General features: G+C 52.1%; 3 protein-coding genes and 3 non-coding genes across 16 annotated transcripts in view; 4 read left to right on the forward strand and 2 right to left on the reverse strand.

Moving 5' to 3' along the window:
- Window positions 1-237: 237 nt before the first annotated feature.
- Window positions 238-56,370, reverse strand: ARMH1 (armadillo like helical domain containing 1). Of its 4 annotated transcripts, none has more exons than XM_056815248.1 (12): window positions 56,232-56,370; window positions 42,092-42,319; window positions 39,909-39,977; window positions 39,315-39,481; window positions 38,915-39,111; window positions 31,293-31,377; window positions 4,511-4,633; window positions 4,356-4,428; window positions 1,494-1,623; window positions 1,220-1,297; window positions 706-787; window positions 238-623 (listed from the first exon to the last, which is right to left on the reverse strand). In XM_056815248.1, exons 2-12 carry the CDS (start codon window positions 42,295-42,297, stop codon window positions 502-504), a joined length of 1,332 nt encoding a protein of 443 aa, XP_056671226.1. In that variant the 5' UTR covers window positions 42,298-42,319; window positions 56,232-56,370; the 3' UTR covers window positions 238-501. The 4 variants fall into 4 exon arrangements, with proteins under 4 accessions (XP_056671226.1, XP_056671227.1, XP_016285295.2 ...); XM_056815249.1 differs by lacking the exon at window positions 56,232-56,370 and adding an exon at window positions 55,732-56,225; XM_016429809.2 differs by lacking the exon at window positions 56,232-56,370 and having other exon boundaries at window positions 42,092-43,814.
- LOC130457641 (U5 spliceosomal RNA) lies at window positions 12,178-12,293 on the forward strand. Its single transcript, XR_008916934.1, has one exon. It is a non-coding gene; the product is annotated as a U5 spliceosomal RNA (small nuclear RNA).
- On the forward strand, window positions 15,502-15,618 carry LOC130457643 (U5 spliceosomal RNA). The gene has a single exon (XR_008916936.1). It is a non-coding gene; the product is annotated as a U5 spliceosomal RNA (small nuclear RNA).
- Window positions 18,078-18,193, forward strand: LOC130457639 (U5 spliceosomal RNA). Its single transcript, XR_008916932.1, has one exon. It is a non-coding gene; the product is annotated as a U5 spliceosomal RNA (small nuclear RNA).
- A 129-nt stretch (window positions 56,371-56,499) lies between the features above and the next one.
- On the forward strand, window positions 56,500-71,840 carry TMEM53 (transmembrane protein 53). 4 transcript variants are annotated; one of them, XM_056815251.1, is made up of 4 exons: window positions 56,500-56,724; window positions 57,144-57,254; window positions 67,177-67,298; window positions 71,115-71,840. In XM_056815251.1, the coding sequence occupies exons 1-4, from the start codon at window positions 56,661-56,663 to the stop codon at window positions 71,766-71,768; spliced, it is 951 nt and encodes a 316-aa protein (XP_056671229.1). In that variant the 5' UTR covers window positions 56,500-56,660; the 3' UTR covers window positions 71,769-71,840. The 4 variants fall into 4 exon arrangements, with proteins under 4 accessions (XP_056671229.1, XP_056671231.1, XP_056671230.1 ...); XM_056815253.1 differs by lacking the exon at window positions 57,144-57,254 and adding an exon at window positions 65,523-65,616 and having other exon boundaries at window positions 56,502-56,724; XM_056815254.1 differs by lacking the exon at window positions 56,500-56,724 and adding an exon at window positions 65,523-65,616.
- Window positions 71,841-75,310: 3,470 nt separating this feature from the next.
- Window positions 75,311-130,532, reverse strand: part of RNF220 (ring finger protein 220) — a 258,507-nt gene continuing 203,285 nt past the window's right edge. The window contains exons 3-15 of one of the 5 annotated variants that reach the window (XM_056815246.1): window positions 120,629-120,791; window positions 118,350-118,395; window positions 110,224-110,319; window positions 102,169-102,211; window positions 96,020-96,063; window positions 95,545-95,677; window positions 87,462-87,558; window positions 86,794-86,880; window positions 86,567-86,622; window positions 85,937-86,018; window positions 81,043-81,151; window positions 80,858-80,932; window positions 75,311-76,139 (exon numbers count right to left, since the gene is read on the reverse strand). In XM_056815246.1, the coding sequence (XP_056671224.1) occupies window positions 76,068-76,139; window positions 80,858-80,932; window positions 81,043-81,151; window positions 85,937-86,018; window positions 86,567-86,622; window positions 86,794-86,880; window positions 87,462-87,558; window positions 95,545-95,677; window positions 96,020-96,063; window positions 102,169-102,211; window positions 110,224-110,319; window positions 118,350-118,395; window positions 120,629-120,791 (1,103 nt within the window). In that variant the 3' untranslated portion in view covers window positions 75,311-76,067. Of the gene's footprint in view, window positions 76,140-80,857; window positions 80,933-81,042; window positions 81,152-85,936; window positions 86,022-86,566; window positions 86,623-86,793; window positions 86,881-87,461; window positions 87,559-95,544; window positions 95,678-95,941; window positions 96,064-102,168; window positions 102,212-102,423; window positions 102,638-110,223; window positions 110,320-118,349; window positions 118,396-120,628; window positions 120,792-130,532 lie in introns of those variants that run through there. The other 4 variants (XM_056815245.1, XM_056815244.1, XM_056815243.1 and 1 more) reach the window with 4 other exon arrangements.

A 130,532-nucleotide genomic window follows, 5' to 3' on the forward strand; every position in this document is an offset into this window, starting at 1 on the left:
GTTTTACTTCTGGTTCTCCTCTCACCCCAGTGAAATAGACCTTCTCTACCTAACTTCCAAGTTTCTGTAGGAGAATTATTTCACTTTGTCCCCTTGTTGGTTCTGCCCCATAAATATTAATTTTGAGGCTCTGTGTGAAGGTTGGTTTAAGAGGATTCTCAGAGCTTTTCCAGATTTCTGTGCTGCTTCTCTGCCATTTTTGCTCTGACCCACCCCCCTCACATAGCACACAGATACTAAGAAAGGACATTCTGTTTATTAGACTTGGCTCCATACATTGGTCTTAGTCTTACACCCCTCAGATATACAGAGGTGGGAGGTGGAGCTGGGGAGGCAGCCAAGCCTCTCCCCCCACCATGGTCAAGGGCCTCTTTTTCCCCCATTCCCATAGCTGCTTCTACACCTCCTTATCCTCAATGGCCTCCCCTTTCCCAAGCTTGGTGGACCACCAGCAGTTAGGGATGGGGGATTCAAGGTCAGAGGTAGGGAAGAGGGATGGAACTACACCTGGGGTACATCCTTCTTAGCTGTCTCCCCTTCCTCATCAATTTCATCGTCAGACTTGAAGTCTTCCCACTCATTCCACATACTCAGGGAGAATTTGGAAGTGATGACACCTAAAGCTGGAAGTCAGAGGCAGAAGTGTATAGTCCCTGGGCTATACTCCCATCCCAGCTTAAGCCCCTTTTCCAGAGCTTCTCTCACCATTGGAGATGTCGATCTTGTTGGAGACCAGGATATCAGCTTGGATGCTATCCATATTTATGTACAATTCCTCCGCATTGCTCTAGGAAATAGGGGTGTTAAAAGTGAAGGTAGTTTGGGGATGGGGAAAGGGCTGCCCCAGACCTGGTCTTCAGGAAAATTCCCACCAGTTCTGGGCTTCCTTACACTATGGCAGGAGCCACAGAGAAGCATGAGGGGTTTGGTCCATCTGAGAACCTGAGAGTGGGTCACTATAAGCCTTGAGTACAGTAGCCCAGCATAGCCAGGCCTCTGGTAGGGCACAGAGGGGGATGGAGAATCAAGAGCCAACTGGAGGCCTCTCAAAGGTCATGGGAATAAGGATGAGGTTCCTGACTAAGGAGATGAACCAGCTGAGGCTGGGCCTAGGACTGGGGCAGAACTAGGCCTGGAGAACCACCTAGAGAAGCCCAAGGAAGCCCAAGGGAGAGGTCCCTAGACTTTAGCCCCTCAGGGTGGGGGGTGGGAAAATCACCATGAAAAGATTGAACAGAGTATCCCCCAGGGCCTTGTGCACATGCTCTTCCACAACAGGAAATGTCTGGACAAAATACTGCAGAATAAGAGAGGAGAATAAAGGCAGGAGATGCTGGCTGGATCCAGATTTGCCCACTTTTCTGTACCTCCTCTCCCCCCAGGCACTTCACCTGGTCCCAGGCCTTGTTTTTCCTCTTTCCCCACCAGGTATTTCACTCAGACCCAGATCCAGGCCCCTCTTCCCCAGCCCTCCTGAAGCTCCTGCCCCCCACCTCCAAAGTGAGGCTGGCCAGGCGTTGCCCATTGCTGTGGTCCTGGTTGCCCATGGCGTATATCAGGTTATTGATCACCCGCATGTGCAACAGTTCTTCTGCTATGGCCATGGATCCTCGAGCTAAGATCCTGTGGGAAGTAGTGCCAGTGAGCAGAGGAGGCCTCTCCTGGGCCAGCTCAGAGAGACAGAAAGCAAGGTCAGGTGTCCAGAAGGCCAGCCCAGCTGGGGCACCTAGGCAGTGTGCAGCAGGGATTTCAGTGGCCCAGAGCTGCTAGAATTAGTTATTAAAATTCCCATTAGCCTAAGTGGGCCGTCAGTCCACAAGCATTTACTATAGCACTGTTCTAAGCACTGGAAATACAAAGAAGCGAAGATGGTCATTCTCAGACCTCCCTGCCTAATGAGTGAGACAATGTGAACACAGCTAGGTGTTGTGGCTGTTGTTGAGTCATTTCACTTGTGTCTGACTCTCCACAACCCCATTTGGAGTTTTCTTGGCAAAGATCCTGAAGTGGCATTTCCTTCTCCAGCTCATTTTACAGATCAGAAAACTGAGGCAAATGGGGTTAAGTGATTTTCTCAGGGTCATTCAGCTTAATATGTATCTGAGGCTGGATTCTAAGCATTATACACTAAGGCCCCACCTAGCTGCTCCTATGTCAACTATGTATAAACAAGCTATAGACATGATAAACTGAAGGTCCACCAACAGGGGGAAGGCAATAGAATTAGAGGGATTGGACTAGGCTTCCTACAAAAGGGAGGAGTTTAGCTGGGACTTGAAGCTAGGAGGTAGAGGTGAGGAAATGTGCTCTAGGCAGAGGAAATGACCAGAGAAAACAACCTGTCAGGAAGTGGCTGTGGTTCAAGGCCTAGCCAGGAGGCTGGTGGGTCAGTGTACAGGTTCAGGAGTGAAGGGCAAGAAGCCTGGATAACTAGGAGGGAATCGGGCTATTTAAGATTTTATATTGATCCTGGAGGTGAGAAGAGAGTTGACTGAATGGGGGGAGTGGTGCCTTAATTAGAACTGGGCTGTAGAAAGATGGGCTTCAGAAGCTGAGGAAGGATGGAGTGAGGAGGCAAAGTCCAAGTAAGAAGTGTAACAGGGTGGTGTCCATGTCAGAGGAGAGAAGGAAGGAAGTATGAGAGACACTATGAAGGTAAAAACAGTAGGGTTTGGCATGTAAATGGATATGGAGATGAGAATGAGTAGTTGAGGATGACACATAGGGTTGTGAGCCTAGATATTGGATGATGGTGTTCTCAACAGCAATGGGAAAGTGAGGAAGAGAGGAGGATTTAGGGGGAAAGATCATGAATTTGGTTTTGGACATGTTGAGTTTAAGATACCCACCCTGAGGACAAGCAGTTCAAAAGGCAGTTGCAGGTAGGAGGCATCTGGGTGGCTCAGTGGATTGAGAGCCAGGCCCTGGGTTCAAATCTGGTATCAGATACTTCATAGTCTTGTGACCTTGGGCAAGTGACTTAACCCCATTACGTAGTCCTTACTACTCTTCTTCCTTGGAACCAATACACAGTATTGATTCTAAGACAGAAGGTGAGGGTTTAGGTCAAGAGGAGAGTAGGGCAGATACCTAAGAGGCATCTCTATAGAGATGACAGTTGAATCCATTAGAGGTAATGAGATCATTGGGCGAGTGAGAAGAGGCCCCAGGACAGAGTCCTTGGGACATACCCATGGTTAATGGGCATGATCTAGAGGAGGATCCCACCAAGGAGACTGAGAAGGAATGGTCAGAGAGAGCATTGGGGCCAGAGAACCTAGAGGAATGAAAGTCTATAGGAAGGGAAGGCAATTGACCCTGGTAGAATCTTTTGAACAGGCTGGACAACAGAATCCAAAAAGGTCTTAATAGCTTTCCAAAGTGGGATGAAGCTTGGGATGAGGAATTTTGCAGAGTCCTACAAAGTTCTGCCCTTGGGTTCTAGAGTGAGCAAGTCCAGGGCTAGGTGATTTGGCAGCCCATGAAAAGCATTGCTGCCCATCCTACTTTTCCAGGGTGATCTTATATACCCTCTGTGCTTCCCAAACAAATCCTGTACTTTCTTACCTCAGTACATTTGCTCAGGCTGTTTCCCATGCCTGGTCTTTCCTCCCTCCCCCTCTTCACCTGATGAGAAAACCCATCTTCTTGACTTCTAGAGCTCTCTTTGTTCTGCCATGAGGCTTAGGAGTGAGCCACATGATGATTAGTTGAATGAACTGGGGAAGTTTAGCCTGGAGAAGAGAAGACTTAGGGGAGGGAAAGGGACATAAAATAGCTGTCTTTTTGAATTTGAAGAATTGTGCTGCCTGAGCTCAGAAGGCAGAAGCAAGAGGGCTGGGGGAAAATACAAGGAGGTTGGTTGAATCTAGACACTAGGAATTTCTTACAGCAAATGACAGTTGCCTCAGAGTGTCCTGGGCTGTCTGGGAGGGTATCTGTTCCCCTACCCTGCTCAGAATTCTTCAGAGAGGCCCATTTGTGAGGGAAGCTGCCCTCCTGGCTTTGAGGACTTGGCCTCTGTCCCCCACACCTCCTCAACGGTCATCATAGTGCTGCTTTCAAAAATTCAGCCCTTCTGATCCCAAGCCCTAGCTCTTCCTCTTTGGACTGTGACCGAGCTCAGGGATCCAAGGTGTCTGACAGCTGAGGGAAGAAAGAGGTGAGGGCAGAGTACAGCTCCCACTGAGGCAGGCCCAGAGTGCTGGTTGGGGCAACAAGCCTGGAGCAAAGCTCAGACCACTTTCTTCTTCCCCCTTCTCAATAACCTCCTTCCTACCATGGGGGGCTGATGTTTGGACAGAAGGTGTCTTAGGTCCAGGGATATGGGGGAGGCAGTATTGGAGGGGGCTTACCCAATGGCCTTAGCAGCAGCAGCTTGCTGCAAAAACACAGGGAGGTGGGCAGAGACCTGGAATACTGATGGGTCTGCAGAAGGAAGAGAGGGTAGGGATGGATCCTGGATCAGTGGACAAGTTCTGCTGGGGGCTACCCAGGAGTCCTAACTTACCTTCTAAGATCTTGGGCTGAAATTTGCTGATATCTTTAGCAGATGGTTTCAGCAGGTCCACAAGGCCTTGAAGCAGATTAGTCCGAATTTCAGTGTTGATGAGGTCTTTGATCAGCTCTATGGCTACAGAGAGGAGCACAGGAAAAGATCTCAGGATTCTGATCCCAAAGCCAAAACCTCTTCCTGGAGCCCAGCACTGACTGGGATGAAGGTCTAGCTCCTGGCTCCTTGGGCATGGAAGGGACCCACTACTCACCAGGCTTCCCTACCCCAGAAAATTCCCTCGACTGGGCTAGCTGATTCCTTCCTCCAACCAGGGCTCTCAAATGCAACCCAGAGAAACAAAGGGATCCTCTAGGCCCACCCTTCTCTTTGTCTTTTTGTCCACAATGAATCTAGCTGTTTCAAAAGGGATGTAGGAGTGTTTGTCAAGTAGGAGTTCAGTAGGACTCAGCAATCTTGATGCAATCTTGAACTGCATAATTAAGAGAGGAGATGGTGCTTCTAGGAATGGGGAGGTGGGAATCCTACTGGCCTTCATCATGGTCAGCCCTCATTTGGGCCAGTTCTGATCATTGTGTCTTAATAAGGATACTAATGAACCAAACCAACAAAAATCACATGATTATCTCAATAGATGCAGAAAAAGCCTTGGACAAAAGACAACACTCATTCCTATTGAAAACACTAGAAAGTATAGGAATAGCAGGGCCTTTCCTAAAAATAATAAGCAGTATATATCTAAAACCATCAGCAAACATCATCTGCAATGGAGATAAACTAGAAGCCTTCCCAATAAGATCAGGAGTCAAACAAGGATGCTCATCACCTCTATTATTTAATATTGTACTAGAAACACTAACAATAACAAGTAGAGAAGAAGAAATTGAAGGGATTAAAGTAGGCAATGAGGAGACCAAGCTATCACTCTTTGAGGATGATATGATGGTCTACTTAAAGAATCCTAGAGAATCAACTAAGAAGCTAGTGGAAATAATCAACAACTTTAGCAAAGTTTCAGGATACAATATAGACCCACATAAGTCATCAGTATTTCTATATATTTCTAACACATCTCAGCAGCAACAGTTAGAAAGAGAAATTCCATTTAAAATCACCCAAGACAATATAAAATATTTGGGAATCTATTTACCAAGACAAACACAGGAACTATATGAATACAACTACAAAACACTTTACACACAATTAAAACTAGATCTAAGTGAATGGAAAAACATTAATTGCTCATGGGTAGGATAAGCTAATATAATAAAAATGACAATCCTACCCAAATTAATGTACTTATTTAGTGTAATACCTATCAAATTACCAATAAAAATTTTTATTGAATTAGAAAAAAATTATAACAAAGTTTATTTGGAAGAACAAAAGATCAAGAATATCAAGGGAACTACTAAAAAAAAGTGAAGGATGGGGGCCTTGCAGTACCAGATCTTAAACTGTACTATAAAGCAGTGGTCATCAGAACAATATGGTACTGGCTAAGAGACAGAAGGGAGGATCAATGGAATAGGCTTGGGGTAAATGTCCTCAACAAGAGGGTGTATGATAAACCCAAAGATCCCAGCTTTTGGGATAAGAACCCACTATTTGACAAAAACTGCTGGGAAAATTGGAAAACAGTATGGGAGAGATCAAGTTTAGATCAATTTCTCACACCCTACACCAAGATAAATTCAGAATGGGTAAATGACTTAAATATAAAAAAAGAAAAGAATTTAAGACCAAGGAAAAGATAGAGAGTATCACAAAATGTAAAATAAATAATTTTGATTATGTTAAATTAAAGAGTTTCTGTACAAACAAAACCAATGCAACCAAGATTAGAAGAGAAGCAACAAACTGAATGAAAATCTTTATAACAAGAAACTCTGACAAAGATCTAATTACTTAAATGTATAAGGAGCTAAATCAATTGTACAAAAAAATCAAGCCATTACCCATGAAAAAGTGTTCTAAATCTCTTATAATTAGAGACATGAAAATCAAAACAACTGAGTTACCACCTCACACCTAGCAAGTTGGCTAACATGACAGCAAAGGAAAGTAATAACTGTTCAAGGGGATGTAGCAAAATTGGGACATTGGGAATTGCTGGTGGAGTTGTGAATTGATCCAACCATTCTGGGAGGCAATTTGGAACTATGTCCAAAGGGCTTTAAAAGAATGCATGCCCTTTGATCCAGTAATATCACTGATGGGTTTGTACCCCAAAGAGACAATAAGGAAAAAGACTTGTACAAAAATATTTATGGCTAAGCTCTTTGTGGTGGCAAAAAATTGGAAAATGAGGAGATGCCCTCCAATTGGGGAATGGCTGAAGAAATTGTGGTATCTGTTAGTGATGGAATATTATTGTGCTTAAAGGAATAATAAAGTGGAGGAAGAATTCCAGTCAAACTGGAAAGACCTCCAGGAATTGATGCAGAGTGAAAGTTGCAGTACCAGAACATTGTACACAGAGATGGATACACTATGGCACAATAGGATGTAATGGACTTCTCTACTAGCAGCAATGCAATGACGCAGGACAATTCTGAGGGACTTATGAGAAAGAAGCCATCCACATCCAGAGGAAGAACTGTAGAAGCAGAAACGCAGAAGAAAAACAATTGCTTTGGTTGTTGTCACATGGGTCAATGGGGATATGATTGGGGATGTAGACTCTAAACGATCACCCTAGTGCAAATATTCATGGTATAGGAATGGGTCTTGATCAATGACACATGTAAAACCCAGTGGAATTGCTTGATGGCTCCCGGAGGGGAGTGGGAGGAGGGGAGGAAAAGAACATGAATCATGTAACCATGGAAAAATATTGTAAATTAATGAATTAAATAAATAATTTTTTTTAAAAGAAGGCTATTGATCAGCTGGAAGGTTGCCTAAGAGGTAGCCAAGATGGTGAAGGGCTTGGAATAGAACAGAATAGAATGGTCTCTTATTGTTATTTGGTCATGTCCAACTTTTTATGATTCCATTTGGAGTTTTGTTGGCAAAGATACTGGCATGGTTTGGTATTTCCTTTTTTGAGAAAACTGAGGCAAAAGATGTTAATGACTTGTCCAGGGTCACACAGTCAGCAAGTGTCTGAAGTCAGATTTGAATTTAGGAGATGAATCTTCCTAACTCCAAGCCTGGGGTTCCATTCAGTGTATCACCTAACTGCCCCAGAAATGGTCTCAGGGCTACTCAAACAAGCATCTATCAGAGAATGCATGGATGTCCTATGCTCTTGCAGGACTTTATTTTTCATAGCAAAAATATTAACTTATTTGGTAAAACCAATACCTATAAAATATCTCTCCCCATAAACCCAAGGTTCCTTTCAAAATACACCTAGGAAGGAAACAAGGATTTATTAATTACCTGCCATCAATTGCCTGCTGTGTTAAGCCCTTTACAAATCACTGTTACTCGGCCACTCTGGGAAGTGGGTTCTAGTATTATCCCCATTTTACAGTTGAGAAAACTAAGGCAAATAGAGGTTAAGTAACACAGCTAGTAATCATCTATGGACAGATTTGAATTGACTCCACCAGGAGTCTTCCTGACTCCACTGCATCACCTGGCTTCCCACTTAGGATCCACAGAAAGTTGGCTCAAACTTGGAGTTCTGCATGTGTGCCAAAGGCCTGTATATCCTTTCTTTCTTCCTACAGTACTCAGGAGCTTCCCTAGGTGTAGTTCCCAGCTGAGCTCCCAAGGTCTGCTCCTCTCCATAACACAGCTCTCTTCTCCGCTGCCAGGGTTCACGTTGCTTGAAGTTACTTCCTCTTTATATCTGTTTGTATCCTGAGATTTGTCTCTGCTCTCTGCTGGATGCAGTGTCTCTGACTAGCTTATGAGGTCACTTTTTAAGTTATAAAACCTACATAGGGGGTGGAGAGAGAAGAGGAAAATCCTTCTTCCCTCTCCCTGAAAAAGTTCTCCATGAGCAGCTCCAAGCTTGTTATGTCTGAATCTGCAACTCTGAAATTCACCCAAGGCTTAGCTATGTAAAGCTCTCATTGGCTCTTTTTCCCTTCTTGACCCAGTCAGAGACATTAGAAGTTCATAAAGGCATGGGACATCCTCAATAGTCATTTCAATACCTTGTTAGCACTCTCTAATTATATCTGCAGCCTTTGATGATGCCATCAAGGAAAGTATCTCTTCATACATTGAAAACACGAAAACCACAAGAATAGCCTGTCGAAGGAAGGACTATGAGTCATAGAAAAAAATAATCTTACATAATGATACATAATCTTGGGCTTTAGAAACAGAGCTCAGGGGCAGGTACTTTCTGGTAGCTTCAGATTGGGACTTTGGGCAATCCTTAAGGAATTAGGCAGTTTGAGCTTTGGGGGACACCTAGCAGCTTATATACATGCTGAACTCAGAATTTGGAGTCCACCAGTATCTGGTGCAACCTATAATCCAAAAGGAATCCTTGGCTATTACATACTGCAAAAGTAGTCATTTGACTTCTGCTGGAAGGCCCTCAAGGAGAGAGAACCCGGCAGCCCTCATGGCACCCCCCTCCAACTTTGCAGTGCTGTTCCACAGTGGTCAGAAGCCACAATTTTCTTAGTTGTTCTTCCATTGTGGGCAGCTACTTTGTTTCCAGTTTTTTTTGTTGCTACAAAAAGTATTAACATTTTGGCAAGCTATCATCCATCTTTGGGTTATTGCAGAAGGAAGAGGATAATTGTGTCAAAGGGATGAAGAGTATAGTGACAGTGACTCTTTGTGCATAATCCAAGTTGTTTTCCAATCCCTGTCTCTCTACAACTCTGTTGATTGCCATTAGTCCTCATTTTTGCCAGTTTAAGGGATGTGAAGTAAAGCCTCAGAAGTGTTCAAATGGCATTTCTCTTATTACTAGTGATTCGAAGTGCTTTTTACATGGCTTTTGATATTTTTTCATTCCTATCCCTTTGCTACTAATTTATTGGACAAAGGCTTTTGGTCATGTATATTTGTGACAATTCTCTATATATCCTAGATAACAGGATTTTATCAGAAGTATCTGATGGAAGAGTTCCCCCCCCCCCTCAACAGTTAACATTGTAACAGAAACATTGGTTTCATTTGAGCAAAAGCATTTACATTTAGGAAATTAAAATTTCATAATTTTATTTCTATCCCTTGTTTTGTTATGAATTTTCTGCCTTCATGACAATGAACAATTCCTCCCTTTGTCTTACTGTAACCTTTTTATGATATAATCTTTTATATGTAGTTCAAATATGTGTTTGGAGCTTCCCAAGTATATGGTGTAAGATGCTGTTCTAACTTATTTTCTGCCAAACTGGTTTCTAGTTTCCTAAAAGTCCTGGGGTGGGCATGGCCAAGAGATTACAACAGGAATTGATGACCCTAATGATGTCTGGAGATAAAGAAATTTCTGCCTTTCCAGAGTCAGACAATCTCTTCAAATGGGTTGGGACCATCCATGGTGCCACTGGGACAGTATATGAAGATCTAAGAACCTGATATTGATATTGATATTGTTGGAAAAGTAATTTTTCCTCTAGTAGTTTTGATTCTTAGGTTTGTTGAACACTGGGCTATAGTTGTATCTGATTTCTTCTGAGTATTGTTTCCCCAGAGTGTTCCATAGACCTAGGGTTCTAGTTTTAAACCTGGATCAAATTGTTTTGAAGATTAGGGCTTTCCACCCATCCCATATCTCTCTTGATATTGTAAACATTTTACGATCAACTTACTGAAAATGAATTTTGTTATTATCCAATAATGTTCTATAAAATAGCTCTGTGGCTACTTTAGTGAGTGGGAGAGCAGTCAATCTGTAAGGGAGTTTATGGTTTCTGTGCCTTTCCACTATTCCACATTTCCTGATACTAAGGGAATCCCGAACTAGGTGCCAAATGGGATGAAGATAAAAGTAGCCGTCACATCACGAGAGTCCTTTAAGGTTGACAAAGCACTTTTCTCTCTCCCTCTTGCTTTTCCACCCATCCATCTAATTATTCCTTCTCAGTCTCTTGCTGGATCCTCATCCAAGTCTGGTCCACTCGCCATGAAACCTCTCCCAGGGCTCTGTTCTAGGCCCCTTTCTCTTCTCCTTCTAGACCACGTGTTGGCCTCATTGGCAGCCATTTCTGTGCTGATGATTTGCAAGTCTTCTCATAAGCTGCCCCAACTTCTCTCCAGAAATTGCCTTTTAGACTGCTTTCAGATGCACTGGATGAGACAGACACATGGGCCTCTGGCTGAGCAACCAGGGACCCTGCTGCTCCCCAATGTGGTTTGAAAGAAGCTTCCCAGGGCCTCTAGGACTCAGGCTGGGGCTTCATTCTTAGAGGAGGGGGTATTGTCTGCTGATAACCATCAATCCAGGTGGACTGCATGCACTAAGAATTTTCATCTGATGACTTTTTTCTGCCAAAGGTAAATGGGCTGTAAGTATGCCAGGTGAAAGACAGCTGGGGTACACGGGCTGAACCTGAGTGCGAATCCTGCTTAGAATACTTATTCACTATATGATCCTAGGAAAGACACTTCTCCTCTTCTAAGCCTCAGTTTCTTCATCTAGAAAATGAGGAGAATAATAATAGCAGCTCCCTCACATGGTTGTTGAGAGGATCAGATGAGATAATATATGGAAAATACTTTGCAAAGCTTAAAATACTCTGTGAATGTTGGACTTATTATTAATATTATATGTTGGATTTATTATTAATGGGATCTGTCTGACTACCCGAACCCAAGGAGTTTAGAGATTGGAAAGATCCATCTAACCGAATGTTACAGTTTGGGCAATTGGCATTCTTCAGTCACTTGATTAGTCCTGTATGGATGGAGCTTTTAAAAAAAAATGTTCTTCTTAACTCTTGGAATCAGTTCTGTGTATTGGTTCCAAGGCAGAAGAACAGTAAGAGCTAGGAAATGGGGTTAAGTGACTTGCCCAGGGTCACACAGCTGGGAAGTATCTGAGGCCAAATTTGAACCCAGGACCTCCTGTCTCTAGGCCTGGCTCTCAATTCACTAAGCCACCCAGCTGACCCACAGATGGAACTGTTTTCAGTTTGCTTTCAGTCCTCCCAGCACTCCTCTCATTCTAGGATCTAGTAGTCACACTGGCCTCCTTGCTGTTCCTCACACAGAGTACTCCTTGTCCTGGTCCTGGCTGTCCCCCATCCCTAGCACCCTTCAGTTCTTTGTTCCAACTTCTCAGCAGCCTGTTTGAGGAGGAAACGGTACCCCCAACTAGGGAGGACCAGGGAGATGAGGGGCCAGAGTGGGGGTGCAAAGCCACTATTTGCAGCTATCAACTTCTAGGAGTTTGTGGGTGAAATGAGGGGTGAGAGTAATCTTCCGGCAAAAAGAGAAACAAGATCCTGGTGCAGAAACACCACTTAGCCCAAAGCTCCATAAAGCCCAAGTGGCTGTCAGGGTTCGAATCTGGTTCCCCGACTGGCTGCTAGAAAGGGAGGGGCTCGGGAGCAGCCTCACCTGGAGGGAGGCGCCGCGCCGCGCCACGCCCCTCTGCCTTCTGGCTCCCGCACCTGAGGAAGGAGCGAGCTTTCGGTCTTAATCTGCATATTCACAATCGTACTTTGCATAGCAGGAGAAAGTCGCCCTGAGTGTACCCAGGGTCCTGTCTCTGGGGCTGGGGCGGGCTTCAGACCGAAGTCATACTCTGGTTTCTCTTCAGATCGTATAAATCTTTCGCCTTTTACTAAAGATTTCCGTGGAGAGGAACGACCAAGAGTCAGTAACTAATTTTTAGAGGCCTCGCTTTGGCGAGGTTACTTGTGGTGTCAAAAAGTAAGAACTTTGCTTTTCCGTTTGCTCTTCAATGTTACCTTTGTTGGGTCTCGATGTTTTTTCGCTTTTCGTTTAATACTCTTGCTTTTTTTAACTCTCAACTATTTTTCTTCGTTGCCACGTTCTGGGAACGCCTCAACTCTTCGAGTTTAACTTTCAGTTTCTGGCGTTTCTTTTGGCTTTCTGTTCCCGGCGACATCTTCGCTCCCGCGCTGGTTTTCGGGAACCACCAAGCCTACCGAGTCTCTTACGCGCGACTTCGACATTCCCCGCCATTTCAGCTGGCCATTCTACGACTCCCTCCCTTCCCCCACCCCCACAAGGAATAACTTGGGAGCGGAAGTCCCTCCAACTCTCCAGCCCCAGTTCGAACCCCGAGATCTCTCTGCTGCCCATCTTCGCGCACGAAATTCCTTACCCTACCCGGCTTCCAAAATCTTTGACAGAAACCCCAAGGCTTGACCTCTCCTGTCACAATCTTCCGTGGCTCCCACTGGCTCTAAGCCTGCTCAGCCTTATTAATAGCGAAAGCAGCTCTACGGTCCAGCAGACTCCCCCCAGTCTTCTGTCTTATCTCAAAGGACTCCACTCCCCAGTTTTATCAAGTAGGCCTGCTGGTTCTTCCGGGACCTCATTTCCTGAACTCGGCCTCTCCTCACTTCTGTTTCCCCAAATCCCTTGCTCCCCTTCCAAGCACCACTCAGACACCACCCCCCGCATCGTAAATCCTTTCCTGATCTTCCCAAGGGTTAGAATTCTCTTCTCTATGAAACAGGATTGCATTCAGGTCTGGGACTGCGGGAATGGCTAGAACCCAAGAACATGAATGGTTCCATGTGAACTTAGAACGTGGTCTCTGAGAGCTGTGTTTTGCCCTGCCCTGTTTAACACTTTTATCTATGACTTGAACAAAGGCACCACATTTGCAGATGACTCAAAAAACTGGGATGGGCCAACTGACACACTGAATGACAAGCAAAATGCTCTTGACAGGACTTCCCAATCCTGGAAGCCTGGCCTTTCTGTAACATAATCCAAGACGTTTCAGTATTTTTTTTTAGTGCCCATGTCTTACTTATGATTCATCAGAAGTTTGTGGTTCATTGAAACCCCCAGATCTTTTTCAGATGGACAGTTCTCTGGATTAGCCATGTCTCTCCAACTTTTTTTTTTTTATAAAGAACCCTTATTTTATGTCTTAGTAACAATTCTAAGGACAAAGGGCAAGGGCTAAGTAAATGGAGTTATTACATAGCTAGGAAGTGAAGGAGGCTAGATTTGAACCCAGGTCCTCCAGATTCCAAACCTGGTGGTCTTATCCACTGAGCCACCTAGCTGCCCCTGCTTCTTAAACTAAGAATTTAAATATAAAAATTATATTTAATATACTTACATATAACCAATATACTTTTAAAAAATCCTTCCCTTCTGCCTTAGAATCAATACTGTGTATTGGTTCCGAGGAAGAACGGTAAGGGCTAGGCCATGGGGGTCAAGTGACTTGCCCAGGGTCACACAGCTGGGAAGTGTCTGAGGCTAGATTTAAACCTAGGACCTCCCTTCTCTAGGCCTGGCTCTCCATTCACTGAACCACCCAGCTGCCCCCTAATTAATATACTCTAAAATTAATTATAAATAATGTATACCCAAGTATAAAACTTCCCACTTATCCCTTTTAAATCATCTCATTCAAAACGACTCCCCGAGGCCTTAAATTAGGTCCCTGACTGTCATTCAGAGGGCTGCCTGATCCTTGGAGCTTGATGCCACTCCATTCATTCATTCATTCATTCATTCTCCCCTCATGCAGGTTTTCTATTCTGGTGAGAATAGAACTGGCTCTGCTTCCAAGCAAGGAAACCAGCCTACCATGTGCTGGGAAGCCCTTTGCAATACCCAGCCACAGGTGAACTGGGTGCTAGTTTTGAAGATCTCTCCAGCCGCTCGCCCCCTGGTGGCCTCTCGATGCACGACACCGAAGGGGGGGAAATGTCATCTGGTCTGAAATAGATCCTCAGGCGGGGTTTCTGCAGCTAGTCCTGGGGGTAGCCCAAGGGACCTTGACCACTGGCTTGGGAAGCTGGTCTGTCACCCAGCCTGCTCCTAGAGGGAGGCCCAGTTATTCTGGCCTCCCTAGTTCTCCCTAAAGCCACGAGGGCTGGGGCTTTGCCCAACCTCTGCAGGTCCTGATTCTTTTTAAGAGGCTCATTCTGGAGGGGCGGCCAGGCGGCTCAGTGGATTGGGAACCAGATCTGGAGATGGGGGTCCTGGGTAAAATTCTGCCCTCCCCAGACCCGTCCTAGCAGTATGACCCTGGGCAAGTCACTTCCTGGCACGGCCTGACCCTGACGCTCTCTTCTGCCTTGGAACCAATACATTCTGAGGCAGGAAAGGTAGGAGTTTGACACAAAGGAAGCGAAGCTCATTCTTCCCCAGCACTTGGTTACACTTCTCATCTCAGTGGATGCTCACAAGACAATAGTTTACAGATGTGGAAACTGAGGCTAAGGGCTCAGGCTATTCCACCTTGGGGACCAGTTGCCAGTGGGATTCTGGACTCCAAGGCCAGGACTTAACTGGAGGAGGTGTCGCCTCCCTGGATGTTCTCTCTCCACTTTTGAGAACAAATCTATCCCAGGATTGGGGGGAGGGAGGAGGAGAGAGTGGGTTGGTGAAGGCCAGGATGGAGGCTTGGGGACTGTCATTCCCCTCATTTCTGTGAAAGGCCATGTGCCTTCTCCTGACTGGGTCAAGGCTTTGCCTGCAATTCGCCTTTCCTCGGGGTCTCAGTTTCCTCCTCTGAGAGATGGGGCGATAGTAGTTCCTTTGCCTCTCTAGGTTCGACTTTGGAGCAGCTGCCCACAGGACTGGGACAGTCTACCCCGGAGCCGCCAAGGGAGTGAAGGCAGGAAGGCTGGAAGGGCAGCGAGTTAGTGCTGCTTTGCATACCCACAAGGCCATGCGCCACAGCGCGGACTGTCCCTGGGAAAGCGCCCCTTTCCTCGACTTCCCCCCTTCCCCCCGTCTCCCTCTAACTTGGGAGGTGGGGAGCCCACGGAGGGGGGGCGTTTCTGGGCGTAGCTGCTCCCCGAGGAGCCGCGACGGGGGAGGAGGGTCTCTGAGCGTCTTAGTCGCCGTCAGCTAAGGCGGGGTGTGGTGTCCGGGGCCGTGCGGGGCGGGAAGACAGGAGCATACTCTGGTTTCTCTTCAGATCGTATAAATCTTTCGCCTTTTACTAAAGATTTCCGTGGAGAGGAACAACCAAGAGTCTTAATCTAATTTTTTTAAGGCCTTGCTTTGGCGAGGCTTCACAATCTGTCTTAAAGAATAGCAGTTTTGTAATTACTTCCTTGGTTAAGTGCTGAGGCTTTAGCCAGCTCTTCTGCGACATTAAGGGAATTTGTACTTCCGCATGCTTTGTCCCCGTTTCACAGCTAGGAGGCTTTTGGGAGTTTAGGGTCTGAGTGACCGGAAGTACTTTCTAAAGCGAGGCTAGCTTCCGGGGGAGACGACAGCAACTAGCGCATTCCTCTCTGAAGGTCTCTAGGTGAGGGCTCACCAGAGTTAGACACCTATTTTGCTGGAAGCGCTGCCCCCTTTCAATCTCATCATATTTGGGGGGCTAGGCTTTTTTTAACCCTCACCTTCTGCCTTAGTATCAATTTTAAGGCAGAAGGGCAAAGGCTAGGCCATTGGGGTGAAGTGACTTGCTCAGGGTCACATAGCTAGGAAGTGTCTGCCTCTATGCCCTAAGAGGCAGTTCTTAAGAAATCCAAGCTTTCAATAGCCACATGGAAAAAAAAGTTCTAGAAATGACTAATCATTAGAGAAATGTCTGAAAAGCAGGTCTGAGGCCCGGCCACCTCATACTCCTCAGACACAAAAACAGTGCCTAGAAAGGGAAAGGACAAGTGCTGGCGGGGATGTGGGGAAACTGGTATGTTCATGTGAACTGGTCCAGCCATTCTGGACCAGAAAGGAATTCAGAGCTGTATCCCCAAATCTATTAATCCCCGGATAGCCTTCGACTCAATGATGGCAATATTAGAGCTACCCCTCCCAGAGAGCAAAGAAAGACCCCCGGGTCCAACAATATCGATAGCAGCTCTTTTCACGGCGTCCAGGAATCAGAAACGGAGGGGATACTCATCAGGTAGGGAATGCTGAACAAATTCTGGCATGTGGATGTGATGGCAAAGGAAATGATGAAACCTGGGAAGACTTACAGGAATTCATACCAAGAGAAGAGAGCAGAACCAAGAGAACAAAGGCGTGCCATAGCAACACTGCTGAGAACAAGCCACTTTGAAAGATTTGAGAATTTGGACCAGCCAGGATTTCAGAATGCCACTTCCTGGGAGAGGAAACAGACTTAAAGATGCTGAAGGAGACATTTTGTAGACTGCTGCCTGACTGCTTTTTTTTTTTTATTTTTTTAAACAAAGGTTTCGTTTTCTTTTGGGGGTGGGGATGTAAGGGGGGGGGGGAGAATGAATGAAGAAATCCCTCATCCTGGGAAGCATTAGGAAGGCACTTGAGCTGATTAAGTGTGTGACATGAAAGATATGACCTTAATGTAAATTACCTTGGCAGTGGTGTGGATGGCAGATTGCCGTGGAGAGGGGTTCGAGTCCGGGAGCCCAATTGGGGGCTGCCAAAATAATCTGGGGGAGAGGCGATCAGGCTCTTTGCAAGAGAGGAATCATGAGCAAATTGTTGTTGATTTGATAGTGGGGTGAGGAGGGCCGAGAAATGGGATGATGCAAAGAGCGTAAGTCTGGGAGAGCAGAAGGCTGGGTTTGGGGCAAAGAGAATGAGCTCAGATTGGGCTCTGTTGAATCTGAGGCAGAGATGAAGCCCAAGAGCATTGCAAGCATAGGCTCAAGGGGCAACAACTGAAAATGGCCGGAGGTGGGTGTCCCAGGAGCAGGGGATAGTCAGCCGTGACAGTCAGTCTGAGAGACCTCGTGCTCACTTTGGGCCCAGGGATTCTTCCTTCCTTCCCTTCAGGATTCATGATAAATTAGCTCCTTCTCCCCTTTCCCCGAAATCCCTGTCTTCTATTTTAGAAAACTCCGGAAGAGCAATAAGGACCAGGCAATGGGGGTTAAGCCCAGCCTCATCCAGCTAGGAAGTGTCTGAGGCCACATTGGAACCCAGGACTATCCACCTCGCCCTCCTCTCTCTCCACTTTTGAGAACAAATCTATCCCAGGATTGGGGGGAGGGAGGAGGAGAGAGTGGGTTGGTGGAGGCCAGGATGGAGGCTTGGGGACTGTCATTCCCCTCATTTCTGTGAAAGGCCACGTGCCTTCTCCTGACTGGGTCAAGGCTTTGCCCGCAATTCGCCTTTCCTCGGGGTCTCAGTTTCCTCCTCTGAGAGATGGGGCGATAGTAGTTCCTTTGCCTCTCTAGGTTCGACTTTGGAGCAGCTGCCCACAGGACTGGGACAGTCTACCCCGGAGCCGCCAAGGGAGTGAAGGCAGGAAGGCAGGAAGGGCAGCGAGTTAGTGCTGCTTTGCATACCCACAAGGCCATGCGCCACAGCGCGGACTGTCCCTGGGAAAGCGCCCCTTTCCTCGACTTCCCCCCTTCCCCCCGTCTCCCTCTAACTTGGGAGGTGGGGAGCCCACGGAGGGGGGGCGTTTCTGGGCGTAGCTGCTCCCCGAGGAGCCGCGACGGGGGAGGAGGGTCTCGTAGCGTCTTAGTCGCCGTCAGCTAAGGCGGGGTGTGGTGTCCGGGGGCGTGCGGGGCGGGAAGGCAGAAGCATACTCTGGTTTCTCTTCAGATCGTATAAATCTTTCGCCTTTTACTAAAGATTTCCGTGGAGAGGAACAACCAAGAGTCTTGACCTAATTTTTTGAGGCCTCGCTCTGGTGAGGCTTGATAATTCGTCTTAAAAAAAAAAGCTTCTGTTTATCTTTGCTTTTGTTTGGCTCTTAAATTTTGCCAACAGCTTCCGTCTATCCAATACTAGATCTTCCTAGCTTTCTATCAGCCCCAGTGGTTTCAGCTGTGGCCATCCCGGCGTGCCTCAGGTGAGAGAAGGATAGAGAGTTGCATGGTTTGTCCAACAGGACTTCCATAATGCACAAGTCCTGCTCAAGACCCTTCTGTGGCCAGGGGCCACGCCTTACCACGAGGAGCAGGATCTTTGGCCAACTGGCAGGAAGTGTCCTGTGCAAAGGTAGGGGTGGAAGCCAGGAAGCTTCTTATCACGCTAGTGTTTGATGGTCCACTAGAAAGGCGAGCTTTAGCCAAAAAGGAAACGGAAGGAATTCAAGTAGGCAGTGAAGAGACAAAGCCATCGCTCTTTGCAGATGATCTGAGTCTTTAGAGAATTTAGGGCACTCTGTGCTGACCTTTGGGCCTCACCGGACCTACCCTGCCCCCTTGCAAGGAGGGCCCAGAGCCAGGCTAGGTCCGCTCACAGCCCTGGGCTCTCCTGGACCCTGCCAGGATGGCTAACTCGGCTCTAGCCCTTGGACCCCTTCCTTCAAGTCAGAAAAGATTCCACGAATTCTCTCCTGGACCTACCCACCCGGGACAGCCCGAGAGCTGTGCCAGGGAGCACAGGGCCAGCCGGCCTGGGACCAAGGGGATTCCAGAAAGAATCTGGGCAGTTTGGTTGTTGTTCAGCCACATCCAGGGATCTCACTGTTTATCCAAGGTCATGTTTGTGGTTTCCATCTCCTTCGGTTTTTCCCGACGTGGGCTCGTGGGCTCGTGGCCAGGGAGTCCTGTCTTCTCACAAAGTATTTCAGCTTCAATATTTGTCTTTCCAACAAATAGTCTGAATGAATTTCTTTAGGTATTGCCTGGTTTTATCTTCTTGCTGTCCAAAGGACTCTTTCCGGTTCTCCAGCACCAAGGTTTGAAGGCATCGATTCTGGGGGCTCAGTTTCCCTTGAGGTCCAATTCTCACAGCCATGGATTGCTACTGGAAAAAGGCGGGTTCTGGCTCTGATGTGTCTGTGCAGATCTGCCATAGCTTTCCTTCCGAGGAACCAGTGTCTGCAGTGATCTTTGAGCCCCAGAGAAAACAGCGGAGATGGCTGCCATCTCTTCTCCTCCTCTTGGCCACAAAGTGATGGGAGCAGTTGCTGAGATTCTTTTCTTTTTCTTCAACGTTAAGCTTCAAGCCAGCCTTTACACACTCTCCTTTCACCCTCATCAGGAGACAAGTCAAAGCTGAAATTGAGAAGCACTTTTATTTGTTTAAGGGAGGCCTTTGTGGTTGAACTGGAGGCAGTCAGAGGAGCAGGAGGTAGGGACACGGAAGGGTACCAGGGCAGCCCACCAACCTGTCAATAGTCTCTTGTTTAACCTGTACTTGGAAGGTGGAAGCTAAGCTGCTGGTACTAAGTGATTACCTTTCTCTTTGGAGGACCAGGGAAAACGCCTTAAAAAAAAGCTATTGCATCCATAGATTTACAGGTAGTTGGCTTCTTTGGCTTCCTTTAAATCCTAAATAAAATCTCACCTCCTCCAGGAAGCCTTCTCCAACTCCTCTTAATTCCATTGCCATCTCTCTGTTAATTATTCCTATTTATCCTGTACATAGCTTGCCTTGTACATATTTGTTTGTATGTTGTCACCTCCATTTGAGTGTCAGTTTCTAGAGGGCTGGGACTGGTTTTTGCCTCTTTTTGTAACCCCAGGCTTTAGCAGGATGCCTGGCACATAGTAGGAGCTTAATAAATGTTTACTGACTGAGGGACTGGTGGAGAGGCATAACTCTGGCCCAATATCCTTTTTTGGAGATAGTCTAGGGAAAGATCAGGCTCTAGGTCTGTCACAGACCTGCTCCTGCTCCCCTCAAAGGCAGAAATCATAGTGTCCCCCAGGGAGGCCTGGGCTGGATCCCAGATCCGACATCCATGCTGCTCAGGATCAACACTAATTCACCTTTCAAAGTTGTCCTACTTGTCTGTTTTTTTCTGGCCTTCCTTTTGTTCTCTTTGGGTATTAAAATAATAAAAGGCATTTCAATGACTTTCTCTGTCTATCTCTGTTTCTCTGTCCCTCTTCCTCTCTCTCCCTCATATTTCTATCCCATCTCTTCCTCCCATCCTACTCCCAAGTTGGAAAAAGGAGAAAAATAAAAAACCATTGTAACAAATACACAGTCAGGCAAAACAAATCTCTACATTGCCTAGCTATGCCCCAAAATGTATGTCTCATCTTGCTTTTCTTAAAAACCCTTACATACTATGTTAGAATCAGTACTGTGTATTGGTTCCAAAACAGAAGAGCAGACAGGGCTAGGTAATGGGGGATAAGTGACTTGCCCAGGGTCACACAGCTGGGAAGTATCTGAGACCAAATTTGAACCCAGGACCCTCCTATCTCCAGGCGTGGTGCTCTATTCAGTGAGCCACCCATCTGCCTCTCACACTGCATTTTTAATCTATCATCTCAGAAATATGGATTACTCATGAGAATATGTCTAAATAATAACAATGACAATTCTACTGAAATTATTTTACTTATTCAGTTTCATACCAATCAAACTACCAAGAGTACTTGTAGAGATAGAAAAATCATAGCAAAGTTCATAATAGAGGTACAAAAGGTCAAGAATCAAAAGGGAAGTAATGAAAATGAGATGAGAAGAAAGAAGGCCAAGCCGTACCAGATCTCACAGTCTACTACAAAGCAATGATCATAAAAACTACTTGGAACTAGTTAAAAAATAGGCTGATCAGCAGATTAAATTAAGCAGACAACAGACATACACAGTGGCATGGTATTCAGTAAACCCAAGGACCCCAATGACTTGGGGTAATTAAGAAAAACATTTTTATATTTAAATATTTATTTTTAAGGATTTGCCATTTGACAAAAATTGCTGGGAACAGGAAAGAAGACGAGTAGAAATTAAATAGCTGAAGACCAGCATTGCACAACATATACCTTCAAAAGCTCTGAAAGGATAGGATGTATGACTTAGATAGAAATGGGAAGTAAGTGGTATAGTAGATAGAATGCCAAGCTTGGCGTCAGGAAGATTTGAGTTCAAATCCAGCCTAACTAGCTGGTTAAAATGAACTGGAGAAGGAATGACAAGGCACTCCTCTATCTGCTAAGAAAACCCCAAATGGAGTCATGAAGTGTTGGACACGACTGAATAACAAAATTGAGGGTTACATCATTAATAAACTGGAGAAAGCAAAGGAGCAAACATCTCTGATTATGGGTAGAGGCATGGCCAATTGGAGAAAAAAATGGAGGAGAAAGAATGGATCAGGAATGATAACATGGATAACTGTAATATAAAATTTAAACATTTTTGCACAAACAAAATCAATGCAGTTAAAATGAAAACTATTGTTAACTGAGAAAGAAAAATCTTTCCAGGAAGTTTCCCTGATAAAGGTTTTATATCTATGACATATAAATAATTGATTCAAATGTATAATAAGAGCCATTCTCCAACAGAAACATGGCCAAAGTATATGAACCAGCAATTCTCAAAGGAAGAAATTCAAATTCTTAATGGCCAGATTGGAAAAAAAATGCTCCAAATCATTAACAATTAGAGAAATTAAAGCAACTTTTAGTTTTAACTTCGCACTCAGCTGAAAGGTAAAATGACAGGCATTGGAGGGAAATATCCACATGATGAAGCCCTGAAGTGGTCCAGCCATTCTAGAAAACAATTTCAAGCTATTCTCCCAATCTATCAAACTGTAAAAATCCTTTGACCCAGCAGGCTTCTACTAGGCTTGGAGCCCCAAAGAGATCAAAGAAAAAGAAAAAAAAGATCCCCCTTAATTTCTTTGCTATAACAAAGGTAAAGAAGAAGTGAGGGCCATTGAAGCATTATTATTTTTTTAATTACATGGACGAGCAGAAAATGAAATCCAGAGGAAAACATGGATGAGCAGGACAGGTCTGAAAGTTACATGCTGTGAAGGAGCTGCTAGGTGGCTCAGTAGATAGAGAGCCAGGCTTGGAATTGGGAGGGCTTGGGTTTAAATTTGGCTTCAGACACTTCCTAGCTATGTGATCTTAAGCAAGTCACTTAACCCCAATTGCCTAGCCCTTGTCCTTCTGTCTTAGAATTAATATTAAGACAGATGGTAAGAGTTATTTTTTTAAGAAAGTTTCATGTTGAGGCTAATATGGAAGTATGTTTTGCATGATTTCCCATGTATAATTGATACCATATCACTTTCCTTCTCAATGGGCAAGGGAAGAGCTGGGGGGAAGAGAATTTGGAACTCAAAAAAATTTTAAACAATGTTAAAAATAAATTAATAAACTAAAAACAAGCAAAATAAACTAGGTAAAAAAAGTAGGTAAAAAAAGTTATGTGTTGAAATCATTATAGGGAAAAGGAAAAGTCTGCTTAAATGAGCCTTGGTTTACTGAGCAATTCAATGTTTCCCTCTCAAAATATAAATGGAAATGTGCACTTTATGTGATGTTTATTAAGTTCAGAATAAAAAAAAACCCCAATGTTAGGGGAAAAAGAGGCAGTGAGTGATTCTGAAAACTGTGGGAGGCTGGAGGATGACACAGGGAAGGAAGGACTACTGAAGAAAGGGGATTCCTCCTGGCAAGGGCTCTGTCCTCCCAGGAATGCAGATGTGAATTCCTGGGCTCTCAGGTGAGAGATCATCCCATAAAGGTTAGAGGATGAGTCATGGTGGTTGGCTGCACTCCGATGACAGGAAGTGAGATTGATTTGTCAATCTCCTATGGAGGTCGGTTGTCTTCCTGACACAGCAGCTCACCAGACTTGTCAAATCAGAACCCCATGACCCACTTCTGGGGCTCCGTGTGGGCACAAATGTGTCCAACAAGCACTGATGAGCCTTAGGAGGTCTAGAACAACAAATGGAAGCTCCACGGAGCACCGGAGATATTTCCATCAGGGCTGCCCACTTTAGGCAAAGGATGCCGAAGAAAGGCTTCACATTTAATTAACTAATTGGATTGGGATTTGGATTCCTAGAGCACAGTTTAAAAGCTAGGCTGGGGCAGAAGTGGGCTGGCTAACAAGGGCCGGCTTAATGTCAGGGAAAACTTCCAAGAATTAGAGCCATTCCAAAGCTGCCTTGGGTGGTAATGGGGTCCCTTTAAAAACTGGCAGTCTTCAAGGAAGGCTGGATGGCTCTAGTTCAGTAAGAGTCGGTCTAGATCTGAGATCCCCGAGAGCTCTGAAGATCAGTGATTTTACCAACAAGTCAGGGGGTTAGAATGGGCTTTTGCTCATGCCCAGATCACCTGGACAGGTAATATGGGAGGCCCCAGGCCCCTGCTTCTGGAAGAAGACATTCTTCGCCTGTAATGTGGATGACCGAAGGGTCAGAAATGGCTCTTTCATTAAAACTGCCAGATTCTCCTTTCCTCTCCCCTCTGCTCTCCTCTCCCGTCTTTTGTCTTAAAACCCTCAAAGGTCTTGGAAAGTGGCGGGTGGACAGATAGGAAGGAGACTTCCAAACACTTGGCTTTACCCATGTGCCGGTGCGGACCTACAAAGGCTCAAGCAAGCGCTGGCCTGGAGGACTTTGGAACAGTCCTGGGCCGAGGGAGGGATGGTCACCGGGAAGCACGACCACCGCTGAAACAACCGTGAGGCCCATGACGGGCATCCACCGGCGAGAATGGGCTTTGAAAAGGCCCATGACCAGGTAGACAGAGCAAGGGTGTGTGTCTGGACTGGCAGCCGTCCATGGGGCCATCTTCAGAGATGGTGGCAGCACCAGTCCATTGGGCATGGAAGGTTTCCTAACCAGCCAGGGAGGATGAGCTCATGTGGATGTGTCCTCACTGTCCTCGGGATGCCCAAAGAGAGAGGAAGTCCGGGAGGGAGACTGCCAGCAGAGATGGGGACTTCCCCCCGGTGGCCCGACAATAGGAAACATGAAACACCTTTCTTTGAACCTTCTTTGCCCCAAAAGTTTAGGGAGGACTGGCAGGGAGAATAGCTAAGGAACCCTAAGGTGGGATAAAGTCAAGATGCTCAGCCTAGTGCCTGGCACATAGTAGGAGTTTAGTAAGTACTCACTGATTGATTTATAGACACGGGGGTCTTTAGCTCAATCCCCCCTTACAGTAACATGTCGAGTCCCCCACAGGAAGACCCTGCCTCCCGCTCTGAGTTTCAAGGACACTTCTGAGGGGTTGAACATATCTTCTTAACACCGTGAGCTCCACTATATCGTTACCTGACCTAGTGAGCAGCACCCAGGGCGGCTATCTTTTCTATATCACAACTTTCCCCATTGTGGTTTCCATAGATCACAGATCAGCATAAGTCATTAAATGGGAATTTTTGGGGAATTTTATGAAGCCAAAGATGACGAATGAAGGCTAGCGGATGACAAAGAAAAAGTTTAGAAATTCAGAAATGCACACTTAGCCCCAAATTTACAATAAGGTGCTGGAAACACATTCTAAAAGAAAAAGAAAAAAATTCAGACTTCTTTCCTGGTACCTTTAAAGGGAGGGCCAAAAAATGTATGAAGATTTTCCAGATCATGGGAGCATGATGTGGAAGGGAGAACTATATAATTTAACCACTAAACGTCAATTAGATTTTACAAAAGGGCCATTTACTGAGAAGATAGAGCAAGAACAGAAGTGGGGTAGGGGACGGCCAGGTGGCTCAGTGGGTTGAGAGCCAGGTCTTGGTTCAAATGTGGCCTCAGACAATTCCTAGCTGTGTGACCCTGGGCTTAACCCCCATTGCCTAGCCCTTACTGCTCTTCTGCCTTGGAACCCCTACACAATATTGAGGGTAAGGGCTTAAAAAAATAGCACGGAGGTAGAAACATATCCCCGCCTCCACCTCTCTTCAACCAGGAGGGCGCACTTTCCCCCTTCACTGGGCTCCGGAAGTACCGGCACTTAGAGAAGTTGCTACAAAGCATTTGCCGATACAAAATTCACCTGTGACCGTGGCCTGGTCAATGGACAGAGTCACTCTCTTCCCTGTAGGCCTGCCATCTTGGCCACAGAGCCAGTCGACCGCAGAGCTAGATCCTGGTCATCTTCTGTATTGGGCTGCCAGACCCATATCAAGTGCCTGGACAATGGCTAATTCTAGTGACGTTCGGCGACTCACAGGATCCCAATGGGTCTAATAGTCCTTCATCCAGAGAGAGGAGACAAAGCTGACCACGAAGAGAGGAGTCACGGAGTCATTCAGGTCTCTTTCTCCCCACCTGGAGGCTTCCAGCATCCCTCCATCACCACCAGGAGAGGGAGGCCAGTTTAGCTAGTTGGTGCCTCTTAGGGAGTCGCAGAATATTTGTGGGGGCTCTGAAGGGGGCAGGACCCTCCCATTCCATGTTATCATGCTCCTCTCAAAGCAGAGCGGTGTTCGTGCTCTGAAGGTTGGGGCTCCCAATAGCCAGGCCCCTGTGACATAGGAATAGATTTCCCTGCTTCTGGGGGGACGATGGGTGCTGCAATCTGAAGGACACAAGCACCAGGGCCCCTTTGGCTCTTGTCTACGATGACTTCCTGATAAGCCAAAGGCCATATCTGAGAGACGGGCCGCCTCACCAGATGTTTACAACCCCCCTTAGCCGGGAACCAAAGATCTTCCCTGGCTGCTGATGTGCTGTTGATGAAGCATTTCTCCATGTTTGTTTGGCCTTCCTGCCAGGATCCGTTTGGACTAAGGCAGAGACTTTGGAAGTGCCCTGCTCGAGGAGATCCTGGCTTTAGATCTTGTTAAGAAGTGTAGACATACATTTAGCCATCTTCAAGGTGACCCACAGTCTGAAGATTCCAATCCCACACAGGAAAAGCCAGGGACACTGAGACCGGACCAAAAATCTTAGTGCAACCCACAGGTGGTGTTCCTACATTCCTACCTGGAATGATGTCACGGGCTCGTCACTAAACTATTAAATATTTGGGCCCAAGCTGTGACTCCCAAATGACCTATTTTGGGGTCTCTGGTGGTGGAGAGGCTTCTCATAACAATGGCATGGCTGGGGCCAGGGAGAGAGGGAGGCTGAAAGAAGATGATCACCCAGCTCTGACTTCATCTCAGAAGAACTGATTCTGACCCAAAAGAATGATGGCAGGATGTCCAAATTTCCCATTGAGACCTTCAATAAGGAGACAGAGATGTGCTGAGGAATCCTACTTCTTAGAAGCAAATGTGGAATTCTAGTAAACATTTAAGGAACGATACTTAAACTATTTTAAAAAGTAGGTAAAGGACATTCCCCAATTGACAAATGGTCAAGGGATATGAATAGGCAGTTTTCAGATGAAGAAATCAAAACTATCAATAATCATATGGAAAAATGTTCTAAATTCCTCTTGATTGAAGGAATGCAAATCAAAACAACTCTGAGGTACTACCTTGTACCCAGCAGATTGGCCATTATGACAGCAAAGGAAAATAATAAATGTTGGAGGGGATGTGGCAAAATTGGGACACTAATGCACTGCTGGTAGAGTTGTGAACTGATCCAACCATTCTGGAAGGCAATTTGGAATTATGTCTAAAGGACTTTAAAAGAATGCCTGCCCTTTGATCCAGTCATACCACTACTAGGGCTGTATCTCAAAGAGATAAAGGAAAATGGGGATGGACCTGTTTGTACAAAATTATTTAAATTGGAAACTATGGGGATGTCCCTCAATTGGGAAATGGCTGAACAAACTGTGGTACATGATGGTGATGGAATACTCTTGTGCTGTAAGGAATGATGAACTGGAGGATTTCAAAAAGGACTGGAAAGAACTCCATGAACTGATGCAGAGTGAAATAAGCAGAACCAGGAGAGCACTGTACACAGTAACTGAAACATTGTGGGACGATCAGATGACAGACTTTGCTACTGATAGAAATTCAATGTTTCAGAATAATTCTGAGGATTTATGAAAAAGAATGCTATCCACCTCCAGAGAAAGAAATGTTGGAGTCAGAATGCAGATGGAAGCATATGATTTATCACTTGTTTGTGGCTATAAGATTTGGGGTTTTGGTTTTAAAATATAACTCTATTAAAAATGAATGATATGGAAATAGGTTTTGAGTGATAATACATTTACAACCCAGTGGAATTGCTTGTTGACCTTGGGAAGGGGAGGGAAGAAGGGAGGGAGAGAACATGAATCATGGAACCATGGAAAACTTATGTGTAAATTTGTTACTGGCATAAAATAAAGAAAAAAAAGATAAAAGTAAGTGAAGGAGTCCTACCAAATTCCTTTATGACATAAATATGGCTTTGATACCTAAAGCAGGGGAAGCAAAAAGAGAGAAAGAAAACTATAGAATGACTCTGGAGGTGCCACTTTATACCTATTAGATTGGCTAACAGAACAGAAAAAGAAAAGGACATACTGGAGGGGATGTGAAAAAACAGGGACACTACAACACTGCTGGAGTTGTGAATGGGTCTAAACATTCTGTAGAACAATTTGGAACAATGCCCAAGGGGCTATAAAACTGAGCAGATAGCCTTTGATCCAGCAGTATCACTCCTAGATCTGTATTCCAAAGAGATCAAAGAAAAACTAAAAGGACCTATATGTAAAAAAAAATGTTAATAGCAATGCTTTTTGTGGTGGTAAAGAACTGGAAATTGAAGGGATGCCCATCCATTGGGGAATGGCTGAACAAGTTGTGGTATATGATTGTGATGGAGTATTATTGAGCTATAAGAAATGGGATGAGTTCAGAAAAACCTGAGAAGATTTATATGAAGTGATACAAAGTGAAGTGAGCAGAACCAGAACATTGCACAAAATAACAGCAATGTGTAACAATGATCAACTATGAGTGACTTAATTACTCTGATGAATACAATGTCCTTGAGGAAGGTATGATTAAAGGGATGGTTAGTAAACACATAGAAAAGGAAGCAGTGATCACAGGTGGCTCTCCATTCCCTTCTCTGAGGAGGTTACTAGAGTGAAAGGTCAATCACGGAAGTGCTGTAGAAAAAGGTTACTGATTTTTTTGTAAAGCTTTGATCAAGTGTCTTATGTTATTCTTGTGGACAAGAGGGCGAGATGTGGACTAGACAACAGCACAACTAGATGAATTCAGACCTGGGTGAATGGCTGAACCCAAAGAGCTGTTAATGGTCTCATGCCAACTTGGCAGGAGATCTCCCAGGGATCTGTGCATGGTGCAGGCTAATCTTTTCTTATCCTGGACTTGGATAATGGCTCATCACATTACAGAGGACACCAAGCAAGAAGGACAGAGCTAACACACTGCTTGATAACATCAGGTGCCCAAAAGGTCCAGACTGGGCTGAATCTAAGAAGAATCACACTAGAGATAAATGTGAAGTTTTATATATGCTTTATACAGCAGAGCTCTCTTCAAGTGTTTGGGGGCTATATACGTAGAAATACGTAGAAATCTATGTAGAAATCATGACAATGATCATCACATATCTTATAGCTCTTTATATAGGATCAAATGAGATAATATCTGTGCTTGTCACATAGTGAGTGCTTAATATAAGCTTATTCCCACAATTCCCATTTAGGAAGCCTTTTCTAATCCCTCTAGTTTTTTTCCCAAACCCCTATCTCCTGTCTTAGAATTAATACTGTGTATTGGTTCCAAGGCAGAAGAGTGGTCAGGGCTAGGCAATGGGGGTTAAGTGACTTGCCCAGGGTCACAGTTAGGAAGTGTCTGAGGACAGATTTGAACTCAGGACTTCTCATCTCTAGGCCTGGTGTTCTAATCCACTGAGCCATCTCGCTGTCCCAGATCCCTCTAGTTTTAAGGGCTCTCTCCCTCCCCCTAAAAATGATTGGACAGATTCCATCCTGTTTCCTTGGGCAAGTGGAGGGCAGGGATTATGTAAAGGCTATCCCACAGATTTCAAAGTTTCTGGGAAGCATTTACTGACATTATTGTTTCACTTGAGTCTCTTACCAACCTGTGAGATCACTAATACAGGCAATTTTACGTTTATTTTACAGATGAGGAAACTGAGGATCAGAGATGGGGCTTGTCTCTGTGCTCCCATGGCTAATGCCAGAGGTAGAGGATGATCCTAGGCTTTATTGTTTAAGTGCCTGGTCTGTGCCCTCAGTTTCCATTCCATTAGGGGTGGCGTGGGACGGGGCGGGGAATTAGCCCAAAGAAACAGAATGGAGGCTGTCTAATAGCTTGCAGAGGGAAGGTGAGATCTCTCAAAACCAGAAAAGACTCCCTATAGGACGGGACACAGGAACTGAGCCTCAAATGAATGAAGGGATTCTCTGAGGGGCAGGCGGCATGCCAGCCCTGTGCAAGGGGATTAGGAAAAGCTGTGCCTGGAAGACAGGAGCGGGGATACTGCGAGAGAGGTCTGGACCGCTCCATGGAGGTAAAGGGCCAAGAGAAGGATGCTGGGCTTCAGCCTGGAGGCCTCAGGCCACTGCTGAAGATTTTTCTGCAATAAGATGCCCTCTTCTTTACGAAAGCTATTTTGGAGGCGATTCCGTGCCGTGGGAAGAGGCTGGAGGCTAAGAGCCCAAAGATGAGGCAGCCAAGAGGTGACGGGCCTGAGTTCGAGGGGGTGGAGGGAAGGGGCGCTGGTTTGAGAGAGATTGAAGACAAGATCTGGTGAATGGTTGGGTATATGGAGTGAGAAGTTGATGGTGCCACAGCAGCTGGGAATCTGGGAGCTGGGAAAGGTGGGCATGCTTGCACCTGAAATGGGGACATGTGGAGGGAGGCAGGTTTAGGGAGAAAGAGAACCATTTCTGCTTGGGACATTCTCGAGAAGGGATTTGCAGAGGCAGAGGGCAGGCTTGATGCAAGGTCGCCTCCAGGCCATTGCTTGGCTTGGCCCTGGCCTTTCCTGGCATCACTCCAGCTCTTCATTTTATACCTTCATCCCTGCTATCCAATTAGCCCCCAAATCCCAGCCATTCTTATTTCACAGTGTTTCTTCATTCTTCACCCCCTGCTCAAGAATTTTCAATGACTCCCTATTACCTACAGGATAAAATAAAATCTCCTTAGCATGGCATTCAGAGCCCTTTGCAACCTGGCCTCAACTTACTTTTGCAGCTATATCCCATACACGACCCCTCCCTGACTTCTCCCCTCTGATCCAATTTGGGGACTTGCCAGCTCTGAATCAAGCATCCTATCTGATATTTAAAATAGATTTCTACCGTGATTTTTCTCAATTACCAAGCATTTCTTCTTCCCTCTCCCTCTCCCCACTGAAAAAAAGAAAGGAAAAAAAATATAAACCCTTGTTATCCGACAAACAGGCAGGCAAAACATGTTGTCCCATGTTGTCCATGTCCAAAAATTTAGTATCATACTTTCTCGCCTCCTACCTTTGCTCATGCCGTTCCTTTGACATGAAATGCTCTCCTTTGCCTTTTGACATTTTACTCATCCTTTAAGAGCTACCTTAAATCCCACCTCCTCTGGGAAGCCTTCCCTGATTACCGGGCCAGACTTGCTCACTTTTGTATAAATGGCGATTCTGAACCTTTGACTTCATCCCCCAGAAGTTCTTAGTATTTCCCAAAGTTCCCTATAATCTCTCCTGGGTCTCCATGTTGGCGAGATCATTATTGGTATTGAAGTGGACGTACGCTCCTCCCAGGCTCTTTTTGACCTGCGACCAGGCTGAATTCAGGAAGCTCTTTTGCTTGAGTTATTATTAATAAAATTTTATAAAATATAGGATTTAGTTACTGCCTATTAATTTTAATCTTTACACCTTCCTCTGGCCTTTTGAGCCCTGCCCAGTGTCTTGCTGGTCTTGAACATCAACCTAGGCTCTCCCTGAGAACAGGGGGCTCCACTTTTAAACATGGGGTAAGCCCGAGCTTGCCTAGTTCTGGGGGGCCCTTCCTGGCTGGAAGGGATCCATCCCCAGAGCTCATCCAGAGCCTCTCCCTCAGCCCCTTTCTGGGTCTCCCTTAAATGTCTTGCCAGCCTGGAAGCAGGTTCCCGCTCCCCCAGTCTGTCTTCAGGGACCCCAACCAGACTTCAAGAGGACCCAATGGGTGGGCACACGCCCTCCTACCTTCATACTGGACTTCCAGGTGCATGGTGCGCAGCGTCCCCAGGAGGAACTCCACTATAGTAGGGTGCACCTGCCCCACGATGGACTGAGGGGACAGAGAATAAAGCAAATGGGGAACCTTTAGAACCTTGAGAAGAGGCTTGTAGGCAGGTGCTGACAGCCACGTCCCCAAGGGGGGAGAGCAAGGGGAACAAAGCCTTCAGCATCCCCCCAAAGCTAGAAGAGTATCCATCCTGCCTGCCCCCTTCTTCCAGAAGGAACCTGAGAAAAGTCGAGGCACAGAGCCTCAACCTCGGAAGAGACTCTGGGGGCCACCAGTGCCACCCCAAGCCAGAGCAAGAACACCTTCCAGAGCATCCCAGTAGTGGTGGCAGCGGCCAGGTGTCCAGCCCGGACCTCCCCTGGCCACTGGCTCCACTCTGCGCCAGCTCTCAGACACTGCCTAACTGTGTGACCCTGGGCAAGTCACTTAACCCCAGGTGTCTAGCCCAGATCACTCTTAATTCCAAATCAGAAGTTCTGAGCTGAAGGAAAAAAGTCGTGAGACTTTTGGGGGGAAATTTTGCACAGATGTGCAATAAAAGGTGGAATTTGGAACAAAGCACTGAGGAGGAAGGTGATAAAGCAAAGCCGATGCCGGGGTGGAAGGAGGAAGCAGGGCTCTGACAGCCTGGGCCGTTAACACAGGAAGGTCCATTGGAAAGTCACCCGAGACCCGGGTGTCTAGTCAGTGTCATGAGCCGCCCTTGGCTTAGCGAGGCTTAAGGGCACTTCGTGAATCAGTCCCAGGCAGGAAGGGGGCACCTTGGCTGGGGCTCTGCTGGATCCCACCGTGGGGCAGCCTCCAAGCCTCTGGCTGCATCTATGGAGGGGCTGATATCTGGTCTAAGGAGGCTGTGGATGGCCAGGACAGCCACAGGGACTTCCCAGACTTTGGCTGGTCCAAGTCTCGGGCAGGGCGACTGTCCGGCTGAAAAAATCCGGTTCTAATCCAGCCTGGTGGTGGCTTTGAAGAAGGGGCAATTGTGGAATGTCTCCTTGCTGGGCTATTATGAGGAGGAAGCGGCCCGGCTTCCGGGAAGCCCCAAATTGGACTCCTGTCACCAGGGGCCCCCCAGGAGCGCTGAATCACAGAGATGAGGTTCAGGTCAGCTTCTCTCCTGAGAGCTGCCCTCGTTCAGGATTACCCAGAAATCCCTGCAGATGTCCATGGCACTGCTTGTGTCTGCCGGCCCCCAACATGGAGGGAGAGAGGAGCCTGGCTCCTGTCCAAGCATTTAACACAGGCCTGTCGCAGGCTGGTTTTCCTTTGACCCCCACTGAAGGTTCAGCAGACGAGAAGGATGCCTGGAGCCCCCTGAACCAGGCCTCGGCTCTCTTCCCAAGTGGACTGTGGCAGGGAAGGGTATCGCTGTCCGACCTCCCTTTGAGGCTCTCTACCCTCCAGAATCCTGGACAGCCTCTCCGAGGGGCACGTCCCACTCTCTGCCTCCAAGGGAAATGTTTCCGGCTCGGCTTCCCATCTCAGGGAACCTCCAAGTAACTAATGGCAATGGGGAGGGTTGTCCGATTTCCCCCATTTCACTGCATAATCCAGGGCGTTAACACATGCAAAATGCTCTGCAAACTGTAAAGCCCTGTGGAAACCTTAGCTAGTAGTAGCAGCTGGCCTTAGTCAATAAATGTGGGCTCCCTAAGGATAACTTTTCTGTAATTTTTCTTGGCAGTGTGACCTGATCCTGAATCGCCATCATCAATGACCTCCATGGCTATAGACAAATCTGCCTGACTCAGTCATTTGATGTCTTGTCAGCTTTGTTGGCAGCTGATGGCAAAGCATGTAGAATTCAGGACTTGGAGTCAGGAAGACCTCAGTTCAAATCTTGCCTCACACACTAACTAGCTGTGTGACCTTGGCCAAGTCACCTAACCTCCATCTGCCTCAGCTTCCTCAATTATAAAATGGGGATAATGCTAGCTCTTACCTCCCAAGGCTACAAATGAGTTAACATTTGTAAAAGGATTTTCGAGCCTTAAAGTACCATATAAATGTAAGCTATTATTATGATTTGGGGTTAGGGAGGCAACTGTGGATCAGTAGTTAGGAGCCCTGGAGTCAGGAAGACTTGAGTTCAAATCCAATCTCAGAGAGGTCCTTGCTGTGTGACCTTGGGCAAGTCACCTCTGTATGCCCAGGAAGTAGCTAGGTGGCTCAGTGGATAGAGTGTTGGGCTAAGTTCAAATCTGGTCTCAGACACTTCCTAGCTCTGTGACCCTGGGCAAGTCACTTCATCTCTGATTGCCTGACAAAAGGATCCACTGGAGAAGGAAATGGTGAACTACTCCAATATCCTTATTAAGAAAACCCCAAATGGGGTCCCAAAGAGCCAGAAACAACTGAACAACAATAAATTCTTGATTATTCCCATGGCTATCACTCATGAAGAGCCCTTTGAGCCCATACTAGGACCTCTATAAGGGAGGCAGATACAATTTGTGGTTTCTGGGACTCTTCCTCCACCCTCTCCCCAGCTTTTTGGCCCAGAAGACTTCTCATCCTCAAGTTGACTCCACCTCTGGACTTCTCATGATGGAACTGCTCTCCACTGCTGTGGCTCCTTCCTTTCACTGGCTGGTTCCTCCCAGAGTCTCCATTTGAAGGAAAGTGCTTAGATCAGACACCTCTTCATTCTTTATTACTGTCATTAATGAGCATTATTTTGCTTCTGATTCTTTGAAAAGAGAATGACTTTTTATTCTACAAACCACAGAACAAAAATGATGAAGAAATTTGGTTCCGAAGAGAGGTAAGTAAGCTGCCCAGGAGGTATTCACAGTCGCCAGGCCCAGATGAAAACATCTTATTGTGCTAGGAAAAAAAAAATTTGGCAGGTGGAATTGAGCCACCATCTTGGATATTTGAAAGACCTTCGAGAATAGAAGAGGTACCATAGGGCTGGAGAAGGGCAAAGGTTGACCCAGTTTTCCAAAACGGAAACAGAAGTATGCAAACTTTGGGTGACTGAGCTTGACTCTAATTCCTGGGAAAATTCTAGAAAGGGTCATTATAGAGATGCTTCTTTTTTTGTGTGTCTGCAGCTCTCCGAAGAATCCTTGGGGAGGAGGGAGAGATAAATTCCAGCTTGAAGTCAGAAAGAAACTTCCTTAACAATGAGAACCATTGCAAAGTAGCACAGGTTGTCCAGATAGTTAGCGGGCTCCCTCTTCTTGAAGGTCTTTGAGTAGAGCCTGGACAACTACCAATTGGTACATTGAGGTGGAAACTTCTTTGGTGTGTGGATTGGCTTAGATGAACACAGAGGTCTCTTCCAACTCTCACATTCTGTAATTGTGTGCTAAACTGCATTCATGGGTATCCCATTTGTCAACTTTTGCCACTGTTTTGTGAAGTGAGGTCTGTTTGTTCCTAAAGATTTCCTATAAAATTTGATTTCTTTTGTCATGTACTTTGAAGGTGCCTATTAAGTCTCTTCTTCCTTCTTGGTGCTTTTTTATAGTTGCCTTGAGGTGCCTGGGCTTCTTTTGTTTGTACACTTTTCGCTTTATCCAAAGTATACATTAAGGGGGAAGCTGGGTGGCTCAGTAGATTGAGAGCCAGGCCCAGAGACAGGAGATTCTGGGTTCAAAGCTGACCTCAGATACTTTCTAACTGGGTGACCCTGTCACTTAACCCCCATTGCCTAGCTCTTACTACTCTTCTGCCTTAGAACCAATATGGAGTATTGATTCCAGGATGGAAGGTAAGGGTTAAAACAACAACAACAACAAAAAGTAGACATTAAGTCTGGTATTATTAGTGAAGTGATCAGAACCAGGAGAACACTGCATATACAGCAACAGAAATATTATATAATGATCAACTGGGAAAGATGAAACCATTATCAACAAAGCAAAATTCCAAGAGGACCCTAAGGGGCTCATGATGAAAAATGCCATCCACGGTCAAAGAAGGAATTGTTGGAGTCTGATTGCCGGTCAAAGCAGACCATCTTCCACTTTATTTCCTTCACGAGTTTTTGTTCATGAGTATATATGATGTGTCTTCTTTCATGGTATGAGGAATGTGGAAATATGTGTTGCACAACAGCACTGGAATAGCCTATGTCACACTATTTATCACCTGGGGAGGAGGAGAAGATTGAAGGAAGGAGAGAATCTGAATTGAGAAAAGATAACAATTGTTAACAATTATTCCAACATGTAACTGAAAAGAAGTTAAAGATGTTTTAAAAGACTGTATTATTGAGGTGTTGATTGTTTAGCACAGTATTTGGAACATAGCAGGGGCTTCAATGAATACTTGTTGACTTGAGCTGAATCTAAACCTGTTCTCTCATTAAGCGTTGACTTCAGGATGCCAATCTGTCTCTTAACATTCAGAGCCTCCTCTTTCTCCTAGATGCTCTTTGCGAGAGGATCACCATTTCCCAAGGACTCTTCTCCCCAACTTGGCCCCGCTAAGCCATTCAGACTTGTTTCTCCCTGAAAGGTTGTTCCTGCTCTTTATGGTTCAAGGGCACCTCCTGGATGCTGCTTCCTGATGGCCTCTGGTCATTGGGGGAGGTTCATAGTTGCCTGAGGGGACAGAAGGTTTGCTCAGTCAGGGCTCTTTAGACTTAGCAGATGCCCAAAGAGTCACTCACCAGACACATTTTCATATGGACACGAAGAGGCTGCGTCTACTCAAGCTGGGCACTACAGTATCCTTGTTGAACGATTCAAGGAATGAAAAGACATTATGTGCTTACTGTAAGCAGAGTCTGTCCCCAGAGCTGGAGAAAATAGGACAGTAGAAGACCTGGCAAGCAGTTCATATTCCAGTGGGGAAGACTGTTTATCAGCAGAAGGTTTTAGCTGCACAGCAAAGAGATCCGCCGATCGTTAGGGTATAACTACAAAGCAGGCTGTCATGTATCTTTTTTTAGTGTCATTTCCATGGATCAAATTAAATCATTTTCTGAAGTTGGGTCATTTGACACTGCCAAGGACACTGGTGAGGAGAACTTCGTTTTCTGGGTTTTAATCATTATAGTTGCCAAGGAGACGGGAGCTGCAGTACCAGCAGAAACCGTTACCAGGCTGTGTCTTCCCAGGCTAGTAGGGGTGAGGGCTGGCCTAGGACTCAAAGGCTTGGCCATACCCAATAAAGGCAGTGTCAATGTTATATTGCATTGGAGAAGTTTGTTCAATAATCGTGGAGTCAATGACCCGCTCTTTACGCCTGAGATGTATCAAAGCATTCTTTTTGCTCGTCTATTATTTTCTTGTAAGTGTAGGCAATTTTTTGAGGAATTGAGCTCTGAATGCTCCGTGCAAAATACATAAACACATAATTGTCTGTATTTGTAGGTTCTCTGGTTATCTCATCTCTTAGAACTAAACATATGTGACGCCTTGGCGGAGGGCAGCTGGGTGGGTACAGAGAGCCAGAACTATAGAAAGCAGATCCTGGGTTCAAATCTGATCTCAGATACTTTCTGGCTGGGTGACCCTGGGCAAGTCACTTAACCCCCATTGCCTAATCCTTACCACTCTTCTGCTTTGGAATGGATGCTTCCTAAGGATTCTAAAATGGAAGGTCAGAGTTTAAAAAAAACAACAACAAAAAAACAAACAAGCAAAAAAGGGAGATCAGCCCTGTATGGAGAGGAAGCTGTTAAAGTCTTCTGCTAGTAATTCATAAACCATGAATAAATGCTTACTGACTAGGAATTCGTGCACTCCTCTGAAGCCCCGGAGTCACACTTCCAAAATCTAGGTAGATCCACTGATTTCCGGTTTTACGGAGCAGGTGTAGACGGTTCAGACACCCACTAGGCATAGTTTTCTGGTTACATGACAGTGGTTTGGGCCCACTTTTTGTTGCTGGGCTTCTTGTCACGTGGCGGGGCCTCCTTATTCCCGGCTCCGCTGTCTCCTCCATTGCTTTCCCTTTTTCAGACTTTATAGGGAGGTTTCCGATCCTGTATCATCCTAGTTTGAGGCTTTCACTTCCGGCTGTGGATGCAGGTTGCCCTTCTGCTCTATTCTGTTCCCCACTCCAGGTCGCCGTCTTTGGAATGAATCTTTAACCGGACAGCCTGGGTTCAAAGAGGGCACCGCAGCACATCCCAGCGAGTTTCACTGTCTTTCAGCCCCTCTCCCGAGATTTGCTCGAGGCTCTTCTGCCATGATGGCATTTCCTTCTTTTTCTCTGAAATACTGGCGGAGCTCTCCGTTCTCGCGGTGGCAATAGCCAGGGCACACGCGGTTCTTTCGGTGAAAGGGCGGGGGCAGCCAAAGGGAGCGCACCCCGGGGTGGGCTTACATTTTCTTTTGCAATTTTAATTTCACGTTATGAAATCTGCCCGATGAAGGCACTGAACGCCGAGGGAAGAGCCCTGACGCACTCCTCTGGGGGAACGACGAACTAGAGGCAGACAGAGTGCGGTTCCATTTCAATGGCCGGACACCAGTTCAGCTTCTTCGAATCCCGCTAATACTAATGGCTCGCGTTTCTAAGGTGCCGGAAGGCCCGCGAAACCCTTTGCAAAGAGCCAGAGGGAACGCCTTGGGGGGAGATAGCCCGCTGCGAAAGGGGAAAGCCATTGAAGTTCTCTTGTCCTCCGAGGTGCTTGCGGAGAGCGCCACCTGGTGGCCAACGCCGAGACTGCGGTCTGGTTAATCCAACCACCGCGACTGGACGCTGTGGGACCTGGAGCCCCGGGGAGAGGCTGGCACAGGGCTGCCCAGCGTGGTGTGCCCGCCCCGAAGAAGGCGCTGGATCCGATCCCATGACCCCAGGAGCCAATCAGAATTGCAGGAGTTCAAAGAAAATGTGAACCCAGGGCCATTTCGTGCCTTCCAGACTCATGCTGGGCTGATTAACTGCTGTAGGACTGGCACTGTGACGTCCTCCGGCTTCTTTGAAAACGAAGAGGTAGGGGCAGCTGGGTGCCTCAGAGGATAGAGTCGGTCCTGGGGACGGGAGGTCCTGGGTTCAAATCTGACCTCAGACACTTCCTAGCTGTGTGACCTTGGGCAAGTCACTTCTCTCCCATTGCCCAGCCCTTACCACTCTTCTGCCTTGGAGCCAATACACAGGATTGGTTCTAAGACGGAAGGTAAGGGTTAAAAAAAGAAGACCATGAAGAGGGAACAACAAGAGCCGGTGTGTTTGCAAGTGAATATTGCACAATGGGCATTTTCTAGCCCTCTCCCCATACTCCGGTATTTACCGATCCGTAGACATGGATTTGTCACATTTCAGAAGGCCTAATGGGATCATCTAGCCTCAGAGCTGGAAGTCTTTCCCTGGAGTCTGAGCCGGGCCCTTCTGAGTACTGGCTGAGGATCTCAGAGAGGGAAATTGGAACCAGAGGTGGCTCTTCCTAGCTCTGAGGCATCCTCTCTCATCAAACCAAGCTGCTTCCTCCCAGGGGGCCTCTTGTTATCTCACTGCCTGCCCCCACCCTGGCCCCCTCCCCAGCTGGTGAGCCAGAGCTGGGCTCTCAGGATGGGATATTCCAGAGGATTTCTCTGATTCTCCAGGAACCTGGCTACGAGGGACCTTCCTGGAGCTGAGAACGGGTGATTGCAGCGGGGAGGGCAGCTCTGCTCACCTGGGCTACCCTGAGTGTCTGAAGTGCCAGCTGCTGGGCTTTGGGGGAGTTACAAGGCATCAGGGCAATCAGGCCTTTATACACCTGGTGCTGGTACTTGGGGTTCCCGTGGACTAAAGAGTCCAGCAGGGACTGCACCTCCTCCAGGGCCTCTTCACTCTTGGACTTTGCCATAAATTCTGCAATGGACCGCACGCCTGTGGGATGGGAAGGGAAGGAAAGCAAGGTTGAGGGTGTCAGTGGTTCTCTGGCCCATCACCAGCAGAGGCTGAGGGAAGTCATGTGATGGGGCTGCCCTGGCCACCTCAGAGCCATGGTCCAAGGGGGTCTCCCCAAAGCAGGCCTGTGGGCACCCCCCTCTACAGCCCGCTTGGCGGTCACAGGCACACATTCTGCCTACCGTAGCTCTCACAGATGAGTTCCTTGTATTTCCGTCCACAGCTGACGATCATTTTGAGCAGCAGAATGGCTTCTTTTTTTTCCACATCATTTATTTGCTCCAAACCCAGGATTTCCAAGAGGGTTAAGGCTCCTCCAACCTCCAGAAACTCCACGAGGTACCGATTACTACCCAGGACATGGCACAGAGCACACACAGAAAAGGAAAGCTGCCAGCTTTTCAGCTGAAGGATCCCAAAGGAGTCTATGAGACAACCTGGCCCCTCCGCTCTGGGAAATGGCCCTAGAGCTTGGTTCTGGGGTCAGAGGATTAGGGTTCAAATTCCACCTTTGCCACTGATTGCCTGTGGGATCTCTGGCAAGTCCCTGCCTCTGTATGGGTCTTGGTGTACTCTTCTGTAAAGTGGGTTTGGGAGAGGGAAGGAAGGTCAGCCTAGATGATCCTTCAGGGCAGGGAGTGACAGCATGGGCCCAGCCTAACTCTGCAGAGCATTTGTCCTTGTTTCATTTGTGACATTCCAGAAACTTACACAGAATTTGGCCAAGAACTGAAGGTCCCCCTCCCCCCCTTCCTGCCGTTCCCCTCCAGACTCACCAGCTTACAGCGGAGAGGAAGATGCCGATGGACTTCAGCAGCTTTTCTAAGCATGTCCCATTCATGTAGCTGGATGACTGGTTAAAGGAGGAACCCTGAGAGTAGCACTGCTAGTCATATCTGGTCATCCCTGGCCACCATGGTCCTACCTTTCCCATGCCAGCTGCCCTGTTGCCTCCCCCAACCAGAGCGTCTCTGCCAAGGACCAGCCTCCACCTCCACCAGAGGGGCTCTGCCCCAGCACTGCCCAGGAGTCCTTGGATGACCCAAAATGCAAAGTCCTTGGCCACTGTCCTGGAGGGGCTTGGGACTGGCCAGCTGTTCTTGCAAAGAAACTCAAGCTCAGTTTCCTTAGGCAGGACAGAAAGGCTCTGGATATAAAGCCAGAGGGCTGAGTTCAAATCCTGGATCCGTCATCTGCTAACTGAAACCTTGGATTATCAAATCCATCAATGATTAAGTATTTATGATATGCTTGGCTCTGAGGGCACAGAGACCAAAATGGGGAATCTGCTCCCAAGACCTGATCTTCCGATAGGGGAGATTCCTTATCCTCTCTTGGCCTCAGTTTCCCTTTTCTGAAAGGTTAGGGTTGGTCTCCGATGACCTCCATGGCCCTACTAGCTCCAACCTCAACCCCTATCCTCTCTCCCCTGCCTCTGAAAGCATCAGGTGCTTTATGTATGTTCCTGAACCTCAATCTCCAGCATGACTTTTCAATAACTCTTTTCAAGAAGTCCACCATGAATGATCAAGGGAGCAAGAGCTGTGTGGGATGGTGGGGGGGCAGGACAGGAAGGCTAGCCAGGGAGACAGTTTGGCCTTAGCTTTCCCAGAGAGCCCCACATGCAGTTCTGGAGGCTGAGAGATGATTGAGGAAGGGGTGTGTGTGTGTGTGTGGGACTGGCTGGTCAGCAAAGAACCTCTATGGGCTGGTGGATGGGTGGGTGGGGTTGCCTGGGACTGGGGTACCTTCTTCCTCAGGTCAGCTTGCCTCTCCTGCCCCCAGGGTGGGTAGGGTGGTGGTGGAAGGGACTTGTCACAGGACTAATAAGTCTTAGAGCAGGTTTGGAACCCAGAACCTTAGTCTACAAGAACACTCTCTGCTTTCTACTTCCTACCCCTGCTTCAGAGCCCCAGGTCCCTCTATCCCAGGGGTTAATGACATCTCCCATTAGAATCCCAGAATGCCCTCAGGGGCATCTAATCCAACCTGAACAAAACCCAATATGCCTGATTTTTGGAGACCTCCAGAAAGGGGGAGCTCACTACCTTCCAGGGCCATGCAGTATTTCAAATGTTCCTATGGGTACCCTCCCATCACATTAGATAACCCACCCCTCATTCTGCTCCACAGAAGATGTTTTCTTGAGCTGCTTTGGCCACAGGAATTCATTTCTTCATGGCCAAGCCTCACCAGGTTAGAGAGAAGCTTTCTTACCCAAGGTGGGGCTGCCTCCTAGAGTTCAGATAGCCTGACCTGCCAGACCTGGAAACCTTTGGGAAGCTGGGGAGCCACCGAAGGAGAGGGGCTCTTTTCCTCCTTCCCGACCGTCTCTAGTGGATCCTCTCTCCACTCTTCTGTCTCCTGGCTCTCTTCCGACCTCCCTGATCAGTCTTTCTCAGTGTCCTTTGCTAGGTCACTCGAATGATGCCCCCTCACTGTGGGTGTCCCTCAAGGCTCTGCCTGGGCTCTCTTCCCTTTCTCCACTTTCTCCCTTGGTTAGTTTAGCCTCTATGTAGACTCTGCTCTGGACACCAGCAAACAAAAAGCATCCCTGCGAGGCCTGCCATGTGCCGGTCCCAATATCTCTCCTGAGCTCTGGCCCCACACGGCCCATTGTTGATTGGACATTTCGAAAAGGAGGTCCCTTAGGCTTGAAGACGGCGGTGCACCCCCTCCTTACTTCTGCTTCAGGCTCCAACTGAGGAAGATTATTGGGGGGCGCTCGGTTTCAGCTTCCCCCAAACTGCCCTTCAAGGTTTCCTTCTGGGCACTATCGTGGCTGCCTGGCACACAGTAGGGGCTAAATAAATGCTTAATGATTTGGATGGGATTGAATGGCATGGAAGGACCCTGGCTCTGCCAGGGCCCAAGGCTAGCATTAGCCTGCCCGTTTTCCCAGGGATGCCCGCCGCACCCCAGCCTCTCGGGGCACACGAGCTATGCCTGCCAAGGATACGTGAGCCGCAGCCACGTGGTCAGCCGCATCAGGAACAAGCTGGCTCCCTGGGAGAACTCCTGCTCCAGTTCTGGGCCCGTCTTGCCCGAGTTGAGTTTGATGAACCTCTCCAGTATGTTTTTTCTGCCCACACTGCCAGCTTTGTCCCACTCTTGGAGAAAGCTCAAAAGCCGGCTGATGGCCGCCTGCTCCTTGATAGAGGTCATGAGTCTGAGGCCTGTAGCAAACCTGTGGCCAAAGGAAGGCAAGCCCGTGAGTCAGCCGGACGGAGGCCACCTGGCACCCAAGGGCCCTGGAAGGTCCTCCTACCATCACTGAGGCCTCCAGAGGGCTGCCCCATTCATGCTGTGGGGTCACCGGCCTACCCGACCCTCAGGGTCTCTGCTGGCACTAGCGACCAAGAGATGGAGGCCCGGGTCCCCCCACGATGGGTTCCTTCAGCAAGGAACATGCCCAGAGTGGGAGAAGGGGTACCAAGCACGTGCCTTACATGCATGTATGTGTGCGGCCTTATATAGTTTGCTGGCCATCCCCGTCCCCTCTTTTTCCTTTTTCCCTCTGAAGAAGCTCATCCAGGGGCAGGACTAGGGGAAAAGTTCCTGTTTCCTCATTGGCTTAATGGGCTGTGGTTTGTAGGAGGCTGTGTCCTTGGCAGAGTATTTTCAGTGTATCCTTTGGGGGAGGGAAGGTCTAAAATAAACCCGTTTTCCAAAAATAGTTGTGATGGAAAGTGTTATTACCCATAACCAATGTTAGTGGTGATGGGCGCGAGGCGGGTGCTCCTCTTGTGTCTAACAGACGACTCAAAGTCATATTTCACATTACCACGGGCCTGCCGGTGATTTACAGAATATTTGGGCAACATTCCTCGCAGGGGCCCCGGCTGGTATGGAAGGAACAGCTTGTGTGCTGGGACGACGTTCACTGCACTGAGACCGCTCCGCCTGGAATTTACAGCCCCATAAAGTGCCTCTGCACCCTCACCAGAGATCTAGTTAAAAGGACTTTACCGTCTGAAACACCCTAAAATTGATTCTAAATGAACATTTCCTTTCGCGGACTTGAGATATTGAAGGGGCCCTGCTATCAGCGTTTTATTCGGAGGGACGTGATCTGCCCGGCGTGGCGGCCCTGGGTGCTCGGTCACCTCTCCCTTCTAGGCACAGCTCTTGTGCCCTCCTGCTGCCCAGAGGACACGGGGAGGGCAGGGAAGGGGCGGGGAAAGCAGTGAACAGTGGGCTCGCCCCCTCCAAGGGGCCTGAAGCCGTGTGCCTGTGGAGAGACAACCGGGAAGACCACCTGACCGGGTCACCTTGAAAAGTGACTTTTAGGCAGGCGCTGAGGGAGCAGCCGGCCTGGTCCCCAAGGGAGAGAGCAGGTGGAACAAAGCCCTCAGCATCCCCCTTCCTCAAAGCTGGAAATTGTCCATCCTGCCTGCCACCTTGTTCCAGAAAATCTGAGAAAAGTCGATGGCATGGGCACTGTACCCCAGAAACCCAGGCGAACTATTGTCAAGGGAACTCCCTTGTTGTTTTTCTGACTCTGAGACTAAAAACACCCAATGACCCCTCTAGGGTCCTGAGATGACTATCTTCCTTTGATCGTCCTCTAGATGGTCAGAAAGATGAACCTTCAGACCACATCTCGATCCTATCGGACATCTGTTTGTCCCCTAAAACTAAGGAATCTTTATGTCCCCGGGCAGACCCCAGTACGATCACCCCACCTCATGCCTGAGTGACTGTTGTGAAGAATGTATAAAATCCCCAGAACCGATGTCATGGGGGAGGGTGGGGGGGAAACAGCCTTTCCTTTCATGCTGTCCTCCCAGGGAACTGCTCCCCATCTTGCTGTTCCACCTTGCTATCCTCCTGGCCACTCTCAACATTACTTTCTAAATTAATAAATCTCTTTTTGTTTTTAAGCTAAGTTTTGGAGTCATTGCATGCTTGCAAAACCGAACCCCAAAGGGTATCCTTCCATGCCCATAACAGTCGAGTCACAGAACCTCAAGCTTGGCAAAGACTGGAGGACACAAGGCCACCCAGGCCAGAACAAGAACACTTCCCATGGTGGTGGTAGTGGGGCGTCCAGTCTGGCTTGGACCACCTCCCATGCACCTAGGGCTCGGCTCTGAGCCAGCTCTCATGCACTTACTATTTGGATGAGCTGGGCAAGTCACTAACTTTTCTCAGCCTCAGATACTCGTCCTTGAAATGGAAGAAGAGCTTGCATGCATGGAGAAGGCTTGCTTGAAGGTGCCAGCCTGGGGAGGGGATGCTTTTATGACAGTAACTATATTGAGAGGCTCTTTGCAGCTGCGTGCTGGTGGGGAGGAGTCGGCCGGAATGAAGCCATCCATCCAAATTGTTAGGAGGTTCCTAGCCTTAGTCTGTCTCTGCAACTTCCCTTGGGTTCTTGGTTCTGCCCGGGGGATGCAGAGCAAGGCTGAGCCCTCCTCCTCAGGATAGCCAGCGCCCCGGCACCCCCTTACATGTTTCTTCACCAGATCTCCAAGTGAGCGACCTAAGCTCGAGGCCCTACCCCACCTTGGTCATCCTCCTCTGGGCTCTCTCCAGCTCATCAACAAGCTTCCAGATTCTAGGGGTGGGTGGCCAGGGCCAGAGGCCAGAGGGGCCAGCACTTCCTCATGCTGCTGGCTCTGCTGCACTGGGACAATTCTCTTTATTTCCCCCCAGGCCAAAGAGAACAAAGCTTCTTGCTGTTCTAGAGAAGGCCTCGCAGACCCTCCAATTTGCCTCCAGCTCCTCCGCCTGGGCTCCACTTCACCCGACTCTATATCATGCTCCAGCACCAGGGAAACACAGCATCCTGCAGATGGCTGTGGCTTTGCTACTCCCACCTCATCCGTCCCCTCAGTCACTTCTGTATGGACTCCCCTCATTGGAGGGCCAGAGAGGAAAGCAAAAAAATCATTCCTTTATAGAAGGCCCCAAATGCCAGCCATCTCTTCACCTGCCACCAGTTGCTTTGCTTGGTTCCAATGCCAACATCCCCTTCGTTATGCCTTGTACTCCTTCAGCTTCCTTCTATATGTTGTCCCCAGTCTGCTTGTAAGCTCCTTGAGGGCAGAGACTGTCCTTATTGTATTTGTACCCCCAAAGCTTAGTACAGTGCCTGGCGCATAGTAGGTGCTTAATAAATGGGTATCATGTCGCACCATAGCTTTTGTTTCCCTCCTGAATCTTCTCTGAGTTTGCTCCAGTGATCTTCATGGCTTGGCTAGCCAATGGCCAGAATTCAACACAAAGTACTCTCTCTGGCTTTCAAAGCCCCCAGTAACCTGGCCCCAGTGAAATGAGCAGACCCAAGAGAACATTGTATACATCCAGACTTAATAACTGAAGAATAACTTGTGTCACCTCTAGAGAATGAATTGAAAAAGCGGAAACATGAAGACGTTATCTATCGACACATATCTATCTGCTGGATGAAGCCTTCTATGATGCAAGGAAGGGAGGGAGGGGTTGAGATACTTGGAAACCAATTCTATTAATAAGAAAAATCAATAAAAATGAAAACAAAACCCCAGACCTTACCCTTTACCTTTCTATCTCCTTCCTTGCCCCCCAGCCTCTCACAGGGACACTGGCCTCCTGGCTGTTCCTCACTCCAGGCTCTTCATTTCCCCAACTGGCCATTTTCTCTGGCTGTCCCCCCAGGCCTGGAAGGCTCTTGCCCCTTCGCTCCCACCTTCCAGCTTCCTTCAAGTCTCAGCTACAATCCCAGCTTCTCCAGGAGGCATTTCTCATTTCCTCTCAACATTAGTGCCTTCCCTCTGCAGAATGTCTTCAATTTATCCTGTCTGGCCTATTGGGGCTGTTTGCTTCTTTTCTCTTCTCATCAGACTGTGAGCTCCTTGAGGGGACTATTTTTTTGCCTTTCTTGGTAACACCAGGCTTTAGCACAGGACTTGGCACATAGTAGGTGCTTAGTAAAAGCTAGCTGACTGAGTTGGGGGAGTGAAGCCTGAGAACTTGGAATTTTCCAGGAGAAAGGAGGTGTCAGGAATGGAAATAGGGGGTCAGGAGGGAGGTGATGCTGGCTGTCTATGGTTTCCGATCATGGCAAGTTTAATGTTTAACCTACTGGAGAATTCTGTGACCTGGGGATCAGGGGGACATCTGTGGGCTCACACCCATGAGAGTACAGAACCAATGCCCTTTCAGCCTTTGGCCTGCTCTCAGTGGTTGGGCAAGGGCCACTCTGATCCTGGAACCTGAGGAAGGGCAAGCTGTTGGCCGAGGGCCTCAGGTTCCTTGGCAGGAAAATGACGATCATAGTTATGAGGATCAAATGAGATAATGTTTGTAAAGCACTTAGCACAGTTCCTGACACAGAGTAGGTGCTTCATAAATGTTTGCTCCCTTCTCCCTTCATGTGGAAGGGTTAGACTAGTTCCATTTGGTCCCAGAGAGAAGAACTATGATAAGCCAGAGGGGTTAGATGACTATGAGGATGATGAAGGGCCTGGTGATCAAATCACACGAGGATCAACTCAAGGAAAGGGTGATCGTTAAGACTGGTCGAGGGGGCATTGAGGTGGCTCAGCAGATGGAGAGTCAGGCCTAGAGATCGAAAATCCTGGGTTCAAATCCAGATTCAGACACTGCCTCGCTGTGTGACCCTGGGCAAGTCCCGTAACCTCTATTTCCTAATCTAGAACTAGAATCCTTATATGAAGAGCAGTCACCTGGAAGAAGGATCAGGCGTGCTCTGAGTGGCTTCGGAGGGTGGAACCAAGAGACATGGGGAAAGTGGTAAAAGGGGGCTTATTGCTTCATAAGAGAAATTTTTGTAAGTCTCAGACCTATTCCCAAATGGAGTTCAATGCCTTAGGAAGGTATAGATTTCCTCACACTAAAGGTCCTCAAACTAAGGTTGTCAGTGGAGAGGATCTCAAAGCCGGAAAGCCCATTCCCAGTCAACTAGACACAACAAAGGAAGACACTTGGAACAAAGTCACTTGACTCCCTTCTGTTCTTGCCTTAATTCTTTGTTTGCAGAGGATCTTGGGGCAGGGGGGAAACCATGGGGCCTGGGAGGATGCCGGGAGCTTTAAGCAAAGGTCTCCCTCCACAAAGTGAGCTTTGAGGGCAAAGGATTCACATAGGGAAATTGCTGGAATTAAAAGGAGTTTCGTGAGATTTCTAATACTAACGCAGACCCTTGTTCGAGAGATTGAGCCCCAGATACAACAGAGGTGAAGACAGATGAAATGTCTACAGTCTCAGTTTACACGGCTAGTTGTTCTGTGTTTTAAAAGACCTTCTGGAAAGGAAAGCCATCCATAGCTAAGAGTCTAACAGATCTCCATCTCCGAATTTAAAATGAGAGGAATCTCTCTCCGTAAAAGAGCTGAAGATAAAGGAGAGCTGGTAGTCCCCACAGCGCTCACGGGGAAGGAGGCAAGTAGAAGCTGGAAGCAGAGAAAAACTCCAGGACACGAGACCAAGGAATCAATCCTTGAGCAGAGAAGCATCACCGAGCTGGCTGCTGGCCCAATGGGAACAACAGGAAAACATTCCCAGAACAATCTGTCGCCCTGCACTGTCAGAGAGGCCACAGCTTCATGCTTCTGAGGCATGTTCCATCTCGCCATGGACACGGTATTTGTGGGAGTGTGTGCTCTAGTTTCAAGGGGAAAATATTCCAGTGTTACTCTTTGTTTTTAAACCCTCACCTTCTACCTTAGAATCAATACTGTGTATTGGTTCCCAGGCAGAAGAATGGTAAGGGTTAGGCAATAGGGATTAAGTGACTTGCCCAGGGTCACACAGCTGAGAAGTATCTGAGGTCAGATTTGAACTCAGGACCTCTGGGCCTGGCTCTCTATCCACTGAGCCACCTAGCTGCCCCCTAGTGCTATTTTTCTTTGCCATCCAAGCCCTGCCTCCTTTGAGTGGGCATCGTCAGGATGGACTTCCATCTTTCTCTGTCTCCCTCCCTGGTCCCTTTCTCCACCCCCACCTCTTTATCTGTGATCTCATCAGATTCGATGGGTCTAATGATTTCATCTCTGTAGATGATTAGCAGGTCTCTCTCTCCTTTATCCCTCTCCTGATGACCACCTCTGTATGATGGCATCTCCCGCAGGCAGAGGAGGCTCTTCTCCTTGCCAATGCCAGGCCTGTTAATTGTGCCTATACTTCTCCTGTCTCCTCCAGCAGCCCACACTTTCAATTTCTCTCCCTAAATTTCAACTTTTTGCATGCCACTGGCTCCTCCTCTGCTACCCTGAAAGGTGCTCAGATTTGCCTTATCCTTAAACATCCTTTACATGAACCCACCACTCTCTTAAGCCATCACCCCATCACCCCTCCCCTTCAGTGTCAAACTACTAAAAGGATGCGCTTCCATCCCCCCCCACCCCCTTGGCTGAAATGGCTCTTTTCAGGTGACCAGTCATTACTATTAAACTAAAAAGAAATACATGTATAACCCATACTGAATTACTTGCCAGCTCCAGGAGTGGGGGAGAAGAAGGAGGGGAGCAATTTGGATCATATAGCTTTGGAGCCTACGTGGAAATGATTGTAGTTTCTACTCAGTTCTGGTTTTTTTTCATCAGAAATGCTTGAAAATCTTTTTATACTATTTTCTCCTTCATACGGGAGCTTTGGATTTTGCCTATGACATTCCTGGGACTTCTTGTGGGAAAGTAGATTGGTAGGTTCTATCTTTATATTACTGTCTGGTTCTAATAGATTGAGGCAGTTTTCATTTATGGTTTCTTAAACTATAATGTTCTTTAAATCATTATTTTCAAGGATCTTAAATGATTCTTTTTTTTCTTTAAGCTCTCACCTTCCATCTTAGAATCAATACTAGGTATTAGTTCCAAGGCAGAAGAGCAGTCAGGGCTAGGCATTGGGGGTCAAGTGACTTACCCAGGGTCACATAGCTAGGAAATGTCTGAGGTCATATTTGAACCCAGGACCTCCCATCTCTGGGCCTGGTTTTCAATCCACTGAACCACCCAGCTGGCCCCTTAATGATTCTTCAATTATCTCTTTGATATATATTTACTAGGTCAATTTTATACAAAAATAACATATCTTACATTTTATTCCATTTTTCAGTATTTTGGTTTTGTTTCTAGCTTCTCAAAAAAACCCAAAATACTGAAAAATGGAATAAAAAGTAAGATACATTATTTTTGTATAAAATTGACCTAGTAAATATAGTCTTTGGTTTCTATTCAGTCTTTGGGTTTTCAAGGATCCCTTCTTAGTTTTTCAGTCTTCTTACACCTTATTGCCCTCCACATACTCTGCTATCCAGGGATATAAGTCTCCTTGCTATTCCTTATACAAGACACTGCATCGACTAATTCCATGCTTTTGCAGTGGAAATCCTTTATGCCTAGAATGCTCTCCCTCCTCACCTCTGCCTCATAGCTTCTCTGGTTTCCTTCAAGATTTAGTTCAGGGGGGCAGCTGGGTAGCTCAGTGGATTGAGAGTCAGGCCTAGAGATGGGAGGTCCTAGGTTCAAATCTGGCCTCAGACACTTCCCAGCTGTGTGACCCTGGGCAAGTCACTTGACCCCCATGGCCTAGCCCTTACCACTCTTCTGCCTTGGAGCCAATACACAGTAGTGACTCCAAGACAGTAGGTAAGGGTTTTAGTGGGGAAAAAAAAGATTTAGTTCAGATCTCATTTTTTGCAGGATCAATTTCTTGGTCCCTCCCACTGTTAGTGACTTCCCTTAGATATTGCCTTCCCTTTACATTATATTTTATCTGTACAAGCTGTTTGCAAATAGTCTTCCCCCACTAGAATGTGAGCTTCTTGAAGTCAGGGACTGTTTTTGCCTCTCTTTAGAACAATTAGGTAATGCAGTAGATACAGTTCAAATCAGGCCTCTGACAAGTTACTAGATTGCGACCTTTGGAAAAGTCAGTTAACCTGTGTGACTCAATTTCCTTATCAGGAAAATGGGGCTAATAATAGGACCTACTTCCCAGGGTTGATATTAGATTAAAATAAAATAATATAATGTACTTTGGAAACTTTAAAGTGTTATATAAATGCTGGCTCTTATTGTTATTATTTATTATATTAAATTACTTTGCACCTCCAGAACTTAGCATATAATTAATGCTTGTTGACTGATTCCAAATCCAACCCTCTTTCCAAAGCCGCCAAAACAATATTCCTAAGGCAAAGGTCTTATCAAATCACAGCTCTATTAAAAAACTCAATCCCAACTTTCAGTGACTCGATTACCTTCCAGAGAAAATACAAAGTACTTAAGTTTAATTAAAAACCTTCTGCAATCTGGCTCCAACTCACCCCCCTAACCTTACCCAACACAACTCTCCTTTCTATCCTCTCCTCTGAGGAATTTTGACCCACTTGCTATTCCCAGATCTCCACCTGCCAATTCTCAGGGCTGGAACAGACCTTCCCTAATCAGCCGCCATCTCTATTTGTTGCTATGGTGAAGCAATAGGTGCACCCCCTTATTGGAGATCACCCAACAGAGAGCCCTTGTTGGGAGTGATCTAGAAGAGATTCCTGTTCAGATGAGGCTTGAACTCGATGTCTCTGAAGGCCTTGAGATTCTGTGAAATCTTTTCCCATCTTGGGCCCCATCCCAAGTGTTCCTCCATCTCGACGTGCCTTGGCCATCCTTCTGCAGAACTCCTTAGCCCTTAGTCATGGTACAACTTCCACTAGAGTCCATTTCCTGAGGGAGGGCAGGCACTCTCCATTGTTAATTGAGGTCTCCAGCCTTGGTGCTGGGCCTTCCCCAAAGTACTCAAGTATTTGTGTGTGGGGTGAAGGTACCTCCCACCTCCTCCATGCAGCCTCTTCTCTTTGCCTAGCTGGTCTACTTTCCAAAAAAGTGATGGCGCTCCTAGTGTCTGGGGGTGGCCCATCACAGTTGGTGTTTTATAAAGTGAGGTAGACCCCAACCATCCTTGGTGCATTGTCCTTGACAGTTTCTCTAGCCTGGGGCAGGAATCCTTGCTTTGTGTGATCCTCAAACACATTAAGAAGAAATCCAGATGATCTCATCCAGATAGGGCTGTTGGAAAGCTTGTGAGGTCTTAGTTCCCACAGGAGGCAAAATGCACACCTTGGATGGCTGGTGCAAGGACTGGGAGGTGTTTTATGACTGAGAGAAAGCAATAACCCTGCTGTCGGCAGCACTGTCATCACTGGGCGCCAAGGACAAAATCAGCACCGTGCATGGTCAGTGACATTGTGACTGGAGCTAACGGCTCCTCTGTAAACAGAAACGCTCTTTCGTCACAGCCAAATGGCATTCAATAAGGCGAGAACACTTTTTTTGAAATGTCAAAGAAATTATTTCCAATTTGGTGCTCACAACCAGAGGCCCTAATGATCAGAGGAAATGAGAAACAAACAAATTAGCAGTAATGGGAAATGGCTTCTGGAAAGCAGGGTTTAATTTATAGGCAACTGATCACAACATGGAGTATGCAGTAAAATCTGCTTCAATGGCTCCATTGGAAGGACTTGGAGAGAAGGAAACCAGAACAAAGGCCTCTTTGGGAGGTGACTGCGATCGGCTCGCTGGAAAGAAGCTGATTTGAAAAAATCAAGCACATGAAATTGAAATCTGTCCCAAATGAGTGTATTTTTGGCCTTCTAACTAAGATGATTCTCTTTGGGGATAGAAGGACTCCTTTTGGGTCCTATAGTCACAGGCTCAGAGAAAGCTGAGATCTGGAAAATAGAAGGGATTGACCCAAAGTTATGCAATTTGTAATGGAAACTCCCTTCTCTATGTGTTTTTGTGAGACTGCTCTCCGTTTGTTGATCTCCTATTCCTCAGGCTGCTCCTTCTCAATCTCCTTTGCTGGCCTGTTCTCCATATAGGCATCCCCACCGGGGGTCTGTCTTGGCCTTCTCATCTAACACCATGACTTCCAGATCTATCACTCCAGCCTCAACTTCTCTTCTGATCACCAACTGGCTAGTGGATATTTCCAACAGGACTTTCTGTAGATGTCCCAAACTCAATATGTCTAAAAGTGAAACCCAAATCCTTTCCTATTTCTAACCAGATCAACTCTATCTTCCCAGTCAACCAGTCTGGTAACCTTGCATCCAACTCATCCCACATATCCAATCCATTTCCAAAATTTTCTCCTTCTAAATCTCTAGCAGAGGTCTCCTCTCTATTCACACAGCAATCACCCCAGTTCATCTCGTCATCTCTCATCTGTTCCAGCATCCTTAATCTTTCTGCTTTCAATCTCTTCCCTTTCCACTGTATCCAGATTGGGGCAGTTGGAACAGTCTCATGGACCACTCTGATTTGATGATAATAGCAAGGTGGGCAGGAATCATTCATCCATTCGAATGTAATCTTCTTGAGGACAGGGAGGGGAGGCAACATATGCTGGGCATGTCAAGCTATTACTATGACTACAAACAACCAACACTTCCCCTCAAAACTTCTCTTTAAAAAAAAAAACCTTACCTTCTGACTTAGATACTAAGTATAGGTTTCAAGATGGAAGAGTGATAAGGGAGGGCAATTGGGATTATATGACTTGCCCAGGACCACACAGGAAGGAAGTGTCTGAGGTTAAATTTGAACTCAGATCTTCCCATCCCCAGGCCTGATTCTCTATTCACTGAGCCACCTAGCTGCCAGACCTCCTCCCAAGCCTTGACAGAGAAAGCAACCAGCTAGGAAGTGTCTGAGGCTGGATTTGACCCCAGGACTTTCTGTCTCTGGATCCGGCTCTCCATCCACTGAGCCATCTAGCTGCCCTCAATAGATTCTTACTCATTGATTTTTAACTTCATTCATTTCTTTGTCTTTCCAGCACTTAGCACAGTGCTTGGCACAGCTGGTCCTTAGTGAATGTTTGGTAACTAACTGACTGATTTAACTGTGAGCAGTCTTCTCAGAGGGCTGGTGCTCCAAGATCCCAGAACACTTTGGGACCCGAGTCTCTGCTTCATTTCAGGAAGCATACGTGTGGGGATGTTTTGGAGGTAGCTGCTTTTAGAAAGATTGCTTGGTGGAAAGAAAATGGCAGTGATCCAGGAGAGAAAGTGGTGGCTGCTGCTACTGGAGGAGGAGGGATTCTCCCTGAGCTGTGAGATTTTATGTTCTGCAGGGTTGGAGGCATTTATGGATTACCTCTACCTTTGAGAGGCAGACTTTGCCATGGAGGCTTTGCCACTAGATCCAGGCTAGGCGAAAGCATCAGTGGCCAATTCATGACCTCTCACCAGTGCATGAGATGGAGAGCACTAATGATTGGGGAGTCAGAAAGAAGCATCCTCCTGGTCATCTGAGGGGTGGTTCATCACCCCAATATTTATAACATCTTAGATTGATCAGGGAAGGGCTGGGCTATAGTTGGAATCAGGGCCTACCTTCTGTGGGGGATTGTGAAGAAGCAACAAGTTTTTCCTTTGGCCACAAGATATGATATCTTGACATCATGATGCCATTTTATCTGAATTGTTTTCGTGTTTATTATGATTAGAGATCACATGGTAAATCCTCGCTGATCTAAAAAGGAGGTATGGGTGGGGATAGCTAGGTGGCTCAGTGGATTGAGGGTCAGGCCCAGAGATGGAGGTCTGGGTTCAAATGTGACCTCAGACTCTTTTTAGTTGTGTGACCCTGGGCAAGTCACTTAACCCCCATTGCCTAGCCTTTATCGCTCTTCTGCCTTGGAACCAATACACAGTATTGATTCTAAGATGGAAGGTGAGAATTTTAAAAAATAAATAAATAGGGGGCAGTTGGGTGGCTCAGTGGATAGAGAGCTAGGCCTAGAAATGGGAGGCCCTGGGTTCAAATTTGACTTCAGATCTTCCTAGCTGTGTGACCCTGGGCAAGTCACTTCACCCCAATTGTCCAGCCCTTACTGCACTTCTGCCTTGGAACCAAGACATAGTATATATTCTAAGGCAGAAGGTAAGAGTTTTAATAAAAAAGATAGCTGAGATGGTGAAGAAGCCCAGGCTGCTAGCCAAGATGGGGAGCAAACAAGAGCAAAGCTATTGTTGGAAAGGGAAAGATAAAGAAGAGGATCTGGAGCTACCAAGCCATGGATATCTTGAAATCCAGCATCCAAGCAGAATCTGGATGGCTATGGAACTGTGCCAGGAGGTTTCACAGGATCACCTGTCAGATGCCCCAGAGGTTTCCCCCAGGGCTGAATGAAGCAGTGATACAAATAGAAAAGATAGTCCCTTCCCTCCCCCTTCCAGGCTAATGGAGGCAACATCCCCTTGGGAAGGTTTCAGCTGCATATCCAATGGAAAAGGGCCCATGATCCTTGGGGTGTAGCAGCCAAGCCTCTTTAGCGTCATGTCCACTGATAAAATGATATTGGTTTCTGAAGCTGAGTCATTTGGCAGGGCCTAGGACTTGGGTGGCCAGAACTTTCCTTTCTGGGTCTTTAGGCTCCTGCAGGAACGCTTGCGAGGCTGTATCACCAAAGGGTGATGGCTGCAAGCACTGGGCTAGAAGCCCAACTATTGCCAAGGCTCTTGGGTTCAGGGTCCTGGGCTTTCTCCATCAGGTTCTGAGGGGAAATGGTGCTCAGGGTGGTGCTGGTGAGCTGATTTGTCTGCATAGGCTGCTTCTTGTCTCTCCCTCAGAGTTCATGGCTCGACTGCCCTTTCCATGGCAGCTGGTGGGCATGGTTGGCTCCTTCACAGATTTTACTTTCTTTGATAATGGCTATGAGGGCTAGGATGGAAGCTGGACCCACTAATGACTCTGTGGGGCTCTCTCCCTTCTTGCCATCCTTTACCCAGACGCCAAACTAGTATTCCTCCCCAGTTTTTTGTAGGTTCTGCCACTCGAGAATTTGCTTTAAGGCATTATATCAAAGCGGTTTGAAGGGTAATTTGGTAGAGATCAGACAGTTCTCTGTACCTTCTCCCCCATTTTGGCTCTGTCCCATCAAACTAGTGTTCCTAAAGCCCAGGTCTGTCCCTGCTCTGCTCTGTAAACTCCAAGTGTTTTGCCATTAAAATCCAAATTCCTCTGTTGATGTTTAAAGTCTTTTACTGCTTGACTTCCAGGTGCCTTTCTGGGCTCATCATTCAGTCTCTTGTTAGTCTAGACAGGTCAGCCTTCTTGTGTTCCTCACCCATGAGTCAGTCAGTCAGTCAGTCAATACTACTAAGTGCCATAAGTTCTGGGGACACAAAGAGAGGCCAAAGACAGTCCCTGCCCTCAAGGAGCTCACAGTCTAGTGGGGGAGACAATGAACAAACATGTACAGCTATGCCCTAGCCAGGACAAATAACTAACTAACAGAGGGGAGGAACTATCTTGGAGAAGGATTTTAGCTGGGTCTTGAGAGATGCCAGGAGACAGAAGTGAAGAAGGAGGGAGGATTTCAGCCTGAGAATATTCCCTGACAGAGAGCTGGAACATTTTGTATTTGGAACAGCAAAGAGGCCAGTGCCAAAGGATCAAAGAATATGCATGATGGGAGAGGAGGGTTTTTGGTGTAAGGAGACTGGAAAGATGGGCGAGGGGTGCTGTATTGTACTTCATTTCCTGCTTCCTGGCATAGTCATTGCCTGTGCCTCCTGCCTGGCCTGCTTTCCCTCCTCTCTGCTTCTTGGTTTCCTTCAAGTCCCCGCTAAACTTTCACCTTCTACAACGATCTTCTTCCCTTGTTCCTCTTAATTTTAGTGTCTTCTTTTTGTGATTAATTCCAATTTATCCTGTACAAGGTTTGCTTGTACAAAGTTGTTTGCACTTTGTCCCCCCAATGGATTGTAAGCTCTCTGAGGGCAGGAGTTGTCTTTTGAGTCTTCTTGTATCCCTGGCGCTTAGTATAGAGCTTGGCATCTAGTAGGTGCTTAATCCTACTTGGCTGACTTTTTGACGCTGCTGCTTTTCAATTTTAAGTTCTTCTGCTGTCGGATTGAGGCTCCCTCAGTCAGAAGAGGGGTTTGGGCTCAGCCCCAGGACTGAGCCTCAGTTTCCTGTTCTATACAACGGGCTAGAGAGGACGGGGAGGTTCCATTTGCTTCCTGCTCTACTCCCTCTAGCCTCCTCCAGTTTCCCCTAGCCTGGGAGCCTCAGAGAGCGGATTGACTAGACTGAGGTTACCCCTGCAGCCCCACGGAGCCCCGGAGCTCTGCTTACCTCACGCATCCGAGAAGAAGCCTTCCGATGGACACACCGCCCCACCAATCCGTGGTCTTGCTGCCAGACAGTAGCCAATGGCGGCGCTCTCTGGGTCTGTGGGGCGGGAGAGAGTGACGTCAGGCAGCGAGAGTGAGCGCAGTTGCTATGGCTGCGAATGCGGACAGCCCAGAGCGGGGCGGAGCGGCGCCGTTGCCATGAGGACGGGCAGGTCACAGTGCGATCCTGGTCTCTGATTGGGCAATTCTGGTATAGAGGAAGGACTTCCTGTTCTGTGTGAGAGGCGGGGCGAAGAACCGGAAAGGGCGGGTCCCAGCGTGCTCGGAGCCCCGACCCAGTCCCGGGCACAGGGGACTCAGGCCCGGGAGGGAGGGAGGGTTCCTGGGAGGGAACCCGGGAAGGAACTTGGGAAGGGCCTAGCCACCCGCAATGGGCTCCGCTGACTTGGACGTGACCATTCAGATCCCGGATCCACCCCACCTGCGCTGTCTGGGTATGGGGCTGGGGCTGGGAGAGCGGGGTGGGGGCGAGGGTTCTTCCAGGGGCTCCCTCACACATCCCGGGGGCTCCCCCATATACCTATGAGTCCCTATGCAAGTGATCCTCAATACACTTTAGGGGCTCCCCCGTACACCCCCAGAGATCTCCCCATACACATCCATGGGGCTACTTGCTTGGGCTCCGCCATGCACCCATGGGTTTTTGTGCAAGGGCTCCCTCATATCCCTGGGGTTCCCCCATACACCCAGGGTCCCTGTGCAGGGACTCCCCCCATATGCTTTTGGAGCCTCTCCCCATACAACCCCTCCCCATGCACCTTGCAAGGTCTCCCTGCATCTCTTGACCCCATAGGCAAGAGGAAAGGGCCCAGCTGAGCTCCACACCCCATCTCCCCTTCCCCTTCTTGCCTAGAGCTAGGATACCTGCTTTACAGTTTCCTGGTCAGACTTGGAGCGTGGGAACCCCACAGGGGAGGGCCAGAACAGCCAGTGACACAATGCCTTGAAACAGGGAAGATCAGAAGTAAGACTGCACTCTAACATTATCATGTCTGATAAGCCCCCTGACCCCACCTCTAACATTTAAAGCTGGAAGGGTTCTCAGAGGTTTTCTAATGCTCCCCTCTCCCACTTGATTTCACTGATGAAGAATCTGAGGCACAGAGCAGGGAAGAGACTTTTCCAAAGTCACATAGGGAGTGAGTGACAGGTGGGATTACATCCCAGGTTCTCTGCTGTCCAATCCAGTGGTTCTGCCTACCCCACCAGACTGAGGGGCAACTTGGGACAGACTTTCTTTTAAGGTCTCCTGACTGACTGCCTGACTCCAGCCCAAGACTGTTGTGGGTAGGACAGATTTTTGGGGCCCCCAATGCAGTCTTGATCAGCTTGATTATTTTACTGATGCTAGCCCAGTAAGTGTGAGGTCATTCCTGGGAGCCTGGTGGCTTTGGAAGTTTTCTTATCCTTAGAGTCTGGTTCCAAAGCTGCCCTCCTCTCTGGGGCACCAGGACCTTGACGGATATAGCAACTCTCCTCTGAGGGAGAAAGTGTAAACCGTATTAAGATTGAGGGATGAGGAAGCTGAACACAGGATCTCAGAATTGGAAAGGACCTCAGGAGTCCTGACCCCCAGATGTCTGGTTTAGGAGATATTAGTCTCCACCATCCAGCCTTTCAGGGTGTGGTTGTATTTTTTCTGAAACCGTTTTGACTTGCTATTCCTATTCAATCTCTTAATAAAGTCAGAACATAATTTCTAGTCTATTACTCTTTTTGGGTCTTGACTTTGTCATCCAGAGTGTCAGCCATTTCTCCTAGCTTTGGGTCATCTTCAGATTGGACAAGCTATTCATCTCTCACTTCTGATTGAGTGATTCTGGACAGGGGTGGGATTCCTAGCTTCTTAAGTTAGAGGAGTGAAGAACCATACAGGAAGGGTCCAGAACAGAGTAATTGACTTTAAAGTCATTCCTCCTAGGACCCCCCCCCCAATTACTTATGAATCCAATTAGTTCAGGCAGCAATATTGAAGTGCCTATCCTGCTAGCTATTGGAGATACAAAGATAAGGACACAGTCCTCACCTGTGCCTGCTAGGAGCTCATCTTCTAAGGAGAGGGCAACCATGACATAGATAAGTTATCAACAAAATTCATATGTAGCAAATATATGCTATATAGGTGGTATGGCTTGGGAGGGAAGGGAATCAGGGAAAACTTCATGTAGAAGAGGGATGATGTCTTTGTGGAAAGAGGAGGGATGGCATTCCAGGCAGAGGGGACATGGAGAACTGGAGATGGAGTGCTGTGTGTGTGAGAAACAGAGGCAAGGCTAGAGTGACCTGATCCCAGAGGGTGGAAGGGGTGTGGAAGGGGAAGAGTAAAGTCCAGTGAAGCTGGAAAGGTAGGTTGGAGGCAGGCCATGAAGGGTTTTTTAAAAGCTAAATGGGAGTTGCTACAACTTTTTCTAGTGGATAGGGAGCTAGCCCACTGGCGTTGATTGGATGCATGAATGATGTGGTTAGGAAAATTATTTTGGCAGCAGTGTGGGGGATGGCTTGGATCCAGTCAGACTTTAGGCAGAGAGGCCAGTTGAGGAGGTCATTTGTGTAATGCAGGTGAGAGGTGATGGGGTGGGGTGGGGTGGCTGTGTGTGTGTGTGTGTGTGTGAGGCAAGGACTGGAATGCAAGAATTGTTGTGAGGTAGAAAAGGCAAGATTTGGTGATGGATTGGCCAGGTGGTTATGAAGCTGGGAGGCTGAAATGATGGAGGTACCTTGAGGTACCTTTGAGAGAAACAGGGAGGCTTGGAAAAGGGGAGGATTTGAGGGGAAAGACAATTTCAGTTTTGGATATGTTGAGTTGAAGACAGTATCTCGTTTGAATTGATGTGGGGAGACATGGAGACTTGGAGCTGGTTATATAGATCTGGTTATATATATATAGAGAGAATCATTGACATAGAGTTAATAGTTCAATTTGTGGGAGCTGGTGAGATCACCAAGAGAGAGAATGAAGAGGGAGGAGGGAAGGTGGCCTAGGAGAGAGTCTTGGTGGGGGGCCCAGTGTAAAAGGGGGCTGGGATGATGAGCTAGCAAAGGAGACTGAGGAGAGGGTAGGTAGGTGGGAGAGGATTAGGAGAGAAAGCAGTATCATGAAAATCTAGCCAGGAGAGGGCACTCAGGAGGAGAGGAGGGTGATCAATAGTGCTAAGGCCTGCAGGGAGGTTGGGTGAAGGAGAATTGAGAAAAGGACATTGGATTAGCAATAAAGAGATGATTGGGGGCAGCTAGGTGACTCAGTGGATCAAGAGCCAGTCTGGAGATAGGATGTCTTGGGTTCCAATGTGGCCTCAGACATTTCCTAGCTGTGTGACCATAAGCAAGTCACGTAACCCCCATTGCCTAGCCCTTACTGCTCTTCTGCCTGGAATCAATAAGATGGAACGTAAGGGTTTTTATTTATTTTTAAAAGATGTTTAGTAACTTGAGAGAGATCAGTTTCTGTGTGCAATGAGGTCAGAAACCAGAAACAAAAGGCTCAGAGAGGAAGTGCTCTGAGCCTCTGTCAGCACCCTGATCATAGGGTCATTGTTTTAGTCGGTAGGGACTTCATACGCTTTATCTCCATTTTGCAAATGAGGAAGGTGAGGCCTGAGCTGGTTATGTAACACCCAGGAGGTGGTAATCCAAATGGGCCCAAGAATTGGATTTAAGATCATTATAATTTCCTCAGTCTACCTTTTCCCCTGATTTGAAAATAGGGATAATAAAGCCAAATGCCCTACTGAGAAACAGCCCTGTCTCCTCCTCACTGGTGGCCTTGGGGAAGACAGACCCCTGGTACATGGTGCAGGGGATACGGGGTTGGCTCTGAAGTCTGAGGTTTAGTTTCTTCTTCTTTTTTAAACCCTTATTTTCCATCTTAGAATTATTACTGTGTGTGTTTTCAAGGCAGAAGAGTGGAGTGGCAAGGGCTAGGTAATTTGGGTTAAGTGATTTGCCCAGGGTCACACAGCTAGGAAAGTGGTTCAGGCCAGATTTGAACCCAGGATCTTCTGTCTCTAGGCCTGGCTCTCAGTTCTGCTGTCCTCTAGGGGCTTAGCTTCCAATCCTGCCTCTGGGCAACCCTCTGAAATGAGAGGGTTAGACTAGATAACCTCTAAGAGCCCCACAGCTCTACATCTACATCATAGATGACCCCTCTAAAGGGGCAGCACTTGTGGTAGATGCAGGGAGAATGGATGTTTTGGGCCTGGGGATCAGGCTGGTCCAAGGCTGAACAAGTGAGCCCCACCCTGGGAGTAGGGGCCAGGAAGGGAGTCTCCATCCTCTAGTTCCCTGTCAAATTCTGAGAAAAAGCCAGCGCCCCCTGTTAATATTCATTCCTTTCTCCCCAGTGTGGCTTCCAGGACTTGGTGCTTCTTCTCTACCTTCTCCTGTGACTTCCTTGTGCCTAAGCCCTGTCTCCTCCCCTCCTCCCATGTGGCCCTGCACACTCTTGACATCCTCTTCCTGCTGGTTTGACTACTTCTGGGTCACTCTGGGTTCAGACCCCTGCTTAGACCCTTCACCAGGGCTTTTTTCCTCATCTCTCAGAGGATCTCTCGCATCTGCAAAATGGGGATAATAACACCACCCGCATCCCAGGGTTGTTGTGAGGGTTAAATGAGGTCATTGTAAAGCGCTTAGCACAATGACTGGTACAGGGTAGGAGCCTAATAATGTTGGTTCCCTTCCTCGGACGATGCATCCCCCTAACGCTCTCCCCAGTCTAGATCCTGCCCTTTCAGACAGAAGTCACCGGGAGGGAGAGGGAAGCATGAGCAGCTGGAGGTGGAAGGGCTTTATGTAGACAGTGTCACTTACGTTGAACCATGAAGGAAATGAGGGATTCTGAGAGGCAGAAATAAGGAGAAAAGACATCCCAAGCGTGGGGCAAAGGCTTAGAGCCGCTAGAGAGAAGTGAGAAGGCCAATCTGACTGGACTAAACAGTATGTATAACGTGTGTCATAAACTAGAAAGCTCAGTTGCAGCAAAGCCACAAAGGGGTTTAAAAACCCAACTGAGCACAGCAGCTGGGTGGCTCAGTGGATGGAGAGCCAGGCCCAGAGATGGGAGGTCCTAGGTTCAAATCTGGTTTCAGTTACTTCCTAGCTGTGTGACCCTGGGCAAGTCACTTCACCTCCATTGCCTAGCCCTTACTGCTCTTCTATCTTGGAACCAATACCCAGTATTGATTCTAAGATGGAAGGTAAGGTTTAAAAAAAAAACAACAAAGCCCACAGAGGAGCTGGTATTTGGCCTTGGTGGCACTAGGGAGCCAGGGGAGTTCCATGGTCACATAGGCTTTTAAGAAAATGCCTTTAGCAACCATGGAGAAGATGGAAAGGAGTGACGAGAGTGGAAGCAGGGAAGCCATCCCAGAGTCTGTGACACTAGTCCACGTGTGAGGCAGTGAGGGCCACACCAGAAAAATGGCCAGAGTGAGCAAAGAGAAGGAGGGATGGGAAGGGAGAACTTGATTGATACCATTTGGCTGCATGTTGGATCTATAGAGGGTTAGGGCAGGCCAGAGAAACCATGAGAACCACAAAGGAGGGAAGAGGACGGACCTTCTCTGGGAGTGACAGGAGGGAAGACTGAGCTGCCCAGGTCATAGTTGGCTTCTCTTTTCTCTGCTAAGAAGAAGGAATGACTTTCGGATTGGGAAGGACGGAACAAAAAACACTTAGAAGGAGTGGATACCCAAATAAGCAGAGGAGAGCCCTGAGCTTCCCTGTTTGAGGCCAGGCCCTGTGGCCCAGGCGAATGATGCCTTTTGGGGGCCAACCCCCAGATGGTGGCTCTAACTTCAGTAAGGGGAAGATGGGGAAAGTGGGGGAGGAGTACTACCCGAGGGAAGGACAGACATCCTGGCTTGCTTTTTCTTTTTTTCTTTTCTACCTTTCTTTTGGTCTTCAAGTCAATACTAAGTTTGGTTCCAAGGCAGAAGAGTGGTATGGGTTAGGTAATGGGGTTTAAGTGACTTGCCCAGGGTCACACAGCTAGGAAGTGTCTGAGGCCAGATTAGAATTCAGGTCTTCCCAACTGCAGGCCTGGCTTTCTATCCACTGAATCACCTAGCTCCCTCTCTTTTCCCTGCGCTGGCTTTCAAAGAAAGGGAAGAGGGTGGTCTCTGCCAGTTCCCTGCAGGAGAGTGAGCTTGGCTTTGATTCCTGGGAGATTGTAGAACAAGTGAGAGGTGATGAGGGACTCTGAAAGGAAGCAGGGACCCCCGGAGCCAGGCCAGTTTCCTCCAGACCCTTCGTGACAGGCTGACCTACTGATAGGTCGGCACTACGGAGATAATGATTTACCTAGAGTGGAGCAAAATGCTTGACAAAGGTTTCAGGGCCCGCCCTTGTGAGAGAGGAGATTCTGTGGATTCCAACCTGGCCGTGTCATGGTTCAATGTCAGCCTGGCAGGGGCGTCCCGGGATCGGTGCCTTTTTATGTTCTTATCAGTAATTTGGTGAGAGACCAAAACAACCAAAGCGTGCAAGTATCAGATTTGCAGCTGATACAAAGCTGGGGGTAGAGTCCACACACCAAGGATTCTCAGAGGCTAGAGATCCCACTGAGCTAATTTAATAAGAGGGAATCCTGTGGGAGTAAATGCACCATCTTACAGTTGTATAGAAAAAACAATGCACTATCCAAGGACAGCATGGGGGAGGTCTGTTGGGAAAATAGTTGGTCAGAGCAGAGGGCCAGGCCTGGAGATGGGAGGCCCTGGGTCCTGTGTGGCTTTGGATAAGTCACTTAAACCCCATTGCCTAGCCTTTTCTGCTCTTCTGCCTTGGAACTAATACTTAGTATTGATTTTATGGCAGAAGGTAAGACTAAAAAAAGGAAAATGGTCTGAAAAAGAGTTTGGCTTATTTTTTTGGCAGGCTAGAAGTTCAGTGAGTCAGCTGAGTAATGGGGCTCAAACAAAGCTCAAAGGAGCTTTCCAGGAGGGCCTGGAATCCGTGTCCCTTGAGGTCTGGGCATGCCGATCCTGGAGAAGAGATGCCCTGGCCCAGGGCAGGGAGATGGGAGAGGGCTATCTCTTGTGGAGGGCTGTCACGACGAGGAGAGATCAGGAAAGCGAAAGGCCAGTAGGAATAGCCTGCTCACCAGGAGAGTGCCGTGCCCGCCCCGGGAGGAGGCCTTCCAGTGGAGGCAGGAGGACCACGTGGCTCGAAGCCATGGGGGTCCCTGCCGACCCTCAAACCCTGTGATTCCAGCCCCGCCTGGGACTTTGTCTCCTCAGAGTGTGGAGCCTCTTTGCCGCTCATCTTTTTTCCGCTCTTGTCCCTCTCTGTGGAATCTGCCTTGGTGTATCCCCCTTGGCAGTGCTCTTCTTCCTTTTTCCTTTCACATTTGAAGCCCCTTTGATTTGATTTGTAAGACACCTGGAAAGCGCATTCCTCCTTGCCTTTGCCTGGTGCACTTTGGCCCTGGCCAGGGGTGGCATACTTGTATTTTAGTCCTGGCCAGAAATAGAAGCCCCATTGTCAGGCACTTCCTTTGAAGCCAGCCGTTCCCTTCCCAGATACCCTTTCTGCTCTGAATGGCTTCCCCTCAATAGGCAGCAGCGATGGAAATAGCACCTGTGCCCCAGTGGGGGTGGGGAGGGGAGGGATCTGGTTGGACCAGTCTTGGGAGGTTCTCGGTGACCTTTCAAATCCTTTCTCTGCTTAAGACAGCCGAGCCCATTGTTGCCTTTAGGAAACAGATCCTTCGGCAGGGATTAGGCTCTCGTGGAAGCTGTGGGACAGGAGGGGGAAGGCTCAGAAAGAGGATGGGGAGCGGGCAAGGAAGGGGTCCTGGAGATCCTCGAGGCCCCTTCTCCCCATTTGTAGCTGGGGACCTTGAGGCCGAGGGTGGAATGCCAGCTGCTGAAGGGCACAGGCTACCATTTTGGTCTCCGGGTGCCAGGATCTTGCACAGAGTGCAGATATACTTAATAAAGGCTTGTTGGTGAGGAAATGGAGCCAGCAGGGAGCAGTAACGAGCCCAAAGCTGTGGAAACAGGAATGGAAGAAGGGCCTTGGAGTTTTGGGGGTCGCGGGGGACCTTTGAGAGGGACCACAGCAGAGTGAAGGGGAGGGAAGCCCGACGGATGGAAGCAGGGCCTGAGGAGAGACGGCGGCGGGTGGCCACCGCCAGAGAGAGAATGGGCACAAGCTTGTCTCAGTCCGGCCTGAGCCGAGCCTGTTTGGGGGCCGATGGAAGGAGGGAGAAAGGGGATGGGACACCCCAAACTCTGCGCACGGGTCGGGGCGTGCTGAGGAGGGCCCAGAGCCACGGGCAGGGCCACAGGCCTTCCGTCTGGGTGGCCCTGTGTCCCAGCGTGAGGGGCCCAGGACGAAGCAGGGCTCAGCCTGATGCCGGCTACCCTCCCTGACTTGGAGGGCGATCGGCCTACTTGGTTTCCTCTTTGTGACTGTCGTGTAGAGAGGGCGGGGTGAGAGAGGCGGTGGTAGTGGCTTTAGATCCATCCCTCTTCTCTTAGCACCATGAATTGTTCAGGGGGATCCGCGCCGTGAGCGAGAGCCTTAGAGGTGCTCCTGGGGGTAGGAAGGCCGGCTGGGTTCAGAGCTTCACTCTGATGGGCGCCAGCGGATGGGGTGGCCCTAGAGAAGTCCCTTCCCCTCCCTGCCCTGCTCCAAGCAGGCACGGAGACAGGGCTGGCCACAGAACCAAAGGCCTCCCCTTTAGGGGCCGACTCCCTTCCTGTCTCGGGCTCAGCCTTCTCCTCTGTAGAGTGGGCACGCCGGCGGCCTGAGCACCTGCCCAGCCTGGCCAGAAACTCAGTGGAGAGGCTGACGGGCAGGGACGGACCGAGGTCTGCCGGACAGCCGGGGCTCACGGGAGGCGGAGCCGCTCCCTTGTCCCCAGACTTCGGGGTGCCACTAATTCTACCCGAGAGTGCTGGCCTCCGCGGTCAGGGTCAGTCACTGATACAGTGACTCTCCCTTACAGAACCTGCAGCCCAGGCCCCATAAATCTCCATCAGAAGCGGGAGGGGGCGGCCTCTCTTTGTCCTTGGCCTGTCCCGGGAGCCACCAGGGTGCGGGAGGGAGGGAGGGCCCTTCTCGGCTCTTGGGCAGCACCGGCTGGTGAGGGTCCTGAGTGACCCTGGGGGCGGGGTGGGCTCCGTTCCTGGCCCGGAGGGTCTCGCCTCTCCCTGCAAAGAGGCGGAGCTTAGAGAGACAGGGAGGGGGGAGGTGACCGTCCCTCTCTGTCCTCTGCCCTCACCAGACCTCACCTGGAGGATTGTGATCGGTTCTGGGCACCCACCTTAAAGGGAGCAGAGCTAAAGTAGACACCATGCAGAGGCGGCCAGCCAGGATGGGTAAGGGCCCAGAGTCGATGCCCTGTGAAAGCGATACGAGCCCGGAGGACCCAGGCAGGAGCCAGGCGAGGGGAGAGGGCGGGCCCCAGGGGAAGGGCCCCGCGGAGCCAGGGGACGGCCCGTGGGGATGCCTGCCCCGTTGGGGCTTGGCGCCCTGGCTGGCTGCTTCAAGACTCCCCTGGCCCTCTTCAGGAGAGCCCACGGGGGAGTCGGGCCTCTTGTGGTGCCGCGGGCGCCCGGCCCCTCTCAGGCAGGGAGGACTGTCTTCTAGGCAGGCACAAGGCTTTCATGTAGGAGCGTCACGCCGTGATCAGGTCAGAGATGGGAGAGAACTCAGAGGCTCTAATCCAGCTCTCACCCGAGGCCTGCCAGGCTGGCCCGAGGACGGCAAAACTAGTTCCAGGGCCCCAGGGGAGACCCGCAGGCGCCCCATTGGAGAAGGGCCCTTCGTGCGCCCCAACAGACTGACCCCCCCCCCCGGCTCTCTTTGGGACTCCCCGCCTGGCCTGGCCTCCCGCCTGCTCTCCCTCCTGCTCTCCCTCCAGCGTCCCTTCAAGCCTGGTCCCAGGCCCGTCATCGGCCGTGTCCTCTGTGAAATGCCTTTGGGCGGCCTGGGAGCTCCCACTCATTTTGGTCTTTCTGCCGTGTTGGCTGAATCGAGTGAGGCGGAGTTTAAGAAGTCGGGGCAGAGGGTGCCCGGGGCCGGATGGGATGGGCTGGGGGTGCGGCTTTGCGGATGGGCCTCGGGGCTCCCCCATCTTCCATGCAGCCACCGAAGCGGCCCCCTTCTCAGTAAACTGTACTGCCTGTGCCCGCCTCCGTGGCCTGGATCTCTTGCCTTTCCTGTCTGTCTTAGCGTCTCTAGAGTTCCGGGGCAGAAGAGCGCTAAGGCCTAGGCGATGGGGGTGAAGTGACTTGGCCAGGGTCACCCGGCTAGGGCGTGTCTGAGGCCAGCTGTGAGGCCAGGAGCAGGTGCTCCGTCCACGAGCCGCCCGCTGCCCTCTGTTTATCCTCCGTAGGTGCGTGTTGGCATGGCTTTTTCCTGAGGGCCGGACTCTCTTTGGCCTCCTTTTGCATCTCCGGGGCTTAGCGGCGCCATGCCTGGCACGGGGCGGGTGCTTCATCCGTGTCTGATGACGCACCGGCAGTGGGACTGGCCAGGGCGTGCGGCTGGGGCTGGAGGGAGGAGGAGGAGGCGCTGTCGGAGGGCGCTGCTGGTGTGATGTCGGGGCCAGAGAGGAGGGCTGGGGGGCAGGCACGGACACAGTGGCCCGGCCGATCTCTTCATCTCTTCGGGGGCTGTCCGAGGGGCAGCGGCGCTTGCCTTTCCTCCGCCTCCTTGGCCAATCTTGGGCTTAGGCTTCTGGGCTAGCCGGGAAGCCTGGCAGGCCCTGCCCCGCTTTAGGCCCATTTGTCGTCCTGACGAAGGTTCTTGTGCGCTGTGGAGGGGGTCGGGCAGGGGGAAGAGGGGCCCTGAGGGCAGAGGGCAGGGCCCCACCCCACAGGAAGGGCCGTCCTGGAGGGGACGCTTGGCGCAGTGTGACCTGGATTGTGTTTCAGAAACAAGCACGGATATCGAGAGGAGAGAGAAAGGGACCGAGCAGCCGGTGGTGATTCTGCTGGGCTGGGGAGGCTGCACAGACAAAAACCTGTCCAAGTACAGCAGCATCTACTACAACAGGGTGAGTGAGTGGCCTCGGTGGGCCCTCAGGCTCCAGCCAGGCCACCCCCGGGAGCTTCCCAAGTGCCGCCCAAGCCCTGGCCAGGTGCCTGCTGGGTACGAGAACAGTGAAAGGCCAGGCCCCGCCTTGGGAGAGAGAGCTTCCACTTCAGTGGCAGGAGGTGGTAGAGGAGGCTTGTCCACCGAGAGGCGGGCAGGGCTCCAAGACTCGTCAGGGAAATGCCCGAGAGGCGAGCTGGCTGGAGGCGAAAGGGAGGAGAGGAGGCCGCAGCTGGAGTGTTGGCGAGTGTCAAGTGCCAGGCCAAAGGGTGCTGGAGGGCGACTGAGGTTGGAGGCTGGGCCAGTCTTATCCCTTTCTTAAAGACAGACGTGGGGGGCAGCAAGGTGGATGGAGAGCCAGGCCTGGAGATGGGAGGTCCTGGGTTCAGATCTGACCTCAGACACTTCCTAGCTATGTGACCTTGGGCAAGTCACTTCACCCCCATTGCCTGGCCCTTAGACAACCAATACACAACACTGATTCTAAGAGGAAAAGTGAGGGTTTTAGAAAAAACAAATAAACCAAAAAAGACAAGCCTGGGGCCACTAGGGAGGCCTGACTGGTGCTCAGGAGCAGAAGATCCATCATTCTCTCTCTGCGGAGAAGGCCGGCCCTGCTTTCTGCCCTGCCTGCCCTGTGCCCAAGGCTGGCTGCTTTGAATGGGTCGTATGTGCCAGGATGCAGGGCTTTGCTACCCCTTGGAAAGGCTCAGAGCCAGTGTGCCCGGAGCATCCTCCGTGGGCCTTCTCAGCCTCCGGAGGCAGGGAGTCCCCCAGCATGAGCTGCTTGGCCCTCAGCTGTTCTCCGGGGCCTCCTGGCTTCTTCTCCCTCCCTCTGCTTTCTCTCTTCCAAGCCCTGGCTGAGCTGCCTCTTAACCTCGCCCTAGGCCTTTCTCCAAGGTCTTCATCCTGTGGGGAGGAGGAAGTAGCCTCAGAGAGGGCAGGAGGCTTGCCCATCAGTGACGGGGCCAGGCCAGGCCTCTGCACTTCTGATCTTTAGTCCTGGGCTCTCTTCTCTGATTCCTCCTTTGTCTTGGGCAGAGGGCGAACAAAGCCCTTTTTCTCTGCGCTCTGCTGAGACAAGATTGGAAATTTTCTGGAAGGTGTTTTTTTAAGGGGCCCAAAGACGGAGCGGGGAGCCCCTTCCCCAGTCCCCACACCGCTTCTTGCACGTAGGCTCCGGAGCCTTCCCTGCAGCCCGGGGACGTGCGGGGGTGACCTCACCTAGACAGGCTGGGGCCCTGGGGTCCCCTTCCTCAGCACAGCAGGCCCAGGCTCATTCACGCTCGGGTTGTCTGCTTCTGCCTTGCGGGGAAGAAGACTTTCTTTCCATCAGGCCCTGGCCTGGGGGCCTCTACTCTGCCCCTCAGGCCAGAGGTGGACTGATCTGTCCCCTTTCCTTCTGATTCTAGTCAGATCCAGACCCATCGAGTAACCACCCCTGAGCACCTGTTGGGTGTCAAAGACCCGTCAGGCTCTCCACTCATTAGGTAGGTCAACCCGGCGAGCCATTCACTGGCTAGACCTTTCTTGGTTCAGGTACCCCCTGGAAAGCGGCCTTCTCAGATCCCAGCCTGCCCTTTTAGGGAGCAGAGGGCGCCGCCACTTCACAAGTCAAAGGAGATGGGGATCTTAGGCCTTCTGAGCCCGGCACCCCGAGATCTTTGTCTCTTGCTGCCTCCTCTGGCCTTCCGTCTTCCCCTTCTCTGTCTGTCTCGTGGGGGCCAGAGGGGTGCAGGTCCCCTCTGCCACCCGCTCTGGTCTGTGGCCCGGCCCCGGCCTTCTTGGTGCCCATCAGTCCCTCACGCCCACAGTGCTCCCCTTCCAAGCTCGGCCTGCCTCCCCGTCACCTTGCACGTGCTGTGCCCCCCCCCCCCCAGAACGGAGCTTCCGGAGACCTCGGCTCTTCTGCGGGTTGTCTGTCGGAAGGGCCCGGCACCCGGGAGGCGCCCAAGAAGTGCCTGCTGGTTGTGTGGGGCGAGTCGAGGATTAGGAAGACCGCCTGAGCCGCGCCTCCGGGCTGGGGCGCCTCGCGCTGTCTCATCTGGAGGTGGGCCCCGATGAGCTGGAGATCTGCGGGGCCGCAGGGCCTTCTCTGTCCTCGCGTGGTCCCCCTCCGGGGAGGGCAGCCTTTGAATCCCAGCTTTTCCTGCTTTGGAGGGAGGGAAATCGAGGCACCGAATGAGAAGTGGCTCCCCCTGGCCTCTGATCCGGGGCTGGTCTTGTGTGAGTGGCCAGGACGAGACGGGACCCCCAGGGCCCACATGGTGAATGGAGATGAAGGGGGGAGCTGTGACCCGGCTTCCGTGTGTGGTGGGGGCCTGGGCTCTCCCTGCTCCCCTCCTCTCCATGGAGCGCACCAGGCTGGGGCTGGGGACCTCCGGGCGTCCCTGGCAGCGGTCTGCACCTCAGCCTGACAGCGGGGAGACTCCTTCGGCCCGACGTCTCTGACTGGAAGGAACGGAGGGTCGGGGGGTGCAGAGGGGAGGAGACAAGCGAAGCGGAGCCGCTTCTTGGGGTCTCACGGAAAGGCAAAAAGCTCCTAGGCTGGAGGGGGGAAAGATGGAGGGAATGAAGGAGACGGGGAAAGGGGGAGAGGAAGAGAGGAAGGAAGGGGAGGAGAGACGTGAGATACAGAGATGGTGATAGGGAGGAGAGGAAGAAAGGAAGGAGGCCGAGACAGGAGAGAAAGGCAGGGAGAGGACAGAGACGTGGAGAGGTGGGATTGGGGAGGAGAGAGATGGAGACAGAGAGGAGAAAGGGAGAGAGGGAAAGTCTGAGACAGAGACAAGAGGGTGAGACTGGGGACCCTGGAAGGAGCTGGGCCCTCTAGGAGAGGCTGGGGGAGACCACCCTTTCCCCATGGGGTGCCAGCCTTTAGGCAGGCAAGGCTGGGCACCCAGGAGCCAGGCTGGCTTTGTCCTGAAGCCTCACCTGCATTTCTACACATTGGGGAGACTTTCTGGTGCCGAATGTAACCTGGGCAGTGAGGGACAGTCCCTTGTTCCCTTGTCTCATCTCCACCCCCCCTTTCCTCCTGGCTGGATTAGTTATTGAGGGTCAGCACAGAATTCTGCCCTTCAGTTTCCCAAAAGATGAGCCTTCACGTGTGAAGGCTGGCCAGTAGTTGCCCAGTAAAAGATCCAGAGGTCCTGGTGGCCTGCTAGCTCTGGAGGAGCCCTCACTGTGTGATGGCAGCAAGAGGAGCTCCGTTCAGATCTCAGCTGCAGGTCTAGGTTGGGATAGGGGAGAAGGGGGACCCCCACTCCATTTGGAAAGGGAGAGCCCAGCAGGCAACTAGGGGCCAGTTAAAGGACAGCAGGGCATGGAGGCTTGGAGGGGGGTGGGAAGGCCCCAGCTGGGGAAGATGATAGCCGGGAGGCAGGTGGAAGGAGCTGGTCACCCACCGAGAGGCCGGACTTTGGCCAGGATGTGCTAGAAGAGATTGAGCCAGATGGCACGAGAGCCCTGACCCGCTTGGGCCTTGTGTCCCAGGTCTGCTGACCTGCAGGCCCCCCCCCCCCCCCATCCCAGACCAAACTGTGGCCTCTGCTGGTGCCTGGAACCTGTAGACTCGGGACGTTCAGGCCTGCTTCTCTCTGGGACGTTGTGCAGCCCACTGACTGCTCCTGCTCTCTGCCCGTCCTGCTGCTGTGGGCTGCAGCGAGTCCTCAGCCCCGGGCCTAGTTGTCAAGGCCCAGCATGGGGCGGTGGGCAGGCTGACGATTTTGGCTGGGGCCTCCCTCCCTCGGGAGCTGACCCGTCTCTGTGCCCCCAGGGATGCATCGTGATCCGATATATCGCCCCCTGGCAGCTGGCCTTCTTCTCGGAGCCCTTCGGCATCCCGGCCCTGCGCAGCCCTGCCAAGAAGCTGCTGGAGCTGCTCTTCGACTATGAGATCGAGAAGAAGCCTCTCCTCTTCCACGTGTTCAGCAACGCGGGGGTCATGCTGTACCGCTACGTCATCGAGCTGATCCACACCCATCGCCAGTTCAGCCACCTGCGCGTGGTGGGCACCATCTTTGACAGCGCTCCCGGCAACCGTAACTTGGTGGGGGCCGTGCGGGCCCTGTCGGCCATCCTGGAGAACAAGCGGCCCGCCTTGCGCATCTTCCTCCTCCTCACCTTCGCCGTGGCCGTGGTCATCATGCGGCTGCTGCTGTCTCCCATCACCGCCCTCTTCCACGTCAACTACTACGACGCGCTCATGAAGCAGGCGTCGCGCTGGCCGGAGCTCTACCTCTACTCCAAAGCTGACCGGATCATCCGGGCCAGCGACATCGAGCACATGGTGGTGGCCCGGCTGGAGCAGCAGGTGCTGGTACGGGCCGTGGACTTCACCGCCTCGGCCCACGTCAGCCACATGCGGGACTACCCCACCTACTACACCAGCCTCTGCCTCTCCTTCCTGTACAATTGTGTGCACAGCTGAGAGGGCTCAGCCCCTGGCCTGCCTCCATCAGTGCCCCCTGCCCCCCAGAAATAAAAGTTGGCTTCCCCTCCAGCCTGGGCTGCTCCGTCTCTGGCCTGGGACCTCTGCGCCACCTTCCTTAGCCTCCCTTCCCCTTCCAGGGCTGCCAGCCTGAGGCTGGGGAGTGGCGCACCCAAAGGCGCAGCTCCCTCTTGCCCGACCTCCCTTTCCTGGGCACTTCCTGGGGGTGGATCTAGGGACGAACAGTGATTTCGGTGGTCTTCCAGTCAGGCTATGGGCCAGACTCCCCCAGCTCCCTCTCCCACCCCTCCAATCCCAGGAGAAAGGGGGGGGAATGATGGTGGCTATGACCGGGTGCAGGCTGGGAATCGATGGGGGACGTTGGCTCACTCGGAGCCCCGAGACTCCTTGTGGCTTCAAGTCGGAAAGGCAGCCTGCAGCTGCAGCCCAGTGTCTTGGGGGTGGGGGCCAAACCGGTGCTGGCTTGTGGACCCTTGAGCCAAGCCTGGCCTAGGGAGAAGGCTGTCCCAGAAGCATGTGGGACTCGGGCCTGAGGCCGTGGGTGCTGGCCCAGCTTCCCTGGAGTCGTCAGAAGCTGCTGGGCTCTGACCGCTCCATGGTGGGCTGGCTGCAAGCTGGGGTTCGGGAATCTTGGTCTTAGTGTCTGGCCCGCTTTGGCCCAAGAGTGAGCATCCCCCTCCCAGCCGCCATCCTGCCTCTGAAGGACACCCTCCTGGAGGGGAGCCTCTTCCTCAGCTCTTGTTGAGAGGGCCCTTCTGACATCCAGCCCAATCCTCGACTCATGGCCCCTCTGGGACAGGGACCCCGTCCTCCCATCCCATAAACCTCTTGCTAGGAGCCGATGGACTCTGCTGTGGCTCTCCCTTGGCCCCTGGCCACGGGCCGTGGTGTCTCCTAAACAGGCTGTCCAGAGCTAGTCTGCCCAGGGCACTGGAATGATCTGGTGGTCTTACTCGAGATGAACTGCTTGCCTGCCCTCCCTCCAGCCAGGCCACGTTGGCCCATCTTGGCCTCAATGAAGTTGACTTTTCTGAACCCAAGTGTAAGACTTTCCATTTCTCCTTAGCACCTAGATTTGATCCATTGCGGTGGCCTTGGCAGGGTCTTCTTGGACCCTGTTGGCTCTCCCAGCTGTCATTTGCAAATTGGACGCATGTGCCACCCATGCCTTTACCAATGCAAGCCCCTGCAGAGATCCCTGGGGCCCTCCCCTGGAGACCCCCCCAGGCACCATCAAACCATCTGGGATGGCTTTGCGGGGGGGAAGACGGAGCATCTGGCACAGGCACGTCCTGGCATTCTCTGGCCCTGGGCGAGTCCTCAGTGTCTGTGTGGGTTTGGGTTTCGTTTTTGCCAGGGCCCTTGGGGAATCCTCATTCCCCTGGCGGGGTGTGCTGGGAGTCTGGGAGGTGAGCCAGCTTCTGGAGACCTGTGATCCCCAAGGCCCTTCTCTGGAGTTGTTCTCACGTGTGGCCAAGAGGTGGCAGTGCTGCCCCATCCAGGTTTGCCTAGGCTCAAGCCCAGTGGGGAGCTGGGGCTGTCTGTAGCTGGTGTGTTTGGGAGGCTTCTCCACATCATACAACCTGGGAAAAGGCCTGGTGCCCCCCCAGAATTTCCTCTTGGCATTGGGCTCCCACAGCCAATGTGCGGTTGGTTGGTAAATGCCCACTGATCTATCAGGAGCCAAGACCTGTGGTGGCAGCTCTTTAGCCCTGTCCAAGGCCAGAAGAGGGCAGTGTTACCCTGGAAGGCCTCAGCTCTCAGCCCAGGCCCTGGGTGGGCAGAGGAGCGGCCATGGGGAGAAAGATCCCCGTTAGTTACTCATTTCCTTCATTGTTAGGGGCTGGAATGGTCCTGCCCCACCTTCTGCAGATGGGGAACCTGAGCCCCAGGAAACAGGAGACTGGTAGGGTGAACTGCCTGGCAAGGGGCTGAGGGAGGGCCCAAGATCCCACAGCAAAGCAGCTACAACTGGACCAGCCTGGGCCTTGTCCAGTGCTGCCAACGAGGCCACTGTCCACTCCCAGCTGCACAACTTGCATCATTCTCAGGGGTCACGAAGGGCCCCCGAGTTGAGAAGGTGGGGAGCCATCTCAGGCTCTCTCACCCACTCAACTTCACCCCATGGGGGGAAGGAACTGCTTTTGCCAGGAAGCTGGCCAAAGAACACAACCTGCCCCTCTACCACTGGCCAGCAAAATGCCCTCCTCCCATCATGCCTGGCACACTAATGGTCACACCTGAGGTACCCAACACACGTGTCAGGGCCAAATTACAGAGGGAGGGCCTGGGTAGCTGACAACCAGCTGGAAGAGTGGCCACACAAACCAGACCCCAAAGGTCATCTGGGTCTCCCCCGCAGGCTCCCTGCATTTGGGAGAGCTCTCCGCCACTGGTCTAGTCTGCCCCGCCTTGGAATGGCTCCTCCATTTGGCAGCCCTCCTCAGTTCTCTCTTCTCCAGCCTAACCTGCCCCCCAGGCGGCCTAAACTTGAGACCTGGATTGCAGATGCTTTCCCACATTCGTTCAGCCAAGACCTGATCTCTCAGGGGCTGGATGGAAGGGTCCAGGGGCCCCTGCACAGAAGCGGGTAGGTCTGGGATGCTGGAGACTCTGTTGGACCCTCCTCTCCAGAGAGGCCCCTTATGCCAGTGCCAACCCTTCTCGGCCCCTTCATTACAGATCACGTCCATGGGCAGACGGGGTGCAGGGCCCAGCTCAGAACTCACGGAGGAACTTGGACCAGGCCGCTACTGCCCCTTTGGTCCATCAGGGAGTCTGGGGAGCATCTGGTGAACAGCACTAGGGATCAAGCCCTGTAGCCAGAGCTTGCTCCTGGACGCAGCCCCTGGGCAATCTGAGCCTGGCATTCGGCTGCCCTACTGCAGATGCCCCTTTCTCTGCTGGCCGGACACCTGGTGTATCCCCACCTCTGCCAGCAGGGATTTCTGGGGTTGGGAGCCTCCTTAATCCTCCAGGCTCCTGGAGGCTGTCTTCCTCCCCTCTCTGGCCCAGGTGACCCCTGGTGGCTAAGGTCAGGATCTGCTCATCCATCAGGCTGCTTCCAGGCTTCCACTGACCTCTGACCCCAGGCCTGGGCAGCTCGATGGTAATCGGGTTTGGACTTGGCCCAGATGGGGAAGTGGCGCCTGTGACCCTTTGGGGTGTGTGTGGAGCTGGACAACAGCAAGCGTTTGCCTTCTGGAGGCAGAGGGTAAAGCAGTGAAGTCTCTGGGGTGAGGCTCTCCCTGCAGTGACCAATGACCCCAGGCCTTCCATTTTACAAATGAGTGCCCCGAGTGGGCAGGGGATTGGCCCGGCCATATCCTAAGCTAGTGGTTGTGTATGGGGCCACGCCGGGCGCCTGGATGCCCCGCGATCATGACCTGCCTCCTCCTGGGAGTCTCACCGTGGAAATGAGACTAGGAGCACGCGAGGCCAGGCTCGGCCTCGGCCCTGGTCCCGGAGTGAAGAGACGGCCCCCAGAGCCTCCCTGACAGAGGCAGAGGCTCGGCCAGACATGGGCTTACACTGGTTTAATTCATGTCAAATGTAGTTTACAAACAGGAAGGACAAGTACCTTGGTAGAGGATATACAGACACAGCATCACAGCACAGCGTCCGCGGCGGCCGGCAGGCAGGGGCTGGCAGGCCAGGGCCAGGGCAGTTGAGGCCCTCCCCTCTGGAGGGTCACTGCCCCGGAAGGGACTCCCACTCCTTCCTTATAAGCAGCCCTGGCACCAAGCAGTGCCCGAGCGAGCCCCCGTACGGATGGAGACGGGGCCGCTCGTCTAGCCGCCGGCCCCCGGGCCGAATGAAGAACTATACACCACTGAACATGAAACCACCGCTGGCAGACACAGGGGACCGGTGTGGGGAGGGGCCGGGGCTCCCCGCCTCCTCCTCCTCCTCCGAGGAGGGACACATACAACCGGGGCGGGGCAGGGCGGGGTGGGGCGGGTCCGTCCCATCTCTACACGACATTGTAAACATATAGGGTCTATGTTACATGTGCTTGTCTGGCCCGTGTGCAGGTCCGGCTGTGTGTCTGCCCAGACCCGGCGCTCCGCCCGCCCGCTGCAGACACAAGGGGGCACGAGGGGGACACAGACGGCCAGGGCCGGGCGGGGCGGGGAAGGAGGGGGGCTGGGCTGCTCCACACCCTCCACTCTGGCTCCAGAGTCCTGTGTGCACGCCGGTGTACACGTGTGTCTGTCTCTGCGGGTGGTGGGTGAGCAGGGCTGGGGGCGGGCTCACGCCTGGTCCTGGTGTCTGGGTTCACAAGTAGATGCGCCGCAGGTCCCCGGGGGCTGTGATGGTGTTACACTGGGGGCACAGCTTCTTGGCTCCCTGCAGGGAAAAGGGCGGTCAGTGGGGGGCCCGGTGCCCTCCTCGCTCTCAGCTCCTGCCCCACCTCCCGTGGTGGCCCGAGGCAGCGTCGGGGGACCCTGGCTCGCCAGGCCCCTAGGCTGGTCCCGGACCCCCGAGGTAGTGACGAGCATCCAAAGCTTGGGGCTGTCCGTCACCCGCACGGATGGTGACTTTCCCCCGGCATTTACTTCTGAACTCGGGGGTCCTGGGAGTGTGGACACGGAGAAGAGGGAGCATGCTAGAAAGGGGCAGCAGAGCCGATCAGGCCCAGCCCCCGGAAGTCGGGGAAGGACGTCCTGCGCCGATTCTGTGGGCCAGAAGGCCGCGGGCTCCTGTCTGAAGCCTAGACGCCGCCACGGGCCTAAGGGGCTCTTTGTGGAACAGGTGGCTGCAGGCACATTCATGCTAGGCCAGGCGGGCAGACAAGGGCCGCTTAATACTGGAGAAAAGCCAGAAGACGGGCGGCCCGCTCACAGGCCTTCCCGCCATTCCCGGAGGGAGTGTGGCCTGGAGGAGGCCTCACTTGCCGGTCTATGCCCAGGCTTTGACGCTCCTCATCCCACATGCCTGGTGGCACCCTGCAGGTGTAAGATTCCCCAGTGCCTGACAGGGCACCCCGAAGTGATCTTCAGGCATGGCGGCGGTGGCCCCCAAGAGCCCTGGCACGGGTGGCTCCCCATGTCCCCGGGATGGGAGAGGAGCAGCCGAGAGGAGGTTTTGGCTCCGCCACGAGGCCCCCTTTGTGGGAAGGAGGGGGGCTGTAATCAGAACAAGACAGGCTTGCCAGGCCCAGCTGGGCCGTTAAACCCCACGGGTCCGGCCCCCACGCTGGCTCGGCGGCCCTAACGAGATCACATGCCTGACTTTGATCAGGCCACAAAGACCCAGCCGCTCCTCTCCAGGTTTTATTGCGGCTTCGGGCTATGTTTTAATGGTCACCCAGAACCCGCCTGTGCCGGAGCCGAAGCCTGGGCTGCAGAGCCTGTAATAACCACCGCGTGGTCCTGCAGGGAGGGCTGGGCAACAGATGAGCCAATGCTTCCCAACAGCTTCTCCTGCCTGAGCAGGGCCTTGAGCGCCTCACCCACACGGGCTCAGGGGGTACTGCTGGAGCGGGTGTGGGGGACAAGGAGCAAGGGGGCACCTGAAACACTGGCCGGCACTTCGTGCGACAAAGATCTGGGGGTTTTAGTGGCCTGCGAGCTCCACGAGCTAGCAGGGGAACGCAGAAAGCAGAAAAGCCGAGACGTCAGGCTCCCAGGATCATCCTGCCCGCTGCCTGGTCAGATGCCCTCTCTGGGCCTCACGTGCTGCTGAACCAGAGCACGCCGAGGGGCATCTGACCAAGATGGGCTTGAGAGGATGCAGAATGAGGCTACTTGGAAGGTGCTGGGGGCACAAGGGAGGAATGGCTGTTTCATAGTCTGCCTCATCTGCTCTGGCTGCCCTGGGACTGGTCCCAAGCCTAAAGGAGCACGCCCGGAGGGGAGTGGCGCAGCTGGCCACACGATGCTCAAGTCAGGCCCATCTGGGTAGAGATGGTGGGTGCCCAGGGCCCTGGCTGGGGACAGATGAGGCCCAGAGTGGCAGGCTCCCAGGGAGAGGCTGGATGCCTACAGTGTCCTTGTCCCTTGGGGCCCCTTCTGGCTGCGCTTGCTAGAGGACCCTGAGTGGAGACTGAATGAGCCTTCTTAGGAGGCGAAAGGCCCAATTTCTGCACTGAGGCCAGGACAGTAAGACCCTAAAAAGGACTCTGAGGGGCAGTGCCGCCGAGGGCGGCAAGCCCTTCGGGTGCCCCAAGCCTGGGGTGTCTCCTTGTGGACAAGATGGAGAAGCAGAGGCTAACCTGGGATGCAATCAGGTCAGTCCCCAAACATTTATGAGTGCCTACTATGGCCTGCGCCCTGGGTTAGGCAGTGGACGTGGAGAGTCAATAATGGTCACCTTGGAAGAAGGATTCCAGGAGGGCCCCACAGCTCCGCACTGTCTAACAGCTCTCAGGCAAGTGGAACAAGGCCTGGATGGCCGGCTCATCCTGTGTGCAGAGGAGGCCAGGGTGGGGGAGATGGCAGAAACTGACCAGTCTGCAGCACTGGGCCAAATACCATTCCCAAGGGACTCAATCCAGGTTCGAAACACCAGCTCCACAAGCACAAGCTGGAGGGGGCCGGCTAGAACGCATTTGTCTGGGAAAGATTGGGGGATTCAAAAGCATGACCGGCGCGCTCAAGGACTCAGCTGGGCCTGGCAGCCAGTGAGTTAAGAGACACACATGCAATGCCTACTGTATACCAGGTGTGGCGGTGGGCACAGAGAAGGCAAAGACAAAAGCTCAATGGTGCCGGCCTCAAAGAACTTGTATTCTATTGAGAGCAAAGAACACACGAAGTAAACAAACACCAGCACCTGCAAGATGAGCATGGGATGCCTGGAGGGGGCAAATGATTCTGTGAGGCAGAGAGAAGGAAGGACATTCCAGGCATGGGCCCAGAGAGATGTTATACCCACCACTAGGCACAGCAAGCACCCATCTATACTGACCTGTGGGTTTGTGGGAGCCAAACTATGAGGAGTTTATAAAGTAGCCACTCTTAGAACATTACTGTGGGGAGCAGCTGGATGGCTCAGTGGATTGAGAGCCAGACCTAGAGATGGGAAGTCCTGAGTTCAAATCTGACCTCAGACACTTCCTAGCTGTGTGACCCTGGGCAAGTCACTTAACCCCCATTGCCTAGCCCTTACCAATCTTCTGCCTTGGAACCAATACACAGAATTGGTTCTAAAATGGAAGGTGAGGGTTAAAAAAATAATCGCTGTGGCAGATGTGAGCAGGAAGGATAGGAGAGGAAAGAGACTTGAGGCAGGGGGATCGATCACAAAGCGACTGCAATCATCTCAGTGATGAGGGTTCCTGGAACTAGGGTGCTGGCTGTGTGAATGAAGTAATGGGGATGGAGGAGAGACAGGGAGGCAGAATCAAGACATAACTGACTGGAAAGGAGAGAAAGGCCATTCGGAGGTGGTAAGCCTGGGTGAATGATAGGAGAGTCCTCTGGGGAAGTACTCTGTTGAGATGCCACTGAGGTCCTTCCAAACTCTCAAGTTCAGTGATTCTATGAGTTACCTTGAGGGCAGCCCGTGGGACATGGCCACCGGGCAAAGGGGGCTGAAATACCTAAGAGAGACTGGTGGGGGCAGGGATGGTGGGCAGGAGATTCTCCAGATCCACAGAGAGATTTATTCACACAGGGTTGATAATTAAACCCAAGAGAGCTGATGATCAAGCATAGATATAAGGGAGAAGAGAGCTTAGGCCAGAGGCCTAGAGACCCACCACACGTGGGAGGTAAAACAAGAATGAAGATGCTGCAAAGGAGACCAAAGAACAGCCAAGAGAGGTAGGAGAACCAAGAGAGCATCCAGGAGAAGAGGGTGACAGTGTGATGGATCAGAGAGAAGGAGAGCAATGGGGCAAATCAGAGATCACTAATAACTCTGGAGAAAGTTTCAGGAGAGTGGCCAAGGATCCAATGGCCGGACAAGTGCTTAGGAGAGGGCAGGGAGGCAGTGAGCACAGACAGCTTCTTCTAGGTTCTGGGGTGTGAAAGGGAGACCTATGAGAAGGAGGGAATGGTACAATTAAATGAAGGTTTCTTTAAGGATGATGGAAGAGGGGGGCAAATGTGGGTGTGTTGGTGGGCAGCCAAGAGCCAGTGGAGAATGAAAATCAGGAGATGGGGCTGGGCATAGGAATTTGGGTATCAGAGGATGCTACCCAAGGGCCCACGCACTGAGTTTGTCATCTTCTAAGGGAGGCCACTTTGAGGAGATCCAGGATGTAGAACTGGGGGAAGAGCAGGCCTGTGATGGACATTGGGTTCAGTGAAGTGTTTATGGGGGCCTTTGCTAAGGGAGGGCAGGGTTGGCCAGGTAGTTAGAGTGGTCAGATGAAATCTGTGAGGTTTGGGTCAGTTTTAGGAGCCCCTGAGTTTAAGAAGGACACTGAAAAGTTGGAAAGTGTCCAGAAGAAGATGGCCTGGCTGGGAACAGGTCTAGAGTCCAGGGCAGGATGACTGGCTCAACTCTGAAGATGAGAAAACTAAGCGGGGTGGGGCACTTAGAAGAGAGCTGTCCAAGGGCTATCATGAAGGAGGGTCAGGATTACTTTAGTTTCAAAGGCAGGGAGAAGTTATTAACAGGCAGAGCCGTCTTAGAGTGAGTAGCCTTCCCTGGCAGGGAAGCAGCTCCCAGTTCTCTGAAAACAGGGCCTGGAAATCCATTTTCTGAGATTTTATAGAAAAGTTCTTTCCAACTTACAGCCGTTGGGACCTCAGTGATTTTTTACAGATGGGGAAACTGAGGTATATAGGTTAAGTGATGTGAATCTAGAAGACTGGGGAGAGCTTGGATTGGAAGTTGGTCTTTAGAGAGGTGGCAAAGCACAGAATCTGTCATTAATTCTGTCCCAAAGCTCTGACAAATCCTTCCCCCTTTCCCTCTGGGAGCCTGTGGGGATGAGGGAAGAGCTGTTAGGGTCCCTTCCAGCATTGGGTTTGCAATGCCCAAGGGTTGGGAGGATGGTCAGAAGGGGTATTATCCAGCTAGGTAGACAGGCCACCACAGTTGCACAAGCCCTGGCTTCCCATGAGTCAGTGCCCCCTGCCTCTGCTGCCCATTCTCCCCAACTTGCTTCTTACCAGGGTCCGGAGCCAACACTCCTCACAGTGCACGTGCCAGCACTGGATGGACGTCAGAGGCATCGTGTAGGAGTCCTGGAGGGCAACAGAAGAGAGGGCTTATTTCTAGGCTTTGCGTGGGCACAGATGGAGGCATCCTAGCTCCCCTCCCACCACCTAACCCTTCTGGGCAGGGGGCCCCTCACCATGCAGATGAGACATTTGTATCGATCCCCACGGGACAGCTGCCGCTCTAGCTCCCGCACACGGGCCTTCAGAGCTTCAAAAGTAGTCACAGCTGAGTCCTCTGTGATCCTGTAATAAGGACAGGGTGGGCACAGGCACTGTTAGGAATAGTAGTGGAATCCCCTTCCTCCACATACAAGTCTCTCCAGCCCTGGCCCCCGGACAGATCCAAGTCCAAGGGAGATAGCTGTGGGGGCTCTGAGGTCTGCCTGGCATTGTGGAGGCTGTTGGCAACTGAGCTACCTCCTGAGTTAAGGAGGAACTAGGTGTTACTGGGCTGACCAAAGGATGGATGGATAGTAGGGGGCAGCTCAGGGCTCTGTTGCCTGGGCAATGCCTGTGGGCAATCAACACTGTGCTACTGATTTAGTTATCACTTCCTCAGGAGACAGACATGCTATAAAGCTCTCCTTTATATCCAGGTTTGGGGGTCCCTGTTCCCCTAGGCCAAATCCATGTCCTCAAATCATAACTACTCCAAAGGAGATCATTTAGTCCTTGCAATCAGCCTCCCATGGATAGAGAACTCACTCTTGGGCCTACTGGGCAGCTCTGCTGAGGTCTCTCCTCCCACCTCCCTGCTCTGCCTCTAGCTCTGCAGGGAAGAGGCTGTGTTCCCTTCTAGTTTGCAGGCTAGCCCCTCTCGGGGTGTCCTCTGTCTGGCTGGGTGCAGCCAACAGGACACTCAGCTTTGGGGAGCTCTAGAGATCACAGGGCAAGGGTGCACCCTCAGTTCCCCAAGCATCTCTCCAATATGCACACCAGGGGAACCCAGGGTTCCAGTTTCTCCAAAACTGACTGGGCAATTCCCCCATGGTCATCCTAGTGGATAATAGTCAATGACTGCCTTAATTAAAATACCTCCCAGGAATCACAAAAGCAACTTAGAATTGGACTTTTAATACAAAATACTTGTTGGGAATTCTGTACTCCCCCCCCCCCCCCCGCCCCGCCCCGCTCCCTAAAGGCCACTGGCACATGACCTAGGCTTGTGCCTGTCACCTGTTCAACCCTAGTTGGGTCCCACCCCATAGGAAAGGCCTTGGGAGCCTGCCTTCCTACAGATCAAGCTGTTCCATCCCCTCCAGCATCCAGGCCCCATCAGTGCCTCAGCCTAGAAAGATGGCTGGGTGGCTAAGGCCAGGCCAAGTGATCTTATGGTTCTTCTGAGGCTACAGAAGATGTGGTCACCTGGCAGGAACCCAGGAGCCATGGGCCTCCTCTTCCACCTTATTCTCCAATACAAGGTCCTAGTGCACAGATTTTAAAACCTCCTGTGCAGCAGGGCTAACCCTTGCTGGGCAGCTCTGGGCTCAGTCCTGGCCCAGGAAGGCTTCTTCCTCTGCAGCCCCAGCTGGGGTCACCCCATGGCTGCTGGGTGCCAATTCCTGGGTAATTAAACCACTCAGTGCTCCCATGTAAATAACAGGCTCTGACATGAGATTTGTAATTTAAAATGTTAATGATGCTATTTATCCCCAGATTTTGCCTAGGGAGAGAGAAGCAGTGCCATAAATCCCTTGGCCTGTCCTCCAGAGGTGGCAGGACCTCCCAGGGTCGCTTTCCCCTTTACATTCTCCTACCCCCCATCTTTGGGTCCAAAGTGAAGCTCTGTCATCCTGAATTCTCACCTCCTGGCCAGAAGTAGAGTGTGTGGACGTACTTCCAGAGAATCCCATGCCCCCAGGAGGAAAGCCCCAGCTCAAGGCAAAGAGGAATGGGGCCCAGGATAGGATAGGGGACAAAGATAAAAGTTCCTTGGCCAGGCAGAGGGACTCTGAGCCCTGGAGCCTTAGAGGGAAGTCAGGAACCTGAGGTGCTCTTGCTCAGCACCTCTTCCCCTACCCAGGCCCACTTATTGCCACCCTGCAGAGGACAGGAATAAGGGATTTCTTTCTTGAGTTCTCTCTGGCCACTGCCATCTGTCCAGCAGGAACACTGAAGCACAGCTCCATCGATACTTGTCCCCTCCACATAGCTCAGTCAGGGGCTTTCAGGGTCACTGTTTGTCTCTCCCAGAAGTTTTCCTTACTCGATAAGCAAGACTCGATAAGCAAGGCTGAATTTTAGCTTGTTGCCCCTACAACTGGGAGCTAATGGTCCCCCAAGGTGGACGGGGACCATTCCCAGGCCGTGGGTGGGGCAGATGATGACCTACACTCAGATAATAACGGGGTAGGGGGAACCTTGCCCCACCTGCCCCCAATCCTTCACTTGGTCCTGGGCCACTGCTCTCCCCAACGAATATTCCACTACTACCACAACCTCAAAAAACAAACAAACAAAAAAAACCCTCTTACTTGTCTTAGAACCAATACTGTATACTGGTTCCAAGGCAGAAGAGTGGTAGGCAATGGGAGTTAAGTGACTTGCCCAGGGTCACACAATTAGGAAGTGTCTAAAGTTCAGATCTGAACCCAGGGCTTCCCATCTCTGTCCCTGGTTCTCTATCTACTGAGTTACTTAGCTGCCTCCTATCATAAACTTCTTTCTAGACCTCAATCCTACAGCTGGGCTAGCATAATTGTGCCCAATAAGGGCACACGGCAGGCATCAGGATGCAGGACTGGGCATTCTCAGCACTGTCACTCCCCTGTCCCTCCAATTTGCTTCAGCTATTGGATTTCCTCTTTATGGTGCTGATAAACCTTACCTGTCTCATCTAGAAAAACCAAGCCCTGAACTGAGGGCAGTCAAGGGTCAGGAGATGTGGAGGCTGATTTTGAAGTTTTGTTCTACAGATGGCATATCGAGGATGGCCAGCCCCACCAGGACATGGGGCTCTTCTTTCCCTGGGGCCTCCCTCACCTGCTCCCCAGACACCACCTGGCTTGTTCTTCAACACAGAAGGAGCCAGTAGGCTCTCCCCCTGCCCCCCTGCATGCTGGAGCTGGGTATCTGTATGCTAGATTTTCCCCTCCTCCCCTCCCTGCTTCCTTCTCTCCCCTGGGCTGGCTCAGAGCACGGAGCTGGGAGCTGGTTTCTACGGGAACCATGTGAGCGGGATCCCAAAAGGAGGCCCTGGTGGCAGGGCTGGGATGGAGCTGTGCCCACACCTGGCCCCTGGGGTGCCCTTTTTGCTCAAACACCAGCTGTGCTCAGCACCCCTGACCCCCAGGGATGCAGTGGGACCAATGCTTTGTGAAACTGCCATTTCGGAAGAGAGGAAAAAGCCAGACCCGCAGCAGCATCTCCTGCTCTCAAACCTTCTTAACCCAACGAGCGTTTCGCCCGCTGAAGCATGCCCGGCATGAAGTGTTCTCCAAAGGAGATAATTACAAGCGGATTGAATGCTTGGCGGCAGCAGCGGCCGCCTCAAATCCCAGGTTTCACACACTTGCCTTGCCCGCTGGGGCCCCGCTGCCTATTATGCACGAGGCTTTGCCAGGCGAGAAGCATGGAAATCAAGACTTGTTTGATAAACCATCCCCCCAGCCCTGCACATGCACACAGACACTCCATGTGTGCACACACAGCCAGCCACGCTGGCTCGCCATCTCGGCTGGCCCGGTCCTTTCCCGGCCCTGACAGTCCAGGCCTGGGCGCACAGGACAGCCAGTGGCCCCTGGGCCCACCTCCTTCCCTGATTAATGATGTTGTCTCCCTGATTTATGACCGGCTCTTCCAGATTAGAGTTCGCTCCCCTCCCCCGACCCCTCCCCAGCCCCCATTCGGAAGGCACAACCACACTCGGCTGGAAATATTAGAGAATTATTAAATAAACATTCATACGTCATGTCTCTTCCCATCCTGAGCTCATCGGCGGCCTGGTCGGCCGCGCGGGCCTGTTTGCCTTGCCGCTGACACGGAGCAGCTGGAGTGATTCATGGAGAGGCTGGCTAAAACGTTTCATGTCATATATCATGCTAGCAGCGCTCTCTGCCCCGACCGAGATAAACTGATCAACCACAACGGGCTGGAATGAATTTATGACAACAGAAAATTGAGGAAAACAAATGGGAGGTGACCCAGTGGGCCAGGAACCCAGACTCACACGCTGGCCTGCAATCTACTTTGGTGGCAGGAAGCAAAATTGAACATTGGCCCTCGGAATTAAGATGCTGCCTTTTCCCCCCACATGACCCTGGTTCCCACGTGGGGGCCGAACTTGGGCAGCATCTCTGGGGCAAGGAGGGGGCACCCCAGCCACCTGCAGCCTCCTCCGTGTTGCCTTCAGGAGCTGTGCAGCCTCTGTTGGCAGGGAGTGAGGGAGTAGCGCTACAGCTGCCCCTCGGACCCATGAGGTGACACCGACCTCCTGGGGAGGCACTGTGGGGATGGGGCACTGCTCTAGGGTACGCAGTTTTGAGCCCAAGTAGCCCTCGCCAATCTCTGGTTGTCAAGGGCAGACAGCCCTTTCCTCATCCCTAAATCTGTGTATGCCATGCTCAGGCAGCCCTCTGAACTCACCTCAAGGCCCACCCCTGCTGATGGAGGGCTGGAGGGCACTAACAAGATGCTCCCCTGACCTACATCAGCCACAACACCAAGACCAAAAAATTCTAGCTACGAACAACGAAGCCCAATGGTTCTGCCTCAACTTGCCGCGAGCAACACCCGGGACAAGAAAAATGAAACCAATTTAGCTCCCGATTAAGAAACAGAAACTGGAGATGAATCAGCTGCTGTGGCTGGGCTGGGCTGCCATATATCACAGCTCAGCGGCAGGGCTCTCGGGCAGGCGCTCCGAGGCTCGCAGGGCCCGGCCTGCTTATCAATTCAGAGTCCGGCGGCCACAGACAGCTTGCCTGCCCCTTGTTCGGTTCTGTTCTGTTCTCCCTCCCCATTTGCTGCCACCCACAGACTGAGCCCAAAGAGGAGCCTCTGCGGCAGGGCAGGGTCCTGGATACTCACTTTTCAATGTCGCTGTTCTTGCATGTCTTCTGCATCGCTACCTCCTGCTTACTGCTCTCACCATTACTCGTGGAGGGCATCTCTGCTGGAGGAGGAGATGGAATTCACACCTGGCCCTGGCTCTTCTGAGGGCAGCCCCCCACCCAATCTGGGAAGCCCCAGGGATCTTGTCCTGAGAGATGAGAGGGGGGACAGGCAGCCAGGAGCCCAGAGCAGACCTGCTGGCTGCCCGAAAGCTCCTGGTCAGTGGGTCCCTTTCTCAATCCCCGATATCCTGGGGGCTAGGCACTGGCACTGGTTAATAGGAAAGCAGGATGCCAGGATCCCAGAGCAAGCATGCTAGCTGCTGGACAGCTCCTGGTCAGAGTGGATCCCCTGGCAGGGACTGGCACTAACCCTTTCCTTCTGAGGCCTCTGGTTGGGTTACTGCCTCAGCCTCAGCTCTCAGGGTGCGTGGCCCTTGGGTAGCAGGTGATGGATGTTCTCGGGGACCCTAGGGAAGTGCTAAGCAGCAGGGGCCAAGGCAGTCAATGTCCTTGTGTCCCTCCCTCTGCCAGTGGGCCGAGGGCTGGGCTCAGCTGCTAAGTCTGTCCCTGTTCTCTCTGCCCCTCCTCCAAGTTCAGGACTCACCATCACTGGCCCATTTAGAGAACTCTGGCGTTATCCGAGTGCTGGGTGTGCCGCCACTGAAAGTGAAGGGGGGAAGCAGTGAGGCCTTCAGGTAGGGAATAGGGAGAGGCACTACAGACTGGGGATGGGGGTTGTTCCAGCAGTATTCTTCATGGCAGCAGGAGGCCTGGCCTCCATGAGGGAAGCAGCCTTGTGCCCCTTCCCCCCCACTTTAGCACAGCACCTACTTTAGTACAGCTCCCCGGAGGGCCTCTCGCTCTTTGGCTTCACCGGGCTCCTCACCAGTGCACGGGATGATGTCGGCCTCAGTGTACCTGGACACAGGTTAAGGAAAATACCGCCCCACACAAGTCTCGATGGCCTCTCAGCTTGGGGCTCAGTCTCTTAATACATCAGGGCACAGCCAGCTAGCCAGCATTCTTTCTTTATTCAATTGGGTTAAGTGACTTGCCCAGGGTCACACAGCTACAAAGCATCTGAGGCCAGATTTGAACCCAGCCTGACTGACCCTACCTAGGATTACACACACAGAGACTAGGCCCAGAAGATTAGATAATGAGTAAGGAGACTGGCAAATGAGAAGTAAGAAGCGACTGGGGAGGCTTAGCTTTGGGAAGGCCTAAGGGGACTTAACACCACTCTTAAGCCCTACAAGCTTACAGTGTAGAAGTTGGATCGACTCAGTTCTGCTTGCCAACACTGGGAGCTCTGACTCAAGGGAAAGGGAGGCTCTGAACCAGAGGCTGGCCAAGTGTCTGAGGCTTCAACTTGTGCAGGGGTCAGACTGGGGGGGCTTCTGGGTTCTTTGATGTCCTCTCACAGGCTCCCAACTGGGGCCAATAGCATGGGGGAGCCCAGCATGCACCACCCTTCCCAAATGGGTTCCAGAGGATACTGGGGTTTCCCGTATTCCAGGGTGTCATCGCCATCCACATCCAGGTCAGCATCACTGTCTGGATTCTCCTTGCCACTACACATGATGAAGCCAGAGCCTGAGGGAGAGATATCAGGGTGAGAGGGGCAAGGCCCCTAATATGTGTGGAGTTCTCATAGAAATCCAGTATGTTGGAATTCCTGCAGAACCCGTCTTAAATTACTCTTGACAGCAGCCCCTCCTCCCCCCTTCCTCTGGCTTGGCATTCGAGGCTCTCTGCAGCAATCTCTTTTTATCTGCCCTGATCTACAAGATGCCACACTGAGCTGCTCACCTTATCTCTTCATTCAGAGATGCCCTTGCTAATCTCTACGCACCAAAGTTCAGCTCTATTCCAAAGCAATCCCTCCCATTCTGGAATACCCACAACACATTGCAGCCTGACATACAAGGGGCTGATACCCTCTCTTCCCACCAGCTCTGGCCCTGCTTCATCTCCTGGGGTCCTCAGAGATAAACCCAGGATGAATTCTGGGAGCCTATGGAGAGAAAACAGGATAGCCCAGGGCTCTCCCAGGCGGGATGGGGACCCCTTGCCATTTCCAGGTCAGCTCAAAGCACTGCATACTCATTGGCCTACCTACTCCCATTCTGCATATGGAGGCCCTGAGGTGAAGTCCAAATGAGAACACCATATCTTCCCTCTAACTTCCCTCACAGCAGGTTCTGCCACTGCTGGGCTCACCATGACCCCAAAGGGGCCCAGCTTCTTGGTTCTGCCTCAAGGTCCCTGCCAGCAAAAATTACCAAGCAGCTGCTCAAATATTTGGTGTCTGAACTGCCTGCCATTAATTATTCATCCCTGACTCGTTCAGACCAGATTCCTGGACAAGTGCAGTCACACACTGATAGGGAGAATGGCCCCAGTGGGACACATGCTCACACCTGCTCCTTCTTCTCTTCCTCAGTGTCCAGGCAGTGGGTCCCAAGCTCCTGAGGGCTACTGGCCCACCGTGGCTGCACTAGGTAGGTACCCAGGGTATTCTATTTCCACAACATGCCATCAGCAGCTAGCTTCCATCTATCCTCGGCCCCAGGGAGGCCACAAGACACTTCTCACCATCTGACCTCAAGAGAAATGGGTCTTCAAAGGTTTTGCTGAATGGCTGTTTGGATAATGTGGGCTTCTGGGATGCTCTAGAGATCAGATTACCAGTTAAAGCCCTTTTGGGAGGGAAGGAAGGTGTCTTCTCCTCCGCTTCCACGCCAGAAAAAAGGTAACAGGCAGCTGGCAGCAATTTCCATGAGGTTCCCTGGCTGGCCAGGTGTGTTCCAAGAAGCAATTTCAGCCTCACCAGTGAGTGGCACCTCCATAAACCCTCTGACAGTTTGGGAGACAAACTCCCCCATCAATCAAGATATACCTAGTAGGATCACTGCAGTCCCCAGCACTGTGTACACACAGCTTTCTGGGGGCTGCCGGCCCAATGCTCACCAAATCAAGTTATTTCTGCCTCTGCCAGGGGCTGTGGAAGCTGAGGGCCACCTTCAGCGAGTGACAAGTGACAAGGTCAACTTCATATCCTCCTGGTGGCTGTTTGCCTGCCGCTGCCGGCTCAGGAGGGGTTAGAAGGGTCTCAGCTTCTTGGAAACGATTTAAAGTAAATACCCCAAAGGTGTTAAAGAGCCCCAAATCATTAACAAACTCCATCTTGCCTTTCAAGTGCCCCATGGCCTCTCTTTTCCTAAAGTCTGGGAAGGCCTGGTAAACAAAGCAGCAGAAGCAGCTGGCCTATGGTCCACTCAAGGATCTACAAGGGTGGTCTGAGTAGGTGGGCACTCTGCTGTTCTGGCCTCACCTAGAAGGTTTGGGGGGAGGGGGTTGCTGAAGACAGAGTGGCATTCTCAGGGTTCCACAACCCTGGTCTAGGTCCCCAGCTTCCCTTTCCCAGATTGTAAAGAAGGAAGCTTTAGAAGGTTCAATGAACCCAAGTCAGAGAGCCCAAGTTCAAATCCCAGTTTGGCTATTTATTCCCTATGCAGCTTTGGGCAAGTTCTTTAACCTGTCTGGCCTCAGTCTTCTCCTCTGTAAAGTGAGTGGGACAGACTAGATAGAATCTCTGAGACCTATGATCACATGCCCTCATGAGTGGGGCCTTTTATGGGACAGCCCATGGGCTACCGCCTCCCTTCCCCCAAAAGAATCCTACCAAATCTGTATGCACCTTGCTCCCTGGCCTGTTAAACTTTATTTTCTTAATGAAATGTCACTAGCCGACTTCTCACAGCATCCCAATAAAAAGAAATGGTCGTAAAGTCATTTTATGCGGATACCCAGACAGCATCCCTGACATGGAAAGGCCTCAAATCACCTTTTTACCCATAGTTTTTGAAATATCCTAAAGCAACATTTGTAGATAAGATGGCCTAGGAAGCAAGCTTAGCCCTCTTGGGAACTCCAAGGGGCTGCCAGGAAGCTCTGTCCCTGCCCCTTGCCCTTTGGCCCAGCTGAAGAGAGATGAGTTGGCCAAGGGTAGCTCCTTCCCCAGGCTTTAGGAAGGACCCAATCCTCTGTGGGGCACTGAAGAAGGGTGCTCTACCCTGCCATCTTTGGTCCTCAGAAGCCCCAACAGTCAAAGAAGGTGGGAACAGATGAATGGTAAGTTTCTTTTGCTCTAAATCCTGGTATTCTGGAGCAACTGAGCTCCATCCCCAGGGGAGCTGCTTGACAATTTCTGGAAACAAAAAGAGGGGATGTCTTTGCTGAGCCTGAATGCCTGGTCGGGTGCTCTGGGGCCCCTCCTCCCTGCTTCCAGTCTGGGACTCTCCACCCAGTACTGGTGAGATTCCCTATCAGGTACTGTGGGCCAGGCCAAAGCAGCTTTGACCTCTAGACACACAAGAACCCCCAAATGGAGCAACCTCATCTTGGGAGGCTTAGGAATTAGGCCCAACCCTGCCCCATGGCAAGACCTTGAAATGAGCATTGGGCCAGGAGAGAAAAGGGGGGAAAAGAGAACAAGGTCTAAATTTCATAAAATAATCCCTTCTCCTCCACACTCATTTTTTTTCCTGGGCAAGGAAGAAAGAAAGTCAGTGTTAATTTAATCAATTGATCAGCATATTGACTGAGGAACCAGAGCTCTGCGTGCGCTTGGTGCGGTGACGTCCTGGAATCTGAGACCACTCAAAAGCCCCCATTGATTTCCTCACCTTCGGCACCAAACACATGCAGGGGGAGGGCCAGCATGGGACGGGAGGGGATGAGTTAGGCCAGGGTGTCGGCTGCAGATGAGTTTCCAGCTGAAATTAGTTACCGATGCCGCTGTGGTGGCTTGTGTAAACGCCATCGATTGGGGCCTGACAGTCCTCGGAGCCGGCCTGGGCGATGCCGGGACAATCAATCGGCCGGCAGTGTCTGTCACCTGCCACTTGGCTGAGCAGTTGACAATGCAATTATCCAGTGTGGAGGCAGGGAGTTGGCGTGTGTCAAACGCAGTTAGCCACTTTCCGGGCACCACTCGATAATGCGTTTCACTGCCTCACTTGCTGGCGCACGTCAGAAGAGACACGGGCAGGCGGCGATGTCTGAGCCCACCAACACCCTGGCCCTGGCTTTCTTTACTGTCCCTGACTTGACAACTGTCCCTTGAGCAGTGTGCACCCACACTGCACCCTGGGGGCTGGAAGGCTGGAGGGCAGGGCAACGGCTATATCCCACTGGAAGAAGCTACCTCCTGCTCCTCCTCCTCTCCAATCCCCAAGTCACTCCTTAGCATACACAACAAAGGCAGATGCTGGCTGTTTCCAACACCTGCCACCTCCCATGCTAGACAGCAGGGGCAGCAGCCGCAGCCCCTACTGCACTGGGTAGAGGGTGGGGGGCCTGGCTGCTGCGGTTGCTCCAGAGAAGGCAGGTGCTACACCATCAGGACCTACCCCCCTCTCATTCCCCCTACCCCCAGGCTCAGGCCTCAGGGCTGATAGACCATCTGTCTCCACCAGCCTCTCATTCAACGGATCTCAGAGTAGCCTTGACATTGTGTTGTCCTCAGATGAAAGGTGACAGAGGCCTTCGGGCAGGTGCCAGGCACTGATCCCTTGCTTGGTTTCTGGGGATGGGAACATGGTCTCCGAGTGGCTTCATGCCCTCCCAGGTGCTGTTTCCAGGGTGCAGTAAGATGGCTGGAAGCTGCCCATTCAGCTTCATTTCTAGGCAGCCCCTTTTATTCCTTTTCTGCCCAGCTTAGTGATAGGGCTAAGGATAGGCTTTGCTAATTCATTGGCTGAGAGGATCCCCAATCCTCGGCAGATCCTTTCCATTTCCTGACCCGTCTCTTGGGAAATTTCTCCATCTCACTGCTCGTATACCCAGTGTCAAGGCCAACTCCTTACTGAAATGGGGTCGGCCCATCTCCTCCCTTTGGGGTGACCTTAACTGCCAGGAAGTGTGGTGGAGAGGCAGCCTGCAGTCACAGGAGCCCAGCTCACTGACCCCACTTCCCCAAACACAAGACAAGCCCCCTCTGGGTCAGCCTAAGAAACGGGCCTGGGCAGCTAAGGGGCCACTCTCAGAAACGGAACCCTTGATGGGCCTGTGCCTATTGGGAGGAGCTTGCCTAAAGTCCCAAAGGGAGTCTATGGTGGAGTCTCAAACTTCAAAGCTTTTTACTGCCCCACACAACTTTTGTCTTTGGTTCCAGCGAAGGCACCTGAAAACTTCTTCTCAGCAGCACCCCTATACCTCAAGGGAGCAGGGACATGGTAGGAAGACTCCCTGGCCTTGAGTCTGGACGCTAGCTTTTCCTGTGACCGCGACTCTCCTGGGGGACACCTTGTGATTTCTTGTAGGCTTTGGGGCAGCATGGAATAGCTCACATATACCCACCTCCTCCTCAGGTGGGGGTCCTGGACTCCCCACAACTCCTCACTGATATGCTGGGCAAGATGACTTATTTATTCCTTGGGATCTCTGTGACTCTTCAGACTAGGCTATTTCTTCCTGTCTTCAAACGAACTTCTGCCAGGTCCAGTCCTAGTCCTGGGTAAGGCCCAGTCTCTGTGAGGGTCATATCATGTCATGAACCTGGAACCTGTCTCTATCTGGCCACACTGGCAGATGCTGCCCTTCGGCAAGCCTCCCTCTGCCCTGAAGCCTTGTGGCTCCCATAGCAGCAGGCAGATCATTTTCAAGACAACTGATCAGTTCAAAAAGAGTGAATCCCAGAGGGGAGGAGGAGGGGGCTTGCCTCAATTGAGGAGGGAGGGAAGACAGGATGAGCATCAAGAAGGAACTTATCCCCAATTCTCCATTTGGTCCTCTCCAGAGGACAGCAATCTCTGCCCCATCAGGGTGCCTCCATCCCTGTCTGTGGCTCTCTCTCTCTGAAGTCTGCTGGACAGCTTCCTCAAGCTGGCGTTATCACTCCCTCTAACCGGTCTTGGCAGGCAATCTAATTCCTCCTGAAAAGGTCACCGCCATTTTAACTGCCTTTCAATCACATTACGCACGCGGCCGCCCGCCCGGGCTCCCACCCCAAGGCTCGAGGCTCGGCTCAGAGAGGGGCGATCGATGCCCTGACATGAGCGTGGCCCCCTAGCCCCCCCAACCACGCCCGGGGCCCCCCAGAGCTCTGGTCTCTGTGGGCTCTGCATCAGCCAGCCCTGGGAGGGAATAGGACTCTCATGGGCCTTGAAAGCCTCCCCAGTGGCCTGGTGCTATCACTCAATGGCTTTAGACAGCCCTCTGGGCTAGCTCCTTTGCCAGCTTCCCCACCACTGGTTCGGTGTCTCCCCATTGATCCCTGTGTAAAACAGTGTTTCAAGTGGGCTCACCTTCTGACTGCACTAAGCTGGTTAAGAGATGACAGAAGCCTCTATCAGGGGAAGCGGGCGCACTTCTCTGGAGATAAAGGAGCCCCCCCCCCCCCAGTCCCATACACAGGTGTGCACATTCTCAGAATCTTTCACACAACAGCCCTTCTTGAGCCCTCTCAGCAATTCTTTCAAGGGAGACCTTATGGTCTAAACATTTTGGGGTGTCTGGCACAATTGCCCCTTTGATTTTATTTATTTACTTTTTAAACCCTCACCTTTGATTCCGAGGCAGAAGAGTGTTAAGGGCTAGGAAATGGGGGTTAAGTGACTTGCCCAGGGTCACCCAGCTAGGAAATGTCTGAGGCCAGATTTGAACCTAGGACCTCCTGTCTCTAAGGCCTGCCTCTCAATCCACTGAGCTATCCAGCTGCCCCCAACAATTGCCCCTTTTAGATGAGACTGCCTTATCCCAAGAGTCAACAGTGGTCTTGGGTGAGCAGCTGCAGGCCAGTAATGGCCTCTCTGAGGACCCCAAGACTCCCTAGGCCAAACCTCTCATTTTATGGATGAGGAAGGAGAAATCTATGGAAGGGAAAGATTGTCCAAAGCCACATAGCAATTAATGTACAGGGCTAGACCAAGGCCAATTCCCTCTCCATGGTGTATCCAAGAGAAAGCACTGTGTTGGAGTTAGGAAGCCTTGGGTTCAAATCCCTCATCAGATGCTTACTAGCTGTTTGAACCCAGGCAAGCCATTTAGCAACTGTGCTTCAGGCTCCTCATCAAACAAAGATCTGAAGGCCTCAACTCAGAATCTAAGATCCCATGATACCAGGCTCCTAGGCACAGTGCCTCAGTCTGCCGTCTGCAGCAACAATCTCCTCTGCCTTGAGAGGCTGAGGTAAGAAGGAGGACCAGACCTGGCCCATGTCTCAGGCACAAGGGAAGAATGCCCAAGGGTCAGTCACAACCCTGGTCCAGCACTTTCCTATGGACTCTGCTGGCTGCCTCTGGTCTCTTCTCCCAGCCCTGCCTGGTCTCCCTCCTGCTGAGTGTGTGTGTGTGTGTGTGTGTGGGGGGCACAGCTGGGTCCCAGAGTTGGGGCATCAGTCTACGACAGAGTGAGAGGTGGCTGGAAGGCAGATGGTTTCCCTCACTGACCAGCCCCATGGGCAATGCTAGCCAGATGCACTCATAATTTTCCTCTAGGCTCTGGAAATTCCAATTCTGCTTTGTGACAGCCAGGGGGCCTCTCCCAGAACCTTCCTACATGGGAATAAAGCTCTGTGGGTGTCCTCCTTGGGAGATGGCTTGCCTCCCCCAACACAGTCTGTTCATCTTTAGGCTGTACCTTTCCTGCCATGACACCCTCCTGGGGTATGCCAAGCCCATCCCATCCCACAGAGCGTCTACCTTCCACAAGAGGTGGGAAGCGGATGGACAAAGGCAGTATTCCCTCTTTACTACAAGCAGCCAGGTGAATCTGCAGAGGCAGCACTCCCAGGCTGACTGGCCGTGGACCCTATTCTCTAAGTACTGGTTCTGCCCCCAGAGAAGGCTAAGAGACTCAACCTCAATTTCTAGGTCATGCTGCTTAAATGGTGAACAGGGATGAGAGACAAGGATCCCCCCTCCAAAATAAGAGAACACCATCGATAGGTCTAAGACCCCTGCCATGGACACAGTGATACCAACTGTTCCTCTTGAAGTCTCAGCAATGTTCATGTCCAGGCCTGGGATCTTCTTTCTCCCAGCCTTTAGATGACCTGGGAGCCAAGGGGAGAGGAAGCTGCTTGGCTCAGCTCCACCCTAGGTCAGGCTGAGGGCGAAGAAGGAGAGGGGATGGACGGGGCTTGGAGCTAAAATTACATTCACCAATAAAGCTCATAGGAGGTCAGATTTTGCCATAACTCACTCTTCCCCCTGTAACTGATTTCCCTGACACTGAGAACAAGGAGAAGGAGGGAAACATAAAATGTGTTTGTCTGGGAGCCCTGAGGGCCCGAAACGCTGGAGGTGTGCAGCGGGTTGCCGGATTCTCATTTATCAACCTTAAAAGGGATGGAGTGATAAATGCATAAGCGTCCCTTTAATATTTTATGCGGGTGCTAAGCTGCCTGGGCTGTCACCTTCGATGTATCACCGTGGGCTGATCAAGCCGCTTCCTGTCGTCACTCCCCACCCGCCCTGCCAGAGGCTGGCCCTTTTAGAATTCTATCCCCTTCAACAGAGGCAAGTCGGTGTTAATATGCTCCGAGCGTGTCTCTGGCCCCTCCGAGGTCCTTACCTCGGAAGCCGCCCTCCAGAAGGGTGGTGGCGCGTATCCTCTTCTGCCCACACCACTCATACTCTTCAAAACGGGTGCTGTTCTCAGTCTCGATGTCCACCGAGTCATCCTCAGCCACGCAGGAGCCTTCCCTCTGGGGAGGGCAGAGCAGGCAGGTGGGGTCGCAAGGAGCCTTTGGTTAGGTTGGGGTGGGAGGCATGTCCTCCGCAGGAAAAGTCCTGGGAAGGGCTGAGGCTGCCCAGCAGGGCTGGCTCTCCCTCCCACCTCCCTCCCTATGGGCACAGAGGCACGCCAGTGGGCAGCAGCCCTGCCAAAGAGTACAGACATGGCCCCTCCAGGTCTGGGCAGAGGGGAGGGGACTGGGGGTAGGGAGTGGGGGAGGCAGTGGCACCTCTACCTGGGAAAGGCATTGCTCCACATGCCTACTCATCTCGGGCTCCGATCCTGCCAGGGGGTGGCTGCACAGGGGACATACCTGGCCTTCATCCTGCTTCCGACGCTTCATCTTCCCAATTCGAGCTACACAAAAAAACCGACCATAAGGCACCAATGACATAGTCCCTGAATGTCCCCACACAGCACTGAGGCCTAGGCCCCAGGAACGCCCCAGTTGTGGCCTGGGCTGGGGAGGGCTACCTCCTCTGCCCCCATCTTCCTGCCACTCTGCAGGAGTCTTGGGGCACATCAGGGAGATGGACCAAGAGAGGTCTGGTCCCCTTCTGCACCTGACGATGGCCACCCCAGGAGAGCGAAAGGTGCTGGGAGGCCTAGAGAGCATGGTTTCCTAGCTATGTGCTACATGCACTGGGCTGCCTAGCCACCAAGTGGGCATGGTGCTGACTTCAAGTTTTGTGAGATTTCTGTTGGAGTCTGTTCCTATTTGGCCTAAGAATGAATGCAATTTAGTCCTTTCCCCCAGAGACTGAAAAAGGATAATGGTTTATAAAATGTTCGCCCATGAGCACTATTACTCTCATTTTATGGAAGAAGAAACTGAGACCCAAAGAGACTTTGAAGTTCCTTGCCAAAGGTCAAGGAGGGACTCATACCTGGCTCTTCTGGCTCTAACCAAGTCCAGTGAGCACTCCTCCCACTGTACTCTGCTGGCTTGACTAAAGGCAATCCCATTTTACAGAAGGATAGACTAAGGCCAGGAGTTCTAAAAGACTACTCCAAGTCACAAGGGATCCCTTTTGGGGAAGGCTTCTCACTGAGGCCCAGGTGCATGTTGGGAGCCCTGAGCTCCCTAGAGCACTATCACTTCCAATCATGGAGGCAGGGAGGGAGTGGCCTCAGAGGCAGGGGCTGTGGGCAGAGCTAATTAATGCTGAAAGAGCAATCATTTCTAATTAGCTCACTGATCCCTCTCTTCCTTCAGCTCACCAAGCCCTAGAGCTCATGAATTCAGGAAAGCAGGGGCAGTACTTGGGGGTGGGGTGGGGGCTTTCTCCCCCAAACCCAGCCCTGGCCTGCTTTCTTTCCAGAGAAGGGCCCCCCAGCCTCTCCACTGACAGCTTCCTGGGGACCCAGGCTCTTCAGTGATTATTTCAACCTTCTGCTGGAAGGCGAGGAGTTCACTAATGTTTATTAGCATTAATAATGATGATTAGGCTGTCAGAGGACCCTTGGAGAGCCACCACCCCAGCCTGCCTGCCTGCCTTCACTATTACTGATGGCTCAGCTAGTGGGAGGGGAGGAACACATTTAACCCCTTCCCACCTGGACCCTCTGGCGGGCTGGAGAGCCCCACCTTGCAATCAAGGCAACCAAAGCCTCTGCTGTGGGAGAAGGAATGGTGGGGGGCAGGGGAGTATGACCTGGGGTTAGCCCCAGAGTTTGAATGGGGTCTGGGGATGCTCTGCACAACTCACTCTATAGAGTGAACAGACCCCTTCCACACAGGCTGAGCCTTCCCCAGGGAACCTCCAGGGATGGCAGGTGCCCAGTGAATCTTCTTATATATAAGCCCAGCCTACCTCTTGGCCAACCCAGATGTGGGAAGCTCCAAACAACAGGCCTAGATAAGGCTGTTCATGCTCCCAGTTGTTCCTCCACCCCGAATCCTGTGTTTTTAAAAAACCCTTACCTTCTGTCTTGGAATCAATATTGTGTATTGGTTCCAAGGCAGAAGAGTGTAAGGGCTAGGCTATGGGGGTTAAGTGACTTGCCCAGGGTCACACAGCTGGGAAGTGTCTGAGGCCAGATTTGAATCTAGGACCTATCTCTAGGCCTGACTCTCAATCCACTGAGCCACCCAGCTGCCCCCCAAGTCCTGTGGTTTTTAACAGTTCCCTCTTGGCTCTGGAAGCCTCTCTTGTAGACCTAGCTGTCACATGTGGCCCACTGAGGCTCAGTGGGGCATAAGTGATTTGCCCAAGGTCACCAAAGTGATAAATGACTGGGGCAGGATCTGAACCTAGATCCTTGGAACTATAAGCCCAGCACTCTTTCCACTGCCCTGCAATCCCTGCCACCAACCCAGGGACCACTTCTGACCGAAGCCTGGGACAGAAGAGACCATGTGATGTACAAAACACGTGCCCAGGGAAAAGGGTGGCCCCTTTCCCCTGTCAGGTGCCAGCCAAGGCCAAGGAGTAGAAATGCTAGAGACTTTCACCCCTCCTCCCTTCTCACCAGAACTGCCAGCAGATAAAGGAACTTTATAGGTTCTGTGGTTTAGCCTTATTTTACAGATAAGGAAACTGAGGCACTGTGTGATCCACTGACTTGCCTACAATCACACAAGTAGTATGTTCCAGGTTTCCTAACCCCTTATAGCTGGGAAGCAGCTGAGCCCAGCTCCTTAATCTCCAGAGTACTCCTATAACACCAAAGCTCTTGGGATCCTGGGGGCCCTAAGCCCATGACATCCAAGTCCACAGGACTCAAGATCCACACTGCTCAGCCTGCACCCTCACACTCGAACCATATCAGCTCAGATGTGGCCAAAGGTGCCCAAGGAGGTGGCTGTGGGTATGAGAAGCACCACGTGGCATAATGAAAGGAACATGGCTGGTTGAGAAGAGATGTGAAAAGTAAGGTTGAGCTCCTAGAGAACTTCATTGCCCTTCTCAGGTCCAGCACCAGGGACCTGTAATGAGCCTTTTGAAGAAGTGTGGGCCAATTCTTGAAGTGTCTGAGGCTGAGCAGAAAGGTGCCATTCCTGAGCTCTGCTCTGGGTCCAGTGAGCTGACAACCTTGAGCCAGAAGCCTCATTCCAAAGTCATCATGGCCAAAGGAATCAGCAGACACGTGGCTTGGGGGAATTGTTGGGCAGAGAAGGTGTGGATCAGAACAGAAAGTATCTAGTAATCATCTCTCACCAGCCCCTTCATTTTAAAGATTGAAAAACCAAAACCAAGGTAGCCAAGGGGGAACTAGTCCAAAGGACCAAAGACCCATAGAAAGTTAGGCCTGGTACCTGGTTCTTTGTTCTTCCAAATACCATTCTGCTTCTCCCACTGGGGATCCCTTGGGCAAACCTGGGTTCTTGGCAGGAGACGGCTCAATGAGGATGAACTGCCCGGAAGGGGGCTAGTGAAAAACAAGGGGGTGAAGAAATTCCTTTCTTCTCCACTGGGGTGGGTAACCCAGATGGTCCAGAAGCTGGAGGGGCAGACTGGCCTGCTCTGTGGTGATGGGTATCCTGGTCCAGGGAACCCAAGAAGAGAAGGATTCCTGATTCCTCTACCCCAGAGGGAACACTCTTAGGTGGGCAATGCTGGCAGTGGCTGAGTCTTGATAGAGGAAGCAGTGGGCTTACCTTAGGGCTCTTGCCCATGGGCTTACATCATGGTACCCAGGGGCACAAATTTCAGGAAAGGAGGGATAAAAGGATGCCTTGGTAGTGGATAAAGCACTAACTTTAGAAATAGAGGACAAGGCCTTTGTTATTTACTCACTGTGTGATTGGGAGCAAATCCCTGCACCTCTATGGGCCTCAGTTTCCCCAACTGTAAATTGAGAACTATCAAGCTCTAAATCTCTTTCCAACTCAAAGTCCTCTGATTTTCTGCCTAGCCAGAGATTTGTGTCGATGAGTTTTGTGGACCCCAGCAGCTGGAAGGCTGATAGCTGTGGCCTGCCTAGGGGAAAGTGTGTGATCAGGTCATTCTTTTAAGGAGCTTCAGTTGGCTCCCTGTTGCCTGAAACAAACCCACTGAACAGCATTTAAAGCCCTTCACAGGTTGGTTGGTCTGGTTTCTTTCCAGATGGACTTGATATTTCTTTACCACACACATACTAACTGACCTATGCCCCAGCATCCCATGTTCTGCCCTGGGGCCTCTGCCCAGACTGTTCAACATTCCTAAATGCTTCTCCTCTTCACCAAACCCAAAGGCCTTTTTTCTGTTTCTCCTTCTTGCCCTCTCAGCAGTTTTTTGATGTGGTCCATCACCCTCTTCTTTCTAGGTTTTCTGATAGCTTTCTCCTCCCTAGCTGCCTGAGCCTCCTCTGGGACAAGCCCCTTCCCCTGTATCCCCCCCCCCCCAAGACTCTGTCCTCTTCTCTTTCTAGATTTTCTCACTTGGTTACTTCACCTCTATGTAAATGATTCTTAGATTTATTTATCCAGTCTTGCCCTCTCTCCAAGTTCCAGTGTCACATCTTCAACTGCTTATTGGACATTCTGGATGAGATGTTCCATGGATACTTCAAACTCAGCATGTCCTAGACTGACCCCCCCCCCCCCAATTTCCCTATTGTTGAGGGGACTGCAGATCCCTAACTTAAGATCATTCTTGACAGCTCCTTCTTTTACTGCCTATCTCTGATCAGTTGCCTCCTGACTTCATCTCCCTGACATCTCTCAGATAGACCGCCTTCTTTCCAACAATGCTGCTACCCTTCCAGTGAAGGCCTCACTGCTTCTCCTTTGGATGGCAGGAGTGGCCTACTGGTGGGTCTGCTTGCTTCATGTCACCTTATCCACTCAGAAGTCAAAGTGATCTTTCTGAAGGGCAGATTTGACTGTCTCCTTCCTGCCTGCCCCCCCACCCCCCCAATAAGCTTCAATGTCTCCCTAGGATCTCTAAGACTGAGAGAAACTTTTCTGTTTTGTTTTCAAAGAACCTTAAGATCCTGGCCCTTTCCTACCTTTCCCGTTCTTACACCTTTATTCCCTTTCTGTTCACTCTATGATCCAGTAACATTGGCCTAGCTGTGCCATCTCCAGACTCTGGGCATCTACCCTGGTCTGGAAAGCTCTCTCCTCCCATCTCTGCCTCCTGATTTCCATCAAGTCTCAGCTGAAATTCTACTTTCTTCTAGAAGCCTTTCCAGATAGCTTAAAAAAAAAAGTTAATAAAACCCTTACCTTCTGTCTCAGTAACACCTCTAAGACAGAAGAACAAGGGCCAGCCAATGGGGGTTAAGTGACTTGCCAGGTCACATAGCTAGGGCGTATCTGAGGCTCTGAATATCAGAGAACATTTGAACTTAGGTCCTCCCAACTCTAGGCCTAATCACTGTGCCACCTAGCTACCCTCCTAATACTAACATCTCCCTTTGTGACAACCTCCAGTTTAGTCCACAGTCCGTATGTTGTTTGCTCATTAGAACAGGAGCTCCTTGAGGGTAGGGACTGATCTTTGCATCTCTTTGTATACCTAGTGCCTGGCATGTGCCTGGCACTAACTCAATGTTGACTGACTTGGGTCTCTTAGAATTCTTAGCTCCCTGGTTCAGGCACAACTTTTTCCCAGAACCCTGAAATCACTTTGTAAATATCTTCAGTTTGTTTACTGTATGCACACGTGTTCCTGTCCCACTGGCAGACTATAAGCTCTGTGCTGGCAAGGATGGCTTCTTTTATTTTTTTGTATAGCCAGTGCCTGCCTACCAGCACCAAGTGTATTTTGATTTTGAACTTGGCCCCAAGATCTGACTAGTGTGGAAGGGGATACACAGTGAAGAACTTCCCTCAAGTGATGCATCTTAAGGGAACCAGCCACCTCTGGCACGAGGGGGACAGTGCCTTCCCTCATTCAACCTGCTAGTCCGTGGCCCAGGCCTTCCCTGCCCTGGAAGCTGGACTACAAGTTGCCAGAGCCCAGGGCTCTGAGCTGCAATGGGGTAAGTCCCAAAGACAAAGCCAGTAAGAAAGGGGTACAGGAGTCCCATCTAAGCTGCCTAGGGCCTCCCCACAGTCTCTGTCAGGGTAGTGGGACAAAGGGATTCTAGGATTTTTGGGTGTGTACACACAACTCTGAGGCCCCTGGTCCCCAAAATGGGTTATAGCTCCTAGAAAGTGGGATCAGCAAGCCAACATTTGGGCTGCTGACCCAGCGTCTGCCCTCCAGGAAGGGGGTTTAGAGGCAAAGGATTGAGGTGGGAGTACTGGTTCTCCTGCACAGTAACTGAGCAACCTTGGACCTGATCCTTCACTTCCTCAGGCCTCAGTTTCCCTTTCTGTAAAAAGAAGGGCGATCCTAGGTAACCTCTAAAGTCCTATCTGGCCAACGCCCAGAGGCACCAAGGGCTCCGGGACTCAGTTTCCCCATTTGCAAAACGAATTCGTTCGGCCTCCGAAGCCCCCAATCTCGCGGTCCCTGTGTGTCAGTAGCCGACGGACGGATTGGGTGGATGCCCGGGGCCGGGGAGGATTCTCGGGTCCAGACTCACCATTCAGCCGGGTCTGCCGGTTGGCTCTCACTCTCAGGAAGGTCTGAGGGGAAATCCGGGCGGGCAGCGCGGCGGAGGCAGCAGCGGAGCGGGGGAGAAGGAGAGAAGCACAGTGAGGTGGGGGAGGTGCGGAGGGATGCCGACTAGCTCGCCCCCCTCCCTATCCCTCCCGGAGCCCCCTTTCCCTCCCCGGGGCCGCCCCCGCCCCTCTCCCTGCCCCTCCCCCCCAGGCCCGGCCCGTGTCAACAAACCTACTTCCTCCCTCCTGCCACCGCCCACGCCGGCCGCCCCGCTGCGCCCGCGGCTCCGGGCCCTCGGCATAGCCGCCCCCAGTCCCCGCGCCGCCGCCCCGGCCCCCGCCCGGCCCCGAGGCCGCCGATGCGGGCGGATTCCCCGCGGCTGCCCGGCGGCGGCGCCGCCTCAGCTCCCAGCAGCGGCGGCGGCCATGTTGGCCCTCGTCATGTGACCGCCGCTGCCGCCGCGCGCCCAGGGTGAGAGGTCACGGGCGGCGCCCGCAGGGGGCGGGGCCGCGGCGCGCGGACTGGCGGAGGGAAGCGCCTGAGGGGGCCAGCTCCACCCCTTGGGTCCAGGTCCGCTAGGAGGTGGAATGCATCCATGGGACCTTCAGGGTGGCATGTAGCCCGAGAGAGAGAGGCGCTCCCCCCCCAGCGGATCCCCTCCCCCCCCCTCCTGTGATGCATATTTGTCTGAATAGAGGGGGCAATGTCTGTTCCCCTCCTCCCATGGGATGTATCCATATGTGTTTGTATGAGCCATGGGGGGCATGTCTGGCCACCCTCCTTAGAATGCGCTGTATCAGTAGCTATCAACCTGGGGTGCTGCCCCTCCGAATGGGATGTGGCATTGTTGTATCAGTACATGTACATGGCCTGACCCTACCCCCAAATCCCAGTCAACATATACCAATATGGATCAATTGGGAGTTGCCAGTCTGAGTCTGTAGAGTGTGACCCTGACCCATCCTTAGAAGTCTGACCCTGCCCCGGCTCATCTCTTAGAACCTCCCGCATCTGGTTTTGCCAGTCATGGGCCTGCCTGTCAGGGTCCATCTGGATCTGCCCTCCTCAGAAGTTATGTACCAGCCCTCTGTCTGGGTCTGGTTTGTCCTGGGGCCTCCCCATCTCAGAACCTCGGGGATCTGCTGTCCTTGGCTCTGGACACTGTAACAGCTATCTGTTCTGGGCTTGGCCTCTGCCTGCCACCTAGTGCTGCTACATTCTGGGGCAGGCCCCCACACCTTTATGGTTCAGTTTGGGGGCTGGGACGGGAGCTAGATGTGTGGGCCTGGAGGGTAACAAGCCAGCTGTCTGACTGGAGGGCATGACTTGCCACTTTCTGCTTCCTGTCCAGTCTGCATGTCCTGCCTACTCCAGGTCAAGCAAGTGCCCAACCTTAGTTTGCTAATAGGTGGAAGAAAGTTTCAGTTTGTACTACTATTTTGGGTAGGATAGAAGGATGTTATCTTCTGGGGTCCTTTTCCCTTGGGAGCTTCAGGGATGCCCATCTGTGGATTTCTAGCTCAGTTCCTCATCCCTTCTTGACTGGATTATTGGGATAATCTCCTAACTGTTCTTCCTCTCTCTGGTACACTCAACGTTTCAATCAAAGGAGGCCAAATGCTGCTCCTTGAACTCTTAGTTCTACCTCCTGCCTCTGAATCTTTGTCCATTTAGCTTCCTATGCATCTGCCTCTTCTTTCCAGTACTAACTCAGGTGCCACTGCCCCTAGGAAGCCACCTTGGGTCTCCTCCCTGTTCCTCTTTTGCTCCTTCATTTCCACAGTGTTTTCTGACTTTGCCCCTTTCCTCCATGGGCTCTTTCCCTGTCCAGCTTGGTGGTCTGCATCGCCATCATCTGTATCTGGTCAGTCTTCCTTGCTAGATTATGAGCCCTATGAAGGTAAGAATCATGACTTCTTCACTCCTAGTCCCATAGAGACTGGACTTCCCAGCTGTGTGAACCTGGGCAAGTCACTTGACCCCCATTGCCTAGCCCTTACCACTCTTCTGCCTTGGAGCCAATACACAGTATATATATATATATATATATATATATATATATATATATATATATACACATATACATATACATATATATACATATACATATACATATATATAATATACAGGCCTGGATGTGGCAAATCTTTCTCCTTTTGACTGAGGATGGAGAGAAGACCTGAGATGAGAAGGAATGGAGTCCTTGGGGAGTTACAATTTTCTCTGCTCAAAACCCTTTAGTGTCCGTCTCCCTAGCTCTTCTCAAGTAGCATAATAACTCCGCTGTATGACATTCAAAGCCTTCTGCGACCTGGTGCCTCCCTCAGTTGTCATTGTCAGATGAGATAATGCAGGAAAAGTAGTTTGCAGACCTCAAACCACTATGTAAATGTCATCTATCCTCCTCCTCCTCATTATTATTTACTTTTCAGGCTCAAATTCACTTTTAAAGCCTTTCAGACCTGGTCCCAACCTCTTTTTCCAGGCTGCACTCTGATCCAGCCAAACAGACCTTCTCTCTGTACCTCACACTCAATTGTCACTCCATATTGACCTGTCCTCCAGGCTCAGAGGCCAGTCCCTCCTCCCTTCACTTCGTAAAATCTCTTCCTTCAGAATAGCTCCAGCACCTCTGTCTGTATGAAGCCTTCCTTGAGTCCCCAAATGCTTTCCTGTCCACCAACTGCTTTGTGACTGATTACTTCATATATATCGATCCTTATTCTCTTGATATTTATGCTCCATATTCTCACATGTGGGGGCAGCTAGGTGGTGCAGTGGATGTTCACTAGGCTTAGAATCAGGAAGACTTATCTTTCCGAGTTCAAATCTGACCTCAGACACTTCCTAGCTGTGTGTCCCTAGGCAAGTAAGTTACTAAACCCTCAGTTTCCTCATCTAGAAAACGAGCTAGAGAAAGAAATGGAAAACCAGGGCAGTATCTTTGCCAAGAGAACCCTGATTGTGCCATTCTTTGTGCCTGCACCCTGAGCCCAGGGCCTCGCTTTCACATAGTAGGTCCTCAGTCACTGCTCTCATTTATATCCATGTACCACATACGTCAGTCACACTGACCAATTCTCTGTGACATACTTGGAATTGTTCCACTGGCTTTTGCTCACACTGGCCCTTCTCCCTGGAATGCCTTCCTTGTCCTAGAATGAATCTGGATCTGTATTTAGGTCCATCTTTCAAGAAGCCTGCTCTGAGCCAGTTGGCAATGACCTGACGACCCCACTTGTGTGTCTGGACCTCCACAAAGCTCTCTATACCATTCTGGTGTACCTAACTTGCAACGCTATATATTCTGGCTCTCCATATTGAGGCCCTAGCCCACTTTAGACTGAAAATCCCTTCAAGGAAGGAGCCATGTCTTTTTCAGCACATAGCACATATTTGTCTGATTGATGCTTGCTGAATGAATATCTCTCCTTCATCTGTATAGGTCCTTCTTGCTTTCTTCCTGGGTTCCCAACTCTTTTTTTTTTTAAACCCTTACCTTCGATCTTAGAATCAATACTTTGTATTGGCTCCAGGGCAGAAGAGTGGTAAGGACTAGGTAATGGGGGTCAAGTGACTTGCCCAGGGTCACGTAGCTAGGAAGTGGCTAGGAGCCTCATGTGTCTGAGGCCAGATCTGAGCTCAGGACCTCTAGGCCTGTCTCTCTAATCACTGAGCCACCTAGATGTCCATGAATTTCTCACTCTTTCAATCTTATATTCCTCCCTATCTCTCACCTATCTCTATCTCTCTTTTCTCCTGCCTCTTCTCTCTCCATCTCTCCCCTTCTTTCTCTTGAAGGCCTGTCTTTGTTTCCTCTCTCCCCACTCCTTTATTTGTTATTCTGTCCATCTGAGACATGAAGGTGTTTCTCTCTCCTTTTTTCCATTTCCATTTCTCTTGCTGCCATCTTAACCTTTTCACTTCTATGCTGTACACGATCATCTCCCCCTTGGTTTTCTTCACATCATATTCCATCCACCATGTCAATAACCATCTCCCCATGGGCTCAGAAGGGGACAGCACAGAACCGTGAGTACAAGAGCCCCAGAAAGAGCAACCCTTCCTACTCAGGCCACTCGTCCTCTTTCCAGCCCTTACTCCATAGCTGCCATTCAGGGAAGCCGCCCTTGTACACATGGGATCTGACAACTGCCTCTGCTAGAACGTTGGCCTCCCTTCTTAGGAGCCACATTAACTGAAGCCCTGGAAAAGAAAGCTCTCATCCTCAGAGTCCTTGGCCCTGCCAGTTGTTTCAACACAGAAACGGCAATGATTTTATCAGTAGAAATGATCTCCAAAAGAATGTTTTACCATCTCCCTGCCGTGACACTACCTCTATGGGCCTTTCCATCAGACTTAGCTGAAATCTCCTCCATTGGACTGTGAGCCCCTGAGAGCAGGGGCTGTCTTGATTTTTCTACTTGTATTCTCAGCATTTAGCGCAGTGCTTTGCACCTAATGGGTACTTAATAAATACTTTTTAATTCCTTCAACCATTTTTCTGTTTCTCTCCTTTGTTGCTATTTGTCTTTTTCCCTACCTCTCTCTGTCCATCTTTCTCCCCTCTCTTTCCCTCTCTTCTCGGTTTCTGTGTTTCCCCCTTTCTCCCTCACGGTTTATCTTCCTCATTGTTTCTTATCTCTTTCTGAATGTCTCTGGGATACCGTATGATTGAGTAGGCTGGGGCAGTGTGGCCTCTTCAGAAGGGAAAGGGACTCCTAGGCATGGCAGAGCCCTCCTTGGGGCAATGCTTGTGTGGTTACAGAGTGAAGATGACAAAGGGATGGGACCATGGCTTGGATTGGGGCAGTGGGGGCAGAGGGATGAGATGATGGCTAAAGGAGAGCACGAAATGCTTCCATTTTCTGATGCATAAAGGATTATTTTTGGAATAGAGAAGGCAAGGCAGGGCTTAAGAGAGAGCTGGACAAATTCAAGTTGCCTGTGCCAAATGAACTAATAATAATGCCTCAACTACTGAAGGTGAGATTTCGGAATTGTTCGATGCTAATCCCTGAAAGCATAGCGAAGGTGGAAGAGACACCACAGGCCTGGAGAAGGGCAAACATTGCCTGACTTTTCCAGAGAGGGGAAGCTTCAGTTACTGGCAGCATCCTAGAGTGGTCCCTATAAAATGATGGCTTGGGAGCAATTAACAAGAGAGGGTGTTTCTAGAGCACTTTAAGGGTTACCAAAGCCCTCTCTAGACAGGATCTCATTTCATCTTCACAACCACCCTGGGGAATAGGTGTGACTGATTATTCCCTACATTTTACAGATGACGAAACAGACTGAAGTTGCCATAGTCACACAGCTAGAAAGAATCCAGTAGGTGATGCAAGACCAGAGGGCTTTCTGCTAGTTCAGGATGCTTCTCTATATCTACACTGGGAAAGAGGATCACAAGGAGCCAGCTAGGCCCCATCAGGGCCAGAGGTGGCCAGATCGGCTTGAATTTGTGGCCAGGACTTCTAGACTGATCTATCTGGGAAATGCTTTAGCTACAGTGTTTGACACAGCCTCTAATTCGATTCTGGCAGAAGAGAGGACCTGTAGAGGATAGGCCATTTAGATGACTTTGAAACTAGTTAAATGACTGCATCCAGAGTCATCATGAAAGCTCCAGTGTCAGCTTGGATGGGGGTCTCCAGTGGAGTGCCTCAAGGATCTGTCTGGATTAGGTTCATGCAATTTAGTCCTACTTGTGCAATATATACATCCTGCCCCTGCAAAATCATGGTACCTTTTGTTTGCTGTTGGCATACACTCTCCTACCTACTACTACCTTCTCTGTGAATAAATTTCTCTCTCCCTCCATAGAAAGTCAGCTTCCCAAGGGCAGGGCCCATTTCCCTTTTGCTTTTATATCTCAAGCACAGTGCTTGGCACATAGGAGATACTTAAATGCTGGTTGATAGACTAATCACATTTGCAGAGAACCCTAAGCCAGGAGGAAGAGCTAAGATGCTAATGCCAAAGTCAGGATTTTAATAGACAGGCTAGAGCATGGGGCTGAAACTCATAAGATGAATGAAGTGTTGGTGTTTTTTTTTTTGAATGAAGTTTTAAAGGGACAAATGTAAAGACTTTTACTTGGGTTCAAAAAATCATCACAAGTACAAAATGGGACAGGCCTGGACAGAAGACAATAGCTCTTCTGAAAAAAAAATCTAGTGGATTGTAAGCTCAATATAAGTCAACAGAATAACAAGGTGATAGACAAAGCTTTCCTAGGTTGTACCACAAGAGGCATAAAGAGCCACCTTAGGGAGTGGACATGGGCTTTGATGAGACTATCTTTGGAGTACTACTGCCTGAAGCCTTGTCATTCATTCATTGCTCAGTCTGACTCTTTGTGACCCCATCTGGGATTTTCTTGGCAAAGGTACGATAGTGGTTTGCCATTTCCTTCTCCAGGGAAGGAAGCAGAAGCAAACAGGGTTAAGTGACTTGCTCAGGATCACAGAGCTAGTAAATGTAGGAGGCCAGATTTGAACTCAGGAGGCTATGGCTTCCTGACTCTGGGTCCAGCATTCTATTCACTGAGCCACCTAATTGCCCTCCTTGAAGTCTGAGGTGGCCATTGAGGAAGGACATTGACAAGCTGGAGTAAATCCATGGGAAGGAGAGGGAGGGCACTAGAGGGTTCTAGGAGAATAATGGTGGAGGAACAGGGCATGTTTAGTTTAGAAAAGAGAAGCCTTGGGGAGGGGGAGGGACAGATGATATACTTAGAATTTGAAGGACTGTCATGTGGCCCTGGCAGCAGAAATGGGAAGAATACTAGTTTAGGGTCAATATAAGGACCAAACTGTCCAACAACAGAGGTATCCCAAAGAGCTGATTTCTCATCATTAGAAGTCTTCAAGTAAGGACTATCATGGATATTGTGGAGAGGATTCCTGCTCATCTGTTGAGGTTTGGATGCCCCCCTGAGGTCTCTTCCACTCAGAAAAGCTGGGATTCTCTCAGTTTTTATGTCTTTCTTTGTTTCTGGCTTTGCTCTCTGTCTGTCTCTGTCTCTTTCCCTCTCTGCCTTCTGTATCCATTTCTCTGTCTCTGGCTGCCTCTCTCTGAGGGGCTCCCCTAAACCTCTGTGAATTCACTGACATGGAGAGTCCACTGGAAGAGATGGGTCAGGGAAGCTACAGATAAGGGATGACATCTGAGGTTCTTTCTAGTTCTGTATGTAACACCTTGGGCTTTCTCTCCCTGGGAGTAGGGAGGACACAGATGCAAGGCTTCTCTGTTGTTCCTTGTCCCAATTCTCACAATATTCCCAGGCCCTTTTTTGGAGTTTAGATCTCCCAAATTCCTGCCTTACCCAGGCTAAGCTCCATCTTCTCTGGTTCATTGATGGAAGCCAGTAAGAAAGGGTCTTAAAGACTTTCCCTCTGACCCTAGCTCTGGTCAGTGTGAGAAGGAGAAGGGAAGGAGGGCTTGCTTTGATTATTCTCAGGAACCCTCTACTACACCCTTGTAAGACTTACCTTTGGCCCAGGAGGTTTCTAGGCTGCCAAGTCTGGCCTTGGCAACATCCTTCATGATGGTCATCAGCCTCTCTCGATCTGGTCTCCTCCTTGCCCTTCTGGTGAGGGTGGGAGTAACCAGGGCCAAAGCCTATGGACTGATTCCTCAGTGCCTGCCTGCCTGCCTTCCTATCTTCACAAAGGCACCCCAGGAATCTGAGACTCGTGCCTGCAGGTGTGTTAGCTTGAAACATTCAGCCTGGCCTTGGGAATTCCCTCCCTACTGCTTCCCCAGCTTACCCCAAAGCTGCCCTCTGGCTCTCCAACTAGGAGTTAGAGTGCTGGGCACAAAGAGACACCAAAAGTCGGATGGGTCACCCAGGCCTACTTCTGGAGAGATAGAGTTAAGGGTATGGGGAGCTGATGGCAGAAACAGATACATCCTCCATCCTCCCTACCCTCAGCCCCCTTATTATAAGGGAATAATGGGCTCATGGGCTCCCTTCCTAGAAGGCTGCCTCCTGTTAGGGAATACTGCCCATATGCAAGGTTCTGGGACCCACCTGATATCTGTCAGAGTGGTGCAGGTCATCGGAGGAATGTGGAGAGGCTGTAGGCGAGTCCCCTTCTCGCTTGATCGAGGCTGATAACAAGATGGACTGTGGAAGGAATAAAAACGGGAGAGGTTGGTAGGGGCTGGGACCCAGACTCTCCCCCCCTTCCTATAACCTTCCCATGGAGGCTCGACTCACATGGAAGGGTTTTCTCCTTTTGTCCTCTGGCACTCCCTATGTGGGGGTCAGTGACCCTTCTGCTAGGAGGCCCATCTGACGATAAGCCTGAGAGCCAACTCTGTCTGGTCATATGCTACCATGTTCAAGGCCCAGTTCTGGTGCCACCACCTTCAGAGAGTCTTCTCTGATTTCCCCAGCCAGAAGTGGAGATGTTGATGACACCGCCATGGATACCTTGACTTCCTGAGCATTCTAAGCCCGAGAAAGCTCTTCTGTCAGTAGATTCTGAAGGAGCTCGTGGAGGGACAGTCTCCACTCGAGACAAAGCCTGAAGGGGGAGGGTGAGCTCAGCCTCCTGGGTCTGATGGCTCTGCTCACAATCGGCTCTGGGGTTACAAAGGAGTTCCTTAGGACTGCCGCGGGGCTTCCTGAGCTGGAAAGGGCTTCACTGGGTCTAATCCGGACCTGAACAAGCATCTACCACATGTATGTCGCCAAGGCGTTGGCCAGCCCCATCTTTAAGACCTCCAGTCAGCAGGAGCCTTTCCTTCCCTTCTCCAGGCAGCCCACCCTATTGCTGGACAGCTCCCATGCTGAGGCCATCTCACTAGGGCTCTTCTGTACCTTCCCCTCAGGGTTCGAACAAAGAGGAGCTCTCCTCCACAGGGGCAGCCCTTCCAGAGTTCCATAAACCAAGCTCTCATGCCCCTGCTCCCTTCTCCCCACCTCGGGGCCTCTCTCCATCTCACACTTCCCCGAGAGACCCAAACCCAGAAGACAGTGCCAGGGACCAGAGCGTCAACGGATCTGAATGGAAGGGCAGCTCCAGGGTGCTGGACCCAAAGGGTCTCCTGTCACAGCTTTACCCTGGAAAGGTGTTTTCTCCTGGAACAGTGACAGTCTCATCCCTATTTTACAGAGGAAGAGACTAGGACACAGCAAAAAGAAAGGACCCTTCCAGGGCCACATATCTGGGAAGCAGTGGTGTCCGGTCTTGGCTCCAAGGGCAGGACCCCCTCCCAGGATGGGATTGCCAACGCACGGTCGATGCCCAGCACCTTTCTGTTGATGGTTGGCCACCAGTCTCTTTTATCTGTTGTCTTAGATCAGGAGAGAAAGACAAGGGATCAGGTAGCCTGCAGGAGGAACTTGGCTCAGCGATCATCCCTCTGCCAGGGATGCCCAGATCCATAGATCCGGCCCTTGTTCCTCCGGGACCCCTAGACCCACACACATCACTGTCTTCTGCTTATTACTCGAATCCGCGATGTCCAAAACACCCTTATTATCCTTCCTCTTCGAACTCTGCTTTCTTTTCAAGTTCCCTATTACGACCGAGGGCAGCGCCATCTTCCCAGGCCCCCAGCCTCGCCTCCTGGGTGTCATCCTCAACTCCTCTAATGCCTTCGCCCTCCTGTACAATCTGTTGCCAAGTCGGACGTTTCTCCCTTCACCTCTTTCCTATAAGCCCTCTTCTCTCCTCCAATGGCCGAGACCCTCATTGCCTCTCTCCTGGACTACTCTTCACAGCCTCCTAATTGGTGTCCCTGCTTGCAGGCTCACCTCAGTCCAATCCATCCTCTGCACAGCTGCCAAAATGATAGTCCTTAGCGTAGAGGCCTAACCGTGTCCCTCTTCTGCTCAAAAACCCCAGTGGCTCCCTACTACCTCTAGAATAAAATACAAATGTTTCCATCGGGTCATTAGACCCTTTCCAACCTGGCTGCATGTAACTAACCTTTCCAGGCTTCGTGCACTCGACGGTGTTCAGGGAGTCCCCAAAGCTAGGGATGTTTCTTCATTCCCAGTCTTAGAATCCCTTGTTTCCTCTAAAGTTCAGCTCCAGGGGAATATATATATACACACACACTATATAGTGCTTGATCTGTTGTTTCAGACCTGTCTGACTCTGTGACCCCATCTGGGATTTTTTTTGCAAAGATATTGTCGTGGTTTGCCATTTTCTTCTCCTGCTTATTTGACAAATGAGGAAACCAAGGCAAACAGGGTGAAGTGACTTGCCCAGGTTCGTACAGCTAGTAAGTAACTGAGGCCAGATTTGAACTCAGGTCTTTCTGATTCCAGGCTCAGCACTCTCTCCACTTGGCTGCCATATATAGGTATGTGTGTATAGAGATGTATATAGAGGCAATCATAAAAGAATTATAAATGGCACACACACGTGCCCTGTACACACTACATATATGATACACACGGTGTATATTTGTGGTGCATATGTGCACGCGTGTGTATATTTATACATGTGCCTATATTTCTGCCTAATAGAATGTAAGCTCCCCGAGGGCCAGGCGCTCTCACTGTCATCACTATCGCCTTATACCAAGCCCAGCGGCTGCTGGTGCCTTACGAAGGGTTTGTTGAAAGAATGACTGACCTCCCCCATCCCAAGGGAAGCGGCGCTCCCCACCTGGATGCCTTTGTTCCCTGCCTCCTCCTGCCCACGTCAATGGTCTCAGCGTGTCCTTAGACCTTCCAGGAGGGCCTTCAGGGAGGAGCGGGACCGGCAACCCGAGTTGGCCGAGCGCAAGGACAGGAATCATCTAAGCTCGCCCTTTGAAAACACTGTAAGGCTTGCAAAATGCTTTGCCAGCGTCATCCCGTTTGGTCGGAGAGCTAAGTGATGCCGTGCCTGGACTCGAGTTCCAATCCTGCTCCAGACCTTTAGAAGCTAGGTGACCTGGGCAAGTCACTTCATCTCTCCCTGATTCCATTCTCTCATCTAGGAAATGGGGCTTCCAGTGGTCCCTCCCGGTTATGGGGATCCGAGGAGAGGACCTTCGGCGAAGGCTTTACAAGCCTGGCAGAGTAACAGGACCACGGCTTGGTACCTAGCCTTGGATCAAAGCCTCCCAGGGAGGGAAGCCCATCAGCGGTGTGTGGGGCAGGTCTGGCCTGGCCCGGAGCTTGGGCCTGCCTCTCTGGGGCCCGGAAGAGGAAGTCTCGCCTCTTCCTCATGGCGGTTTTTCAGATGCTCGCAGACAAACTGCCTCCATCTTTTCTCCAGGCCGGGCTCCCCCTAGGCTGCCCTCCCCCATCTAGAATGGCTCTGACCCGGATACCTGACGCGCCAGGGGTCGGGGCTGCGGGCTCTGCACCGGCATTAAAGGAGGCGCCTCAGATCCTCCCTTTGGGGTGCCAAACCCTCGGCCCTCTTTTTTGAAGGGCCCCGGGGGGCGGGGGGCGGGGTCTGGCCTGGCTCTAGGGATAAGCTGTGCCAGGAGATGAAGCGGGACTTTGATGGTGGAGGCTACAGGGAGAAGGCCTCATGCTCCGGCCTTCCCAGGCTGAGCCGCCATGTTCCACAGAGACGGGAAAAGCCAAGGCCTCCGCTTTCCACTCAAAGCCCCGGCCTCCTCCCCTGGGATCACAGAGCTCCGAGAGAAGAGCAGCTTCTGAGATCGCTCTTCAACCTCTATTTCACAATGCGGGAAACCGAGGCCTTGATGCGCAACGTTCCAGGCAGCGACGTCAGACAGGACTTGAACCCCTGTCCTGCGCCTCTCCTCCCAGAGCTCCGTCCCCCATCGCCGCCCCCCTCGGCTCTCTGCCTGGCTCTTGAAGGAATGCCTCTAATCCAATATTATGATGTGAGAAATGGCCGGCCCCACTATGGAGACAGTAAATTAAACGTTATGTATTAGTTTTTAGCGGGTAGGCAGGGGCGGAACGCGGGGCCCATTTATTCCTGAGCCTCCGAGATGACCTCTGGAAACAGGCAAGGCTCAAACCAATCCCCGGGCCGTCAATCTCGGCACCTCTTCTGCATACCCGCTGCTTCGATTAATAAACTGTCTATTTCTAAATTGTGCGGAAGTGCTTTCATGCTAAGCTGGGGTCACGAGTGGGCGCTGGGGCCCGCGCCCGGACCCCTCCCGCCTCCCGGCCGCAGCACCCCCCTCCTGGGCAGCCAGAAGCGGGGGCGGGAGGGAGGGTCTCCCTCAGTGCCTGGGAGAGATCTGCACTTGGCAGGCCCTGCTCCCCCCACTCATCCTCCCCCCTTCCTTCCCTCCAAAGGTTTTCACCAACCGAGCCCCACCCCCACCCCACCCCCTTGTTTGAAATCGCTGGTGACAGCCCAAAGAAAGCAATTTGGGAAAGAGAGAGAGGTCATTTATCCTCTATCTCCTGGGCTGAGCGGCTGGGATGTGACCCGAATTCTGCCCGCATCCTCAGGCTCAGCGCGAGGGTCCGGGGCGGAGGTGGGGGCTGGGCGAGAAGCTGCCACCGGCTCTGTGCCGAAGGGCCAATGGGACGGCTCTCCTAGCCTGGCCAGAAGGAGCTGTCAGAGGCCCCTGGAGAAGCAGGGCAAACTCATCTCATTCTGCTCAGTGACTAATCCCTTCCGAGGAGCCAGGACACCGGCGACACGGCCCGCCTCTTTCTTCTGCCTCCATCTTTCCTACCCTGGCTTCCTGGGCCTCCTTCCCCAGCTTCCTAGGCTTGGGGAGCCACCCGGGGAGAGGAGGGCTAGAGGACCGCGCCAGGCTGAGCCAAAGCCTCTGTGGCCGGCCTCATCCTCCCTGGCCTCCTGTCCCCAGCCTGGGCAGCCAGGGAGGACCGGGGACAGGAATGGTGGCACAGATGGCCAGAGATGCTGGTGCTCGCTACCTGTGTGAGCCTGGCCATTTCCTGGCCTTGCCTTTCCTGCTTCAGACTCTTCCTCTGAATCCTGAAGGGATCCTGGACTCTTCCAGCCCCGATTCAGAGATCCTGCCAATGTGTGTGTGTGATTCCAGTGAATTCCCTTAGCTTTTCTTCCTCTTCCTCCTCTTCCTCCTCTTCCTCTTCCTCCTCCTCTTCCTCCTCCTTCTCCTCCTCCTTCTCCTCCTCCTCTTCTTCCTCCTCCTCTTCTTCCTCTTCCTCCTCCTCTTCTTCCTCTTCCTCTTTTTCCTCCTCCTCCTCTTCCTCCTCCTCCTCTTCTTCCTCTTCCTCTTTTTCCTCCTCCTCCTCTTCCTCCTCCTCCTCCTTCTCCTCCTCCTCCTCTTCCTCCTCCTCCTCCTTCTCCTCCTCCTCCTCTTCCTCTTCCTCCTCCTCCTCCTTCTCCTCCTCCTCCTCCTCCTTCTCCTTCTCCTCCTCCTCCTTCTTCCTCTTTTTCCTCCTCCTCCTCTTCCTCCTCCTCCTCCTCTTCCTCCTCTTCTTCCTCCTCCTCTTCTTCCTCTTCCTCCTCCTCTTCTCCCTCTTCCTCTTTTTCCTCCTCCTCCTCTTCCTCCTCCTCCTCTTCTTCCTCTTCCTCTTTTTCCTCCTCCTCTTCTTCCTCCTCCTCCTCCTCTTCCTCCTCCTCCTCTTCCTCTTCCTCCTCCTCCTCTTCCATGAAGCTGTCTAGGCAGCACTAGGCAGTCTCCCCTCACTCCTCCTCATCCATCTATCTCTCTGTGGAAGGGAGAGGTGAGGGGCCCCCGGGGAGGTGATAAACCCTGAGAGGCAGGGCCTCCCCCTCCGCCTCGGCTGCCTCACACCTGGGGCGAGTGGAATAAAAAAAGGTCACCAGCGCTTTTTAAACACGGGCACAAGATCGGGAAAATGTGCTTGGGAAAAAAACCGCTGGCATTAAATCATGACTCTGTGCCCGGCTCTTCGCCTCATTAAAAGTGGCCTTTCGCAAGGTAAAATTATCATTGTAAGCGATAAGATCTTTAAGAAAATAATTCACGGCTTCTTCACCCTTTAATATGATGGCCGCCACTGGCTAATTTTTTTCTTAATGGCAACGAGACCATCAATCTTGTTCAAGACTTCCTCTCTCCCTCCTCCTCCTCCTGATCTGACTCTGACTCCCCCCCCCCCCCAGTCCCAGGACCCACCGCCACTGCCCAAGTGCCTCCCTGAACCTCCTTGGCTTCCTCCTGGGCACTCCCAAAGCCGCCCCCCCCCCCGGCTCCCCCAAGGCTGGCCCTGTGGCTAAGCAAGGAGCCAGAGTGAGCAGATGCTGGCTTGGCATGTGTCTTGGTTCTGGAGCCTGGAAACGTTCCCACATGTGTTCATTTGTACATTCATTGGGTATGGGTGTGGGGCAAAGAGAGGGAACAAATGCCTCGTCTCTGAAAAGGGGGGGCCGAAAGAGACTGTCTGGGGGGTTCTGACCAGGGTCTCTCCCGTCCTCCCCCACCCCCTGCTTGGGCAGGTGGAACATTCTGTTTTTACAAAATTGTGTGTGTGAGCTCTCAAGCCTGTGTGTGTGTGTGTGTGTGTGTGTGTGTGTGTGTGTGTGTGTGTGGTGGGGTGACCTGGTATTTGTCAGCACTGAGAAAATGGACCAAAATTGCCTCCACTTTAGCCATCAGACCCGCCCCTGCCGGCTGCTCCTCTCCCTGAGCCCCCCCACCCAGTGGTTGGGGTCATATGTGGGAGAAGGAAGGGGCCAGATGTGGTGGAGAGGGGGCCAGATGTGGGGGAGGGGGGGGGGGGTCAGCGAGTGCCATTGACATGCACTTCCCTTTTAAGCCTGGTCATTTGAAACTATTAAGTGCTGGGTGGGGGCTGCCGCCGGGGGCGGCTTGAGGCAAGCCGGGGAGTCTATTTCCCTTAAACAATCCATCAGCGGCTGTCACCCGAGCAGCCCCTCTCCTGCCTGCTCGCGCTAGCACCCGCTTTTATCTCTGACCGCGCCACCGCCTTTTGTGGGATGCTGCACAGTGTCCCTTGCCTGATGGAGGGCTTGAACGCAGCCTCCAAAGAGGGCCAAATATCACTTAGCAGCCTCACGAGAGAGGCTTTGACAGGCTGCCCCCACCTCGAGCCGGGGAGGGGAGGGGACGTGGTGGGAGAGCAGCCCCAGCCCCCGTGGAGCCCCATTTCATCTGCCTTGGAAACATCCGCCCTTGCCTGGACTAGTGCCACCCCTCCTAGGGGATTCTGGGCCTCAGGCTGCGGCCTGGCCACGCAGCTGCCGAGCAGATACCCCCAGATTCGGCAAATAGGGCCCCGTCATGGGCCACACCAGGGCATCTCCATTTCCCCAAGGGGAACGTTCGAGCTCCTCAGTTGGGCATTCAAGGCTTCTACCCTGGCCTTGTTCTTCCCCTCTCGATTTCCTACAATGCCCCCCAAATAGTGTCTGGCCCAGCAAGGAGCCAGGCAGTACCCCCAGGCCCTGGACCCCAGCCACCTCAGGGCTTGTTCGGCTCATCCGCCTTGCTCCTCCTTCCCACTCTGACTCTCCAGCCCTCCCCACAGAGCCCCCCAGCTCCCTTGTAGACTCCCAGCCCCAGCTTGTGAGCTCTTCCTGCTCATCCCTCCTTGGGAATATTCCATCCGGGGTAGCTCCTTCTTCCGGGGCCAACCCTCCTCCCTTATCCCTACCAGGAGCAGTGGAGCAGAGGGCTGGCCACACGGGGAGGACATGCCCGCTCCAAGGGTGGGTGGTAAACTCCGGAGCAGCTCAGGGGATGGGGAGAACTAGCGGGGATCCTGGGGAAGGAATGTCCAGGGAGCAGCCAGAGAAGGGGCACCTCGTGGGAGACAGGGGAGAAGCCAAGTCCTAAGAGCATTCGTTGAAGGAACCAGGAGTTCTTTTTTGCTTAGAGAAGAGAAAGCTCAGGGGAGTGGTGCCAGCTGGCCCCCAGGATGTGAAGGCCTGAGCCCTGTGGGGGAGGGATCAGTCTTATTACTCCCCCCCCCCCCCCCCAGCAGAGCCAGGAGCAGTGAGGGCAAGATGCAAGGAGGCTCGTGGAGGCTGGATGTTGGGAGGAACTTCTAACCTTGAGAGCTGTCCCAAAGGCTATGGGCTACCGGGAGAAGGGGCCAATTCCACCTCTTCCTCCTTAGAAGACAACTTGACAGGGATGCTGCTGAGGGGATTTTGACCAGGGAGAAGGGAGGGAGCTCGCTGAGGGTCCATCCTCCTGGGGCTTGGGCAGGAGGCTCTACCTGGGCATGGGATAGGCTATGTGTGCATGGGCACCTGATGGGTGCCTGAGGTGGGTGCTGCCACCTACCTTGGGGGTGCCTGGGGCCATGGCATCCTTCAGGAGGGCGTTCTTGCTGCAAAGAAAGAAAGAAGACAAGCAGGTGAAGTTTCCACAGAACCCCTGGGGAGGGGGGGCTGCAGTCAGGGGCAGGAGCAGCAGCCCTCCCGACTCCCTTTTCCTGTTCATGGTCGGGCCCTGGGTCTCCCTCTGTCCCCTGGCTCTGCCTATCTCCCAGGGCGGGCAGGGGAGCCAGGGCAGCAGCTGAGGGGAGGGGGCTCTTAGAGCAGACATGCAACTGCCCTTCCTTCATTGGCCCCCAGAGCCATGACCCTGCAGACCAAGCTAGGCTCCGGACAAATCTTTGGATTCAATGGGCTGGCAGCTGCTCTGAGGCCAGAGGCCCATTGAGGCAGAGCCTAGTTCTCCCCATGCCCCTCCTCTTGAGTTGAGAGACAAGGGTGGGAGGTCTAGTCTGGCTTTAATCCTAGCATCCGTATGCACAGTCATCTCCGTCTCACTAAGCAGGAGTGACAGGAGCAAGGAGCAGACCATCACTGGACCGTGGCCACCAGGCCCATCCCCTCAAGGCCTCGTCCTCATCCCCACCCCATGGCCCTGATCATGCAGGTCCACAGAGAGGACAAGAGTGGACATCTGGGTGAAGCCCGTAGAACAGGGAGAGGGTCAGAAGAAGAAGAAGGGCGGAGAGAATGAATGGCCCAGCTGGACCCCGAGCCCCCTCCCATTCACCTGGGATGGGCCAGGGCCTCCTTTCAGGACAGAGGCCATGCCAGCCCTCCTTTCCATTCTCCTGCCCTCCCTCCCAGCCTCCAGGGAATGGCAGTACTGGGGAGATGGAGGCTGCAGGAAGGAGGAGGAGGGAGGAGCAGGAGAGAGGCTCTGATGATCTCCCCACTTGCCTGCCTGCCACTGAATGATCCTGGGGCTTTAAATCATGAGCAGGCCCAGCACCGGTTCCTGCACCCAGCCCAAGCTGGCACTTTTAATTAAGGTGATTTACACCGAATTATCCTTGGAAATAAAGAGGCAGGGAGCTGCCCGCACTGAGCCTCCCCCTCCGCCCCCTGCTGAGCTTTAATCTATTGGGGGGATTGTTTATCTAGCTCATTACCCAACCAAACACCGAGGCAGGCAGAGGCCCAGAGCTGCTGCAGCAGCGCCTGCCCACCGGCTGCTGCAGCTAGGCTCCTGGCTGCTGCCCCAGTGCCAACAGTGCCATCGCCTCCATCTGCCTGCCAGGCTTTTGATAAGGCAGAGAGAAAGGTCAGGGCGGGGGCCTGAGGGGGCCCTCCGTCCCATTCTCTCATCCCTGCCTCCGGGAGCCCCGAGCCTTAGCACAGGAGTCCCCAGCCAGACACTGAGGAAGCCCCCAAACTGGTCGGCCTGCCTGGTCCACCCCCAGCATCACCCCCAGAGCTCAAAGGCTCAGGATGCCAGGAGACGTCTCCTTCGTTCCATGCCCCCCACCAGGACAGCTCCCTGGGGACGTCCTAGCACATCCGGACTCCTCTCGCCTCCTGCCCCTGCCTCTTCCTGGGACATTATTGGGCCTGGCGTGGGTCTGGCATGCCAGGCTGGGGGCCTGGGTGGCCGCAGTGGGTGATGGGCAGGAGGGGGAGTCTGGGAGAGGGGAGGCCTGGCTCTCTCCCCCCACCCCTATGACCCTTCCCGGGAATCCCTCCCGCACCCAATTACAGCCTTAATTGGCAAGTCCGGGAAATCAATTAATTCGCAAATTTTTTCCAATTAAAAATTAAGATAAATCAGGCAGCCTCGTCAGGTGCCAGGGCCAGGCAGTTTGGGGGGGGCGCCCTTGGAACGCCTTTGCCGGGCGCGCTGTCAGCGGCCGGCCGGGCCGAGACAGATAAAAACCCATCGACCCGTCGCGAGGAGCTCTTCAGCTCCATCGATCAGGCGGGATTTCACTGGCTCTGCAGAGCAGAAGGGGCTGCGGGGGCTCAAGCCTGCCCCCCTGAGCCAGGGCCTGAGCCCTCCCCCACCCCTCCCCAGGGCAGCTTTACGGGGATGGGGTGACCCCCGGGAGAATGTGCTGAGCTCTGCCCCCACTCTCATTCCCCCCCTCCAAGGGCAGCTCCTCCAGCATCCCTGCTCCTCTGGGGTCTGATGCGGGCCAAAGCTCAGCCAGTCTGCCCGGTCATTGGCCGCAGGAGGGCCGGGACAGCGGGGTGGGGGTGGGGGGTGGGGGGATGGGGGGGAGGGGGGCAAGGTTCCAGGGAAGATCCGAGTGGAGGGGCAGGACAGAGGAAGTCTGGGCTCGCCTCTACCTGCTGGGCAGCTGGGTGAGTTTCTCCAGTTCTTGTTCCATGTGTTCTTGTAGCTCCCCGGGTCGGAGCAACACTTGGCAGATGGGGCAGGTGGGGGCCTGGCTGTCAAATAGGGCAGCCGCTGCCGCTGCCGCCGCGGCCGCCGCCGCCGCCTTCTTCTTACCTAGAGAGGGAGGGAGGACAGATACCGTCAGGGGGACACAAAGATAAGGCAGGAGGCTGGTGGCGGCTCCTGTACCCCAACCAGGCCCCGTAGGCCGGACCCTGACCCCCAGATCCTCTCTGTGCTGGAGGCTGCTGAGGTGAGGAGGGACACCCCTGTACCCCAACCAGGCCCCATAGGCCGGACCCTGACCCCCAGATCCTCTCTGTGCTGGAGGCTGCTGAGGTGAGGAGGGACACCCCTGTACCCCAACCAGGCCCCATAGGCCGGACCCTGACCCCCAGATCCTCTCTGTGCTGGAGGCTGCTGAGGTGAGGAGGGACACCCCTGTACCCCAACCAGGCCCCATAGGCCGGACCCTGACCCCCAGATCCTCTCTGTGCTGGAGGTGCTGAGGTGAGGAGGGACACCCCTGTACCCCAACCAGGCCCCGTAGGCCGGACCCTGACCCCCAGATCCTCTCTGTGCTGGAGGTGCTGAGGTGAGGAGGGACACCCCTGTACCCCAACCAGGCTCTGTAGGCCGGACCCTGACCCCCAGATCCTCTCTGGGCTGGAGGCTGCTGAGGTGAGGAGGGACACCCCTGTACCCCAACCAGGCTCTGTAGGCCGGACCCTGACCCCCAGATCCTCTCTGTGCTGGAGGCTGCTGAGGTGAGGAGGGACACCCCTGTACCCCAACCAGGCCCCGTAGGCCGGACCCTGACCCCCAGATCCTCTCTGTGCTGGAGGCTGCTGAGGTGAGGAGGGACACCCCTGTACCCCAACCAGGCCCCGTAGGCCGGACCCTGACCCCCAGATCCTCTCTGGGCTGGAGGCTGCTGAGGTGAGGAGGGACACCCCTGTACCCCAACCAGGCCCCATAGGCCGGACCCTGACCCCCAGATCCTCTCTGTGCTGGAGGCTGCTGAGGTGAGGAGGGACACCCCGGCTCCTAAAAGAACCAGCCCACTGGATGTGGGATCCCTCCTCCATCCGCAAGCGGCCAGCCTGGCAGTGGTTTCAAGACCCTCATCACCTCGTGCTCCCCGTTTTTGCCGGCACCCTCCCTGCACCCTCACAGCCTCCAACACCACCGATGATCTCCCCGAAGCCTGGAGGCTCCCAGGTGGAGGCCGTCCCGTCCAGCCCCGAGTTGTCTTGGAGCGGAGCCGGGACTCCAGGTCCTTGGGGGGGTTCCCATTGCCTCCAGTGCCTCGGTGCTCCTGCTTGTGCCCTCTCCCCTCCCTGGCCTCCCTCCCTCTCAGTCTCTGCAGGGCTGGAGGAGAGGCTCTCTGAAGGGGCCCCCGCCACCCGGACTGCTCCTCGGCGGGCACGTACAAAGCCGAGACACGGCCCGCTCTTCCTGGGGCGCAGGCTTCGGGGCTGGACGCAGGGGGCCCGGCAGGGATGACCCCAGGCCTAAGCCCGACTCTTCCGGGTCCCCCTGTCCTTGGTGCCCCCCAGCCTGCCGCGGCGCGCTCATCCCGGGAGGGAGCTGGAGCTGGGCAAGGACAGACATGATGGGGGGGGGGTGGGGGGGCTGTCAACTCTAAAGATGATGGATGGGGAGGCAAGGCGGTGGCTGGCGGTGCCGCGGCGTTGCCTTATCGGATGCTCTGCCCGTCCTAAGACGTGGGCCGCTAATCCCCGGGCGAGGCTGCAGCCGCCCTCCTGCTGATAACCAGGAAATGGGACTGACAACAATTTTTAGCCGAGAGATTCTTCACCAAAATGCCGAGGCCGGAGGTCTGACAGCGGCTGATTGAGCGCGCGCGAGCGTGAGCCCAGGAGTGAGGAAGAGGAGAGGGAGGGAGGCGAGGGGGGGGTGCAGGCGCCGGAGCCGCTCTTCTCCTGCCTGTCTCCTTGGTCCTTCTTGGGCCTCCCGGGCTGAGGAGCCCTTCTGGGCCCTGCCTGACCTCTGGGCCCTGCGGCCAGGACGTCATTCGTTCCTCCGGCCCTGGCAGTGACAGAGATGCTGGCTGGGAGGATGAGGAAGGCCGCAGAAGCTTAAGGGGAGGGACCTAAACAAGAACCTTGTCCCTCCCCAACAAGTGGCCCGTTAGCCTCTGATGGCATACTTCCAGGGATGGGGAGCTCACCACCTCTGGAGGCAGCCCATTCCCCTTTGATATAACCCTGACCTGTCAGGATCCAGCCTCAAACTTCCTACATCTTCCAGACATGGTTCACAGCTTCGCCTCTGGGGACAAATAGAAGCAATCTACAGATCTGATCCCTCTTCCTCAGGCCAGATCTTCAGCTACCAGAGCAGAGAATTGATAAGCCCCCTCCCCTTCTCTGAGGGGATTCTCCTTTTTTTAAACTTTTACCCTCCGTCTTAGAATCAATACTGCGTATTGGTTCCAAGGCAGAAGAGTGGTCAGGGCTAGGCCATGGGGGTCAAGTGACTTGCCCAGGGTCACCCAGCTGGGAAGTGTCTGAGGCCAGATTTGAATCCAGGACCTTCCTATCATTGAGCCTTCCAGCTGCCCCTTGGTTGATTCTGAAATCAGGAGGACAAGGACGGGCACGGCATGCCTGAGGGTGATGGCATCGTGCCTGCCGTTGGTGCTGGGCAGGAGTAAAGGAAAGGGAAGGGCTGCTCAGGCCCAGCTGGTACCTGTGTCAGATTCGAGTCCCACCCTTCCAGAGAATGAGCAGGGGGCCCAGAGGTTTGCAAACTTGCCAGGTCTCTGGGCAGTGCCAGTGGGTGATGCCTGGGACCCCGGCCCATGTGGAAAGCCTCTTCCCAAATGTCCCCGAGATCCCGGGGCAAAGCCTGAACACCGGGGGTGAGAGGAAGGGGCCTCCAGAAGGTCGAGGCTCATCTGGACTCTAGGCCTGGAACTGGAACCCGGAACGTAGAGGTGATCTGACTAGAACGTGGATCTCCAAACTGCACTCTTCCTCCCTAGCTCATGACTTTGTGCATACGGTAGTGGGCCCTAACTGACTGTGGGGCTCAGGATGCAGAGCCCGGCCAACAAGAACCCGGAACTCAGGCCCAGAGGGTAGCTATCACTCCAAATAGAGTGGGGGAGAAGGGTTCAAATCCTGCCCCGACACCCCCAATTTCATGATCTCGGGGAATTAGACTTCTCAGTTTCCGCATCTGTAAAATGGGGCCACGGATGCCTGCGGTCCCCTCCACGCAAGGCTCCCGGAAGGGAAGCGGCAGGGAGAGGGAGGCCGAGGTTATCACTCTGGTAAGACGGCGCGTCAAGCGCGCTCAGCTGCCAGTGATATGTGCTCTGTCATGGCCGGGGCTGGGCCACGGGCTGGCTGTTCAGGCATTTTTATTAATATGTCCATACATTATCCATGTAATACACTTGTCTAGTGGGGCCTCCCCTGGCTCCGGAGCTGGCAGGTGGGGGCTGGGGGCTGGCCCGCTGGGTGGGGGGGATCTGAGCGGGCGTTTGATGGATCAGTTTGCATTACCCACCCAGGCTGGCCTGCGTCTGTCAGGATTAATAGGCATCTGCAGTGGCTGAAGTGAGCGGGGAGGGGGGGAGAATGCATCCTGCCTGTTTGTGGAGGGGCCGCACCGGCTCTCGGTTCTCCTCCTCTCCTCCGGGCCCCCTGGGGATGGGCGTGGGTGGGTGGGTCCCCCGAGGGCCCGAGAGCCCAGGTGCCAGGCGGGAGCCCCCGGAGGAACTCCCTTCAGGATGACCTGTGAGCACCCTGTCCGCCCTGGCCCTCCCCGGCCTCTCCCAGCCATCCTCCTCCTCCTCCGGGAAGGATGCTGAGCCAGGACTGACAAAGCCTGGCCTGGGGGAGGCAGGGAGGGAGAGGCCGGACCCAGATGGAAAACAGACAGAGCCAGGCTCTGGGGAGAAGGAAGGTGTGCCGGGAAGGAAGTTGGGGCTGCGGAGGCGTGTGCTGGGGGACCTGGGGGAGGGGCTGGGAGGAGGCGGAAGCTGAGGGGAGCCCTCTCCTCCGAAGATCAATTAGCATCAATTACCGACTTCATTTAATTGTCGTCGAAGATGAATTTGTCATTTTAGCCGGAATTAATGGGGCACCTTCACCTCTGCCGGTTGGGCGGCTGGATGGGGGGGGGGGGTCCGAGGGGCCGGCCTGAAGCCCCCTCCCCCCCTCCCGCTCTGGCCTCCTTTGGGCCTCGCTTCCTCCCTGGGTCCCCTGGGGGGGCGGCCCCGTGCCTGTTTACTTTGCAGCTTTTGAGCACATACAGAGGGGCTCGGCGTGTGCTCGCCAGGGGAGGGGGGTGCGGGGCGGCGGAGGCGGAGGGGGGGCAGGCCGCCGCCGGGCTGGAATTGAATTGATAAGCACATCAGCGCCAGATAACGCCTGAAATAATGCACCGATAAGGAAATGCGATTGGATTTGCTGGCGAGCATCAGATTGGCCCCATCTGGGGCCGCCTGGAAGCGCCGTAAATTGCGCTGGGGAAACCTTGTTTGTCCTTAAATATTCCTGTCGTTTCTCATTGCAGCCGACAGGGCCGCGGGCACACGGCAGGGGATTGGCCCGCTGCTCCGGGCCCGACGAGGGGGTGTGTGTGTGGGGGGCGCAGACAGGCAGAAAGAAGGCCTGCTTCGGGCCTCCTTTCTTCTCCCGGCCTCAGTTTCCCCCCGTGGGGCTGGGCGGTCTCTGGGACTCCGCTCTAAGCCCCGGCGGTCGGCGGCGGGTTGGCGAAGAGGAGGAGGAGGAGGAAGGGGAGAAAAAGGACGCGGGGAGGAGGAGGAGGAGGACTAGGTAGCAAACGGGGAGAAGGTGGGAGCCGGGGTGGAGGCAGGCTGGCGCAGGTGCTCTCACCTGGGGGCGGGGCCCACCTTCCTTTGGGGGCGGATGGGGAGGGGGCACGGGGGGGGGGGGGCTGGGGGGCGGGCCCTGCCCGGTGACAGCTGGCCCTTGCATCAATCACGCAGCTGTCCACGGGCAGGGGAGAGGCTCAGCAGAAATTGAGTTTGCCTCACAGGGGACGATTGAGCAAATTAATAGCCCATTAGCCAAGCAGTGACCTGAGAAATGAAGGTGCGGGGGTTCCTGGTGCCCCCTCCCCAATCCCGGCCAGGGTGAGGCCAGGCGGGTCGGCCCCACCCCGAGAGGGACGAACAGCCCACCCCAGGGCGCGGCTCAGCAGGCGCCTCATCCCCACCGCCCCCAGTTCTATGGTTTTAATTCCGAGGACTGGAAGGGGGCGGGTGGGGTGGGGGGCTCAGGCTGAGATTTATTGGCCGGTTTAGTGTCTCCCAGGCTCCCGCCCCACTCCCCCTCCTGGAGCTGCTTCCGTCCTGAGCCCCTAAATCAGGTGGCGAGATGGGCCCTGTCACTGCCCGCATTAGCCTCGTTAGCGCACTCGGAGCAGAGATTAATAGTGGTGCTTGGGCCACCCCCCCCCCTCTATTCGCCTCCACGGCTGCCCCGCGGGGGTGGGGACCAAGGCTGCTCAGCCCCCCCCCCCATCCCACCTCCTGTGCCTCTCCTCAGCTTCTCTCCTGTGCCCCTCCCCCTCCCCTTCCCTCCTCTCCTCTCCATCTGTCTTGCCCCCCCTTCTCCCCCCCCCCCATCCATCCGTCTCCTCCCCTTCCCCATCTCTACACTCTTTCCTCCTTTCTGGCTCCCTTCTCCGTCTGGATCTGGCTCTTCTCACCCCCCCACCCCCCCATGGCAGAGTGGGAATATTAATTATTGGAACCAATTGACTGTTTAGACGGATGGTTTAACTAATCACCACTAAGGCAGCCCCCACAAATGCCCCCGCCCCCCCCCCCCCCAGCAGACTGTTGCCCTGTTGACTCATCCGGTGGGATGAGACAACAGGAGCTCCTGCAGACTTGGAGCACTTTCCCCACCTGGATGGAGAAGGGTTGGCAGGGCTGGGCAGAACTTGGATATCCAGAGATAGCCACGCGCCCTTGGGGGCTCTTTCTGGCCTCCCCCTCCCTATTTCCCTCCCCTCCCCTCCCCCAAAACCCTAATTTGTCCTCCACTCAGCTAGCCTCACTTTCCTTCTGGGAAGCGCTGATGGACCCTCTTCTGGAACACCCACAGAAGCTCCCGGCTTGCCTTCCTCAGTGCCCTGTTTTGCCTCGGCATTCAAAGTCCTCCACCATCTGGCCCCTTTCCCGCCTTAGCCTGTTATCCCCTCCATGAACTCTAGGATGCTCCTCACTTCCTTAGAGCCTCTTGCCTCTAAACCTTTGCTCAAGCAGTTCTCCCCTCTTGACATTTCTCCCTTTCGTCTTTGATGACTGAAATCGGACTCGTTCCTTATTTAAGGAAGTCTTCCCTGGTTTCCCACCCCATCCCCACCTGGGCTGACCCCTAGGAGAGCCCGCCAGATGCCATCACAAATGGCGCTGAGCTCATTTCCCATCCCACCCCTCCGAAACTCCCCCAGGCAGCCCCCCGGGCTCTGGGAGCCTGGCATTTCCCCCAGGAAGGAGCTCCGGCTCCCTTCACGCTCTGCTCTAGGAGGGACGCCGGTGCCCGACAGGTGCCCCCAGAGAGCCCCGAGTGCCGGAGGAGGGCACTGTCCGGCCCAGCTTTCTCACCGATCAAAAAGGGGGCAGAGACGTGGCGGATCCAGGGTGCAACCCCGGGAGCTCCGTGTCCAGTCTGACGGGAAACCCTGGGCTTGCTGGAGCCGACCCCAGCGGCTCTGCTCCCATCTGAGGCTCTTTCTGCTTCTTCATTCTATCAGTGTGTGTCCGGCATCTAGGCCGAGTCTGAGGCGGAAGGAGAGGGGAAGGCGCCCTTCTGTCCACTACTCTTCTCCCCTGCGGCCGTGCTGCCCCCCTTGAGCATAGGTGAGGAGCCACGAAAGAGAGTCGGCTCCAGTAGGGTCGGCGAACTTGAGTTCGAATCCCCCCTCGGATGCTTGCTTACTGTTCCTTTGACCTTTCTGGACCTCAGTTTCCTGATCTGACAAAGGACAGTTTCTCTGTCCTGTAGATCCATGAGCCTGGGGCTGGAATCGGGAACTCCTTAAGTGCCAGCCTCTTGGCAGGAGTCAGTATCGCCTCCAACTGCTAGGCCGAGCTGGGCCGGCCGGAAGGACCCCCCCCTGCTCTGGGGGGTCTCCTGGGGGAGCTCGGCTCAGCAGGGGGAGCAGGCGGGCCCTCTGTGGCCAGTAGGTGTCGCTGTGGGTCCAGCCCTGGAGGGGACCACTGCCTAGGTCACTTGGCCTCTTGCCCCCGCGGGGGCCCCTCCACACGCTGTGATGGGAGGGAGGGAAGGAGGGCAAGAAGTGACCAGCAGACATCTCTGACCCCTGAGCCGGCTGCACCTTCCTCCCCAGATCCAGCGTGTGTGTGAGAGACAGACAGACAGACAGAGCCAGAGACCCATGGAAACAGACCCACCAGAGATGGAAAAAGACCGAGTCAGAGATACGGACAGACAGAGAGACAGAGACGGAGTCTGCCACCTTGTCTGTCTGTCTGTCTGTCTGTGGGAGTGTCCATCCCCACACGCATCCTAACCGTCACAATAGGGACCTCTATAGAACGGGGAGGCTCTGCTGCTCGGTGTCAATGCCCCGGAGCATGCTGGGTGTGCTGGAGAGGCAACTCCAGAAAGGACTTGCCTGAGAAGGGGCCGCCCCCGGCATCGTCCTGGGAGCCCAGGCTGTGATGGTCCGGAGGGCGTGCGCGGCCTTGGAGTGGGACCGACCCGGACACACCAATCCTCCTCCGTGGGAGGAGCCTGGAACGCCCCCCACGATGTAACCGACAAGTAGCTGGAGGCCTCCAAGGAGGCAGAGGCCGCCCTCGCCCGCCATCCCCTGCTGCTTAGGGGTTCTCCTGGGAGCTGGTTCTGCCCTCCCTCCGGGCCTCTGATCTTGCTCCTCAGGACACCCGTGAGGAGTCCTCCAGCCTTCCTTGAGTCCTCTCTGCTGCCGTTTCCTTCCCTACACCGCAGCCTCAATGGCCTCCTGATCCCGACTGCCCTCCTTTGGACACGCTCTGACTTGTCCGCGCCCTTCCTCAAACGGTGGCACCCTGACTGGAACCCAAGATTCCACGTGTGGGCTGAGCAGAGCCGGGGAAGGGGGGGGCGGGGGGGGGTCACCTCCTTCCAGGAAGCTCTGCTCCACCACCGGCTGACTCATAGAGGGAGCTTGCTGTCCACTCAGGCCCGCAGCTCTTTTTCAGCCCAATTGCTATCGAACCAACCCCTCACCCATCTTGTTCTTGCGAGTCTGATTTTTCCATAATATATTTTAAAGTGTTTTTCAAGCCTTGGAGCGCTATGAAATGCTAGATATTCGTATTTATTACTACCCGTTATTTTTGAGCCCAAGCGTAAGGCTTTCTATGGAGCCCTACTCTAGTGAGTCTTAGATCCAGGCCATGCTCTGATCTTTTTGACTCCTTATGGTCTTTGGTCAGCTAACTCAGTGTGGTGGGAAAATCTGATCAGGATCTGATCAGGGCTCTCCGCTGGAGATCTGCCAGGGGGACATGAGGGCATTAATGGCTGCCCATCCGGCCACCTCTGAACCCTCCTACGTGTAAGGAAAGCTTGACTTGCAACTTTCCAAGCTGTGAGACTTTTTATCTCTTCAGAGAGGATTTCACCGACCATTTGCTTTTCCTTTACAAGGCACTGGAGCCTCTCCAAGGCACTCTACAGTCTAGAAGGCTTCTGATTTAGAACTGATATTAAGTATTTCTTTAATTTTTAAAATGGTTACATGATTCCTATTTTCTCCCTCTCCTCTTCCCTCCCCACTCCAGGAGATGACAAGCAAATCCACTGGTTTTACGTGACATTAAGTCTTGATTCCAAGACAGAAGAACAGTAAGGGCTAGGCAACTGAGGTCAAGTGACTTGCCCAGGGTCACACAGCTAGGAAGTATCTGAGGCTAGATTTGAACCCAGGACCTTCTGACTCCAAGCCTGGCTCTCCATCCAGTGAGCCGCTTGGATGCCCCAGGGCATAGGCCTTTTACAAAATGCTTCAGTGTCTAGGAGATAAATGCAACTGAGGCACAAAGGAAGCTGAGATAATCTTTCAGTTGATACTCATAAAATCCAGGCGAAGGGTTCTTAGCCCCATTTTACAGGTGAGAAAACGGAAGCCTAGAGAAGACGGTGACTTTATGAGCAAGCTGCATCCTGGGGGTCCAGGTTTCCTGGCCACTTAGCTGACCAGGGCCTCCCCGACTTGAATGAGAGGCCAAGAGAGCAAAGAAGCCCTTCAAAAGGAAGGCAGACGTGGCCCAGGTGGCACTGAGCTAACATGGCAGATAGGAAAAGCAGCTTTTACTGGCTTCTAGAGGGCTCAGTCGATGGAGAACCAGACCTAAAGCCAAGAGGTCCTGGGTTCAAATTTGACCTCCGGCACTTCCCAGCTGGGTGACCCTGGGCGAGTCACTTGACGCCCATTGCCCAGCCCTCACCACGGTTCTGCCTTGGAGTCGATACACAGCATCGGTTCTAAGACTGAAAAAAAAAGGGGGCCTTGAAAAATGTCAAAATAGGCAAGAACGGGGTCAGACCTAATAAGGCAAAATGTAATCACAGACTTGGAGAATTGGAGGAGACCTCAGCGGCCTCCCAGTCTAACCCACACGCAAAAGAATCTTTACTAGAACACAACCAATCAGCAGTTGTCTGGCCTCTGCTCCAGTAAAAAAATAGTAATCACGAGAGCCGGTATTTATATGGCGCCTACTATGTGCCAGGCGCTGTGCCAAGTGCTCTATAAATGTCTCATTTGATTCTTTACCACCAGCCCGGAAGGGGGGTGCTGTTATTTTTGCCATCTTACAGATGAGGAAACTGA

The sequence above is a fragment of the Monodelphis domestica genome, chromosome 2 (assembly GCF_027887165.1).
Source record: "Monodelphis domestica isolate mMonDom1 chromosome 2, mMonDom1.pri, whole genome shotgun sequence".
NCBI classification, from domain to species: domain Eukaryota; kingdom Metazoa; phylum Chordata; class Mammalia; order Didelphimorphia; family Didelphidae; genus Monodelphis; species Monodelphis domestica.

Excerpts from the sequence above, each read along its gene's own strand:
- ARMH1 (XM_056815248.1), bottom strand. The coding sequence starts at position 42,297 with ATGACCTCTATCAAGGAGCAGGCGGCCATCAGCCGGCTTTTGAGCTTT. Across the intron at positions 31,378-38,914 it reads AGACACTCAGGGTAGCCCAG|TCCATCGTGGGGCAGGTGCA; the intron begins GTGAGCAGAGCT and ends CTGTCCCCTCAG. Across the intron at positions 4,634-31,292 it reads CCTGGAAGTCCAGTATGAAG|CCATAGAGCTGATCAAAGAC; the intron begins GTAGGAGGGCGT and ends TCCTCTCTGTAG.
- TMEM53 (XM_056815251.1), top strand. The coding sequence starts at position 56,661 with ATGGGCTCCGCTGACTTGGACGTGACCATTCAGATCCCGGATCCACCC. Across the intron at positions 56,725-57,143 it reads ACCCCACCTGCGCTGTCTGG|AGCTAGGATACCTGCTTTAC; the intron begins GTATGGGGCTGG and ends CTTCTTGCCTAG. Across the intron at positions 67,299-71,114 it reads GCAGCATCTACTACAACAGG|GGATGCATCGTGATCCGATA; the intron begins GTGAGTGAGTGG and ends CTGTGCCCCCAG.